This window comes from Chrysemys picta, unplaced genomic scaffold (genome assembly GCF_011386835.1).
Source record: "Chrysemys picta bellii isolate R12L10 unplaced genomic scaffold, ASM1138683v2 scaf135, whole genome shotgun sequence".
Taxonomy (NCBI): Eukaryota; Metazoa; Chordata; order Testudines; family Emydidae; genus Chrysemys; species Chrysemys picta.
This window is the reverse complement of record NW_027052842.1, coordinates 1-131,908: the sequence shown is the minus strand read 5'-3', so window position 1 is coordinate 131,908 and position 131,908 is coordinate 1. Positions and strand designations below refer to the sequence as shown.

The following is a 131,908-nucleotide window of genomic DNA, read 5'->3' as shown; positions in this document are numbered from 1 at the left end:
AAAAAAAAAGTAAGTAATTATAAGCATGAGAATTTCAAATCCCCAAAATAATAATTGAAATAGTAAAATGTGTGTAAGACAGAGTCTTTGTACCAAGGTGCAAGGCTCTCCTTTCTTCTGCTGAATAAAGCAACTCTTCCTTATCCCTGTCTGGCTGTTATTGGCTCTCAGCTAGGTGGACTCGATATTTTGGTGACAGTTACTGGCGACTCCAGTTAATGAATTTCTGTCTTATACATTTAGGTGTTAAGTGTGTGGACGGAACTGAGCCTCTCATTTGTAATTCCTCAGAGTGGAAGCCATCGCGTGCAATGAAGCTCTGAGGTTGAATTGGGATCCTTCTGTCCCGTCCCCTGTAGCGGTCAGTATTAGTAGAAATTCCTGTAATAGAATCCTATTAGGCCATAATTCCCTCTGTTCTCTGTGTAATTCTCTGTTCAAGTATCAGCAGGCAGATGGGTGGGTCTCTAGTAAAACCCTCTAAGGATAGCCCTTTAAATTATATGTTAAGTAAATGGCTTTTACCCAGTGTTCAAAAAAAAATTTTTTTTGAATTTGTTTTTAAGTAACAAAATAGCAAATAAAAAATCTAGTAAAAAAAAAAAAAACAGTGCCCCTGGCTCTGTGTGGTCGAGCTGTCACTTTACTAAAGGTGCATGAAAATTTTGTAAGCACAAAAAAAAACAGTTACACCTTGTGTAAAAATTGATATAGCTAATGTTGTAAAAATTGAATTGTAAAGAGAATGTGCATTTTCCCCAAAACATGTGCAGTGTATATTGTAGCAAAAGTAAAAAAAATGCAAACCTACCAATATAGGTTGTGTTGTCTCTTTCAAATCACTGAGTGTTTAAAAGCAAAAGTTAAAAGTAAAAGGCAATCAAAAGTCTGAAAAAGTTAATTGTGTCCCTTTTTACATAAGAATTTTTAAGCTGTGAATAGCTTTAGATCTGAAAGCAAGCCAAAAAGCATCTGTATTAATGCAATTTTCTAACTAATAAAGTAAAAGCCACTGAAACCTGGGCTGCCTATAAAACAAATACAAAAAAATATGAAGTAATTCCTCTGTTTTGTCTAAAATCAACAAAAGTATGTGTGTATATAAAAAAAATATTTTAAGCAATGACTAACTACCCAAAAAGAGTAGACCTCTGTTCTTTTGTCTTTCAAATCATCAAAAAAAAAAAACAAATGCCAGCTGAACAGCATTCAATGTACCATGCATTTACTAGTACAATAAAAACTATTTTTGTGTTCTTTGTCCTGTCTTGTAGTGTTTGTCTTGTAGCCAAAATTGTTAAGTTTAATATTTTCATAAGACAGTCTAGTTCAAAATTAAATAAAAAGGTTAAATCAAAAAGCAAATACTTGTTTTTATTCAACTTGAAATACAAAAAGTGTTTAAATAAATCAAAAAAATGTGATATACTAAAGTCTAATACAGTTGCTTAAGTAAAAAAAAGAAACTTCATTGGCCAGATTTTTTTTTAATTGAAAAAAATTGTTGTTAAAATTTGCATACCAACAGTCTTTAAAAGCAAAGACATGGAAGGTTAACCCACTCCCCATATTGCCCATGGGATCCTTCTGGCTACTTCAGATTTCTAGCCAGAGGGCTGGGGAGGAAAAAAAGCTATTGGACACCTAAAGTTGTACCAAGTGGACTCCTCAAAAGTGGGTGTGCTTGTCCTGGTTTGTTGCTCCAAAGCTCTGTAATAAAGTTATTTTACTAAAAAAGTGTACATGGCATACATTAAATAATAAGACTAATGTACTGTATGATGGCAATGTGTATGTGTTCACTGTTAAAAAAAAGTGTATGAGTAAAAAGTAAAAGTTTCCTTTGTAAGTTAAAAAAAGCCAAAACAAAAAAAACAAAAAAAAACAAGTTAACTAAAAAAAAATAGCTAGCAAGCTCAGTCCAAAAATAAAATGCTGGCACCATCCAAGGACACTGCCCACAGCTAAGACTTGGCTAATAGCCAAAAAAAGAGGGCCTAAATGTGCCCAAGCAACTATAAAATCTGCAAAACACTGCCAAGCATTAATGAAATGTGTTAAGTTTCTTTTCTCACAGATAAAAAAAGTGCTACCCAAAGACCCTAGCAGCCCTGCCATTCATTAAAACAAAAAGACTGAGTCTACGTAAAGTCCATCAACGAAAGACTGCTTTGGCTCCACACTGGAAAGGCCCTTTCCAAGTCCTGTTAACCACCACCACCACTGTGAAGTGCCAAGGACTACCTGCCTGGACCCATGCTTCTCACTGTAAAAAGACCCCTCCACCCCAAAAGGACTCTCCGACTAATGATAAGCCTATTTCTCCTTCTAGCTCTGCTGTGTCTTCTGAACAGCAAAAAAAAAAAAAAAAAAAAAAAAGACAAAGTAAAATGCTAGTAACCTCTCCCTTGTCCACTGACAGACCTACTGTGCCTCTAGATTTTTCTAAAAAAAGCAAAACCATTACAAAGTAATGTGCTAGTAACCTCTCCCCTGTATGATGCTAAACCACACTGTTTCAAAAAAAAACCACTTGCTTCACTAAAACCACAAAGTCCAAAAATTCCTGACTACAAAAAACATTAAAAACTGACCCTAGTAAAAAACCAAAAAATTATACACTGGCAAGAAGAAACTTGTGAGACCCATGCTTAAGAACGTGATATTAATTGGATTTTAAAGTTTATTCTACAGGCTGCGCCCTGTGTTTTGAATAAGTCCTTCAGCATGTATTGCCCTCCCTAATTAAATTTTAAATAATAAGTACCAAAGGCACCTTGTTGCCATTGCCCCTGCCATCTCCTCCATTACACTATTACCCCTGTAACACATCCAAATACAGACAATGCCATATATTTAATAAAACCAATGACTAAGGCCTTCACACTTTAGTGATTTATTTAAATATTGTTTGAAAAAATATATTTTTAAAGTTCAAGATATCCCATATAAGCGAACAATTAAATAAATCAGTAAAAATAAAAGTATATAATATCACTACCAGTGAACCCCAAGAATTTATAATTGCTCACAGGGGGCTGCCATTAAATTAGCACAACAAAAAGCTTAAGTTATTTCCTCTAAAAAAAAAAAAAGACTTGACCGGATCCCTTTAGAATGAGGCCAATAATGCAGCAGCAGTTTAAAATATTTTTAAGAACCAAAAACATAATAAAAAATTAGGGCAACTAAAAAAAGCCATTGGCCTTGTTTCTGAAGCACAACTAACTCAAGTACAGGCTAAAGTTAATAAGTTACATGTTATTTCCGCCCTTAGTTCAATGACCCAAAAGTTGCTAACAAAAATAGTATTAAATATCACTAAGGCTAGAAAAGCATTGCAGTAGAATCTAGCATGCTCAAAAATTCAAGATTTCTTAAAAGACCAGCTAATGGCCATTCAAAATGATCTAGAGCACCAGGCTTGGCCCACTGCCCTTACAGACACATCAAGAGTACCATCTGATCTGTGGCCATAAAAACATACTTAAAAACTTTCTGAGTAAAAGTGTAGACGTTCTCAGTGCTCCTTCCAAGCATATGGACCGGTTCAAGAAGTGTGGGCTCCCACATACCGAATCCTGCCAAGTCCATAAAAAAAATGCATGTAGAATTAAGTAATTCACCGAGACATCTGAAAAATTAGACCTCCTGGTATGCCCAATCGATTTTTAGTCAGTGCTCCTGGGATTACATCTGACATTTAAATAAGGTTAAAGAGTCAATGGACATTTTAGCCGTTACAACCCCCACAGCTTCAGTGTATCCGTAAACTAAAGTAGGGTTACCATACGTCCGGTTTTTCCCGGACATGTCCGGCTTTTCAGCAATCAAACCCCCCTCCGGGGGGAATTGCCGAAAAGCCACACATGTCCGGGAAAATGGCCGGCACTTCCTCCCCCGCTGCGGCTCTGCTCCACTCCTCCTCTCTCAGATTTACAGAGCCAAGCTGCCCGAGCCAGCGCTACTGGCTTCGGGCAGTCCCCCCTGCCTCCGGACCCCGAGCCCCCAGCCAGGCACTTCTCCTACCCGGCTCCAGCTGAGCTGCTCCCGCGGTGCAAGGTCCGGAGGCAGGGGGGGGCTGCCCGAAGCCGGTAACGCTGGCTCCGGCAGCTCGCTCTGTAAGTCTGAGGGGGAGGAGCCGAGCAGCTCAGCTGGAGCCGGGGAAGGGACGTGCCCAGCCAGCTCTGGGTCCTGAGGCAGGGGAGGGCTGCCCGAAGCCGGTAACGCTGGCTCGGGCAGCTCGCTCTGTAAGTCTGAGGGGGAGGAGCCGAGCAGCTCAGCTGGAGCCGGGGAAGGGACGTGCCCAGCCAGCTCTGGGTTCTGAGGCAGGGGAGGGCTGCCCGAAGCCAGCAGCTCGGCTCTTACATTCTGAGAGGGGAGGAGCAGCTCAGCTGGAGCCCAGGTAGGAGAAGTGGGGTCCGGAGGTGGGGCTGGGGGGTGCTGAGCGGGCCGGGGGGGCCAGGGGGTGCTCGGCCGGGTATCGGGGGCCGGGCCGGGGGGTGCTGAGCGGGCCGGGGGGCCGGCGGGGCTGGGGGCCGCTGAGTGGGCCGGGGGATGCTCGGCCGGGGGTCCAGGGGCCGGCAGGGCCAGGGGGTGCTCGGCCGGGGGGTGGCCTAGGCTGGAAACGCCGGGGGGGGCAGTCTGGGCCGCTCCTCCTCCCCCTGAAGCCTGCTTCAGGCTTCCCGCAAATCAAATGTTCGCGGGAAGCAGGGGAGGGGGCGGAGTTGGGGCGGGGACTTTGAGGAAGGGGCGGAGTTGGGGCGTGGGCGGGGCTGGGGGTGGGGCCGGGGTCCGGTGGAGTGTCCTCCTTTTGGAGGCTCGAAATATGGTAACCCTAAACTAAAGCCAGAAGAAGTTGTTACTCTTCATGACTACGTTTTCTAAAAGAGTAGGGGACAAAGAACTACCCTAACAGGACACTTATTTTTTAAGCTAATAATAGCTGTGTGTATGTTAAAGCCACCACATTGCAAGACATACATTTTAATCTCATTACCACTGCAAGCAATCATCTTATTTACTGGCCTGCAAATAAAATTTTGCAAGTAGTCCTTAAGTTCCAAATACCCTTTAATTAGACTAGTTTAGTACCTAATCGATTTCAAAATTTGCTTTCACTGTTACCAGAAGTTCAAAAAATCTCTAAAGTACAAAGGCAAATTCACATGCTTCAAAATATGTATCAAGTTAAAAAGTATGCCTTTCAGACAACTTATAAAGTATCCACCTTATGTACTAAGTATAATGTATTGTGTTATATAACTAAAATTGTACAACAACCCCATCATATTATCGCTATAAAAATGTTATTGCTTGTGTTGTGCAAAAGTATGTTATTGTTGTTGTAAAAGACGTAATAATAGTAATACCTTTCATGTCCATGCTCATCATGCATTGTCATTACATCCAATCAAAACCCCTAAAGTTAAAGCATCTAATGTAAAATCTGAATTCCAAAATTTAATGCAAATAGAGATTTAAAAATGTTTGTTGTACTAGTAGTACAAAAAGGGGGGTTGTGGAAGCAAAGAAAGAACTGACAAGAAGGGGATGCAATACATGACAGTTCGTTAGCAAGAGTCAGGCTAACTGTAACCCTGATAACCCGAGATTTATAGAAGCGAGGATTGTGTGAGGCGGGTGAGAAAGAACTGTGTAAGAAGTCATTATGACCTAGTATAGATAAGGTGTAGAAGACCTTGTGTAAATAAAGTATAGAAAATATTGTATGTTGGCAAGAGTCAAAACAAGTAAAGAAATAAAATATCAAGATGGCCTATGTATAAACAAAATGCAACTGTTGCTCATTATTGTCTGTAACAAAAAGTATAAATGCTTGCTGTAATTGTTTACCTGTTAAAAGACCTGCTTAGCTCTCTCCCTCTGCGCAATTGTGCGAGTTAATAAAGCATCTAACTTGCTATACCTAAACAAATAGTAAGAACTCTGTTTTTCTCCGACAGTTCTAATCAAGCAGTCAAGTCAGGAACTTCTGGAAATTACTTCTGTTGGGTGTTTAATTCTGCTCTGGTGCACATGTATGTTTTGTGTGTCCCTGTTTTGATCATTAGCAGAGTGTTGAATCCATTTCATACAATATACAGGATATACACTGTGGCAGAGTTAACATTCTGGTTCAGAGTTCAACAAACATTTGATGATTTTTGACTTTGATGACTTCTGAGCACTTGATTTCACGGACTTAATTTTCATTAACACGAGGCTTTGGGGGATTTCCAGTTGGGAATAAGGATGGCTGTGCCTGCTTGTTCATACACTGCCTCCAATTTACTGATGCTTTCCCTTGATCAGTCGGCAAGGGTCAGTGTTTGTATTCCCAGTTCCCCAACAGAGCTAAACATGCCAAATCTGTTGGTCTAGGGAAGTGGATTTGTTTTCGCTTTTTAAGTGTTTCGTGATCTTTTGTCTCTCCCGTTTCTGTAGTCCTATGAAAGAGTGAGCAAGCGGCTGCACCAGCGATTCCAAGCCCGGGTGGACAAATGGACCAAGGAGCATGTGACCCGTGAAATGGCAGGTGAGACAAACAAGTGGCTAATGGGAGAAGGGTTGGAGGGTTTGGTGCCCTGTACCACTACCTGTGATACAGAGACCCTGCACTTTGTGAGCATTAACAAGTACCGTGTCAAATACGGCACAATATTCAAGACACCGTAAAGTCCCTGAGTGAGGGAAGATCACGTGGTGTGTGTATGTGTGTGCGTATCAAGGAAACGAGGAAGATGCCTTTCTCCCCTCACTGTGTATCTCCGTAACGTGGCCAGTTGACTAGTGCACAGCTGGTACATCCTGTCACCAGCGGGATTCGGTTTAGGAAAACGGATCTCTACAACCCTAAGCTGGAACTGTTGCCAACAGGCCTCTGACTTCAGCGTGCACTGTGGAGGGAAGGACCCTTTTCAGAACTGAGTGATCCTAGAGAAATGCAGCTAGCTCATATGCACCAGCACTTCTGAGACTAACTCCTCAATGGCCTGAACTTCAAGGGAAGAGAACTGGATGTTGCATACATCCTGACCGGAGTGGCGCATTTAAAGTTATATGCTCAGATATGTCGTGAAACCAGAGGTGCCTATCACAACTGGATTCTCAGCAGAAACAACACAATTTTAACATGTTCCCCTTCCTTTTTTGTAAATAAATGTACATATTGTCAATTTTTTTCCTTTTTTTATTAAAGGAAATATGCTTGATGTGCTAGTATAACTGTACCAGCTTCTTGTGTACCATAGTACCAGGTGGCTTGAGAGTTAGTACCAACAAACAGACCTATGGAGACATTTATTACACTTTTTACCAAAGGGAGTTATCGTTGTAGTGCTTTTGTGTGGAAATTGTTCTCTCCTTTCTTTTGTAAATAAAAATACATCTTGGTTCTTATTGAGGAAGACACTCGCTCACCCACGGCCCTGTTCCTGTTCTGAAAGGCACCATGCAGTTTGCAGTGCGGAGAGGGGACATTTGACCATTTTATTATTGGCTTCATAATCTGAAGTGTTGCTGAGCTACCTAGCTGGGGTTGATTGTGCTTATGTATTTTCCCTCTCAGTATTGGAGAAAACATCCTAAGTATCAAACCAGTATTTCATTAGAGCTGCTTTGTGTCTATGTCTGTGTGTGTGTGTGAGAGAGAGAGAACGGCGAGGCGGGTAGGCTGTGTGATGCATTTCACTAGTGAAATCCACAAATGGGATATATATTTTTTTAAGCATAGAAGTTTAGTGCTGGCAGATATTTAAGCATTGGAAGATTTTGGTTTTCAGACAAGTTGGCATGGACTTCGTAAGCCAGGACAGACCCAACTGCACTGTCTCTCCTCAAAGGAGGCATCCTTTCCTTGCACAAAACAATGCTGCCAGTTGTGCCCGAACAGCTTCCGTGTCCCAGCTGGAGAGCTGTGAATGCAGCTCTGCTGTTTTTCAAAGTCCACTTCTGAAATCTGTCCCAGGGATTTCAAGCCAGCTGGTTGTCCCCTCAGAACTGAGTTCTCTTCCCTTCCCCGGCAGAGAGATGGAGAAATTGGGGAGAGAGGGTCGGGGGAAGGCAATGGCTCCAGCCTTTGTGCAGCTGGGAGAGCAGCGTGGTGAAAATGCATGGCCTATAAGGGTCACTAGTCATTGGCAGCCAATGTACAGAGAGTAATTCCAGCCATTGTGATGAATGGGAGCCTCCTATGGAGAGAGGAGAAGAGAGTAAAGAGCCCACAGGGGAGTTTTCAGAGTTTGCCAGCAATAAGTTACCTGTCCCGTTTCTCCTCCTTTTGCTGTGTTCAGACAGGAAGGGGGTTTTATTGTGTCCTCTTCCATTTCAAAGGTTTTACACGTGCTCCCCTGTGCCTCATCCCACCCTCAGGTGTTTCTTTTTAATATATGTTAAAGCTGATCTGGAAGTGGAAGTCAGGATGATTTAGACTTTACCAGCTTGGAAGTAACAGCTGCTGCTGCTTTGTGGGTGTTTTGTCCAAGAGTCTGTGCCGGCATGTTATTTGAGCGGAATGGGATTAACATGGCGGGATTCCTGCTGTTCAAGGTACCCAGGAAAAAACCCAATAAAACACAAGGCGATCTCCTCCTGCAGCAGGGTTTTCACCTACAGGTTGTGGAAGCAGAGAAAGAACTGACAGAAAGGAACTGCAATGCATGACAGCTCGTTAGCAAGAGTCAGGCTAACTGTAACCCTAATAACGCGAGATTTGTAGAAGCGAGGATTGTGTGAGGTGGGTGGGAAAGAACTGTGTGTGAAGTCGTTGTGACCTTGTATAGATAAGGTATAGGAAATATTGTATGTTGGCTAGAGTCAAAACAAGTGAGGAAATAAGATATCAAGATGGCCTATGTATAAACAAAATGCAGCTGTCCCTCATTATTTCTGTAATGAAAGGTATAAATGCTTGCTGTAATTAGTTACCTGAGAGAGACCTGCTTAGCTCTCTCCCTCTGCACAATTGTGAGAGTTAATAAAGCATCTGACTTGCTGTACCTAAACAAAAGAATGAGAACTCTGTTTTTCTCCGACAAGCTTTCATCCCTCCCGATGTCTGACTTCTGAGCTCCATGCTCTGATCCCAGCCTGTACAATAGCAAGATTTCTTTTTACTTTAAATTGCTTTTTGTATTCTGTAATGTGATCCTTGGCCACCTATCCATGTGATGATTTCTATACAAATGTAAACTTGACTGTAGTGCAGTATTTCCATTAAAATATCAGGGCTAATCATTGTGTACAGATTTTTCTTCCTTCTTGATCATACACAATGAGATTTTGACACACACTCTCCTGAGGAAAGGGAGGAAGATGCATCTGATGGAATCACTCCTTTAATAAAAACAGAAGTAGTGGTGGTGGGAGAAGATAGTAGTAGACCTGAAAGTTTGATCTCTGTTTAGGACCCTCACAAATGACCAATGTTTGACTTACCCTAGCAGATAAATGTAAGGGTATCGCCTCTGGATTCCAGATACTAATTTGTAAGCAATTCCCAGTTCCTGTTCAGAGGTTATAAACTCTTTTTATTTTGTAGCAGTTGCAACATTCTGTGGTGGTCGAGAGCTAATAATTAGCCACCTCTTCCACTGGAGTTGGGAGGTTGCCCCCCTCCCCCCCAAATCCCTTGAGTCATTCTGGGAAACGGGGTAATACAATTTACCAGCCAGTGGAAATGTCAAAAAAAAAAATCTATCCCTCCGTCTTGTTAGCAGCAGGGCTGTTAAATAACAAATCAATCCTTTTTGGTTCCTTAACAAATTAACAGTTCTCTTTAGCCTGATTCTTTTTTGATTTAGAGCTGTCTTCAGCACTCCCTTTGCCTACATCCAGTGCTTGGAGATTGAGGTCTATCACAAACACAGTCGTGGTGTTTAGGGCCACTAAACTCCCAGCCCCCTTGACGTGAACGTTGCATTTTTTTAGCCTAAATGGTAACATTGCACTTTATATGGCTCAGTATTTTGTGGAAGAGTTTAATAGTTTTTCCTCCCTGCTTTCTGTCTCTTCCCGTTGGGTGAGGAAGCCCCATGAGGTAATTGTGTTGTATAAATACACAGGTAGAACTACCAGAAAAGCTCAACCAGCTGTCATTGGGTATCCAAAGCCATAAGCTAAGGAGCACTGAATACAGACTGTAAGTCTATTAGTAACGAATCGGGGGACCCGAGAGATGCAAATAGTGGCGATGTCTGAAGGTGCTCTAAGTTACTGGATAGCCTGTCTGGTTTTCAACAGTGCTTTGAGCCTCCCTTTGAAGTCACCCCTTTTGGACTCTGAATTTAGGGATGCCATAGAGCACAATGATCCCTTCTGGCCTTAGAAGCTTGTCTGACTGCCTGTATAACCCAGAACTTCCCCCAAAACATTCCTTTGGAACTGCAGCTTAAAAAAAAAAAATCCCCAAAAGATGCGTGTGGAAGTGCAGCCCACTGCCCCACATGCATGTCTGTAAAGCTGGGCTGTTGGAGTACTTTCAAGGGAGCCAGAAGATCTGGTGAGTGCTGTCTTGACTCAGTGACGCTGCCAAGCGTGTTTGTGTGGCCAGACCAGGAGCACTGCAGCGTGTGCAGCTTCCTTCGCCAGCAGTTGGTGACAGGTCAGCAAAGGTTTGTGACTTCAGGGTAGCCATTCTGTGTCTCCAGGCAGTTTCTTGCTTGTCTCTGTAAGGGCTGCCACATCTTACCGAAGGCTGAAAATCTGAGGAAGCATTTGCTTCTCTGGTGCTTAAAGCTGCAGCGCTGTCAAAAGTTCTTCTTTTTGCGGATACAGACTAACACGGCTGCTACTCTGAAAAGTTCTAAAGAATCTGTTGTTCCTTCCCCTCCCAGGCAAAACCAGATTTCTGTATCTAGGTCAAGCAAAACAGCTGCTCGTAAACCACCGTGTTTGCCTTTGCACTCTGTGATGTCCCTGGCATGCTGGATTAGTGACATGGTACTTGAGGCAATTAATCCTGGCATTGTCTGGTAATCAGAGGAGTTTCACCATGGGGTGATTTAAAACTTCTCACTCTCAGCTTCCAGGAATTTGACGTTTCGGCCCGTAAGCAGTCCCGTCTTTGACACACATGGAGACTTTTCCTAGTTGTGTGGTGTGACGTTATTGATATAATCTGGGACCATATAGATCATTGTTGCAACCAAGGTCCTGTAGTGGCATGCACATCTTGTATAAAGGGGGTCAAATGGGTGTCTAAGACAAGGTTATGGTTTACTGGTTATGATTATGCTGTCTATATGTGTGTATCCATTTTGTAGTTGAAGTTATAAATATTGGCTCTATACTGTCTGTATTTCAAACTTATGCTATGCTGCTGGGTGACATCCCAGACAAACTGGTGTTAGCTCTGCCTAGCCTGCTTGATGGCCCATTAAGGACCATCAGTTATATAATGGACCCATTGAGAGAAGGCAAATATGCCTTGAAACTCAGCAAAGTATGCAGGAACTCGCCCATGTGACTCCAGACTCCATTTTGCTGTAATTTTCCACAGTAAGAACAAAGAGGTGTTCTTACACCTGGAAAAGACTATATAAGGCTAATGCCTCATCTCCATCTTGTCTTCAATCCTGCTTCATACCTCTGGAGGAACTTTGCTACAAGCTGAAGCTTTGAACAAAGGACTGAGGACCCATCCCAGCGGGGGATGTATTCCAGAGACTTGATTTGAACCTGCAGTTTATTCCATCGCTGCTGCAAGCCTGAACCAAGAACTTTGCCATTACTGTATGTAATTGATTCCATTTAACCAATTCTAACTCTCATCTCTATCTTTTTCCTTTTATGAATAAACCTTTAGATTTTAGATTCTGAAGGATTGGCAACAGCGTGATTTGTGGGTAAGATCTGATTTGTATATTGACCTGGGTCTGGGGCTTGGTCCTTTGGGATCAGGAGAACCTTTTTCTTTTACTGGGGTATTGGTTTTCATAACCATTTGTCCCCATAACGAGTGGCACTGGTGGTAATACTGGGAAACTGGAGTGTCTAAGGAGATTGCTTGTGAGACTTGCGGTTAGCCAGTGGGGTGAGACCGAAGTCCTCTTAGTCTGGCTGGTTTGGTTTGCCTTAGAGGTGGAAAAACCCCCAGCCTTGGGCTGTAACTGCCCTATTTGAGCAATTTGTCCTGAGTTGGCACTCTCAGTTGGGTTCCGCCAGAACCGCATTGTCACAGGTGGTAGAGAATCTGTTGGAAGTACATGTTCCCAAGGCAGCTGTAGCACCTCTCTCCTAAGCTGCTTTCTGGAAGGTGTCCCAAATGAAACCTAGTCTCTTTGGATTCCCCTAGGAAGTGGCTGTGTAGTAGAAGCAGTCTATTGGTCTTCCAGGAGCATGTTTATAAAACATCACCTCCACGACTGCAACCCCACCCTCGTATCTTCACATCCAACCAGCAGAACTTGCATGGAGGAGGGAGTTGGCTTTGTATTGTCCAAGCATTATTAAAAGTCTGCCTTGTGTGCATTTACCCTGTTTTGGACCCGGATGGTGCAGATACTGTATTCTCATTCTAGATCAGTGGTTCCCAAACTTTAACAACCTGTGAACCTGTCAAGGCTCCTTCCCCACTCTGATCTTTAGGGTACAGATGTGGGGGTCTGCATGAAAACTTCTAAGCTTAACTACCAGCTTAGATCTGGTCCCCTGCCACCACTCCCAATGGGCTAACTCCCTTCCCTGGGTAGCCTTGAGAGACTCTTCCACCAACTCCCTGGTGAACATAGATCCAACCCCTTGGATCTTAAAACAAGGAGAAATTAACCACCACCACCCCCTCCTTTCTCCCACCAACTCCTGGTGGATCCAGATTCAATCCCCTTGGATCTAAAAACAAGGAAAAATCAATCAGGTTATTAAAAAAGGCTTTTAATTAAAGAAAAAGGTCTAAATCATCTCTGTAAACTCAGGATGGAAAATAACTTTACAGGGTAATCAAACTTAAAGAGCCCAGAGGAACCCCCTCTAGCCTTAGGTTCAAAGTTACAGCAAACAGAGGTAAACACCTTAGCAAAAGGTACATTTACTAGTTGGGAAAACAAAGATAAAACTAACACGCCTTGCCTGGCTGTCCTTACAAGTTTGAAATATGAGAGACTTGTTCAGAAAGATTTGGAGAGCATAGATTGATGTCTGGTCCCTCTTAGTCCCAAGAGCGAACTCCCCCCAAAAACAAAGAGCACAAACAAAAGCCTTTCCCCCACCAAGATTTGAAAGTATCTTGTCCCCTTATTGATCCTTTGGGTCAGGTGTCAACCAGGTTACCTGAGCTTCTTAACCCTTTACAGGTAAAAGGATTTTGGAGTCTCTGGCCAGGAGGGATTTTATAGTATTGTACACAGGAGGGCTGTTACCCTTCCCTTTATAGTTATGACAAAACCCCTTTCACTAAAATGTCATGTCTCGCGAACCCCTTCCTCAAAATAAATATTTCCAGGGATTTTCTCCTTTACCTGAGTATAAATTATAAAAACAGTAATCTGGGAAATATAAAATTTGTTTTGATGACAAGCTTATTACACACTTCATTATTAATTATTATTTATCATTACAGTATTTTATTACATTATGAAAACGGCAACACTCTTCCAAGATCTTACTTTCGTAGCTTGTATCACTTTGAATAAATCTGTTATAAGACAAGGCTCCTACGTTTCATGCTGTTTCACACCTGATACTCCTTGATGAAGGTATTTAAGAAGTCAACTTAGAGTTCCTTCTACACAAGCATTCAGGTCTTGAGCAGTCCAGACAAACAACGCACGTTACAACAAAGCTTAAACTTGTTCTTCCTAATAATTTTAAAAACAATATTAGCTGCCTGTTTAATTTTAAAAACAGGAAAAAATATCCACCTCCCTTTGCATTTCCTATAAGGAGTTTTGAAGTTTAAATCTCAGTGTGATAGAGATGCTTGCTTTGATCTGCTTCGCTCTTGGACGTCCAGGGGCTCCGGGCTGCTGGCCCCATGCTGCCCGGGGTCCCTAGGGACAGCTCTGTCCGCCATTAGGGAATTTTTTCCCCGCGGACAACCTGTAACATTTCGCGAACCCCAGTTTGGGAACCACTGTACTAGATTAATTCACCAACACTGCTGCTGTACGTCTGATGTGCAGCGTGTAGTCTGCTGAAGAGCAGATTCGATACGAGCTGTGGCTTCACTCTTCTCTTCCCTGAGCTCTCCTACTGAGGGGTGAACAAGAGAAGTTTGTTCTTGCTTTGAGTCCAATAGCTTGGTGCATTGTTCAAGGATCTCCTATATAAAGATGCTACTTATCATCTGTCTACATCTTTATAAGGCCCCCATCAGTGCAGTATTTGAGTGCCTGTTTCCGCCCAAGTTGCATAACCTCCCTGCCTGTTTACACAACAAGGACATCTATCACTGTCTTTAATGTTGAGAAGGTAAGAGTTTGATTTCAGGTTTTGGATGAGGACAAAATGGAGCCTTGATTACATGCCAGGCGTCTGCTCGTGGAGGTGAGGCTGAACATGATGATGATGTTTTTTGGATTTGCAGCGTTCGCCTCTGCAGCAGGTTGCCCAGCTCTACTGTCCAAGAGAGGAAGCTCATCCTGGGCTCATGTAATTTTGATCCCGCCCCCTCTTGATAGGGCTGCCTGCCAGAGGTGAATTCTCACTGAGCGATACCCTCCGGGCAGCCTGCATGTAGCTCAGAGGTTCTGGGGAAGATTTGTTGAGGGGCCAGAGAAGGCCAAGCCTGACTGCTGCTGCTTGGCAGGCCACTAGCCTTTTCTCCTGAGCCTTGGTTCCCGGAGGGTATACATGGCAGCCCTCTGTGCCCTTGGCCACTAATCTCTTGTTTTTCTGTTAGGCTCCATCCAGAGAGAACGGATTGCAGAGGGCAAACTCGAGAGGTTCTGGACTCCTGGGACCTGAATCTTAATGTTTCTCCACCATAGGCAGGTCGGGGAAATACCCTTGTCTCCCGGGTTCCCTATTTAGTTCCCTAATAAGTCACTGGTGATCAGTGTGTGTCCCTAATAGCCCAATTCAAGAGCTGGAGCTTCCATCCTCTTCCCCTCAGTGGAGGAGGAGAAGATGGAAATGTCCTAGACATACAAAAAGGGTGCCCTAGAGGTGAGTGAGTCTGACCACCCGTTCATTCTGTATGGTGCAAACTGAGCTCGAAAGCCTTGCTTGGTTGGCAGGTTTATGAGTGAGGCCTGTGGAGCCAAATAAAAGGCTCCTGCCCTAGAGATCAGAGCTCGGGTAGATCTTGGTGAGAAAGAGACCCCTCCCTTCTGGAACTCTGCAAGGCAGTAACCTGGGTATCCTCCTGCTTTCTCACAGGTCTGTGCAAGTGCTCTCTTGCCTATATGGGGACATCTACTGGCAGCCTGCCCATTACTCCTGCGGTGGCTCCTTCTGCTGGACTGTTTCAGCATTGCATCCTGACCCAAGTTTGGTCTGAGCATCTTCAGTGAGTATGCGCCCATCTAGGCTACGTCAGCTGCTGTTTTACACCCCATCTTCCATAGGCTTCCCTCATCCACACAGCAGCGTGGTCCAGCCCATATGATCAGCCTGCCTGTGTGAGCAGAGCATCTAAGTAGCTAGACCTGTGGGAAGAACTATGCCGGAATTTCTCTCCGCCTGAATCTTTGTCTGCAAAGAAGGAAATGGATAACAAAACATGAGTTTGCAACATGCACTTATCTTTAAAAAGCAGCCAACTGCATTGGTTGTAAATAGGGAGGGTGTCAGGAAATGTGGGGAGAGGAGTTTACTGGAGTGAAGGAAATTCTGGCTGCAGCAGCCTTATTCCCCTCTTGCTCAGTGGATTGGGGCTGTGAGAAGTGACGCTGGGTCTGCTTGCGGCCTGCAGTTCAGCCTGCGACTCTACGCCACCCCCTGCCCACCCTTCTTGGGCTGACTGCAGCCTCTCCAGGTATTTAAGCACCAGGCCTAGGAGAGTCTGCTCAGCACCTGGCTGGGTTCTGCCTAGTGAGCAGCTGGCAGGGTCAGCCTCTGATAGAACGAGTGCCCGTGATGCGGGGGAGGGGTTGGACTGCACACTCCAGCCCTGGGATGTGTTTCCTCAGCACCTGGCTCTGTTTCCTCAGCTCTGGTGCAGCCCTTTGGGGCATGATCAGCTGTTGAAGGCAGGGAGACTCAGAGGTAGAATTTCATATCCCCATAAGCATAGCTGGGGCTGGGGTGGGGTGGGGGGTTGAGGTAGTGTCAGCTGCTCCGTGCGTGCTTGGGCTCTTGGAGCTGCCACTTGCAGGGGGCAGGCAGCAATCCAGGCTGGGTTCTGCAGAGTTAGCACCAAATGTGGCTCAGAGGAACCCCCGGCCTCGCCCTTGGCTGGAGCTGCTCAGAGGCACCGCGGCTGGTGAGGGATTGGGGGGAAAAGTCTCCTCCAGCAGCCGGGTCTCCCATAGGAGGTGGTTTCCCTCCCTCTTGTGGAGTCCACCCCCTCTCTGCTTGCCACTGCCCCCTGCCTGCCAGGAACAACTCACTTCTGACTCCCAGACCCTGCTGACCAGCCATGGCTCCTGCCTGGGCCAGGATGGGAACACCCCACAGGGCAGGGAGTTTCAAACTATAGCCGGGGAGAAGATACCCCAGAACCAGCCCCAAGGGTTTTCTCCCTGCTCCTACGCTCTGCAGGTCACTCCAACTGGGTTCTGGCTCTCAGCCACCGTGCGATGTGGCTGCTGCCCCCTGCCCCTAGAACTCTGCCCCGATTTCCCCCCGCCCCTCCTCCCAGCACAGCAATACCCCTCAGCTGTGACTCACAGCAGGGTGGGTGGTCCAAGCCTCCTGCTCTTCTCTGACTTCAATTGTCCATCATGTATCCTAGGGGAGGCAGGCGGGCCTGGTTATTTAACAGCATGCAGGGCACCAGCCACCGCTTGGATTTCTGTCTTTCAAGGTGCCCCCCATCCCCAATCCATCTGGGCAGAGGAGGGGAAGGAGCTGGGTGGAGAGTCAGTCCCCAAGATTATTGGGATCATTTTGCCTTTGGCCTCGTGCCCCACAAAGGCCAGGAGAGGTGTTGTGCACACAAGCCCCACTGGGAGTTGGCGTGAAGCACAGTGTGGCAGAGCTGCTGCCCTGGCTCTTTGCCTGCATGGCTGGTGGTAGCTGGGGTGTGCAGGGCTGGGGCTTCCTGTGAATCTCTGCCCTCCCTGTACAGGCTGCAGGGGGACCTGGCTGGGGCCAGTGCCTCGTGCGGGGTAGGGTGCGGGGGAACCAGGGTGAGACCTTTGGGAGGCAGGATCTCTCCCTCGGGCCTGCTCCTGCTGCAGGTGCCGGGCTTCCCCAGGGCCAGGGCAGAGGAGACCCTCTGGCCACAGAGCCCTCCCGCATCTGGCTGCAGGGAGTCTTGGTTCCCCCTTTGTCCCAGGGAGATGGGAAGGAGCGGGTGGGGGGGGGAGTTGGGTTTGGTTGTGTGTGGACAACGGAGGCCAGCCCCTCCCCCCTGTTAGGAGTGTGCATGTGGCGCTGGGCCCCGGACTCATGGGGCAGGGAGGGATAATAGGAAGAAGAGCTCCAGCTCTTTTCTTACCTATCAGCTGCTGGGCAGCTGCTGCTCTCAGGGCGTCCTTCTTGCTCAGTCTCCCTGGGCAGTCCTGGAGCTGGGAAGCCAAGAACCCAGTTAGTCCCAAGCCACACATCCTCCCCAGGCTGAGGGGAGCTGCCTGGTAGGGAGGTGAGGAACCCCTGGCTGTCAGAGCCCTCTCCCCCTTGATTCCTCCCATGGGACAGAGATGACTTGTACAGGAGCCATCCTCAAGGGTGGGGGATGGGGCTGAGTCAGTGAGGGGGCTCCCTGGAGCAGGGAAGCTCCCTGTGTGCTTAGGTCTTCCCACCCCCCTGTCCTGCAGGGCCCACACCCCAGAGCTCACTCACCAGGATCCTGCAGGCTTCGCTCAGGAAGGCGGGGATGGCAGGGGCCGCCCCCTCGGCTAGCTGGCTCCGCACGAGCGTACGCAGGGGCTGGTAGCTGAGGAAGGGTGCGCACTGCAGCAATGCCACCCTGCACGCCTGCCAGAGAGGGCGAGAAGGAAACTGGTTGAGTCCCTGAGCGCAACAGGCTGCCAACTCGCAGGCTCTGTGTGGCTTGGGGAGACTCCACTGTGCCGGAGCAGCAAGGAGCCACCTCTTTGCAGAACCTACTCTGGCCTGACGGTTGTTCCCCAGGCCCCCACAGCCCCCATCTCCAGCTTGGCTGGGTTGAGGGGAACCAGGCCCGAGTGCTGGGGCCGGGGAGGTACACTCCTGGAACAGGGAAGGGGCCATTCCCTGTGGGTCCCCGGTGGGCGGTTAACAGCACTGCCCGGTGACCAACGTACTTGGCCTCCCCTCAATCCCAGGCACTATCGGGGGCTGCTACTCGGCTGGGGCGCGGGTTGTGGTGGGATTGCTGCAGGAGGCTGGTCATTCCCAGACAGGAGCTAGCACACAAGTGAGGGCAGGGCAGCAGCAATGGAGACCCAATCGGCCTCAGCGACCTGCCCTTCCCTGTGGCCCTGCTTGGGTTAGGTCACTTGCTAGGGGCCAGAGATAGACCTGGACCTGGCCACTAAACAGGGCAGGCTGTAAAATGGAGCCACAGCCGCGGAGAGGCTGGCTGGGCAGGGAGACTGGAGGTGCCTGTGGGGAATGGAGGAGGAGAAGGAAACCCCACAGATCTACCCCACAGCTACACTCTGAGGGCTGGCAGAGCTCTGTGTGGGGTGGGGGAGGGCTGGATTAGTGGGGGGTCCTGGGTGCCACAGGGCAGCACTGAGGAGATCTGGGGCTTGGAGGGGGGAGTTTGCACCACCCTTGCCATGTTGTTAGAATGCCCCCAGCCACCCCTGCCCCTATGAGCCCTCAGCTGCACTCACCTGGGCCACCTGGGGGTCCCCGTCCTGTAGGTGGATGAGCAGCGTCCCCATGCTCTTCTCCACCTCAGCCCCAAAGAGGGATGACTTCTTGGAAACAAATTTGCTGAGGTGGCCAAAGAGCTCCATGGAGGCCCGCCTCAGGCCGCTGGTCTCCTGCAGACAGGGGGCGCAGGGTGGTTAGAGAGGACAGGCTCAGGCCCTCACATGCTTTGGGAATCAGCCTGGCAGCTGCGGAGCCCGGAGAGGTTTCAGCTAGTTCAAACGACAGGACAATTCTCTGCAAACTCCCCTCCTTCCTGCTGGGCCCCAGGGCTGCTGAACAATTGTGGGCCCAAGGCCCAAGAATGATTGCATCCTGCCTCCCCTAGCAGAGGAGCTGAGCTGCCCCACAAATCCAGAAATGTGCCTGCATCGGACACTGAGCCCCCTCCACGGGAAGGCAGGTCCTGAGCACCTTCCCCTGTGGGGTGCCCTATAGCGCCATGGGGCCTGCCCTGCTTGGTACTTACATCCTCAAAGAACGTTCTCGCCTGCAGGGCCAGTGGGACGGCGACGTGAGCCTTCAGAGGCGCCTTGGGGTCCCGCAGCATCCAGCAGAGCCCTTCCATGGCTTCCAGAACGGTGCGGGGGTTGCAGCATTCGCACACGGCGCGGACAAAACTCTCCAGGATCTTGTCTCGCTTTTTCCTGACCTGCAGAGAAGGGGTTGGACGCCGCTCGGTGAGCAACGCTCTGTCAGCCTGAGTGTAAGCAGAGTCCGGGCAAGTCAGCCTACAGCCTAGTCTGCTCCATAGGAGCCACAGGCTGGGGAGAAGGGGAACCAGGCGCTTCCTACCCAGCCCTCTCTGCCTAGTCTCCTGCCATTCCAGACCCACCTTGTCCGGGAACTCGGTCACTGCGTTCCTGAGGCCGTGCAGCGCTCTGCCTCGAACGTGGATGTTGCTGTCCTCTGTCCGCTGCAGCATGGCCTTCACAACCTGCTTCCGCATCGCCTTGGGCTCATTCTCCATCAGCAGGGGGCTGCCGAGGAACTAAAGGGACCGAAAGGAGCTGTCAGAGAGGGCTGGGCGAGGCCAGGAGGAGCAAGGGGAAGGGAGTATGATCAGGGGCCAGGAGGTGACATAGATCCGTACCGACTGCTGTTCACGAGGGGCTGGCTTCAGCTGAGCTTAACAGAAGTGACATGTGCAGGGCAGAACGCTCCCTCTGCTTCCAGTGGGGTGCTCCCAAATCCCACCACAGAGCCCCCAGCAGAGGGATTAATTTACAAGCAATACACCACCAGGACCATCTCTCATTGGCTGACCAGCTATTGGCCCCCTGTTCCATGAGCTTCTGGGCCTGGCTAACCCTCCCCCCTGGTCTTCCAGGCTCACCTCTGCGAACAGGGCGGTGCAGGCCATGCGTTCGCCCTCCTGGCTGGCCTGGAGGCTGGGAAGGAGAAGCTTTGGGATGCTCTTCAGGGCCAGGTTTGGGTGGGTCACTATGGCCCTGGGAGAGAACAAGAGTTCGTGTTGATGTGTGCATGACAACCCTGCACATGCCGGAATCCGGCCCGGTCCCGGCCACCCCCTCCCATCTCTGCCCCACTGGGCTCCAGAGCGAGAACGTGACTCCTCCAGCCTCTGTCCTCACCTGCTAAGGAGAGTGAACCCCTCGGGCTGGGCCTCCTCCAGCAGCTGCCAGCCTCGCTCCTGGTCCATTAGCTCCACAGCTGGCTGACTGCCCCTGAGGCGCAGCACCCGCGCCAGGGCCTGCACGGCCATGCTGGGAAGAGAAGGAGGCAGGAGATGGTGATGCAGGGATTCCTGCTCTCTGGGCGGGGTGGGGGCGGGCAGGACTCCCTTGTTGCAGCACTGAAGGGATCAGGTTGAGCCTAGAAGCTGCCCCACTTCTGCCTTTGGTTCTCCCCCCGCAACTGTGGGGGCAGGGGGGAGTGTCTGCAGATGTGACCTTCGCTCTCCTCCAAAGATGTGAAAATTGCCCCGCCCCGCCCCTCCCAGGAAACTGACCCTGGGGAGAAAAGTACATGCAGTGCCCCCCTGAATGCCCTGCTGCCCTGAGCCCTGCCCCCCAGGGCCCACTGCAGAAAAGGGGTGAAGTGGCTCAGTGACAGGCCGGGCCTGTCCCAAAGCCTTCAAAGTAGACAGTAAATAGAGACAGCAGCCAGCTCTGCCCTGCTCCCCAGCTCTGCTCCCCCTCCCCCTGCCCCCGGCTCAGCTCCCTCATCACCCTGCTGAGCTGCCCATTCTGAGGAGCTCTCTGGCTCCCTGAGTATCCGGGGGCAGTTCTGCCCGCTCCTAAGCACGAGAAGCCTGGCTGATCTGAACCCTCGGTCCCCCGAAGGTGTCGGGGATCCCTGGACAATGAAGGTCCAAGAAGGAAGCTTCCCCCTCCTAGGGGCTAGCCCAGACACTGCGTGGGTGCTGGGATCCATCGGCCCCACACATTACCTGCGTGGACTGGTGTCACTGGGCAAGTCCTGCTGGGCTCCCGAGAGGTGCCGTGCCGGGGGGCAGGCGATGGCGAGGAAGCAAGAGGCGAACAGGTCGTCCTCGCGTCCCTCCAGCGTGTCCGCTTGCCCCAAGGCCCCGATCAGCTCCCACAGGCCGCATGTGGTCTGGAAGGGAAAAGATACAGTCAGAAGACCGTGGCCGTGCGCAGAATGCAGCCGGGAAAGAGGGCTGAATGCCAGCGATGGGAACTTACCGCCGGGGGCAGCCGGGCTGGCTGGGGGCAGCTCCTGTCCTGGGTCTGCCCACGGTTAGCCCGGCCTTTCTCTGGGCTGTCGTCCAGCAGGATGTGCAATACCTCCCTGGTCAGCATGGGGTCTGCACCTAGGAATCTCCAGATGGCCTTGGTGGGGCTGTGACGGACAGAGGGACGGCAGGTAAGGAATTCACACAGAGGACGGGCCCAGTTGGTACACACCAGGGATGATGCCCTCCGAGGGGTGACGGGCCAGAAGCAGCAGGTTGAGCCTGCTGGTGGCTGACCTCAAGGCCCTTCAGGCACTGTCCAGTCCTAAGGGGTTCATACCCTCCTGCCTGGGCACTGCCAGGGGGCGCTGTGTCACAGAAAGGGATGGGTGGACGTGGCCAGACTCACTTCTCCCAGCTTGGGGGCCCCCTCCCTCCCTTGCTGCCTTCTCCTGATGGGAACCAGAGGGGCTGGGGTTAGAGCCCCCATGGGGGAAAGCAGTGACTCTGGGCTCAGGGGTGGGGGCTGGTGTGAGGAGGTGCCCACCCTTGGGAGGGGCTAGGGCTAGGTGCTGGGCTGGATCTCCTGAACTGGGGGGGGTGGCCCAGAGTGGGAGCTGCGGCCAAGGAGAGCAGGAGCTCCTTCCCCATGGGGCAGAGTGTGGGGGTTTCAGGAGGAACAAGGCTCCAGTTCTGGCCACGCCATGGCTCTGGGGTGCGGGGTTTGGAGAAGGCTGTAAAATGGGCTCTGTGCTTGTCGGCTCTGGGCAGGATGCAGGGAAGGCGCTGCTGGCACAGGGGAACCTGGCAGGCTGGTGAATCGGAGAAGACCAGCCTCTAGGGGTGGGATGAGACGTCTAAAAGCGTGCGGTGATGGGGAAGATACCAGGCTGGGATTCCATGGGGGAGAGGGCATTTCCCAGCTGCGGGGAGGGGGTGCCCCTGCGGGGACATGCTCAGTGTAGGGGCGTCTGTGGGGGCAATGCAGTTAGGTTGGCCCCTCTCCTGCCTCAGCCTGGAGGGATGCCCTGCCAGGAGCGGGGGGCCATGCTGACAGAGGAGGTGACCCTGCTCACATGGGGTCTCTCCTGGTCTGTGTAGTGATGGGGGGAGTGGGGGCTGGAAGACTGTTCTGGCCTCCAGCCAGCCAAGCCATTGCACAGCCGAACCGGGATGGGGTGGACTGGTTAGCAGTGCACAGAACGAAGTGGGGGAGGGTGACAGCTGTGTTAGGAATAGCTCAGCTGGGGGAGCCCTGAGCCGGGGGTCCCAGAGCACACGGAGCCCTCCAAGGGACAGGGAGGCTATGCCGGGGCAGGGCTGTTCCCTGGGGGCCTGTGTGCAAGGGGAGGGTCTGTGCTGCATGTAACCGTGGTGCTGTGGAGTGATCCGATTAAGGGGGGGCTTGGAGGCCGGAGTGGGGTGTTCTATCCTTTCCCTGGGGCTGGCGCTCACCGTTTGTAAGGCCAGGGCATCTTCAGGAGGATGCTGACCGCGGTCTTGGTGTGTTGTCTGGCCAGTAGGTGGAGAATGTCTCTCGTCCCCTCACTCAGCCGCCCCCCCCGGGGTGGGCTCAGTGTGTAGGAAAGAGCCGCCTGGAGATCCTGCACCTGCAGAGGCAAAGCAGGGGCTGAGACCCTACCCCCGCTGTGGGTGGGTGGCAGGCAAGGGCCAGGAGGAACTGGGCAGGCTCAGAAACAAGGCAGCGGTCACATGGCCCGGCGGAGGCCATGGATAAACTCTCCTAGCGAGTGACTGAGCCGAGGGGGGTTCTGGGTTCGGTACCTTGAAACCCCCACCCGTGATCCAGCACCGTAGAACTAAGGGTCCCAATCCCGCTGCCCAGTGACACCCCACCCCCCGGATATCCCAGCTGTACCTCCCCTTGTGACAACATGCCTGGGCTGCTTCAGCACCAGAGTGGGGTCTAAGCATCTGGGATGCATTTCCATCCTGTACGTCAATCCATGCCCACTGGGCAAAGAGTCAGTGGACACGGGGGACCCCACCGCAGGCTCTGTTCCTCCAGCTGGGGGATGGGTCTGGAGATAGGGCACATTTCCCAGGGAGTGAGCTGGGCAAGCCAGACTCCTGGGATCAAAGCCTGAAAACCATTACAGGGCCGTGCCCAGCGGCCCCCTTGCAGACAGGGCATGGATGGGTCCCATTGATCAATGATGGTGAGAAGGGATGTCTCCCCTCCACATCCTCCCTCGTGCCCCAGGAATTCTAGGCACGGGGCAAGATGGAGCTGCCCGAGATGTCAGCATGGTGCCTCCAATGCCCAGCCATTACTTGGCCCTGCAGCTCTGATTCTTGCTCTCTCAGCACCGCCTCCATGACGCCCGCCAGCTGGTCTGCACACTCCTCCTTCTCCAGCAGGCCCACCAGCAGGGTGAAGCTGAAGGGCATGAGGTCACTCGACTGCAGGTGCTTCGCGATGAGCTGCAGGGAAAGGCACAGGCCGAGTGTGAGCAGCGAGCCCCGGCCCGGGGAGGTGGGTTTGCTCTTCGGGGAACGGGGACAGAGGCACTGGCAGCCTGTGCCCAGGGCTATGTGAGTGGGCACTGGAGCCCATACCCAGGAATTTCCATCTGCCGGCTCCTCATCGAGGGAAGGAGCCAATAACCCCCCTTTCCCATGTGTGTGTCTGTCTCGCCAGCCACAGTCTTTTACTCACCATAGCAACATGGACAGGGTTCTCTCTGCAGCTGGCATCCTTCTGCGTCTTGCTCAGCACGCTCACCACCGCCCCTGTCTTGGTGTACACGACAGCTGCACAAGAAACCAGCAGTGCTCAGGCAGAGCTCTCAGGGCCGGATTCTTCCCCCTCCCCTTCGAGCCAGATCAGAGGTGCCAAAGAGCCAGACTCCAGCCGCAGCTGGGAACGACCAGCTAGGGTGAGCTCTCAGCTGGCTTCTGGGCCAACTGCCCACTCTTCACCCTGATGTAGAAGGTGTGTTGGGGCTGGGGTGGGATCAGGGGAGGTCCCAGATGGTCCCAGGCACCTGGTGAAGGGCAGATGCCAGGTCAGCCCGGGAGGTACCAACCCACTTCTGCTCTGTGTCCCTCTGGTCAGGGCTGCGATGAAGGCGCCATGTTCTCTCTGCAGCCCTGCTCGCTAGGTAACAGCCGGGGCTGTGAAGGCTGAGAAGTGGCGACTGCTTCCGCTCTATCTTACCTTTGCAAGGCGTGAAGAGCCAGTAGAGAGCCTGAGATGCCCAGTATCTGGTGGCCTCCTGAGCATCGAAGGCCTGGCTTGTCAGCAGCCCGGCCATGTAGCCCTGCTCTACCATGGGTTTCAGGTCCTAATGGGCCACCAAACAGAAATTGAGGGCATAGGTCGGGACGAGCCCAGCTCTGTCTGTATTCCCCCCACTTCCCGTGAGTGCTGGGGGGGTGGGGGGGGCAGCAGGGTCTGCGCTGCTCACCTCGGTGATGGCTTTGAAGCGGTAGAACATGAAGAGCCGGGCGCTGGCTCTCACAGCTCGGCTCCTCTCCTGGGCCCGGGGAGAGCAGATCCACGGCTGCAAGTGCTGGGGAGTAGGGAGAAAGTCGTGTGAGCGGCAGCAATGCTGGGGCGACCTCCAGAACCTGCTTCCCGCCCCAGCAGGGAGAGGACATGGAGCATTTAACCTCTTCTCCTCCGCTTCCGGACACTGGAACTCAGCGCTCCTCTCCTGTCTGGGGGGCGTTGGCACAGGTCTGAGGGTCTTGGGCTCAGCGCTTTGAGCATTCTCCCCATTGATCCTGTAGGGTCTCGGGGCTGTTTCCTTCAGGGGAACAGGGGCTCCAGGCCAAATGTAGGAGGCCAAAGTGACACCCCTGGAGCAGGACTAGGATTGTCTTGCTGGATCCCAGGGTTGAGTGTATGCCCCAGGGGGACTGGCTAGTTCATAGCAGCTGGGAGGCCTGCTCAGCCCCCTCGGGATCAACTGGAGCCTTCCCTCTTGTGGTTCGGGTAGAACCTGACCAGCCGGCCCATCCCCAGATGGCCAGTGCGAATGGGCCCCTCCCCCCGCCCTATCATACCAGAAAGAGATGCAGTAGCGTGGTGGGGGTCAGGTGCTGCTCCAGGAATGTCTGCAGCACAAGATCCAGGCCCTCCCAGGGCAGTTCTTGGAGAGACTGGAGCAGAGAGAAGCAGGGAAGTAAATAACAAGGGAGGTGGGGTGCACGAGGCAGGGGGACGAGTGGATCCCCCCGTCTGGAGCCAGGTGCTGTTGGTATTCGGGGTCCCTTTACCCAGGTGATACTGATCCCCCTGCACATAGACATGGGTCTCACCTGGACCACGGGCTGCCCTTCCCCAAAGAATCCTTCCTCCCACCTGGGCTCCCCAACACATGTACTGAGCTGGGCTCTGGAGGGAAGGCCTCCTCCCTCCCGCTCTGGAGGGGCCCCAGCTGCCCCCCAACACCCCGCTGGCTCCCCAAGGGCTGAGCTGTTCATCCCGCTCCAGCCAATCTCTGTTTCTGTGGCAGGGCGAGTCATGGCCTGGCCGTGTGGCTGTCCCGAATCTATGCTTTGCTCCCTCTGCACCAAATGCTATTTAACGCTCTGGGCCAGAGCCTCAGCTGGTGTAAACGGGGGTAGCTTCTAGCTCCCTGTGCCAAGAATCCAGGGTAATTCTATACAGTCTCACAGACACTCACCTCTACAGCTGTTCTCCCTGCCAACCCCACTGCAGAGTCAACTGCGTAGCCACTTGTCACCAGCCCTTTGGAAAATAAACCGAGGGGCTGGATTTGGCTGGACACGCAGCTCTCTGCATCGGGCCAGGGTCCAGCTACTCAGCAGGGGGGTGGCTGAGTTTCCCAGCCAAGGAGGCAGGTGGAAGCTGCAGCTTTGTCCATGCCTCACTAACCTCTGCCCGGAGAGCGGAGCTTTTTGCCACCTCAGTCCCTCTCAGCTTCGCCAGGGCTGGGCGCTGAATCATGGCGCTGGCGATACAAGTCCCGATGGTCTCAGCCTCCTGTTCCTTAGACAGGTGAGGCTCAAATTTCCTGATTGGAAGGAACGGAGCAGACGGGGCCATTAGACCGGAGACAGGTCCTGGCATGAGTCAGGTTGAGTTTGATGGCTCGAGGGACAGCTCCCTCCCTTAGCAGCAGACCTCCAGGGGGCATCTCCAGCAGAGCCACCGCCTAGGGAATGATCCTGTCTGGAGATGCCTTTGCCCCCTGGGCCCGGCAGGGGCTCTGCTGGGGAAGCTGCTCTCCGGGGCTGATCCTGGGCCCTGCTCTGCAGCTGCACCCATTCACAGCACTTCATGCTGACAGGAGGGGCTCCCTCTTCCCAGGCAAGACGCAGAGATGGGGGCTGGATAAAGAGACCCAGAGGCCGAGTAGGGTATGGCTCGTTAGTGAGCCACCAGGGAGAAATATCCTCCGGTTCTTATTGCAGCTCGTCCCTCCCCCACTTCCTCTCCCTCCATCTGCCCCTCCCCGGCTGCTGGGCTCCGCAGCTGAGTCAGGCCCCATGGACGTACCCTATGTATGAGATGGCCAGCAGGGCATGCTGGTGATCGGGGCTCTGCAGCCGGGCCCGGTCCTTGCCTCTGAGCATCTCCTGCAGCACAAAGCAGAGAGTCAAAGGCAAAAGAATTTGGGGGAGCCCGGTTCCTCAGCAAGACGTGGAATCTCCAAACGCAGTTTGACGCCCCCACCGACCCTCAGCCCCAGCGTGCAGTGCACTGGGGCACGGAGCTGGGAAGATGGCCTGGGAGCGGCCATGTGGCCAGAATGCAGGAGACATTCACCAGAGCCCCTATTTCGCCATTCCTGACGGCACATCTGGAAACTTCAGCATCTGCCACGGAGCAGGGAAGGGGGATCTGGGCAGAGGCGATTTTGTGACGGGGAGCATTAGAGTCCTGAACAGCTGAGGTCGAATATTTTCCTGCAAACCAAGGGAGGGCTGCGCCTATTAACTCCTCAGGATCATGTCCCGGAGTGAAAACCCTTGGAGTTAATCCCCAGGGCGCTTTCTGGCTGCCAGGCAGATCCCTGAGAAGTGGGATGGGGAATGGTCCCAGGTGTAAGCAGGATGAATCCGCTAATGGAAAATAGTGTCATTTAATTCCTTGGGCTGGAATCGCACCAGAAGAATCTGGCATCAGCACTGGGTTTGCAGTGCACAATGTAGAACCCTGGGCACCGGGTCGCAAACACAGCACATGGCCTTTAAATGCTAGAGACTGTGGCACGTGCATCTGCCCTAGGGACCCCTCCCAGGACCCAAGCGTGCTCACTCACCAGCAGGGGGGACAGCACGGTGTATGTGTCCTGGCTCACCAAGGGAATCCTGCTCACTTGGGTGACAGCTTCACCCACCAGCGCGAGGCTTCTCAGAAAAGCAGATCTCACCAGTGGGTCCTGGGCTCACAGGCAGGAGGGGGAGAGAACAATGAGGAAACAGCCACAGGCAATAGAGAGCTGAGACACAAGGCTACAGGGCGAGTCTCTACAAGGGAGCTGCTGTCCTAGGCGGGATTGCCCTCATGCCCTAAGGGAAAGGACCTGGCTTGCTGAGTGGAACATCTTTGCATTCCCTAGGGCTGTGGGTCTCCAACTATTTTTACTGATGACCCCTTTCACACAGCAAGCCTCTGGGTGTGACCCCCCTAATAAATTAAACACCCTCTCTAATATATTTAACACCATTATAAGTGCTGGAGGCAAGTGGGGTTTGGGGTGGAGGTTAACAACTCGCGACCCCCCCATGTAATGACCTCGTGACCCCCGGAGGGGTCCAGACCCCCAGTTTGAGAACCCCTGGCCTAGGGGAATATCTCTGGAGATGAATGCAAGGAATGGGCTGATTCCCAGAGGTGCTGAGCACTTGCAGTTCCCAGAGCTGTCAGTGGGCCCTGGGACTGCTCAGCTCCCCTGACAATCAGGTCGTAATTGGCCGATCTGGGACAGGAATCTGCTGCTCTCTGCAGTTGGCTGGGCTCTCCCTACCAAGGCATCCGTTCTCCAAAGAGAACATTCAGTTAAACCAAAGTAGCATCCCCTCTCCTTTTCGCTGGGACGCGCATAGGGGCATCGTAACCAGCGTAGGACTGAACGTTGGCCTCAAACCTCCGATGGCAAGAAAACAACCTAGAGTTATCTCAAAAATCCCCCTTCAGCACCAGAGCCTGTCAACCGGGCTTGGGGCCTGAATCCCCCTGTGCGCCTTTTGTGTCCAGCTACACCATTGACGGCAGTGTGTGGGGAAAAAGGCCCTAAATCTTTATCTTCTGATCCGTGAGTGCAGCACAAGCCTAGAGGTACCAAACAGGGTACAGTCGTCTCTGGGACAATAGCACCAAATGATGCTCAGTTACACTCTAACAAGGCCCAGATAGGAGTCCTTCCATTAGCTTCCATGGGCCTGGAATCAGAGAAGCTAATTGAGATGGGGCAGTCACAGAGAATGGTGCTGTTCCCATGTCTCCTGTCCCTCCTGGGGCAAAGGGCCAGCCCTCTGAGCTGAGTTTATGCAAAGACATAGCTCTGTGCTGCTATGCATAGCCCTGGTAGGTGCTGTGTGGGTGGTCAGGGGAGGGCTCTGACTTACGTGTGGGCTCAGAAAATAATGTTGTCGCATGGGAGCCAGGATATTGTAGCCTATGGTCTCTAGGATCAGATCCGTGGGGCCTGAGTGGACCACGTGCCCATAGGTGAGGAGCAGGAGGCTTCTCAGCTGCTCGATGGAAGCTGGCTCCTGAGAATTGCAAAGGAAAGAGTGAGGAGAAGGGATGGCCTCCAGCTGCTCCTAACTTACAAATGGGGCCAGGGGAGGATTTTTCACCCAGCCAGCTTAGCAACCAAAGGCTACTCTGCTGAGCTGAATTGCCTGGACTCCGAGGCCCTTCCCAGCTCCCCAGGATTGGGTGGTTGAGGTGACCCGGCAGCCGAAGGGGACGCACTAGCAGCTGCTTTAATTCAGCCTAGCTCCAGAGATGTCACTGGGACTACAGTGGATTGCACTGGTCCAGAGAAGGTGGTGGTGAAGGTGGTGGTGGTGGTGGTGCGGGGGAAGGGGGGATGCAGGTTAATGTCAGACATGCCAGCCCTGGTGAGTCTGCCAGGAAGGTCTGTGAAATAGCCCAGTTCAGGGGAAGACCAAGGGTCTGTTCTGCTAGAAATGTGTCAGCGGGAGCTGATGGCTTGGCAGTGTCTTTTGGGCCCTCTCTGAGCCTTGTTTATGGGGCTGCATGGAGCATGTCTGAGCTCCCCAGGAGATACCCTGGAGAGCTTAGACAACAGGACCCACCTTCCCCCCGGATCCATCCCATTGTGCTGTGATTGCAACTCCACAGAGGAGTAAGGAAAGGGCTCCCTGCACGGAGGCTGAGCCACTGCTTGGAAATTCAGCTCTTCGCTGAACAGGCTTCTGGGAAGCAGGGTCCTCCCTGGCAGGTCCCTTTACCTGCAAAGGCTGATGAAGGGATGGATGAAAGAACAGAGATGCTAGGTGGGACCGTACCTCCAGAGAGCCACCGGCAGAAGGCTGGAGCTGCACCCTGCTGACAAACTCTTCCCAGTGCTCCAGGATGGCGAAAATCTCGTCTAGCTGTTGCCTGGCACACAGCCCAAGCGCTCGGGCGAATCCCTGAGAGACAGAAAGATGGAGGTTGGGAATGCTGAGCAACAAGCCAAGGGGCCAAGATGGGCTCTCAAAGTCATTGCCATGGGCATGGGTATAAGGAAGATCTTTTCAATCCACTGGACCTTGTCCAAGGCAGAACATACACATGTAGCATCAGGGGATTGACAAAGAATGAGGGATCACTTGACAGTGGAGGAGCAAAGACCTCACCTCTCTTTCCTCTTCTTCTCGGAAATCGACCATCTCCACCAGAAGCCATAGCTGGGGCTTGATGCTCTCTGCTGGAAAAAACATCATCACGGTGCCCCAGCACTTGTAGAGAAAGCTCTGTGAAAGAGACACCATCATGCTGGATGCATTGGGGCATGCACAGAGCCCACTGGGTATAGTTGTCTGTTTCACTGACCCCAAGCTGCCCCTGGTTAGCGACTGCTGTTCTGAACTAGGCACTGAACCCCAATTCCTTCCAGGTCACTGACCTTGTCACCGGGCCGCTTATCACCGTAGGCCAGCTGGCGCCTGATACTAGTGATGAAACAACCCAGCCAGGTGTGGTCCGAGATGAAAAAGAGAAGGTCTTCCAGGAACTGCCAGGGAAAGAAGAGCCAGTTAGAACCAAGAGGGGCCAAGAAACTGGTCCTTTCAATAGCTCCAGCCAGGAACCCACCACAGCTGGGAGGGGAGGGGAAGAGGGAGCGTGCACTGTCACCCCCCACGTCCCTCCTAATGCTTCTGAATCCTTGTGAGCTGCCCCTGGTGCTTCTCCAATTGCATCTGCTGGACTCAGCCGCTTCCTCTGTCCCACAATGTAGTGCTGCTGAGGGGCCTCTTAATCCTGCCTCAGCGTGCGGGGGGGGGGAGAGGGGGGCTGGACTAGATGACCTCTTGAGTTCCTTTCCAGCCCTCCATTTCTCTGACCCTTACCTGCAGCAGCTGCTGCTCCCACTCCCTCTGGCAGAAGCAGGTCTTGTGATCTGGAAGAGATGGGCAGGTCAGTTTCCTTTGTGTTTAGACCCTTCTACTGAGGAGCAGCCTTCAACTTGGCTCTTGTTTGGCAGGGGGTGGGGAGGAGCTGCCGACTCACGGGCCCCGAGGGGACCCATGGCTCTTTGCAAATTGCTGATGGACAACAATGCTCCTCAGACCCAAACCCCTTGATGTGAAATACCCAGGAGTTCTGCTTGCCAAGATCCTTCCCTAGGGTGTGAGATGTCGAATGAAGGTTAGATACGGTCCTGGAAAGGATCCTTCCTGTCTAGGCATGGGGGGCTGGGCTAGATGAACCAAGGGATATGATCCTGACATGATCCTCTCGGATTCCAAGGTCACAGCATCATATTATACTGGATTCAGAGGGAGGCCCTGGCCTCTCCCTCTCTGAGCCCAGCATCACGGTGTCCCCTCCCTTTGCTCCTGCAAGGGGAGACACTCCTTCCTCACCTTCCACGTAGAGGAGCATTTCCGTCTTGTAGTTATTCCAGAACCGGCCCGACCCGGCCTGGAACATGCTCATCAGTTCGAAGAGGAGGAACATGGCTGCCCTTCTGACCTGCACCGTCATAAACGAAGACGCACCGAGCATCTGGCGGACAAAGAGGCAGAGGTGGCTGTACCCCTCCCTTGCGAGGCAGTGTGAGAAGGGAGCTCCCTACAGGTGCAGGGGGAGAGCTCAGTGATGGAGGGAAGGAGACAGCAGGGAGGTGGAGCTGACAACCAGGACAGGATTGAGATGGATATTTCAGTTGATCAGGGACACTCCATGGACCAGCTATTGGCTCCTTCCATCCTCTCACTCCTGGGCTGGCTCTAGCTCAGATGAAGGGAGACAGGATTATCCAGAGGCCGTCAGGCAGCTGCTGGGTCAGATCCTTGGCCTAGGTTAGAGCAGCACAAGGGGAGCTTGAAGCAGCCCGAAAGAGGCAGCTGGGCCATAAAGGGACTCCCCAGCTGCCCCTTGGTAAGGGAGGATGCTGGAGGCCAGGGGGCAGGAGGGGGCCTGCACAACAGTCCCTAAGGGCTCATTCCAGCTGGCTTCTATTGGAGCCATCCGAGGGCTGCACTAACTGGTGCTGGGGGACCCGGTCCAGCCCCAGGAGCAGGGGAGCCAGGAAGGTGGCTGGCTCAGAGAGCTCGCTGGTTCTGTTAAATGCCGAGAGGTGCTGGGTCGATGTGCAATGAACGCGAGGAATGTGACGAGCCAGCTCCTCTGGGGGCTGCGGGGAGAAGAGCCACCACACACTGCATGCCAGCTCCAGGAGCGGCCCCTTCCCACTGAGCATAAGGAACCTCCTGGCTGCGGGTTACTCACCAGCAGCCGAGCCAGCAGCTCCTGGGGTAGAGTGGACTTGGGGCTTGACCGACACCCTGTGAACAGAAAGGGGAGGCATCCCATCAGGCTCTGGAGGGATCTTTTGCATTCGTCTCTGAGCTCTGCCTGCGCCCTTGACGGCTGGCTGTGTCCTTGCAGTGAGCCGGAACCAGAGCCAAGAGCTGATCCCCACCCCACCTGGGGGCAGACGCCTCTCGCTACAGAAGGACTAAGAGCGCGTGGATAAAATACTGGGACTCACCTCTGTTCGCCTTGCCGCACCTCCTGGCCAAGGGCAGCCTGCCTTCCTCCTGCATCCTCTTTACCACCCCGACCGAGGTCTGCAGGAGGAGAGGCAGGGCTGGCCCATGGGCTGCTGGGCTCAGTTGAAGGAGCAGCCCAGGCCATAAAACCTGCAGAGCAGAGAAAAGCCATCTCAGTAGGGAAATATCCTCTTCCTGCACCAGCTCTCTCTTTCCTACACTAGACAGGACCCCTGGCCTCGCCACCGCCAGCCAGACCTCTCTGCCCAGCCTGAACCATGCAGCGATCCCCACTCCCTCCCCCTTCACACCTATCAGTGTCTGCCTCCAGCACCAAATCATGTGACACATGACTGACCCCCCGCCTTTTGTAGAGTGTAGCATCGTCATTGACAGCACAGTATTTCCTAACTCCAGTCCCACTGGGAAAGGCTGTGTTCTCACGGCAGGAACGCAATACACCAGCTTGATAAATAAAGAGGAGACTAGGAAACCCAATACTATCAAGTGAAACCATGACAGGCGCTCAGGGAGGTTTGAGCTCTGACCTTCACATCCCCACACAGACCTGCGCCACTTGAAGCACAGACGCAATTGCTGTCTGCTGTGTGGACAAGAGGGGGACTTCACACACACTGTGCCAGAGGGTTACACAACTCTTTGCTAGACTGTATAGAAGAGTGGAGATCAGGAATCCCCGGGGGTTTATCCCCACCTGTAGTAACTAAAGCACATATATTGGGCATGCTCAATCTGAAAGACAGTGTAGCTGAGTGCACAATACTTGGGTCTGCCTTATTAGAAATGTGGCTTCTAGTCTCAGCTCTGCCTGAAGTGACCGTGCACAACCTCGCTGTTAATTTGTTCAGTGTGTGGAGGGGGCTGGCTAATACTTGACTGCTTAGGCTTCGTTCTGACGCCTGGGTCAGTAATCAGGTCTGTGCAGTGTGTGGAAACCTAAGCAATAATCAGCAGAGATGAGATTTGGATGTAGTGTCTCCCAGCTCAGTGGACTCTCCTGTAGGCACCAGGGTAGTGTGGGTGAGAGGCAGGAACTCCTGGGCTAGGGTTGGCTTTTGCAAAACAAGAATGTGATGGGCTGTATAGACCCCAGCCTGTAACAGCCAGGGAAAAGTTAACAGAAGGACCAATGAAGAGGGATTGAGCTATGGAAGCTGCAGAACCAGCATGACTGACCACAGGGGATACTCGAGCAGAAGAGCCCCTGTGACACCAAACGCTGGCGTGCAGGGGCACTCAGCCGGTGAGTGTTCCCTGTTCCAAAGACCCAGGTCTGGCTCGGATCCAGGGTCCATTTTAACCAACCCCATGATGTTCTGGAGCGGGGAGGCTCAGATAAATAAGTCTGGTTGGGGCCTGTCTCATCGAAAAGCTCAGACCCAGAGAGGCCTGTGTCCAATGGAGAGGGGCAGGGTTACTTACATTGGCCATTCTGGGGGAGTCAGCCAGGGACTGCAGGGTGCTGGAGCAGAGCTGGCGGACCTCGAGCTCCATAGTGCGCCTCCCATCTGCTTCCTCCTGATGGTGAGAAGTAAGGGAGACACCAGGGAGATTTAGATTCGGTGGAGAGCTTCGTGGCACGGTAACTCTAGTGGGCATGGCAGGGGGTGAAAATGGGGCTTGAAGAGAAAAGGCGCAACCCTTGCTGTGACTGTGCTATAACCAGCCCAGGATCTGTGTGGAGCCAGTTCTAGGCTCCACCCCTCTGCCTGGTGAAAACCAGATCCATCATGGCTTAGTCTCCTAAGGTGGATGATCACAGTGAGGCGAGAGAAGGAGGAAGCCAGGGGTCCTGCCCTCCCTGCGCGAGGGACAGAGCCCGGATGGCAACTGGGAGAGGGATCAGAGAGAATGGGCTGGGAGGAAAAAACACTGTCTTCTATTTGTCATCATCTTCCATCAGTAGACGGAGGGTGCCATCCCCAGTTCCATCTGCTTCCCAAGTCCTATTTGCTGCCCATCGCCTGCCCATCCCCATCTGCAGCTGCCCCCCTTCCCTATCCCTTGACCCCATGTTCTGCCCTGTTCACGGACTCCCGTCACCAAGGTCTCTGCAGATTCTTACCGTGCTGTCGAGGGTCAGGGTGCACTGACGCACCAAGAAGTCAATTAAGGGTCTTGAGGCAGATTTCTCCAAGAGCCCATGGGCCGCCATTGTCCTTATAAAATAAGCAAGGGCTTCTCTGACCTGCCAGACCCAGAGAGAAACAGAAATGATTTGCACACAGTGTGGAGGGACCTTGTCCCCTCCCAGTCCAGGCTGGGATCCTTTCTCAGCGGGGGGTTTGGTGACGTACTGCTAGGCAGCCCAGAGATGACAATGCAGCCGGAGCCCTGCAGGGATTCTCTCCCCCACCTTCTGCCCTACACTATGGAGCACTGATGGGTCATGTGTTTCGATGCACAGGGTCCCGGCAGGCTCTGCACTGGCAGGCAGACATTCACTAGCTTTGGCCGCGTTGGCCATGGTTCCAGACTCACCCGTATGCTTGTGCTCTGCAGGAGTGGCCCCAGGGCTATGAACAGCTTCTCGGTATTGTGCGTCATTTCGGAAACTGTAAGAGACACAGACACACGGCTCGGCAGGGTTGATGTTAAACTGGGGTGTGCAGGGACCTGAGATCTCAGGAACCTTAGAGCAACCTCAATGTCCCTACATGACCCTCCTGGCAGGTTACCCCCATGGGTAACCAGCTGCATCTTCCCACGCTTGCAGTTCCAGCAGTGACTGTCCTCTCTCATTGCCGCAGCATCGGCTGAGGGGCTGCAGGCAGAGGCGTAGCGAGCGCTCTCCGTACCCTCCGACCGGAGGGGGCCCCGCAAGGAAGGGGGCCCCTAAAAGTGACAAAATAAATACCACATTCCAGTTTCTGCATTGTAAGGGGCTCCGCCCGGACATAGTTCGGAGGGGGCCACCGTTCGGAGGGGGCCATGTTCTTTGTTGCTACGGCCCTGGCTGCAGGACTTGGATTATCTACTGCAGACATGTATAAATGACCCCCAATGAGGCCCAGTGCTAAGTGCTGCTAACTGCACAAGAGGCCATAAGACATCAAAAGACAAGGACTCGCTGTGGGGTCACTTACTGTTGGATTGGACTATCCGGTCCAGAATGAAGAGACTGGCACAGGTCTCCTCTTCCTCGTCCTTGTTCAGCCTCCTGAACAGGAACACGAGCAGCTCCACCAGGAACAAGTGAGCTGCAGGAAGAGGAGTGAATCAGACTGGGGTGAGTGAATCATAAAGGGGAAGGGAATATAGTTCTATGCCTGGGCTCTGAAATTCCGCAGGCTCTGGGAAATCTCCTTCTCTGGGAAAGGTGAATGGGTTTCTTACCCAGATGGATCAGAGAGTCCAGGGCCTCTCTCCGCTCCTCCAGGGCCTCTCTGGGGAGATGACACACCTAGGGGAAGAAAGCAACAGCAGCAAAGGCAAACTAGATCAAGTGTCTCTCAGGCCAAGCCCTCGGATGGCAGAGTGAAGGGGTGAGGGTGGAGAGGCAGATTCTAATTCCCATCTAAAGAACAGGCCAGGAAGCTGGATCAGTCTATGAGTGACGCCGAGGCTTCGGGGGCCATGGCTCATGTAGAAGCAGAGTTTGACGGGTCAGGAACCGAAGATGTGGAGCGTTGGAACAAGGTGCGGGATGCTGATGTTCCCGGTCAAAGGGGGTGGGGTGAGTGGGAGGAAAAGAAACCAAAGGAGAGTTCTCTAGGATCCATCCCCCAATGGGAACAGGATGAGGCAGGGACAGCTCTTCCCACAGCCTACCCAGTTTAAGCCAACAGGCCCCGGGATTTTGCCTGAGTGATCCCAGCATCTCTTACCATGGAGTGGAGTGCTGGGAAGAGGGTGCCAATGTCCTTCCTCAGGGCAGCCTCATCCATGTCCCTCACGCAAGCAAGGCCCTGTGCAAGAGAAGAGACGCAGGGCATGGCGATGACGTGTCAGGCAGACAAGCCCCAATGTGTAGAGTCTCCATCAGCAGCTGGGTTACCACTACCCAGACTTGGAAGGAATAAAGTTATGGCCTGGTGGAGAGCAGCTTCCAGCTGGTGCCGGACTCTCCCTTCTCTGGGAGGGGCATTTGACCCCTTGGTTTGCACTAGCCTAGTATCACTTAGGGTTGGTTCAACAGGATAGTTGTACCGGGCGCCAGCTGGGGTGGTGTGTGCTGAGAGGATGGCAGGGATGGCGGGGCGTGGTTTGGAAGAGCGGGGCCTGCCCTGATTACTTATCACTACTGATGTTATGGCAGCGCCCAGAGGCTCCAGTCAGGATCAGGCCCTGTTGCACTGGGTGCAGCACAATGCAGACAGAGACAATGTCTGTCCTGAAGGGCTGACAGTCTAGAGACCCACGCAGACAGGTCAGGGATGGGGAGACAGCATCCAAGGGCTCCTCCCTGCCCCCGTGCTGGGCTGAGGAAAGCACGCGGGAGCTTGGAAGGGAGAGCTTAATGTCCCTTCATGCGGCCTTACTGGGGCCAAGGATCTGGCCCATTGTCTCTGCCTGCTCACCTCCTACAATGGTCACTTCCAGAGTGTACCAGGGATGTACACTCCTGCTTTCTGGCCTTGGGCCAGCCACTTCCCCTCCCGGAGCCTTGCTCTCCACAGGTATAGCTGGGCTAACAGCTAACCCTGCCCCGGGCCCAGGGAGAGGTGAGTGCGCGGGACACTCTAGGGAGAGGTGAAGCTCAGGATTATTTCTCTCCCTGGTTCCCTAATGCAGCCCATTGCTGACCAGCCAGCAAAGAAGAAAGAAACCAGAGCCAGGTGCTGGGAATGGAGTCGCCTCTCTCCTCCCGTCTGCAACACCTGCCCTGGCAAGGGGGGGTCAGAGCATGTTCTCTAGGGCCAGAGAATGGCAGTGAATCTGGGAGCAAGAGATGAGGAAAGGGAGTCAGAGCCTTAGAGGGTCAGTGTGTCGTGGGAAAGGCAGTAGGGGGCGGGAGTCCAGGCTGAGTTGGTGATGGAGGGAACCTTGTACCATCTGTGCCATGGGCACTTCCCCAGTGTGCTGTGGATTTCCCGCTCTCTCCTCACTCACGCTGGTCTTCCTTGGCGTTTCCTCCTCCTCGCTGATTGGGGCGAGCTGTCCCCTGGGTGACAAATAGGCCTTTCGCTTGGTGCCTAAAATGAACAGAAGGAAACTAAGGTTGCTCTTAAGCAAAGTAAGCAGCCATGGGATTAGAGGGAAGGTCCTCTCATGGACTGTAGCTGGTTAAAAGACAGGGTAAGAATACATTTTCGGTTTTCACAAGGAGATAAATAGCGGGGTCCCCAAAGATCTGTACTGGGGCCTTTGCTGTTCAGGGGTAAAATAATGAGGTGGCAAAATAGGTGGATGATACAAAATTACTCACCATTGTTAAGTCCCAGGTAAACTGGAAAGAGTTACAAAGAGATCTCACTAAACTGGATGACTGGGCAACAAAATGGCAGATGAAATTCAGTGTCGATGAGTGCAAAGTAATGCACATTGGAAAACATAATCCCACATACAAAATGACGGGGTCTAAATTAGCTGTTACCACTCAAGAACGAGATCTTGGAGTCATTGTGGATAGCTCTCCGTAAACATCCACTCAATGTGCAGCGGCAGTCAAAAGAGCTAACAGAATGTTGGGAATCATTAGGAAAGGGATAGATAATAAGACCGATAATATCATAAAATGACTAGGGAAGTGTTATTTACCCCTTGACAGAACACATGAACCAGGGGTCAGCCAATGAAATTAATAGGCAGTGGATTTAAAACAAACAAAGGGAAGTATTTCTTCACACAATGCACAATCAACCTGTGGAACTCATTGCCAGGGGATGTTGTGAAGGCCAAAAGTATAATTGGGTTTAAAAAGAACTAGATAAATTCAAGGAGGATAGGTCCATTAATGGCTATTAGCCAAGATGGTCAGGGATGCAATCCCATGCTCTGGGTGTCCCTAAACCTCTGATGGCCAGAAGTTGGAACTGGATGACAGGGGATGATGGATCCCTTGATAATTGCTCTGTTCTGTTCATTCCTCTGAAGCACCTGGCATTGGCCACTGTCAGAAGACAGGGTACCGGGCTAGATGGACCATTGGTCTGACCCAGCATGGCCATTCTTATATTCTTATGAAGAGCCACTGGGGAGCTGAGCTGGTCGAGGGAGCTGCTTGGTGGGTCAGTTCCCCCTTTACTGGCACCCAGGCTGCCCAGTGATGATTCCAGTGCTGCCCTATGGCAGCAGGGCTTTAGCCCAGCGTGGGATGGCACAGAGGCTGGCGTGTAAGGTGGAGCAGAGGGCAGTGGCTTATGGGCATGTGCAGAGCAGAGCACAGAGCCTGGGTGGAGTCTCTTCTTGCCCTCTCAGCACTGGGGTTTGGATGTCACTGTGGCTACTTTCCCCGGCTTTATTCCTGGCACTCAATACTGGGCATGGGCCTACCTGGATCAGGAGGCTCAGCACAGAAAGTGCTGCAGTGGCTGCCCGCTCCTGCAGCCAGGGTTTGTGGTGCCGGGTCTTGTTTTTGGGCCGCCTTCTGCTCCTCTGTGTCTGTGGATACAGGCAGATGCTGGGTTAATTTCCTGCAATCATGGTCACTAATAGAATGCCCTGGGGGCGACAGGGACATACAACTGTGTGGGAACTGTCTGCACCTTATGGAACCCCTGGCGAGGGATTTCCACCAATCACTGCCCAGACAGTGTCATGTTACTTAACATTGAGATCGGGCATTTCCTCTTCCAGTCCCTTTACAAACATTACCCACACCTTCCAGACCCCAGTGAAGATTGTCAGTCTTGTTAGCCCCATTATGAAGCTAGGAAAACTGAGGCACTGAATGATCCTGTGTGCACTGGGATGGAACTTCCTGATGGGACAGAAATAGACATGTGGTGATTTGTCACAGCAAAAGGCTGTTGACTCCTACCTGGGACAGAAGAGTCAGTGGGGCCTGGCTGGCTGGAGTCCAGATTTGTCCTGTCCGTTCGGAAAGGTGTCCATCCTGTAATTCAGAAGGGCAGTGGTGGGGTGAGGTGTCGTGGGACTGATTCTATGTAAGGGCAATAGGAATCAGAGAGGAACTGGGGTAAATCTGTATCGTGGGGGACGCTTCTGGACAGAATTCCTACTCACCAATAGTCTGAATCAGTCTTTGGCAGAGACGGTCCAAAAACCCCATATTGACTCCTAGACAAGAACCAATGTAAACAGATCACAGGAGTTTCTCTTCTACTGCACAGACCTCAGAACATTCACACCTCACTCTTGGGAGGCCAAGCCAGTGCTCTGGTGCCCGGTGCCCTGCATTGCCATGTGGAATGAGACCCAGGCTCAATTCTCTGTGCTGGTCTGCGGCTCCCAAGATGGCTGGAATTGCTCCAGGTAGGGGGGAACCTCCATTTACATGGGGAGGCTCTCTGCTTGACTAGGGGCTTTGAAGGGGATTCCATTGAGTCCCCCTCAGCCAGAAGGACGTAACACATGAGATGGAGAACCCCAAGGAGACAGAGACATTGTGAGGCTCGGATGGAGGTAGATGTACAGAGCTGCAGCACTGAAATGTGGGATCCCCCTTCCTTGGGGATAAAATCTTTGTGGTACCTCTCCTCTTCCTTGGGATTCAGCAAGGCAGCTCTATCACCTACAGCATTTGGTTCCATGAGGTATTTGAGTTTATGAGGTATGTTCTGACCAAGAAGTTACCTATTCTGGCCCACCTCACTGCACAGCCACCAAACCAGCAGTGCTTGAGACAGAATCTGATCATGACTCACAAAGCCATTTGTAATATACATATGAAAAACGTGGGCATCTCAGTGACGAAAAATGCATTGGTGTCTGTTTCCAGGAATGGAATGTGTGTGCTCAGTAGCACCCACAGTTCCAACCACAGCCATGGTCGCTTGACACACAGTCAGCCAGTTACAGATCACAATGATCGTTTGCACAAGCAGTCACTGCAACTGCTTAGCTAATTGCTGCAACCGTGCACACGAGTTAATAAGCAGTTTTTCATAGATTCATAGACTCTAGGACTGGAAGGGACCTCGAGAGGTCATCGAGTCCAGTCCCCTGCCCCCATGGCAGAACCAAATACTGTCTAGATCATCCCTGATAGACATTTATCTAACCTACTTTTAAATATCTCCAGAGATGGAGATTCCACAACCTCCCTAGGCAATTTATTCCAGTGTTTAACCACCCTGACAGTTAGGAACTTTTTCCTAATGTCCAACCTAAACCTCCCTTGCTGGAGTTTAAGCCCATTACTTCTTGTTCTATCCTTAGAGGCTAAGATGAACAAGTTTTCTCCCACCTCCTTATGACACCCTTTTAGATACCCGAAGACTGCTATCATGTCCCCTCTCAGTCTTCTCTTTTCCAAACTAAACAAACCCAATTCTTTCAGCCTTCCTTCATAGGTCATGTTCTCTAGGCCTTTAATCATTCTTGTTGTTCTTCTCTGGACCCTCTCCAATTTCTCCACATCTTTCTTGAAATGCGGTGCCCAGAACTGGACACAATACTCCAATTGGGGCCTAACCAGCACAGAGTAGAGCCGAAGAATGACTTCTCGTGTCTTGCTTACAACACACCTATTAATGCATCCCAGAATCATGTTTGCTTTTTTTGCAACAGCCTCACATTGTTGACTCATATTTAGCTTGTGGTCCACTATAGCCCCTAGATCCCTTTCTGCCATACTCCTTCCTAGACAGTCTCTTCCCATTCTGTATGTATGAAACTGATTGTTCCTTCCTAAGTGAAGTACTTTGCATTTGTCTTTATTAAACTTCATCCTGTTTACCTCAGACCATTTCTCCAACTTGTCCAGATCATTTTGAATTTTGACCCTATCCTCCAAAGCAGTTGCAATCCCTCCCAGTTTGGTATCATCTGCAAACTTAATAAGTGTACTTTCTATGCCAATATCTAAGTCGTTGATGAAGATATTGAACAGAGCCGGTCCCAAAACAGACCTCTGCGGAACCCTACTCGTTATACCTTTCCAGCAGGACTGGGAATCATTAATAACTACCCTCTGAGTACAGTTATCCAGCCAGTTATACACCCACCTTATAGTAGCACCATCTAAGTTATATTTGCCTAGTTTATCGATAAGAATATCATGCAAGACCGTATCAAATGCCTTACTAAAATCTAGGTATACCACATCCACCGCTTCTCCCTTATTCACAAGACTCGTCATCCTATCAAAGAAAGCTATCAGATTGCTTTGAAATGATCTGTTCTTTATAAATCCATGCTGGCTATTCCCTATCACCTTACCACCTGCCAAGTGTTTGCAGATGATTTCCTTAATTACTTGCTCCATTATTTTCCCTGACACAGGGATACCTCAGTGGTTTGAGCATTGGCCTGCTAAACCCCGGGTTGTGAGTTTAATCCTTGAGAGGGCCATTTAGGGAACTAGGGTTTAAAAAAAAACTTGTCTGGGGAGTTGTCCCCCTTTGAGCAGTGGGTTGGGCTAGATGATATCCTGAGGTCCCTTCCAACCCTCATAGTCTATGATTCCACAGAAGTTAAACTAACTGGTCTGTAGTTTCCAGGGTTGTTTTTATTTCCCTTTTTGTAGATGGGCACTATGTTTGCCCTCTTCCAGTCTTCTGGAATCTCTCCTGTCTCCCATGATTTTCCAAAGATAATAGCTAGAGGCTCAGATACCTCCTCTGTTAGCTCCTTGCGTATTTTAGGATGCATTTCATCAGGCCCTGGTGACTTGCAGGCATCTAACTTTTCTAAGAGATTTTTAACTTGTTCTTTTTTTATTTTATCTTTTAAATCTACCCCCTTCCCATTAGCGTTCACTATGTTAGGCATTCCTTCAGACTTCTCGGTGAAGACCGAAACAAAGAAGTCATTAAGCATCTCTGCCATTTCCAAGTTTCCTGTTACTGTTTCTCCCTCCTCACTGAGCAGTGGGCTTCCCCTGTCTTTGGTCTTCCTCTTGCTTCTAATATATTGATAAAAAGTCTTCTTGTTTCCCTTTATTCCCATAGCTAGTTTGAGCTCATTTTGTGCCTTTGCCTTTCTAATCTTACCCCTACATTCCTGTGTTGTTTGCCTATATTCATCCTTTGTACTTTGTCCTAGCTTCCATTTTTTATATGACTCCTTTTTATTTTTTAGATCATGCAAGATCTTGTGGTTAAGCCAAGGTGGTCTTTTGCCACATTTTCTATCTTTCCTACCCAGCGGAATAGCTTGCTTTTGGGCCCTTAATAGTGTCCCTTTGAAAAACTGCCAACTCTCCTCAGTCGTTTTTCTCCTCGGTCGTGATTCCCATGGGACCTTACCTATCAGCTCTCTGAGCTTACCAAAATCCACCTTCCTGAAATCCATTGTCTCTATTTTGCTGTAGTCCCTTCCTTTGAATTGTGAACTCTATGATTTCATGATCACTTTCACCCAAGCTACCTTCCACTTTCAAATTTTCAACAAGTTCCTTCCTATTTATTAAAATCAAATCTAGAACAGCTTCCCCCCTGGTAGCTTTTTCAACCTTCCGAAATAAAAAGTTGACTGCAATGCAGTCCAAGAACTTATTAGATAGTCTGTGCCCCGCTGTGTTAATTTCCCAACATATATCTGGATAGTTGAAGTCCCCCATCACCACCAGATCTTGGGCTTTGGACGATTTTGTTAGTTGTTTAAAAAAAGCCACATCCACCTCTTCCACCTGCAGGGCCGGCTCCAGGCATCAGCCCACCAAGTTGTGCTTGGGGCGGCACCTGGAAGGGGGCGGCGCGGCGCTCCGGCCCCCGAGGAGAGCGGGGCCACGGCCGGGCTCGCCGCCCTCCCCCCGGCGCTCTGGCCGCCCTCCCCCCTGGTGCCCTCCCCCCGGCCGCGGCGCTCAGGCCCCCGGGGAGAGCGGGGCCACGGCCGCCCTCTCGCCGCCCTGCCCCCTGCGCTCTGGCCGCCGGGGGGAGAGCGGAGCCCCCGCCGGGGCTCGCCGCCCTCTCCCCGGAGCTCCGGCCGCCCTCCCGCCCCCCCCCCCCCGCAAGGGGGGACGGGGGGCGGCCGGCGGCTTTTTTGCCTGGGGCGGCAAAAAAGCCAGAGCCGGCCCTGTCCACTGGTTAGGTGGCTGGTAGTAGACCCCTAGAATGACATCACCCTTGTTTTTTACCCCTTTTAGCCTAACCCAGAGACTCTCAACACTTCCGTTTCCTATGTCCGTCTCCACCTCAGTCCAAGTGTGTACATTTTTAATATACAAGGCAACACCTCCTCCCTTTTTCCCCTGTCTATCCTTCCTGAGCAAGCTGTACCCATCCATACCAACATTCCAATCATGTGTATTATCCCACCAAGTTTCGGTGATGCCAACAATGTCATAGTTGTATTTATTTATTAGCACTTCCAGTTCTTCCTGCTTGTTAGCCATACTTCTCGCATTTGTAGATAGGCAGCTAAGATACTGATTTGATCTTGCCTCCCAGTTTTGCCCTGACCCTCCTTTCTCTCTGCCATTACAGCCCACGCTCCCTCCTATTTCCGACCTATCTCCCAGGTCTCCATGTTCTCCATTTACCTGTGGGCTTTGCTCACCTGTCCCCGTCAAACCTAGTTTAAAGTTGTGGACATCCTTCTGAATTTTGAGGCTAATGAGACGTTTACTCTCATAATAACTGTTGTGATTCTCTAATATAGCACCCTGCGTTAATATACCACTGTTCACCCGGAAGGATCCCACGGGAATTATACTGTTTGCACAAGCTAGAACTAAACATTATGTTAGTTTATGTGTCATTATATAATGCCTGCATCTGTAATTTTCACTCTGTGCATCTGAAGAAGTGTTTTTTTACCCACGAAAGCTTATGCCTAAATAAATCTGTTAGTCTTTACAGTGTCACCGGACTCCTTGTTGTTTTTGTGGATACAGACTAACATGGCTGCCCCCGATACTAAACATTATGTTGATTCTTTAAAAGACAGTGCAGATGAACAGCAACTGTGGCCTTGGAAAGGAATTCTGGCTGTGTATCATGCCGCTTTCTGCCTACCTGGACCAGGAGACTCTGTGACAGGTGGGTTGCCATCTCTGGCTGACACTGCAGTCTCTTGCACTGCTGTGTCTGTCAATAGAAGAGAAGGGTTAAATTTCTCCATTAAAGGTCTCTGGTTGAACCGCCAGGGGAATGATGTGAATGATAGTGCTGAGAGGAAGGGAGTTTTCTGTACCCAAAGCAGCAGGTTCCAGTCCTCTTGTGACACTTCAATAAACGTGTTTTCACTGAGTAACAAATACAGTCACACCTGGGTCACCAAAGAACTTTCTCAGTTACAGAGAACACCTGTGTGACCCAGAAAGGAGCGATTCTCTAAACAGAGGCAAAGCCACCCCAGCTCTCCTTCTCACTGTCACAGGTTGGGGCCAAAAATCACAGCCCCCGACTCCTACACAGTGCGCAATGGGGTCTCAGCAGTGCAGGGGGTGGGGACTAGTTTGCAGCAAACAGCTTGGAGGATTTAGAAATCTAGCGCGTGCAGTGCTTGGGGAGGGAGAACCGCAGGGAGATGGAGACTCCAAGAGCCCTCCTCATTCAGGCAGTGCAGACCACAAGGCCTCTGGAGAAGTCGAATGCCAGGCACAAGCAGAACCTCAGTAATGGGAAGGAGGGGGCCGACCCACTGGAGGGAGTTGGCAAAGGGCAGGTATAGCCTATAGGTAGCACCCTACCAAATTTACGGTCCATTCTGATCAATTTCATGGCCATAGGATTTGAAACTCAATTTCAGGTTTTCAGATGTTTACATCTGAAATGTCACAATGTTGTAGTGGGGGTTCTGCCCCAAAAGGGAGTTGCGGAGGAGTCGCAAAACTGTTGTAGCGGGGTTGTGGGATTGCCACCCTCACTTCTGCGCTGCCTTCCGAGCAACCGGGGTATGTACCCGGAGGGGGTCTGATCTTCCCCACAAGGGCGGCTGTGCAGGGGAAGTGCCAGTTCCATCCCTCCCCAGCCCAGAGGGGACTAGCAGCTGGAGTCAGGGGCGTGGTAGTAGCCTGCCCTTCCCCAACCCTCCAATAGCTAGATTTCATGGGGGAGGTCTGATTTCATGGTCCATGACTTTTTCATGGCTGTGAATTTGGCCTACCTATGGGATGGTTTAGGTTAAGAAATAAGTAGAAAATAGGTCTGGGGCCTAAGTTAGCTTAAGTGTAGAAGAGTTTAGAAAACTGAAGTTGTTAGTGTGAGGAAAGTTAGCCATAAGTTGGAGATCCTGTTATGGGAAAGTAAGAGTTAGCAAGGACATGGCCCGGGATTATGCTACTGTTAGGTTTTGGTTATAACTGGCATAAGCAGGGCTTTTAATGAGTGTTTTTGAGAATTGTGACTGTTTTATTAAAATGTTATCTATACTAATAGTATGGGAAGGATATTGGTGCAGATGTTAATGTAAACCACGTGTAATGTAAAGAGTCAATAAGGAGGCGATGGAAATATAATTAGTGTAAGGGGCAGTTGCACGTTCAATAGTATGAGAATGGCTTCTCCTGGGAGTTGTTTTGTTAATTCGGTGAGCGCTCCAATGAATGCCCCAATGGTACCGTTATGTCCCAGGGTTCTAAGGCTGTACTTCACGCTGTTGTCAGTGGACTGATCCCGCATTGATCCACAATACAACAGTTAGTGTTGACAGTGTAGGTGGTAATTGCGCACCTGTTTGCTTAACTAATCGTTTTATTTTGGAATGAAGTTTGGTTTTATCATTCATAGTGTCGCCTAAATACATTTTCTGTAACTGACCTAGTGGCTTGAACCTGGGTTTTGTTGCAGCCTTATCTGTAACAACTTACTATGAATTGGAAACATTTCAACATGAAGGTTCCAGAAGGTTACGCAGGAAACGGGGTGAATCTGAGGAGTCGGTACCCCTGTTTCCTACTTACCTGAAGCAGGCCCAGACAGGGAAGTGCTGCAACACCCAGTTGCTGCTGTATCCTCCTTCCCCTGGTCTGTGGCTGTGGATAAGTGCAAAGGGGTGGGGGTCATTTCCTCCTTTCCTGGTCACTGATAGAAATCCCAGGGGGGTGAGGTAGACAATACATCTGTGTGGGGAACTAATCACACTGCAGGGCACCTCTGGAGAGGGACTTCCACCAGTCACAGCCCAGAGCATTTATACTGCACACCCATCGCCAAGGCATTTGACAAACACCTCACCCCACAGGTAGGGAGCTGAGATAACATGGGCAGGGGCAATAGGGGCCAGGGGGAAATTTGGGGAGAATCTGCCCCAAATTCTTCCCTAACCAGCAGGATTCCATTAGAGATTTGAGCCCAAGAGGCCAGGACTTCCCCAGCTCTGCTTGTCCCCGCTTCTCTAGTTAATAACAGATCTCCCTCAGGAGACAAGGAGAGTGCAGACAAGGCCGGGATGGCAGTGCTGCATTGGGGTCCCACCAGAGAATTCCCTGCCAGTCCAGAAGGGCTAGAAATGTCTGGGGGTTTAAATAAAGCTAAAATGCTGCAAGGAACCTTGGAGAAAACAAACCTCCTCCATCAGGAGACCCTGACTCCCCAAGCACATGGAGATTCCATGCAGATTCCCAGTGGTCCCCTGCAGGTAGCTCTGGACAGGACAGCAATGGGGGGAGAGGAGGGTCCATTTCTGGGGAGAATTCCTACTCACCTCCAGACCGGACCAGCAGTCGGCGGAGGTGGCCGTAAAGATCCATATCGGCTCCTAAGACAAGAACCAACATGAATGAGTCCCTGGGGCTTCCTTCCCATGACACAGACCCCACCATACTAACACATGGTTCTAGGTGGGCCAAGGGGACCCAGGCGGAGTTCTTTTGCTGCCTGCCTGGCTAGAGAGACAAGACCGCTATGAGGTGGTGAGACCTCAATATTGATGTAAAATTTTATGAATAGCATTATTATCACTTCTTTTTATAATGTTAGGTCATTACAAACATGTTTGTGCCTTTACTGAACATTCAAACATAGCTATAAGTATATTGTCACCAGGAGGCTTGAAAATAGAACAGTAGCCCAGCTTTAGTTAGCTAGGTTATAAAATGTTCACGCTAATCAAAGACATTGCAGAAGTCTTCAGCTTTCTGTCATCCAGAAACATGCAAATGTCCGGAAAATAACATCTCCTTGACCACAAAACTGTTTATGTCCCCCAAGAATGTCTGTACAAACTTTAAAAGGCAGCTGTGCTCATTTTAATCTCCTTTACCTTTTAGTGCTAGTTTCTTTTTGTGCTATGTTTAAAATATGTGTTGATTATTGGCATTTGTGCTTTGCACAAAATATTTAAGAGAAGTTTTATTGCTATAACAAATCGCTTGGGTCAAGAGTCAAACCAACCAAAAGAGTGTTTTATCTACACCAGAACACTTCCCTCTTCTATAAGCTGCCAGTTTATTATAGATCTAATCCTTTATCTCAATAAAATAAATGTTATAAAGAGAAATGTTTTAGGAAAGATCTGGCCCTGTAGGAGAAGGTGAGGATGTTATTTATGTTGGATATTCCAAAATGAATGTAGGGATGTGTTAGAACAATAAATCTAGGCTGTAAAGTGGGCTCTACCAGCCCCTCTTTGCAAGAAAACCTTCTGCTTGTGTCCTTAAAACTTTAAAGAAGAATGCGTGTAGTTGAGAAAAAGTTTTGTAGAAAACCTTAGTTGATTTCTAAAATATTGAAATGGCAAACTGTTTTGGAGGGCATATTTGCATATTTGCATATTTGCAAAGTATTTTAACTGAATGCAAAGTATCTAATGTGGTTTTCTAATATCATTACTACGTGTGGTAAAATGCATTATGTACTAACATGAAATCTAATGACCTTGCTCAGCTGATTACCAATATAAGAAGACATTTAAGTCTAGACTATTTATTATATTAATGGGGAAGTAATTAGTTGCTGGCAGAGCTCTAGCCACTCCTTCCCCCAACTCAGAAAGATAAGAAGAATCATCATCAACAATTGTTCTAGAGAATCAACAACTTCTTCAATCGTATTTAAGCTAAAGACTCGTTAAGAATGATTTAATTTTAAAAGACTGCTTCGAGAACTAAAAACCTGTACATAAACCACAGGTTTGGACTTTTTAAAAACAGAATTTCATTTCCTGTTGAACCCTAATGAAACTGAAGAAATACCTCAGAAAATGAACTGAATAAGTTAAGAGTTAAAAGACTAAATTTGAAGATGTTCTGAGAATCTCTCCAACAAAAACAAAGGAAATATAACTGTCAAGAAAGACGTACAACCCTAACACATATACACATTAACAAACTACCTGTCCATAAGATGAAGAGGCTCCATGAATGTACGGAGCCAATGAAAGGGCGAGAGAGGTGTGTTTTTCTAAAATTGCACAGAAATAGGGAAGAGACGAGTATAAAAACTCTAAGTGAGCACCCTGCACACGCTCTGCTACCCTGCTCAAACTCAACTCATCCTCTCCCTCTCTACAAGCAAGCTGACACAGACAGAAGAGAGAAGACTCGGGAAGAAACCAGCCCAAGGAAACCTCCCCAAAACTTCAGCATGTGCTGGTAAGAGAAGTTAACTAAAACCCTGCCAAGGGATTAGAGTGATAAACTCTTGCAACAGTTTTGCTGTGATATGGAAATGCTGTTGTAATTTAAGATGTTAACAGTTTCTCCTGTTAACCACTAAATGCTTAGACCATGCATTTGGGAAAGAGACAAGGGCTAATCATTGGGAAACGGAGAAATAGTGGGATTTAACTGAATTTAAGATTCTAAATATTTTGTTAATTGGCCAGTCTCAAGACAGCTCCTTAAATGGTTTCTTTTAACTAAGTAATTTTACTACTTTCTTCTATTTCAGAGGATTGAGTTAAAATTGCTTACTTTGCCCATCTATATAAACCGTCTAGTTATTAATAGGATCCGCCTGCTCTCAAAATTATGTTTGCCCATCCATAAACAGTCTTAGTATCTATGACTCACAATAATTTTGGGAAATAAGACCTTGGTTTCAATTTACCAAAAGAAAAGTGCCCCATCAAAGGCAAGCCTGCTCACAAAGGTGTAATCTGTTAAAAGCTCTCCAGAGAGAAGCATACAGATGAGACTGGACAGAAATGAGCCTTTTATCATTTGTGTTCTGTCTTTTGTCGTTTTGTTTAGTGTTTTCTTTTCTTTAAATAGCCATGGTTAATAACAGTGATTATTTTGCTTGGCTTTAATCACGGTGTCCTCTAAGGTATGTAAAAGAGCCCCTGTGACTAAAATAGTGGAGTCACACCCTGAATTGTCAGAAAAAGAGAGAGTAAGAACTAGCCTAGCATTTCTTGTTTCTCTAAACTAAATATTTGTACTAAGTTTTGGGATAAAATTACTTGACATCCAACACAATTTAAAATGACCCCTTTCCACCCCACACCAAGTTCACGGCAGTATGCACTGGTTTAAATCAGAGCGAGTCAAATCAATGATTTTCATTGTGATTTAAATCAGCAAGCACAGGAAATCTTGATTTAAATCAGTGATTTTAAACTTGTTTTCCATTTTTGCTTTTTAGATATTTACCTAAAGAAAGGCTGATTCTCAGAGCTTGGTATAATTTCGTACTTCTTTTTCCTAACCCTGAGGATACACTAGGAAAGGTCCCTCACCCCTGTGCTGGGATGGTCGAGCCACAGAAGAATTTTGATGTCTCACATATAATCACAGATGACAGTGAGGATGTGGATTCCTTCACGAGTTCTGTGTAAACAGGTGCTATGCGCTCCCAAAAACGCTCCCAACTGTCTGAAAAGCAGAGCCCAGACAGCCGTGTGCTCCCTCCTCCAGCTCCCAGAGCACACTGAGCCACAGGCTGCCTGCCCCCTTCGTGTCACAGGGCCACTGCTGACATCACAGAGACAAGGTGGGCTGGGGCTGTCTGGCTAGGGCCCTTGGGGTTTGCATCCCCCAGATTGGATTAAGGGAGGATTGCTCTTGGCGTTTGTTGGGAATTTTAATCCAAGGGAGCCCCGGGACCTCCCCACAAACCCAGTCTGTATAATGTGTCATGAGAAAAGGAGATTCGACCACAAGGTGCAAAATCATTTTGTGTCAGTCCACTCCAGTATCTTGCCTCTTGAAGCAGCAAAGGGGAAGGTGAAATCCCCACAATGCACCTGGCCAGCTTTGCTATTCTCTGACATATGGGTAAAAAATTTCTTCCTCACCCCTCAGTGACCATGGAATCCCTGAAGCATGAGATTGGACTGACCGTCCGTCTCAGCGTGAGGCGCTCCAATTGTTAGTCCAGCCACAGCTGCATCGGTGCCCTGGGCCGAGAGAATAAAAGGGCTGAGAAGATTCTTTCCTAAGGATACACACAGACACTAAATCCCATTCCTAAAGTCTGCAATCAAAGGCAGTCAGAGCGCAGGACCCGTGGGTATTTATTGAGTCCCAACAGCATGCTGGGGGCTGTACAACACAGGGGAGGGCACAGGCCTGACCCCAAAGAGCAGCGAATCTCTTGCTTGGTTTATTTGATTTCCCATTCTCCTGAGCAGGATCTTGTTTACGCAGGAACTTGAAGGAAGAGAGGGAAGTTTGGGGCAGGAGAAAGGGAGCCTGAGGAGCAGCATGGCAGGGGGTTGGCAAGGGAGAGCCAGGGAAGGACACAAAGGGAATGGCTGGGAGAGTGGCGGGGGAATGAGCCTGGAGAGCTAGGTGGGGAAGAAGTTTGCAAAGACTCAACAAGGAGCTGCACTCGGGTGCTGAATGGAGCTGAGCAAATCAGTGACTTTTCAGTTTGGGGGCCAGTTGGAGAAATACAAAAAAAATAAATATTGGTTCGGTTTGGCCTGAAACAAAATTGTTTTGGTTTTTCGTTTCAGGTTGTTTGTGGGTGTTTTTCAACTCTCCCCCCACTTTTTTTAAAGTTGCCTCAATTTCAAAATGAAAAGTGACAACATTTTGCTGTGGAATGGTCCAAACAGACTGGTTTGACTTTTAAAACAAAACATTCCCTTTTTGTGTGTGGCTGAAAGGATTTGCTGAATTCGCACCTGGTTTGGATGGCCCTGAGAGATGCATTTTTGGGGAATTTGCTAGCTCTAGTGTAGGACCTGCGAGGGAGCCCGGGGAGGGATCAGAATGGGCTGGTCTGACGGGTGAGATGATTTTACAGCGGGCTCTGAAGGGGAATGAGAGGAGATGTGGGGGGAGGGCAGAGTTAATGGGATGGGTGATCAAGGCCTGGAGCAGGTGGGCTGGAGAGGATGAGGGGAATTGTAGAGACATGGTAAAGGAAGGACTGTTCAGGAAGGACAGGCAGGTCAGAAAAGGGTGGGGAGTTGCATTGTATGTAAGAGAGCAGTATGACTGCTCAGAGTTCCGGTATGAAACTGCAGAAAAACCTGAGTCTCTCTGGATTAAATTTCGAAGTGTGAGCAACTAGGGTGATGTCGTGGTGGGAGTCTGCTATAGACCACCAGACCAGGGGGATGAGGTGGACGAGGCTTTCTTCCGGCAACTAACAGAAGTTACTGGATCGCAGGCCCTGGTTCTCATGGGAGACATCAATCACCCTGATATCTGCTGGGAGAGCAATACAGCGGTGCACAGAGAATCCAGGATGTTTTTGGAAAGTGTAGGGGACAATTTTCTGGTGCAAGTGCTGGAGGAACCAACTGGGGCAGAGCTCTTCTTGACCTGCTGTTCACAAACCGGGAAGAATTAGTAGGGAAGCAAAAGTGGATGGGAACCTGGGAGGCAGTAACCATGTGATGGTTGAGTTCAGAATCCTGACACAAGGAAGAAAGGAGAACAGCAGAATACGGACCCTAGACTTCAGAAAAGCAGACTTTCCCTCCCTCAGGGAATTGATGGGCAGGATCCCCTGGGAGAATAACATGAGGGCGAAAGGAGTCCAGGAGAGCTGGCTGTATTTTAAAGAATCCTTACTGAGGTTGCAGGAACAAATCATCCCGATGTGTAGAAAGAATAGTAAGTAACAGTGAAATCCTTGCTGATCTTAAACACAAAAAAGAAGCTTACAAGAAGTGGAAGATTGGACAAATGACCAGGGAGGAGTATAAAAATATTGCTCAGGCATGCAGGAGTGAAATCAGAAAGGCCAAATCACACTTGGAGTTGCAGCTAGCAAGAGATGTTAAGAGTAACAAGAAGGGTTTCTTCAGGTATGTTAGCAACAAGAAGAAAGTCAAGGAAAGTGTGGGCCCCTTACTGAATGAGGGAGGCAACCTAGTGACAGAGGATGTGGAAAAAGCTAATGTACTCAGTGCTTTTTTTGCCTCTGTCTTCATGAAGAAGGTCAGCTCCCAGACTACTGCACTGGGCAGCACAGCATGGGGAGGAGGTGACCAGCCCTCTGTGGAGAAAGAAGTGGTTCGGGACTATTTAGAAAAGCTGGACGAGCACAAGTCCATGAGGCCAGATGCGCTGCATCCGAGGGTGCTAAAGGACAGGGCCGGCTCTGGGTTTTTTGCCGCCCCAAGCGGTGAAGTGTGGGGGGGAGATAAAGCCGCGATCGGCGGCACTTCGGCGGCAGCTCTGCCACGCCGCTTCATTCTTCGGCGGCAATTCGGCGGCGGGTCCTTCACTTTGTGAGGGACCTGCCCCCGAATTGCCGCCAAAGACCCAGACGTGCCGCCCCTTTCCGTTGGCCGCCCCAAGCACCTGCTTCCTGCACTGGTGCCTGGAGCCAGCCCTGCTAAAGGAGTTGGCGGAGGTGATTGCAGAGCCATTGGCCATTATCTTTGAAAACTCATGGCGATCGGGGGAGGTCCCGGATGGCTGGAAAAAGGCTAATGTAGTGCCCATCTTTAAAAAAGGGAAGAAGGAGGATCTGGGGAACTACAGGCCAGTCAGCCTCACCTCAGTCCCTGGAAAAATCATGGAGCAGGTCCTCAAGGAATCAATTCTGAAGCACTTAGAGGAGAGGAAAGTGATGAGGAACAATCAGCATGGATTCACCAAGGGCAAGTCATGCCTGACTAACCTAATTGCCTTCTATGACGAGATAACTGGCTCTGTGGATGAGGGGAAAGCAGTGGATGTGTTATTCCTTGACTTTAGTAAAGCTTTTGATACTGTCTCCCACAGTATTCTTGCCAGCAATTTAAAGTAGTATGGGCTGGATGAATGGACTATAAAGTGGACAGAATGCAGGCTAGATCGTCGGGCTCAATGGGTAGTGATCAATGGCTCCATGTCTAGTTGGCAGCCAGTATGAAGCGGAGTGCCCCAAGGGTCGGTCCTGGGGCCTGTTTTGTTCAATATCTTCATTAATGATCTGGAGGATAGCGTGGAGTGCATCCTCAGCAAGTTTGCAGATGACACTAAACTGGGAGGAGTGGTAGATACTTTGGAGGGTAGGGATAGGATACAGAGGGACCTAGACAAATTAGAGGATTGGGCCAAAAGAAATCTGATGAGGTTTAACAAGGAGAAGTGCAGAGTCCTGCACTTAGGACGGAAGAATCCCATGCACTGCTACAGACTAGGGACCGAATGGCTAGGCAGCAGTTCTGCAGAAAAGGACCTAGGGGTTACAGTGGACGAGAAGCTGGATATGAGTTAATAGTGTGCCCTTGTTGCCAAGAAGGCTAACAGCATTTTGGGCTGTATAATTAGGGGCATTGCCAGCAGATCGAGGGACGTGATCGTTCCCTTCTATTCAACATTGGTGACGCCTCATTTGGAGTACTGTGTCCAGTTTTGGGCCCCACACTACAAGAAGGATGTGGAAAAATTGGAAAGAGTCCAGCGGAGGGCAACATAAATGATTAGGGGACTGGAGCACATGACTTATGAGGAGAGGCTGAGGGAACAGGGATTGTTTAGTCTGCAGAAGAGAAGAATGAGGGGGGATTTGATAGCTGCTTTCAACTACCTGAAAGGGGGTTCCAAAGAGGGTGGATCTAGACTGTTCTCAGTGGTAGCAGATGACAGAACAAGGAGTAATGGTCGCAAGTTGCAGTGGGGGAGGTTTAGGTTGGATATTAGGAAAAACATTTTCACTAGGAGGATGGTGAAGCACTGGAATGGGTTATCTAGGGAGGTGGTGGAATCTCCATCCTTAGAGGTTTTTAAGGTCAGGCTTGACAAAGCCCTGGCTGGGATATATTTAGTTGGGGATTGGTCCTGCTTTAAGCAGGGGGTTGGACTAGATGACCTCCTGAGGTCCCTTCCAACCCTGATAGTCTATGATTTTATGACTGCAAGATTGGGCAGCAGCCTGGATGTGGGGTGGGGCAAGGGGGAGGGGTAGAGTTGTAGCTGACCCCAAGGTTGAGACCGTGGGGTTGATGGAGAGGAGGGTGGCTGTGGGGAGGGTGTGGGGCAGCTGGGCAATGCAGCTCTCCCAAGGGCTAGTATGAATTGGGGGCAGAGAGGCAGCCATAGCCTGGAAGGTTTTTGTATTCGGTTTAATGGAATATATTGGCCTAGAGATTGAAAGGTGTTAACATGACTCCTGCCACTGTACAGCACTAAACAGTGAAACAAGGCTTGGGATTTTGGAACACACAGACATTGGTCTGCTCAGTCCCACAGCAAACACCCCCTTACATCCCAGGTGGTGTTTGGGATTTGGCTGGAGCCAGTGGAGGTGGCCGTGTCATCTGAGTCCCTCTCTCTCAGGCCTGGTCTGGACAGGACATTTCTCAGCATCAGGATCAGGATCATGAAGGCCCAACAGCGTTACGGTGGATCCTGAGGTCCCGAGGAGATGGTGGATGTGGCAGCCATGCAGTGAAGTTCACTTCTTCCTGTCCACCCATCTCCCAGCTAGTCAGAGCGCTTCATTCTCCCCAAAGGTCTTTTTTCTAATGGACCCCAAAGGGAGCGATGGGTGGAATAGTCCTTCCCCTTATTATTTTGTCTACCAATTAGACCTCATTTCCGACACACCAGTTTTGGTCCCTTGATTTCCAGCCCCACAGTTCTCTTGTTGACCAGGCATGATCTTAACACTGTCCTTGAGTTACTAGTTGGCCTTTCCGTTTGGGTTCATTCAGTCTCTCTCCCTTTCCTCAACATTCCCTGTTATGAGTTATTGGAACATTTGATCAACTTTTTATCCACTTACCCAAAGTTAAGCTTACAATCGGGGTAGGCGTACGAGGCCCAAATTATTACAACAGGCTCCACTAACCCAGCTGGATCATAACGTGGTGGCTTGTCTTGCTCTCTCCTCCCCTTGAGCCATTTCTTTATCCCTTCTTCTCCCTATGATTCTTATTCCCCCTTCATCTTCTCCCTCTCTCTCTCTCATTCTTTTCTGTTCTCTTCCTCTGCACCTCCTCCAACCCCTTTCCCTGGGGCCTGTGGGTTCTTCCCCCCCCCCTCCTTTCTTTCCTTCTGTCCCTTTTTGGCTCTTCCTCCCCCAACCCACTTGCTCCCCATTCCCCATGGGTGTCTTTCCCTAGTGCCTGTCTCTGCTCCCTGCCGCCTCTCCCTGCTTTTTCCTACCCATATAGGTACACACCCATGTACTTTCTCTCTCTCTATCCACACACTCACACAGAGTGACTGAGGAAGAGTCTAATTTAGAATGAATCAAAGCTCTTGAATCTCTTAAGGAAAAGCTGCCAAATTATAGGATGGTCCCTGGCTCCGGCTTTCTGATCATCTCAATGTTCCTTTGTAACAAGGGTATCTTGTCCCCCCAACCCCAGGCAGTATTGTCAGGGGCATCTGCTCTTCCAATGTACCACTGAGGAGCAGTTTAGTGGCCATGAGAGATGCAAAGGCAGTCTAGAATTGTTCAGTGGACGCATATTTTCACTGGGCATTCCAGGGACTCAGTCAAAGGGGTGGGAAGCAATATGGCTGCTGCTAGGTCTCTGATCCGTGTGTGAGGAAAGTTCCTCTCTCTCTACGGTCTCTCCAACAGGCATTACCAAGCGTTTGTCATTCAAAGTGCTTTAGCAAGGTGGGTGAGGAGTATTATCTCCATTTTACAGACGAGGAAACTGAGACACGGAGAGGGGGAGGTCAGTGTTCTCAAAAACAGCTACTGATTTTTGGGTGCCTTCATTTCTTGTGCCCAACTGGGGACACCTGGGGGCTGATTTTCAGTGGGGCTGTGGAGCCAGTGTTCCTATTGCCTTCAATTGAATTTGGGGATAGAGCTGGTCTGGAGGTAAAAGGCCTCTGCATGGAGAGCCCTGGCCTTCTGCGGTGCTCTGGGGATGTGCAGGGCTTGAGGGTGGGCCTTGTGGCTTTGTTCCCTCTTTGCCCCCTACCAGGATGTTGTGGAGGTATCTCAGCTAGGGTCTCCTCATGGAGATTTCCTCCCGCAGAGCCTTCTACCATGGCTTTGACCATGGGGGTGGGATGACTTAGCCGCAGAATCCCAAAGAACTGCATCCTGAAAACAATTTGGGTGAGATCAAAACCCTCATTGGACAAAGGATCACGGTGCAGTATGAGTGAATGGAGAGAACAAGCAACGACGGTGTGGAACTTTCTGTACTCTGCTACTTTCTGGAAGCCAAATTCTGCAACATGGGGAATTCACAGGGCCCAAATTCTTCTCTTACAGAGATGTATCTTTAAATGACTGCCCTTGTCTGATTTCTAGCCCCATAATAGCCCAAGCTTATTACACTCTTAGGGAACAATGTGAATGCCTATTGAGCACATTTGCAGAAGTGGAGATAGAGAGTGTATATTTTAATCCATGATTGAGTTCAAGCTTCTCTGGCTGCTCACACTTCTGGGAATGATTTCAGCAACTGTTCTGATCATCAAACAAGTTGTCACAACGAAGGCCCCGATGTTACAAGCTGATCATTGTGGGTGGCTCACTGCACCTAGGATGAAGCTCGCCGAAGACTCTGCGGGCGTCCACCTACACGGAGCTGCTAGCAGGGTTTGAGCCTGAGAGTGTGTGAAATGGGGTCCCCTTTCTACCTAGGATTCATTTACAATGCAGCTGATGTAACAGTGACAACATAGTGATGTGAGTAAAAATATTTGAAGGTGTAAAATTGCCATGCAATGGGGTCAAACTCAGTCGAAGTCCCAGTGCTATCACTAATTAAAATGGATTAATCATCTCTCTTCGTGCAGTGATGACTATAAAGTAGCACATTAAAGGGAGATGTTTGTAAATGCTGAGATGAAAAAGCCGTATTCTTTCAAAGGTCCCAGTTTTACAATAAGATGAGTGTGGGTGGACCCCTGCGGCTGTACGGAGCTCAAACAAGTTTGGGGGCCAAAGCCGCTGATCCTCTAACTGATCCACATGGAAGGACTTTTGTGCATGTGCAGAGCCCCAGTGAAGTCAATTAAACTATTCACATGAGCAAACTCATGCAGAAGTGACACAATCCCACAAACGGGTCCACTTCGGTGGATCCCTGCATGCATGTGGCAGACCCTCCTTCGCTTCCATGGAGTTCCTTGTAGGTGTAAAGACTTGAGTGCACAGGGCAGCTTGTGAAATCCTGGCCAGTGATGCAAGAAGTGAGTGTGACAAACACTAGGAGGAAAGGGCCTGTGAAATGAGAGTGACAGGAACAAGTTCAGCCTGGTCCATGGGCTAGCTGTGTGTGGTTGGTTTGTTGGTGTTTTTTATAACATACATTACCCTGCATGGTTCTGTTTGGGACTGGTGAGTGTGTGTTTCTCATCTGTGTGTGTGTGTGTGTTTTATAACATAAATTACCCTATATGGTTCTGTTTGGGAGTGTGTGTGTTTCACCTCTGTGTGTGTGTGTGTGTGTTTTATAACATACATTACCCTGCATGGTTCTGTTTTGGAATGTGTGTGTTTCACATCTGTGTGTGTGTGTGTATTTTCTCATATCTCTGCCTGTTTGTAGTCTGTCTTAGGTACTCCTGTGGCGCCATTACTGTAGGAGCTGAGCACCTCCCAGTCTTTAAGGTATTTATCCTCACACCACTATTGGGAGGCAGGGCAGGGCTGTAACCCCCACTGCAGGGGTGGGGAACTGAGGCACAGAGAAGGTAGGACTTCATGGGATTTAGGTGCCTAAACCCATGAGGATCTGGGCTCAAGTGACTGGCCCACCCTGACACTGGGAGCCTGCAGCACAGCAGGACCTGGTTCCCACGGCAATCCCGGGGCTGACCCCATGGCTGTTCACAGCCGGCAGGGCCAGCCCACAATATTTTGGTACCTGAGGCGGGGAGCTCAAATGACGCCCCCATGCCCCCTCGCTTGGGCCAAAATTTTGAAAGGTCTCAATTCTGCCTTCTTCCTATACTACTCCTCTCTTGGTACTGCTCTGCTACCTACCCCAATAAAGGAGAACTAACAACTTAAAATGCCTTGTTCAAAAATTGTAAGTAACCCTTAACTTTCAAACACCTGAACAGCAAATGTAACTTTTCTTGTCTGCATAGACATAAACACGGGCATTTTTATCTGTTTGAATGATCAAAGTGGTGCTTTCTGTGCCTTTTTGGTTGCAAAGATTTGAACTGCTTCCTGCTGAAGGTCCACAGTCTGGGCCAGCTCATGCTCTATTGAGATGGTTTCAAGGCCGACCAGCCTCTCCTGTGTCATTGTGGAGCGTAGATGTGTTTTTATTAACTTCAGCTTGGAGAAGCTGCGTTTTCCATTGGCAACTGTTACAGGAAGTGTTAGAAGTATGCGCAGAGCAACAAAAGCATTTGGAAAGAGGGTGTTCATCTTATTTGTGCACATATATTCCAGAACAGCCTTTGGAGTTGATCCTGCTGAAATGTATCTTGAAAGGGCTTTCAGTTCATCACCTAAATCACTCGCATCAATATCGCGCATGTCATCATGTGTCAACACAGTCTCTAGTACCCTGCATTGCTGGTGTAGATCTTCTTCAGGTATAGTGAGGAGTTTTGGAATATCATACAACATCCCAAATATAATGCTGTGTTCCTTGAGCTGAATGAAACGTTCTTCAACTGACTGTATTGCACAATCTAGCACCTGGTTAAAGAATTCAACTTTGAATTGTTGTTTTGGGTCTCTTATGGGATTATCCCGTGCCTCATAATCAAAATGTCTTCTTCTTCGCTGACTCTTGTTTTTTTGAATGTGTGGGAAAATAGCTTCAGTGTGAAGTTCCTCTGCCAACTTCTGTGCTCTCTTCAGAACGTTTTGAAACCCCTCATCTGACCGGGAAGACTGTAGGTATGACTTTGCTTTGTCCAGTTGTTCCATTGCTCCAGCTATATCAAGGTCAACACCTCAGAGTCTCTTGTTTACAACATTTATTTCAAACAGTATGTCATGCCACAAGACTAAGCCACACAGAAATTTGAAGTTATGTATGTTTCTGGTGATTCCATTTCCCTCTGCCACTGTTCTCCCACGAACAGTTCCTGTCATAGCATTATCCTCCATAATGGCAACTATGACTTCATCTATCTTCCCAGTTTGGTGTTTGATAGGCTTTATCACCTCCACTCGACTTTCCCATCGTGTGATACTCAGTGGTTTCAGTGTCAGAGAGGATGTTCCCAGATGTTGCTTCAAAATTTGCCATTGATGAGTTGATGCAGAGAAAAATACATAGATGCTTTGAATTACATTAAAAAATTCAGCAGCCTCACTAGAATCTGATGCTGCATCACTGACCACCAAGTTCAATGACTGAGAACTGCATGGGACAAAAAAAGCTTGAGGGTTTAACTCTCAGATCCGTGTCTGCACTCCTCTGTTCTTTCCTCTCATGTTGGCATCATTATCGTAGCCCTGACCTCTCACATCAGCTATCGCAATTCCCGTATCTTCCAGCTTTTTAAGAAGCACATTTGTCATACCAGCTCCTGTAGTATCATCAATGTCAATAAAGTCTAGAAAATGCTAACAGTCACCATTGCAGGGACATTTTCACTAGTTTCTGTTGTTGTTACAAAACGCACCATTAAAGTCATTTTTTCCATATGGCTGCTGTCAGGTGTGCAGTCCAGAATAACAGAGTAATATATCTTGCTGACTTCAAATCTGCCACAATCTTCTGTTTGACTTTTGTTGCCAGTAACTGTATGATCTCATTTTGAATTGTTTTTCCAAGGTAGTGGTGTGTGTACATTTCTTGGGTGGCGACTCTTCTTAGCTGCTCCTGGAGTACAGCATCAAACTCAGCCATCAGCTCCACAATTTTAAGGAAGTTTCCATTGTTTGGCACATACAGCTGATCTGAAGTGCCATGCAGTGCTAGGTTTTGGGTAGCAAGCATTCTCACAATGGCAATGAGCCTTTTCAGAACATTTTGCCAGTAAAGAGACTCTGATGCAATCTTCTCTTGATGCTGATCATCTACGGTGGCCTTTAACCTTAGTCTCATCTCAAGCTCTTTCCACCTATGGGATGCTCTCTGGTGATTTGCTGCCTTCTCATGGCATGCCAGATTTCTAGCCAGATTTTTCCAGTCCTTTGTTCCTGTAGAACCCAATGTGGCTGGAACATTAGACTGGAAGAGTTTGCAACAAAAACAGTATGCAGCATTCTGGGTTTTTTAGCACATAAGCTATGGCCTCTCCACTTTGTCACCATTGGGGATTTCACGCCAGTAATGTGTTGGATGGAAACTTCTATTTTCATTGTCTTTGGGGAACATGAAGTTTTTCACTTGCTGTGGCCCATGCAGTACAAGGAAGTCCCTCAGGCTACTGCTCAAGTGGGTCCACAGTCCTGGATCATCTAGACCTAAGGAACTAAACTCAGCAGCAGCTGCTTCTTGCACCTCCACCACACTCTTCTCTGATCTACACTTTTCTTCAGGAATGTGCATGGTTACATCCATTTGAGATGGAGATATGGATTCTGAAGTAGATGCCAGGTCACCTGCACTCTAACTGGAAGATCAGGTATCTCCTCTGCACTCACATCCTCACTGGGGCCAGAAGGCTCACCGTGAACATTTGTGTCTATGTATCTCAGGAGAGCTCCTTCCTGCTTAGCTAGAAAAGCTTCCTTTGCTTTCTTTCTTTTTTTGAATGCTGCCCCAGAGGGGCATTTTCTTCTTTCACTCATGACTCCTGTTCTGTGCCAGCTATAGTGGCTCTTAACACTCAATTGAAGGAGACAAATAAGCAGGCTGGTAGCAGGGCCTGAGTGAGGGAAGATATCAGCATCTTAAGGGCCTAACTGGCTCCTGCTACTAGGGTTAACATACGTCCGGATTTTCCCAGACATGTCCGGCTTTTTGGGCCTCAAATCCCCGTCCGGGAGGAAATCCCAAAAAGCCGGACATGTCTGGGGAAAATAGGGAGGGAGGGGCCAGCGGTGCTCGGCCCGGGGCCAGGGGCCGGGGCCGGCGGTGCTCGGCCCGGGGCCGGGGCCAGTGGTGCGGGGCCCGGCGGTGCGGGGCCAGGAGCTGGGGGCCGGCGGTGCTCGGCCGGGGATCAGGGGCCGGGCCGGGGCTGGTGGTGCTCGGCCAGAGGCCGGGGCCGGCGGTGCGGGGGCAGGAGCCGGGGGCCGGCGGTGCAAGGCCAGGAGCCGGGGGCCGGCAGTGCTCGGCCAGGGGCCGGCGCCCCAGAGCCCGAGCCGGGCGGGAGACGCTGGGTCCAGAACCTCTTGGCCTGGACCGGCCGGCCACTTGGCCGGGGGGGCCAGACTGGGCCGCGCCTCCTTGCACCCCCCCTACCCAGCCCCAGCCCCAGCTTACCTGCTGCCTGCTTCAGGCTTCCCGCGAATCAAATGTTCGCGGGAAGCAGCGGAGTTGGGGCGGGGCCGGGAAGGGGTGGGGCGGGGGCGGAGTTGGGGCGGGGCTGGGACCCCGTGGAGTGTCCTCTTTTTGGACACTTAAAATATTGTAACCCTACCTACTACTTCAGTTGACTGCCTGTTCTCCTAAGTGGTTCAGGGAAGCAGCAGGAAACAGGAAGCTCCCTGAGAAGCTGGTGTTAACACTGGTCTACAATTTTTGAGAAGTCGTCTGCTTCAGAGATAAAATGTGCTATTTATTATGTATTTTGATGTGCTGAATTCAAATATGACAATTAAAACAACTGATTGGCTACTGTTTCTAAGATATTTAAGTTTTTACATTTTATGTCTATGTATATTGTGAAGATAGTAGAGTTTTAATCATAAATTGTAAACCTAGGTCTTTTCATATGTTTATGGTTGCTTTACATGATAATATTTCACTTGTCCTGTTTATGTAACACTTTAAAAATCAGCAAAAGGGTTATATAAATAAAATTTATTATGAAACAAAAGGCAAAAAACTATTATGTACATAGTTTAGTCCTATTCAGTGTCTACTTGGTGCTTCTTGGCTTGTCTCTTGTATTCATTAAATGGAGCCTCTCTTGTCACTGTCCAGCAATAGTCTGCAAGCATTGATGGGCTCCATTTGCCCTGATAGTGTTTCTCCATTGTTGCAATGTCCTGGTGAAATCACTCGCCGTGCTTGTTGCTCACTGCTCTGCAGTTCGGTGGAAAAAAATCTAGATGAGAGTGCAAAAAATGTATCTTTAGTGACATGTTGCAACCAAGGCTTTTGTATGCCTTGAGGAGGTTTTCCACCAACAACCTGTAGTTGTCTGCCTTGTTGTTTCCGAGAAAATTTATTGCCACTAACTGGAAGGCTTTCCATGCCATCTTTTCCTTGCCACGTAGTGCATGGTCATATGCATCATCTCGAAGAAGTTCACGAATCTGAGGACCAACAAAGACACCTTCCTTTATCTTAGCTTCACTTCACGTTGGAAATTTTCCACGAAGGTACTTGAAAGCTGCTTGTGTTTTGTCAATGGCCTTGACAAAGTTCTTCATCAGACCCAGCTTGATGTGTAAGGGTGGTAACAAAATCTTCCTTGATTCAACATGTGGTGGATGCTGAACACTTTTCCTCCCAGGCTCCAATGACTGTCAGAGTGGCCAATCTTTCTTGATGTAGTGGGAATCTCTTGCACGACTATCCCATTCGCAGAGAAAACAGCAGTACTTTGTGTATCCAGTCTGCAGACCAAGCAAGAGAGCAACAATCTTCAAATTGCCACAAAGCTGCCACTGATGTTGGTCATAGTTTATGCACCTCAAAAGTTGTTTCATGTTGTCATAGGTTTCCTTCATATGGACTGCATGACCAACTGGAATTGATGGCAAAACATGACTTCTAGGAATAACATGATGCAATTCATATCATGTATGATGCAATACCAGCTTCAGATTGCATCATTCATTGTTTTGCCTAAAAAGCAAGTACTGTCCAAACCCAGTCATAGATTTATTCATAGATCCAGTTAAAGATGTATTTTAGTCATTTCTGGTTTAAATTGAGATCCCTTCCCTTTATAACTCACTTATCCTCCGCCATTCCCAAGTCAATGGTCGTATATACTGACCCAATAGCATATCTTGAAAACTAGAGCCAATCAACTATTTTAAGCATCATTTTCGTTCTCAGTGACCCAGAATTAGTAAAGTTTGACTACATTTATTTCAGAAGCATTTTGGCTGTAGAGCAGTGTAATCAATCCAGGCTCCTGGGGGTGCTAGAGAGGTAGATAAGAGGCTCCTCCTCCTCTCTCTCCCTGCAGCTCCTGTTGCTTTCTGTTATCACCTCTCACCTTTTCTCCTGCCTGCCTGTTATGTCTCATGTGCCCTCTTTCCTCCACCACAGCACTCCACCATCTCTGTGCACCAGCAGCAGATACAATTTTCTACACTCTGGGTCCTAGTGGCGCCCTCCACCCCATCTGGCACCTGAGATGGCCGCCTCAGCTCGCCTCATAGTAAGGCCTTTTGCGAACAGGGGCTGCTAACAGGGAGTTTCGCAAGGGAGTTCTCCAGGTGAAGGAAGAGCAATACAGCACCCTTTTGGGGTAAGTGACTGTCTGTAGTGTGTGTTTGTTTGTGTTTGAGGTTACTTGCTGTGTGCTGAGCTTGTGTTTGTCAGTCTGTTTGTTTGTTTTGGTTGTTTGAAGGACCGTGTGCTGTGGCTGGCAGTTGGAAGCTGTGAGCTTCAAAGGAAGGCTTGAAAGCTAGAAGCCTCTGGTAAGTGGCTGAGCCTTAATCAGTGGGCGGGGGATTCATACAGGCCAGGGCTTTATAAAGCAGCGCACAAGCGACCAGGGAGCTTTTGCGACCAGGGGCTGCTAACAGGGAGTTTCTCAAGGGAGTTAGGAAGGGGGCGAGGGTCCCTTGTCGGTTCTATCTGTTTTCTCTTTATTCCCCTTAATACCTATAAACCAACTACATTCAAAACTTCTTGCTTAAACAACCCTTTCAGCGGACAGGGGGCTGCAGACGGGAGTTTGACAGAGAGAGGCTTACGATGGTTAGGAAGACCCGCAACACCTGTGCCAGCACTGCTTCTGTCTCCTCCACCTGTGCCTGTAGCCAGACAGAGCGCCTGAGCATGGATGCTTCTACCCAGATCCTGGTGTGGTTTTGCAGAGACTGCAACTTGCAATTTCCACTTACTGATATCCAGGCTGGGGGGACCATCCAATGTGAGAGGTGCCTGCTGGTGGAATCTCTCAGGCAGCAGGTGGGAGAGCTACAGGAGGAGGTGGCTAGGTTGAGGAGCAACCGAATCCACGAGCAATTCCTCGACAGTGTCCATGTGGAGACAGCTGAGGTAGCTGTCCCAGTACACAGGACTGCTGATACACCACTGGTGGAGGAGGAGATGGCTCAGGGTGGACACTGGCAGCTGGTTACTTCTGGCAGCAGGCAGTGCTCCACCCCTGCTCCGAACCCTCCTGCCGTGGTAATAGGTAACCGTTATGCTCTTCTTGATACAGGAAAGAAGGAATCACTCCCTACAGTAAAGGAGGAGAAGCCTCATATCCCTAAGGCTGGGAGGTCTGCTGCCACCACTGTGAATAGGAAACGTAGGGTAGTGGTGGTCGGAGACTCTCTGCTGAGGGGGACGGAGGCGCCCATCTGTTGCCCTGACATTACACCTCGGGAGGTATGCTGCCTGCCGGGAGCCCGTATCCGAGACGTTACGGAGGCATTGTCGAGGATTATCCGGCCCTTTGACTACTACCCCATGCTACTCATCCATGTGGGCACAAATGATACTGCGCGGTGTAACACTGAGCGGATCAAGAGTGACTACAGGGCTCTGGGAGTATGGGTGAAGGAGTTTGGAGCGCAGGTGGTATTCTCTTCAATTCTTCCTGTCAAAGGTAGGGGCCCGGGCAGAGACAGATGCATCATGGAGGTGAATGCCTGGCTGCGAAGATGGTGTCACCAGGAGGGCTTTGGCTTCCTAGACCACGGGATGCTATTCGAGGAAGGACTGCTAGGCAGAGATGGCGTTCACCTTTCGAGGAGAGGAAAGACCCTACTTGGACACAGACTGGCTAACCTAGTGAGGAGGGCTTTAAACTAGGTTCGACGGGGACAGGTGAGCAAAGCCCACAGGTAAGTGGGGAACATGGAGACCGGGGAGATGGGTCAGAAACGAGAGGGAGTGTGGGCTATATTGTCAGAGAGAAAGGAGGGTCAGGACAAAACTGATCAAACCAGTATCTTAGATGCCTATATACAAATGCGAGAAGTATGGGGAATAAGCAGGAAGAACTGGAAGTGCTAATAAATAAATACAACTATGACATTGTTGGCATCACTGAAACTTGGTGGGATGATACACATGTTTGGAATGTTGGTGTGGATGGGTACAGCTTGCTCAGGAAGGATAGACAGGGGAAAAAGGGAGGAGGTGTTGCCTTATATATTAAAAATGTACACACTTGGACTGAGGTAGAGATGGGCATAGGAGACAGAAGTGTTGAGAGTCTCTGGGTTAGGTTAAAAGGGGTAAAAAACAAGGGTGATGTCATGCTAGGAGTCTACTACAGGCCACCTTACCAGGTGGAAGAGGTGGATGAGGCTTTTTTTAAACAACTAACAAAATCATCCAAAGCCCAAGATTTGGTGGTGATGGGGGACTTCAACTATCCGGATATATGTTGGGAAAATAACACAGCGGGGCACAGACTATCCAACAAATTCTTGGACTGCATTGGAGACAACTTTTTATTTCAGAAGGTTGAAAAAGCTACTGGGGGGAAGCTGTTCTAGACTTGATTTTAACAAATAGGGAGGAACTCGTTGAGAATTTGAAAGTAGAAGGCAGCCTGGGTGAAAGTGATCATGAAATCATAGAGTTTGCAATTCTAAGGAAGGGTAGAAGGGAGAACAGCAAAATAGAGACAATGGATTTCAGGAAGGCTAAAAAGTTCCTAACTGTCAGGGTGGTTAAACACTGGAATAAACTGCCTAGGGAGGTTGTGGAATCTCCATCTCTGGAGATATTTAAGAGTAGGTTAGATAAATGTCTATCAGGGATGGTCTAGACAGTGTTTGGTCCTGCCATGCGGGCAGGGGACTGGACTCGATGACCTCTCGAGGTCCCTTCCAGTCCTAGAATCTATGAATCTATGAATCTATAAGGCCAGCCCTGACAGCTGGGCCTGGGGGAACCTTCCCCAGAGCAGTGTGAGGGACCCCACAGGGGTGTGCGTCCTGCTCTCTCCCCGCAGCGTCTGCAGGGGGAACCCGGGCCAGGAATCTGGGACAGGGGAGCGGAGGCGGAGCCGGATTGCCCGTTGCTGGGCGCTCACTCCCCACCGTACCCCGCCGGCCCCGCACATGCGCAGTAGCCCACAGGTACAGGCTCCCCGTTGCCGGGCTCCGGAGTTGTGGCTCGGCCCGTGTCCGAGCTGCTCCGCGGGGCCATGGCCGGGTCCCTGGTGCTGAAGCGGCGGCGCACCGCGCTGGAGCGGGCCGAGAAGTTGCTCTCCGAGCACTGCTTCCCCGACTGCAACCTCCGGGGCAGGTGGGAGCTGGATTGGTCCGCCGCGAGTTCCGCCCCCTCCGGGCGGGAAACAGCGGCCCGCGGGCATCCCCCGGGCCGGGCCTGCGCTCCCGCTCGGGGCAGGGTCCGGCCGCCCCCAGCCCCTGCGGCGGGGCTTGCCCCCCTCCCCCACTCAGCGCCGTCACTTCTAGCGCCCCCCCCCCGTGCCTGGAGCGGCCCGGCCCGGCGTGCCAGGAGCGAGGTGGGCGCGGGGCTGGATCGGGACGCTGGCGGGGGGGCGCGCGAGCGAGCAGCGGAGCGAGCCCCGCTGGCCGGCGGGGACCCGAGCCGCCACCGGCCCCTGGTTCCTGCTGGCCCGGCTGTGGGTCTGCCTGAGAGTCGCAGTGACTCCAGCCGTGCCCCGGGGAGGGGGGCGATCGGGAGGGGTGTCACTGCTCTGAAAGCTTGGAGCAGGCTTGGGTTGTCTGGGTGTCACTGCTCTGAAAGCTTGGAGCAGGCTTGGGTTGTCTGGGTGTGCGAAGGGATACTTGTAAGATCCTTTATTGTGCGTTTAAAATTAAAGGCTTTAAAAATCAAAGGCTGCTGCTCTTTCTTTCCCCTTTGCTGTTTCAATCTGCAGTTAGGCTGGTCAGTTTCAGGTTTGCTGCTTCTTTCTCTCCCATTCTGACAATTCTTTTGGGTTTCTCACAGTGTAGGAGGAGGTTCTCCTTTTCACCCTGTGGAGCACTCATAACAGAGATCCTCTCACAGACCCATCTGTCTTACCAGCACCGCAATCTTCATGTTATTTAGCTCTCACATAGTTAAACAAAAATACTATTTTCATAGACCCTACCATGACTGCATCTGTTCCTGGCATCTGTCACGTAAATCCTTGCTCCTGCAACTGGCTCTGCTCAGGAGGACCCCAGCGTGGAGACTGAGCCTCATTGAAGTTAATGGGGCTTCTGCGTAGCAACGGCAGACAATCGTTTTGCGCCTTTTTTCAGCCCAGACGCCATAGCACTGGGATCGTGGAGCCCGCTCAGATCACCGCGGCAATTATGAGCACTTTAAACACCACGCGCATTATCCTGGAGTATATGCAGGACCAGAACCTGCCAAGGCAAAATCAGATGAGGAGGCGATGGCAGCGCGGCGACGAGAGTGATGAGGAAACAGACATGGACATAGACCTCTCACAAAGTACGGGCCCCAGCAATGTGCAAATCATGGTGTTAATGGGTCAGGTTCATGCCATGGAACGCTGATTCTGGGCCAGGGAAACAAGCACAGACTGGTGGGACCGCATAGTGTTGCAGGTGTGGGACGATTCCCAGTGGCTGTGAAACTTTCGCATGCGTAAGGGCACTTTCATGGAACTTTGTGACTTGCTTTCCCCTGCCCTGAAGCACCAGAATACCAAGTTGAGAGCAGCCCTCACAGTTGAGAAGCGAGTGGCGATAGCCCTGTGGAAGCTTGCAACGCCAGACAGCTACCGGTCAGTCGGGAATCAATTTGGAGTGGGTAAATCTACTGTGGGGGCTGCTGTGATCCAAGTAGCCAACGCAATCAAAGAGCTGCCGGATCAAGGGTAGTGACTCTGGGAAATGTGCAGGTCATAGTGGATGGCTTTGCTGCAATGGGATTCCCTAACTGTGGTGGGGCGATAGACTGAACCCGTATCCCTATCTTGGCACCAGAGCACCAAGCCAGCGAGTACATAAACCGCAAGGGGTACTTTTCAATGCTGCTGCAAGCACTGGTGGATCACAAGGGACGTTTCACTAACATCAACATGGGATGGCCGGGAAAGGTACATGATGCTCGCGTCTTCAGGAACTCTGGTCTGTTTCAAAAGCTGCAGGAAGGGACTTTCTTCCCAGACCAGAAAATAACCGTTGTTATTTGATGTTGAAATGCCTATAGCTATCCTTGGGGACCCAGCCTACCCCTTAATGCCATGGCTCATGAAGCCATACACAGGCAGCCTGGACAGTAGTCAGGACCTGTTCAACTATAGGCTGAGCAAGTGCAGAATGGTAGTAGAATGTGCATTTGGACCTTTAAAAGCGCGCTGGCGCAGTTTACTGACTCACATAGACCTCAGCGAAACCAATATTCCCATTGTTATTACTACTTGATGTGCGCTCCACAATATCTGTGAGAGTAAGGGGGAGACATTTATGGCTGGGTGGGAGGTTGAGGCAAATTGCCTGGCTGCTGATTACATGCAGCCAGACACTAGGGCGGTTAGAAGAGCACAGCAGGGCGTGGTGTGCATCAGAGAAGCTCTGAAAACCAGTTTCATGACTGGCCAGGCTACGGTGTGAAAGTTCTGTTTGTTTCTCCTTGATGAACTCCCCTCTTCCCTCCCCCCCCCCCCCGGTTCACTCTACTTCCCTGTAAGCTAACCACTCTCCCCTTCGATCACTGCTTGCAGAGGCAATAAAGTCATTGTTACTTCATATTCATGCATTCTTTATGAATTCATCACACAAATAGGGAGATAACTGCCAAGGTAGCCCGGGAGGGGTAGAGGAGGAGGGAAGCGTCGGGTGGGGTGGGGGAGGAGATAAGGACAAGGACACACTGCACTTTAAAACTTATTGAAGGCCAGCCTTCTGTTGCTTGGACAATCCTCTGGGGTGGAGTGGCTGGGTGGCTGGAGGCCCCCCCACTGCATTCTTGGGCGTCTGGGTGAGGAGGCAATGGAACTTGGGGAGAAGGGCTGTTGGTTACACAGGGGCTGTAGCGGCGGTCTGTAATCCTGCTGCCTTTCCTGCAGCTCAACCATGTGCTGGAGCATATCAGTTTGATGCTCTGGCTGCCGGAATATCGACTCTTGCCTTCTGTCAGCAAGCTGATGCCACCTATCCTCTTCAGCCTGCCACTTGCTCTCTTCAGCCCGCCACCTCTCCTCGCGTTCATATTGTGCTTTCCTGCACTCTGACATTGTCTGCCTCCACGCATTCGGCTGTGCTCTGTCTGCGTGGGAGGACATCTGGAGCTCCGAGAACATGTCATCCCGAGTGCGCCTTTTTCGCCTTCTAATCTTCACTAGCCTCTGTGAAGGAGAAACATTTGCAGCTGGTGGAGGAGAAGGGAGAGGTGGTAGTTAAAAAGACACATTTTAGAGAACAATGGATACACTCTTTAACGTTAAATCTTGCTGTTCACATTACACAGCACATGTGCTTTCGTTACAAGGTCGCATTTTTCCTCTTATATTGAGGGCCTGCCGGTTTGGTGTGTGAGATTACTCACGCAGTGCCAGGCAACAGAATTCGGCTTGCAGGCAGCCATGGTAAGCCACAGTCTTTTGGCTTTTTTAACCTTCATAACATGTGGGAATGGTTTCAAACAGCAGCACCCTCATTTCCCATACCAAGCGGCTGTTGGGTTGGCCATTTAAAATGGGTTTGCAGTGTAAAAGGAGGGGCTGCGGTTTCCGGGTTAACATGCAGCACAAACCCAACTAACCCCCCTTCCCTCCCCCCCACACCCACAGCGGGGAACATTTCTGTTCAGCAGAGCAGGAACGGGCACCTCTGAACGTCCCCTTAATAAAATCACCCTATTTCAACCAGGTGACCGTGAATGATATCCCTCGCCTGAGGATAACAGAGAGATAAGGAATGGATGTTGTCTGCATGCCAGCAAACACCAGGACCGTACGCTGCCATGCTTTGTTATGCAATGATTCCAGACTACGTGCTACTGGCCTGGCGTGGTAAAGCGTCTTACCATGGAGGACGGAATAAGGCAGCCCTCCCCAGAAACCTTTGGGAGTACATCAAGGAGAGCTTTCTGGAGATGTCCCTGGAGGATTTCCGCTCCATCCCCATACACATTAACAGACTTTTTCAGTAGCTGTACTGGCCGCGAATGCCAGGGCAAATGAATCATTAAACATGCTTGCTTTTAAACCATGTGTAATATTTACAAAGGTACACTCACCAGAGGTGCCTTGTGTGCCCTCAGGGTCTGGGAGCATGCCTTGGATGGGTTCGGGGGTTACTGGTTCCAGCTCCAGGGTGAAAAACATATCCTGGCTGTTGGGGAAACCGGTTTCTCCACTTCCTTGCTGTGAGCTATCTTCAATGTCTTCATCATCATCTTCCTCATCCCCAAAACCCGCTTCCGTGTTCCGTGATTCTCCATTGACAGAGTCAAAGCACAGGGTTGGGGTACTGGTGGCTGCACCCCCTAACATGGCATGTAGCTCAGCGTAGAAGTGGCATGTCTGCAGCTCTGCCCCAGACCTTCCGTTTGCCTCTCTGGCTTTGTGGTAGGCTTGCCTTAGCTCCTTAATTTTCACGCGGCACTGCTGTGCGTCCCTGTTATGGCCTCTGTCCTTCATGCCCTTTGAGACTTTTTCAAATGTTTTGGCATTTCGTTTACTGCTACGGAGTTCAGCTAGCACTGATTCGTCTCCCTATATGGCGAGCAGATCCTGTACCTCCCGTTCGGTCCATGCTGGAGCTCTTTTGCGATCCTGGGACTCCATCATTGTTACCTGTACTGTGAGCTCTGCGTGTTCATCTGGGCTCTCCACCACGCTGGGCAAACAGGAAATTCAAAATTTCGCGGGCCTTTTCCTGTCTGCCTGGCCAGTGCATCTGAGTTGAGAGTGCTGTCCAGAGCGGTCACAATGGAGCACTCTGGGATAGCTCCCGGAGGCCAATACTGTCGAATTGCATCCCCACTACCCCAAATCCGACCCGAAAAGGCCGGTTTCAGCGCTAATTCCCTCGTTGGAGGTGGATTAAAGAAATCGATTTAAAGAGCCCTTTAAGTTGAAAAAAGGGTTTCATCGTGTGGACGGGTCCAGGCTTAAATCGAGGTAACACTGCTAATTTCGACCTAACATCGTAGTGTAGACCAGGCCTAAGACTATGTCACTCTGCTGCTTCAGGAGTGGAATTTCTGTCTGGACTATAAATTTCCTCTTGATGCTTTAAATCATAATGTGACTATTACTGCTCAGCTAGTGTCTGTAAAATCTGTACAAGTAGATAACTGTACCATGGTATCGCTATATGTAGTTCATGTGAGTACACTTAGGGACAGATCCTCAGCTGGTGTAGATTGTCATAGCTTCATCCAGTGCTAATATGGGGAATACTGCTGAAACCTTTGCTTGCAAAGGTATTTGTAATGCTTTGAATGGGGGCTCCTATCATTTAAATAGAAAAGAACAAAAGGGAAACATTGTTATGAAGAGGATGGTGATCAATTGTTCTCCACATCCACTAAAGATAGGACAAGAAGTAACAGGCTTAATTTGAAGCAAGGGAGATTTAGGATGGACACCAGGAAAAATTTTCTAATTATAAGGATAGTTAAGCTCTGGAACAGGTAACCTAGAGAGGTTGTGGAATCCCCATCACTGGAGGTTTTTTAAGAACACCTTGGACAAAGACCTGTCAGGGATGGTCTTCTAGGTTTACTTGGTCCTATCTCAGCACAGGAGGCTGGGCTAGAGGTCCTTTCCAGCCGTACATTTCTATGATTGTGTGATTTGTGGGAACAAAGAAAATCTCCATGGGTTGGCACTTGTGGTAGTGAAAATATACAAGGCAGATACAGGTGTTCTGCTGCTGATGGTGACCACATGCCACGCTGGGCACCCAGGTTTATTGTCAGGCTAACAAGAAACAGGATTGTTAGTTTTTTAAAACATTGGGTTTTTTTTTAAACTGAATGTTTCTGCAATGGTGAACCACTGGGGAAAAAACAAGCGTGACAAAGCTTTAGCCTTCATCGGGAGATTGGGAGACAGATAAGGGTGGGGAGGGATAGCTCAGTGGTTTGAGCATTGGCCTGCTAAACCCAGGGGTGTGAGTTCAATCCTTGAGGGGACCACTTGGGGATCTGGGGCAAAACCAGTATTTGGTCCTGCTAGTGAAGGCAGGGGGCTGGACTCAATGACCAAAAGGTCCCTTCCAGTTCTAGGAGATGGGATATCTCCATTAATTAATTTAAAAAAATCCTCGTACCTTGGGGTGATTGGCTTTATTGCCTGTCATCTTTACTGCAGGCTGTTCGGGGACACCTCCCCCCTGGTGTCTCTCTCCTGCTTCCAGACCCCTCAGCGAATCCCACATGATGAAGCTGTCAGACAAGAATTCAGACCTACGAAAGTTGGGGACTCCTTTGGACCCACGTAAGTACCAGCCTTAGAGGAACAAAGTGATGTGAATTGATTTTTAACTGCCATTTATTTAAATGAGGAAGTAATGTGAAGTCGCTATTGTTTTTCCCCTTGAGGGACACAATGAGCTCTGTGTGTGAGATTCCATCTTTACTCCCCAGGTGCTGCAGATTAATCAGTAGGACTGTGTGCAACATCTGTGTGTATACAACTTATTTTTTTCTACACCTAAAGATATCTTTAGCACTTTAACTTCAGGTTACTTGTATGCATATTAGCTAATCCTCACAAACCCCGGATGAAGTAGGACAGAAGATATATAATCCTCCCTATTTTACATTTGGGGAGAAACTGAGGGACGGAGAAGTTAAGTAACTTGACTGAGGCCGCATGACAAGTCAGTGTCAGAGGCAGGACTAGACTGCGAGCCAGGCACTCTGAAATCTCTTTGTTCAGCCATCTACCTCACTCTTTTGGATTCTTTCAGCTCCATGTTTAGAACTTTGATTTTGATTTATGTGTTGGACCTATCGGCAAATCTCCAGGCAGAACAGAAGGCCTGTGATAATGCTGGGGCAGTTAAAGGAGGTATCATAAATACCTGTTTCTTGAGTGCTTGTAATTTGGTTATAAAAATAAACTCCAGACTAAAACTTGACCCAAAATCTCTGGAAGCTAATTACCTGTCTCTGTCCATCCTGAGCCCCTCTCCTTCAACTTGACTCCCATGACAGCAGTCCCTGTGGAATACTTTATGTCAGGCTATGGAGGTGCGGGGAGTGGATCTTTGAGACTTGGGCCTTCATGAAATAGGGTTTATTTCATCCCTTTTCTCCCCTTCTGAGGCCTTTTCTTTGCCTGGTGGGTAGCTGCTCTATCCCTGCAGTCACAATTCTCTCTATTCTCGTTCCATGCTGGTAATGTGAGACCCCCTTTGTGCACCTCTTCTGCTTCCAGCATGGCAGCTCCTTTGTCCTCATGGAATTGCCACCTACAACACTGCCAAGCCCTGCTGCACTGGGGAATGCTGTGGAAAAGAGAGCTGATCTCAGTGTCCTGATTTCTCTGAGAGAGCAGGTCAAACTACTGCTAGATAGCTGCCTGATCCACCCAACAGCTGTCTGAGATGCCCTGGCTCTTTGGGACCTGGGTGGAATGTGTGGGTGTCTCAATCCAGTTCCTAGGCAACAGGTGTCTGTACTGTAAAAGCGCCTCTAAACTTTCCCCCCTTGATGATCTTCTGACTGAATGAGCCATGGAGAACAAACTGCCTGTCGATGTTCCTGGCGGGTCTGGCTTGATGTGTATGGGTGGAGGCTGAGCGTACTTGTACTGCTGCTGACCATGCCCTATCGTACCTGATCTATACAGAGCAGATCTCTGTTTATGGGGCTGTCAATTGAGCATCTTTCACTCTTAGGAAAAAATAAAAGCAAGCCCTGGAGGGATTGTCTCCTGTGTGTGTTTGTGCATTGGTGTCTGTACATACTACGTGATTTCCCCACAGACCTCCTTAGAGATTCTGCTGAGGCTGTAGTGTCTTGTGCATGTTAACCTTTCATAGGGAAATGCTTAATCATTAATGGCTCAACATCAGTTCAGAAGTGTATGTGCCTGTCATTTTTAGGTGGTGGACCTGCTGGTTTAAAGTGGAGCTTAGCATCCCCAGAGAATGGGCGGGGAAGGAAGTGCATCTCCTGTGGGAAAGCGATGGGGAAGGGATGGTGTGGAGGGATGCGCAGCCGGTTCAGGTAAGAGGAAGTGCCTGTGCCAATGCTAGATTTTTATGAAGTACGTCGTAGGCAATGCTGCAATCAATGCTGTTTCCATGACATGTCCTGTCTCAGCCCCTTATAACGGGGCTGTAGGAATTCCCTGCCATTTGTTACATGGTTTGAATCAGACTGGATTTTAATTTCCTCTAATTATATAGCACTTCCCTGTTTTGTGAGGTTTTTAATCCAATATTCCTGACCGTTGGTCTGTGGCATGGAATACCCATGGGATTGGTATTAATGCTGGGGTTGCAGCAGCTCTCCAGGAGAAGCCAACCCTTTCCACAATGTTTTTCATGTGTGTTTGATGGGGCATGGAGACATGTCCTAGGGAGTTTGAGCAAAATCTTCATTCAGCAGGGTGCTGCAAATGGTCTTTGTACTAGTTCCATAGGCAAACAGTGAGCACAATCTCAGTACGCACAACTCCATGGTAATCTGCCATGTGTCAGAAGGGGCCCCTCTGCTGATATGTATCAACAAGTCATGGGTTAGTGATGCAGAATGGCAGCTGTTCCCATTGAACCTGTGTTAACATCTCTGATGTGAGTGTTGTCATGGAGCTATTTTAATGTCCCTCCTCCCTGTCATGACACACAGGGTTTGACTAAAGAAGGGGAGAAGACCAGGTATATCCTGACAGATGGCCTCAAGGAGACGGAGCCTCACAGGTGAGCATTGATGCTTGCTGAAATTCAGGGAAACCCCCACCCTGCACTGGTTGGAGGGCCTATGAGGTACTCTTGGCACAGCCACACCACACAGGGAAAGTGCCCAGGCCTCTCTGCTCAGAGCTGTGAGGACCAGTGATGCAGCATTGTCACCTATTGGCTGCTCAGCTCGTGAGGTAACATCAGGCAGGATACAATGACAAGGTTTATTGATTGCTGTGCTTCAGGGTGTGAGTTACTCACTAGCTAGGATCAGGAAGAAATTTCTCCCATGTGGGATAGTGTTGCACAGTTAGGTAGGTGTAATATGTCTGTCTCTGAAGCACTGGCCACCATTAGAGACAGGATACCAGACTAGACAGGCCACTGGCCTGGCCCGGTCCGACCGTTCCTGTGCTTTTGGCAGATCTTGTTTCCTAGTCTCTACGCAGAGAACACAGTGAGTTGCTCATTGATCTCTGGTGACTTCTGTTTCCATTTTTCTCATTTCTACAGTCTGACTGTCTACGTGGAAGTTGCCTGCAATGGTCTCTTTGGGGCTGGAAAAGGCAGCCTGATTGCACCTCCTGACCCTGACAAGAAGTTCACCCTGAACAAGGCAGAGCTTGTGGTCTTTATGTAAGGGGACTGTTGCCCCCTTACTAACATTCAGTGGGGGTGTTTTGGTTGGCTAGCTCCCAGCACTAAAAGGGGAAGGGTTGATGGGAAATCAGGAGCCTGAGACTGACTGTCCCCAGGAACAATGGGGAGAGGCCAATGCTCCAGATCAGCCTGATTGACAGGGCGGGCAGGCTAATCAGAGAGTCAGGAGGCCGGGGGGGTCCCATCCTCCGTGTGAACTGGAATGGCCTGGGTCAGACAGAGTGGGGCCGAGCTAAGGAGAGAGCAGGGGCCCGAGCTGAGCTGCTGGGAGCAGAGCTGCAGCCCCAAAGCCAGAGCACAGCCCAGAGAGAGCAGCCCTGCCCTGGGAACAGAGCTGTAGCAACCAGAGCCAGAGGGGCCAGACAAGCAGCCAGGAAGCAGGTCAGAGCTGGGAGCAGAGTCACAGAAGCAGCCTGCAGAGCAGAGCTGTGCTGGGGGCAGAGCTGCAGCAACCAGAGCCAGAGAGGCCAGAGAAGCAGCCCTGGGGGCTGAAGGCAGAGCAGCAGCAGCAGCCGTGCTGAGGCAGAGTGGAGCTGGAGCCGGGGCTGGAGCAGTCCGGAGCTGGGGCTGGGGCAGTCCGGAGCCGTGTGCAGTCCGAGTGTGGTGAGCAGCTGGGGAGAGTGAGGGGGACCCTGGGCAGTGGGCCCAGCACAGGGAGACGCCTCAGCCAAGAGGCCTTGCAGGCCAGACTTGCAGGGGGATCATAACCCCGACCGGGCGGGGGCGACGCTGGGAAGAAGGGTCCTGCCACCTAGAGCCTGAGAGCGTGTGGCCACCACCAGAGCAAGTGTCCAACCCACAGCGTCCCTGCAGCACAGACAGGGCCTGAGAAGCAGGCCTGGGACCTACAAGGAACAGACTGAACTGCCCTGACGTACCAGAGACACTGTTTGTAATGTTCCCTGCCACAGAGCGGGGTGATGTGTTTTCCTTTAACCTTTCCCATTTTTCCTTATTCTTTTTTAAAATTAATTGTTAATTAAACAACTTGTATTTGCTTTAAATTGTGTGAAATGATCAGTGGGTCAGGGAGGTGCCCAGTACAGAGAGAGTACCCCGGAGTGGGGACACCCTAGCCCCTGTCCTGGGTGACCACAGCAGGGTTGGGGGTCGAGCCCCCCAGGAATCCTGGGCCCAGCCTTGTCGGGGTTTACGAGGACACTGCCAGACAGGAGAGTGGAAGGGGAGTCCTCAAGGGCAGGGAGGCCTCTGGGTAAAGGAAGTGGGAGCGAGGACTCGGATCCTTTCGCTAGCCCACTTCACCGGGGTAGTGCAGAAGCCAGGAAAGTTCCCCACAAAGCGGGACCATTCCCCCGCTTACATTTAACAGGGATGTCCATGAGCTGCTGGTAGATTTTGAGATACTAGTGGACATGGCCAAGGTAAATACTTTAGTCCGCTGTCTCTTTTATTCTCCAGCTCCTCTACTTCCCTCCTCTTCCTTTTTTCATGACTTTCCCTTGATTTGGCCTCTTTCCCCCAGCTCTACCAAAAAGACCTGAAGGAGTAAGCATTTGCCATTGTAGCTTGTGTACAACTGGAAGTGTCTCCTTTGTCTCATCATGCCAGCTAACAACTGCAGCCTCTGAGTTCCAAAAAAGCGAAATTCGTACACTAGGGGAAGGAAACACCACCTCTGCGTCTATATTGCCTCAGGCTACACGTGTCATTGGTAGAGAGGTGGGAAGTTGGTAGGACACAGCTAATGGGCTGTCCACATGTGCAGCAGTTCAGTGTGCTATCCGTCACCTCGTATAGACTCTCAACCTGTCCAATATGAGAGTTGCTGAGCTAAGTGTCTCTCTCTTCTCACTCTTGCCCTCCCTCAGTTCCTTGGGGAGGAAAACCAGCAGAGCTTCCAGGCACTGTACGTGGCCAATCAGATGGTTAACCTGCTTGATGTCACGGAACTCCTGTACCTTCCCTGCAGTGCGTCACCTCGCCTCTTCCATCTTCAGCCAGAAGAATGGCGAGAGCCAGCACACCATCCATGCTATGGGCCACTGCCACATCGATTCTGGTAAGAATGGGTCCAGGGGATGCGTGCTTACTGAAAGGCCTGTGGGTGGTTAGGGCTGGCCAGTGATGTTGGGTACTGCCAGAGGGGAGCAGTTCTCAGCTGAGCAGGCACTGAGTGTTCTGTAGAAGTGATGCTCTGAGCCTCTAGGGGAAGGGACAGGGAAATCTCAGTTATCAGCTACAAAATGTATGTAGCCGTTTCAGCCTGGCTGGAGATGGTGACTTACCACAGGGCTGGAAGGCATCCTTTACAAAGGGGCATGTCAAAGCCTTCCATGCCCATTCCTTACTTCCTTTGCCTGGCCCCTAGATTTCAAATTCCCAGTGGGGTTTTCCCTGGTCATGCTATTGTGGGAAAAGGAAGTGAGGTATCCAGGACAGGCAGCAGCCCCATGAGCTGAGGACTCTTCAGGACTTACTGCAATGCTTCAATCCATTGACATTTTAATAGTGTGATTTTCCCATGTCTTCACACCCCGCAGTGGTTGATTCTTGTAAAGGCAGCACAGCTTGGATCCCGGATGAGTAGGGCCATATCAAATTCACAGTCCATTTTTGTGGACTTAGCTATGACTTCACGGTCATAGCATTTTAAAAATCTTGAATGTCACGATTTCAGATATTTAAATCTTAAATTTCACGGAGCTGTAACAAAGCATGAATATGTATGGAAAAACGGCAAAATACAAACATGTAAAGCCCTTAAGTCAGTGTTTCTCAAACTGGGGGTCCCAACCCAAAATAGGGTTGCAAAGCTATTGTAGGGGTGGTCGCGGTATTGCCACCCTTACTTCTGGCTGCCTTCAGAGCTGGATAGCTGGAGCAGCGCAGCCTTCAGAGCTAGATTCCTGGCCAGCAGCCGCTGCTCTCTAGCTACCCAGCTCTGAAGGCAGTGCCATCAGCAGCAGTAGTGTAGAAGTAAGGGTGGCAAAACCATACTATGCCATCCTTATTTCTGTGTTGCCGCTGGCAGTGGCACTGCATTCAGACCTTGGTGTCTGGCAAGCAGCTGCCGCTCTCCGGCCACCCAGCTCTGAAGGCAGCATAGAAGTAAGGGTAGCAATACTGCAACCCCTATATAACAGATTTGAGACCCTCTTTTGGGTTGGGACCCCCCATTTGAGAAATGCTATGTACTTGTATATACTTTTGCCCTATAGTATAAAAGAATATAGTACAGGGTAAAAGTACACAAAAGATCGGAGTTTATGGGGGAGACCAGATTTCATGGTCTGTGACACGTTTTTCATAGCTGTGATAAGGCTCAGCTGTGTCTTTCCAGCCAGGAGAAGGCAGCACAGAATGGACATTGGCAGGTGGCAGGCTGTGTGTGTATATAAAATAATGGCCATTTAAAATGGAAAGGCCATGTGGCCACAGTGAGCTCAGCCTGCTTCTGTCCCTGCAGCCTGGCTGTGGCCATACGAGGAGTCTATCCGCAAGTGTGCTCGCAGCTGGGTGACAGTCATACGCCTGATGGAGAAGAACCCGGAGTTCACGTTTGTCTGCTCGCAGGTGAGTTGTCATCTTCCGCTCCTAGGTGGGCAGCAAAACTCTTGAAGCAAAGACAAAAGGAAGGTTAGTGCATATTCGAAGGAGCATGGTAAGTGGCTGGGAGGAGGGCTGCTATGCAAGGGACTTCTCTATCCCTGGTCTCCAAGTTGCTTCTACCATGCTCCCAACCCCAGATGCCAGGTGCAGATTTCAGCCCAAGCCTCCTACCTGGCAGCAGAGAGCTGTCCTGCCAGGTCTGGGACCAGTCCTATTTGCACTGAGCTCCAATGCCTGCTAAAAATTCAGGTTTGCAGCTGCTGTGAGCCAGAAGCCTTAGACAAATTGGATAATCTCTAGAATAGTCTCCGGGTGCTTTATGGCTCGGTCTTCTTTGCAGGCCCAGCAGTTTGAGTGGGTGAGGAACTGGTATCCTGGGTTGTACGCTCAGATTCAGGACTATGCCAAAGAGGGACGATTCATACCTGTTGGTGGCACCTGGGTAGAAATGGTAAGATCACAGCAGCCCTTCTGCATCGCCCTCTGAGTCTTCTCTCTAACAGATCAGTTACTGAGTCTCAGATGCCTTCTCTTAACATATTCTTTTGCTCAGACCCTCAAGGGAAATCATGGGAGGGGTTTTGGAACCCAGACCCTAGCCTGGGGATCCCTCCCCTCTGGAAACGTAACCCTAACCCTACCATTTGGAACACTAATGGTACCTGAAGACTACTACCCTTTAGAACCCTTATCCTAGCTCAGGGACCCCTACCTTTGGGACATTAATCCTAGGTGTTGGGGCCTAGCACAGTGACCTCTACCCTTTGGAAACCTAAATATATCCTGGACAGCCCTATACTCTGAAACCCTAACCTTTGCCAGGGGAGTCCTATGCATTGGAAACCTAAATATAGTGTGGGGAGCCCTCTCTGTTGGAACCCTAATGCTACCTTGGGGATCCCTACCCTGTGGAACCCCGACCCTAGCTTGGGGAGTCATTCCATCTTGAATCCTAATGCTTGCTTGGGCAGCCCTGTTACCCTGGGTTTTCAGAACCCACAGCACTGCAGTGGCAACTTAACTGTTTCTCTCCAGGTAGTGTCAGGAATAAATCAATGGGGACATAGCTCTTCCATCTGATAAATGATTGGCACGAACAAGAGTGCTTTTACCTAAAACTACTTTTTTATTAGGTCTGAAGCGCACACACATATAAATGCTTCAGCAGTAGGACTAGAGCATTCCAAACATTTATATTTACCCAAAGTCTGACATGGTTTTGAGTGATCACCAGCCAGCCTTCTGGGGGCCTTTCTGTCCAGCTGATGGGGAGTTTAGGTGTCGGCTCCTTGCCTGAAGAAAAGCTTCCTCTGACTGCTCCAAAGCATGCTTTCTAACTATTAGATTTTCTCCAGGCAAAGCGCATAACTCATAATAGCCTCTAATAGGCTAACAATTTCCCTAGCAACAGCCAATAACAATTCAATAACAATTCATTATTCTCCATGTAAGCAAAGCAGCTTCAGCAAAAAAAACTGACACAAACAGACAACCAGAATCAGAGTCAGTTTTCCATGTTTCCCTCACCCACACACCTTCTCATGAATCTGTCCTTTCACTTTATCTGTCCCAGCCAGTGAAACTGCAGCTTGCAGGTTTTTTTGTTCTGTCTGCTTAAGCAAGGCCAGATTATTCCTATCTGGTGTCCTCGCTTACAGCTTATGGGGGCCTAAGTGAACAACATGGCTGCGAGTTATATCACATCCAGTTCTCTCAGAGCAGCCCTACCCTGGGAACCCTAACCCTGCTTGGGGAGTCCTCTCCCTGGGAACCCTAACCCTTGCTTGGGGAGTCTTGTCCATTGAAACTCTAACCCTAGCCTAGGGAACCTTATCCTCAGGAACCCTAACCCAAGGAACCCTACCTGCTAGAACCCTAACTCGGTGAGCCTTACCTGTTGGAACCCTAACCGGGGAAGCCAACCCTCTATAACTCAAAATTGAGGAGCCCTACCCATTGGAACCTTAACCTAAGCTTGCAGAGTCCTACCTTCTGGAACCCTAACTCTAGCTTGTGGCACCTGACCCTCTGGAACCCTACCCCTAGCTTGGGCTGGCCCTACTTGATGGAATCCTAATCTGAGTTTGGGGAGCCCTACCTCTGGAACCCTAACCCTGGCAGCCCTACCCTCTGAAACACTAACCCTAGTTTGGGGAGCTCTAACCTCTGGAAACCTAACACTAGTCGGGGCATCCTATTCATTGGAAATCTAACCCTAGCTTGGGGAGCCTTGCCCTCTGGAACCCAACCCTAGCTGAAGGAGTCGTATCCATGTGAACCCTAGCCTTGGGAGCCTGACCCTCTGGAACCATAACACTAGCTTTGGGAGTCCTACCAACTGTAATTCTAATCCTATTCCAGGGAGTCCTACGCTGTGTACCCCTAACTCTAGATTAGGCAGCCTTATACCCTGGAACCATAACCCAGTAGCACCCTCAGCTGTATTGTCAACAAGCTCTTCCCTTTCCCCAGACTCTGTTGCCCTCCCCCTCCCCTCTGGAGGGTGTATCATGTCCATACATGACTGCAGTGTCTCAGCTGGGAGCTGTATGGATTGGGCCTGCCATGGGGTGCATGCTACTGGGGTGGCCACTCTCCTTTCTCTGCTGGCAAGTGGGGCAGGAGATCTGCACAGAATTCCTCAGAGTTGCCATTGTCTTCCAGGATGGGAATCTTCCCAGTGGTGAATCAATGGTGCGTCAGTTCCTGCAGGGACAGCGGTTTTTCCAGCAGTAGTTTGGGAAGCTTTGCTCGGAGGTACGTGTTCCTCCTTGGTGGATCCCCTCTACATGTTCCTTCTCTGGGGGTGGCGGAGGTGATCCATGTGGTCCCTTTTAGAGCTGATATTCCCAGTGTCTCTGCTTCATTCTTGGTGGGACACGCTCACTTAGGAGTGATCTATCTAAGGTATGTATGTGGCCTATCACCATCATATTTGAGTTCTTTCGATCTCTTTTGTATCTAACCTCATGCACCCCTGTGGGGAAGGGCAGTGCTGCTATTCTCACTGTACAGATGAGGAAACTGAGGCACAGACAGGCCCAGTGACTCGTCCAAGGTCACACAGGAAGTCTGTGGCAGAGCAGGGACTTTATTCCAGGTCTCCCAAGTCCTAAACTAGTGCCTGAACCGCTGGACCATCCACAAGAAATTCCAGCCGGAGGCTGCTAGGGCCTCGGATATATTAGTGCAGCGTACCTCTTCCTATTCCCTAGTACATAGGCCTTGGCCAGTTCATATAGCACCCACTACCTAGCAATATTTCCTCCAGGCTGAGGGGCCCTGTGGAGAGCACTAGGGCCGCAGTGATACGTGGCTGACTATATGGGGTATCCAGAATTTGGGCCTGTTCCCGTCTCTGCCCTAGAGATGTGTGGGGAGATAGGTGCACCCGGCTACATTGTCTGAGCGACACCTGAGCAGGTGACGGGGTTGTGTTTCTCTCTCTCTCTCTCGCACGTTCTCTTCTCTGCTCCCAGTTCTGGTTGCCAGACACCTTTGGATACTTGGCCCAGCTGCCCCAGTTGATGCATGGCTGTGGGATACGATGGTTCCTCACTCAGAAACTCAGCTGGAGCCTGGTGAACACCTTCCCGGTGAGCTGGCCTTTCCTGCTGTGGGGGGCGTGCATGTGTGTATGGGAGTCTGTCCAGTGGGCTTGCATGTGACCAATCTTCGTACTAGCTGAACTGTTCCTTTGGCTCTCTGGGCATAGGCCCTCATTCAGAGAGCTCACCAGAGCTTTACGTGAGGCTGACTGGATCAGGTAGTTCATAGCCCACAACAAGAGAAGATTTGGCGACTGATCATATCATGGTAAGGTGCTGAAGTATGAAGCCAACAGCTTTGAAAAGTTAATGGTGAGCAACCAGAAGTTTATTTTCAGTAGCTCCCTGGACTAATGCGCCCCACTCTGGCTGTCCCTGCGGTGTCCCCCTGTGAGGCTGTAATAGACTCCCCCTTGGTGACATTTTGCTCTCTTCCAGCATAGCACCTTTTTCTGGGAAGGCATCGATGGCTCCCAAGTTCTGACCCATTTCCCGCCTGGCAATTCCTATGCCCTAAAAGGTCGAGTGGAGGAGGTGAGCGATATGACATTGTAGGCAGATGGGTTTGCCTCTGTCTTTCTGTCCCAGTGTACGCAGCTTGCAAGGGAATGTCACCGCCATCTGGGCTGTAAACAATGGCTGTTGGAGGGGAGTGCCACATAATGAGGAGGTGGGGAAAGGTGATAGGACAAGCAGGTGGGGTGTTTGGAGTAAAGCCCAGATTTGTCTGTCCATGCAATGTGTCAGAGCCTTGAGTTTTTTATAATGAGCTGCATTTTAAAGCTAAATCCACGGGGGAGTGGAGAGTTGATGAGTCACTGCAGGAGGGCTCTCAACTTCTCCAGATTCTCCTGTCTCCCTGGGCCCCGGTGGATGTGTCCCGGGAGGCAGAGCTGAAAAGAGAATGAACATGGTGAGAAGAGGACAACAAGCTAGTGCCTGATCTTTACGCCTGCAGGGCTCTCCTTGGCTTGACTATGAGGGGGCCTGACACTACTTGTCATGTGTATATGTAATCTTCTCTAGATGCTGAAAACCATGAACAACAATAGAGACAAAGGCCGTGTGAACCACAGCGCCGCTCTCTTTGGGTTTGGAGATGGAGGAGGTGGCCCGACCCAGAAGATGCTGGACAGGCTGAAGAGAATGAGTGATACAGATGGGCTACCCAGGTCTGGGGAGGCTCTACCCTCTCTCCTCGTGTGTCCTTCAGAGCTCGGTGCTGACTGCCGACTCTTGAGAGCTTTTTGCTAACCCCTTTGGTCCTACCATTCTGGAGAGTGGGGCTGGAGGGAGCTGATGATTCACAACTGGGGCTGTTGCTTTCCCACTTGCAATCCATCGACTTGTGCTAGGGAAGGAACCACAGGGCTCCTCGTTCCCTCTGCAGTGGGCAGCAGCTGCTGAGCCTGTATTGTCACTATCTGCCTTTCTCCCCCATAGGGTTCAGATGTCCACACCTGACCGGTTTTTCTCTATGCTGGAGAAGGAGAAGACCCAGCTGTTCACCTGGATAGGAGAACTGTTCCTGGAGCTACACAACGGCACTTATACCACCCAGACCCAGGTTACCATGCCCGGGATGGGAGGGGAGATAAGGCAGTGGGTGGAAACTATCTAGATCAGGTTAACTCTGACCAGTAGGGGAGACTTCCACTCTGAATCCATCTCCTTGGTGTGCCGTCATTGGTGCAATTTAATGCCATAGTAGGACCTGACAAAGACCTTGTGATTCTCTAAAGCTGCGAGCCCATGTCATTTTCACAGTTAGTCCAATAGAAGTTATCAGGACAGAGCCCTACGTGCTACAATGATTGGTGCTCTGACTGCACCAGGAAAATTTACAGAAAACTCCCATCAGCTTGTGCCCTAGTGTAGACAAGACTCTTGCAGATGGTCCGTTTTGAATGCCATTTCTGCTAGCCTTGTTCCAGCATAGACACACCCTGTTTCTAGTCGGTCTGCTTTCTAGGTCTCATGCACTGGTACAGCATTGGTGGGTTGGGGTTTTTAGCACTGCTTTTGGTTAATTCAGGTTTTCTTCTTTACAGGCCTTACGTCTCAGCTTTAAACTATTTGACAGGGTCTCTTTGAACTGCGTTTGAAAACAAGAGGGATGCTCTTGTTTGAGCCAGAGATGAGCAAAAGCTGCTCATTGGATCTCGGGTTGATTGCTGAGCCACTGGGGGTTTTCCCCATAGTAGGAAGGGGCATTCAGCCCTCAGCTGAGTGTCTCTCTCTGCCTGACCTCTGTAAACATGGTACAGAGAGGCTGCCACCCAAACCCCTTGTTTCCAAAACTGACACGGCAGCATTGCGTGCTGCTATCGATTAACAGAGCATTGTGGGAAGTACCATCTTTCAGAACAGCTAGCTAATTTCTGAGCGACTGTAATCTCTGCTGTTACAGTGGGAGGGGCTCTGGAGAAGGTACCCTCAGGGAAAAGAGAATCTCATTGCTATTTGTGAATACATAATAGAATCATAGGGTTGGAAGGGACTTCAGGAGGTCATCTAGTCTAACCCCCTGCTCAAAGCAGGACTGATCCCCAGACAGATTTTTACCCCAGTTCCCTAACTGGCCCCCTCAAGGATTGAACTTGCAAGCCTGGGTTTAGCAGGCCAATGCTCAAACCACTGAGCTATCCCTACCCCTAGTAATAGATACTGTCTACATCCTAATGTCTGATATAATGTTTTGCTACAGATGGCAAAAATCTCCTCTGATATAGCTCTTCCTATAAACCTGTTTTCTCCTACTTTGGGATCAGATAAAGAAAGGGAATCGGGAGTGCGAGCGGATACTCCATGATGCTGAAGTACTGAGTAGTTTTGCTCTGACCCAGAAAAATACTTTCCAGTATCCTTCCATCAAACTGCAGCATCTCTGGAGGTAAAGTAGTTCGTCCGAGTGCCACCATTGATTGGATAAAGCTGCAGTGATAATCGGAGCCCTCCGCTGATACAGAAATTTGGATCTGCATCTGTGATAATTAACTTGTATCTGACCTGCGATCCGCACTCCCCCTTTTATATGCATCTGCACCCTACCTCACTGGTAGAGCTTTGCGCACATACAAAAATTTGGATCAGCATCCAATCCGCGATCTGCAAAGATGGTAAACAATACAACCGCCTCCGCGGATGCAGCTATCTGCAGATATAAGTGGATAACCGCAGATTTGCCGGGCTCTAGCGTTAAGCACATTCAGGTATATAAAAAACAAGTGGACACAGTGTTTTCATTAGATGAGATAGTAACAAACAATATATTAAGTAGCAAACCAAAAAATAGCCTCATTCATTTATAGCTTAGACCAAACCCCAGACAGTCTCTCAACAGACTGATTTAGAAGAATTCATTTTATGGACAAGTATGTCATAGTTGCCTGTATATCACAGGCTATTAGAAATACCCCTCTGGTCCTCAGGAGGCTGAACTATTGTGTGCCACAGGCAGAGACCAGGAGACACTGAGATGCCACCAATGCCCAAGGTTGCTGCAAAGGCAGGGAATTGAAGGAACAAGTATATTTGTTTCTGTGAATTCCCAAACCTGTGCCCAGGGAATCCTCCCAGAAAAAGGCTAGGAATGCCTGGCTTGGGTGACTGCTAAGAGAGTTCAGGGTCTGTGAGCTGGCTGCACTCTCTCTTGTCTCCAAGAGCAGCAGAGCAGGGTCCATCAGAACTCACATTTTTGATGGATGGAGTGAAAGTGGTGACCTGAAGCCAGAAGGCCACAGTTACCATGTGCATGTGAGAACTGCCTGGCTATTGCAGTCCCCATCAGCCGGCAGCAAGATACAAAGGGCTTTGTCCTCTAGAATGAGGATGGCATAGTTCATTCATAGTGATACTAATCCATAGCTCTCTTCTGGTTCTTGCCTCGGTCCCCCGTGCTCAGGCTGCTGCTCCTGAATCAGTTCCACGACGTGTTGCCAGGCAGTTGTATCCAGCTAGTTGTGGAGGATGCCATGAGATACTAGGCAGGTGAGGAGTGATTTGTGCTAAGAGGCTTTTCCTGTCAAGTGGGTTGGGTTCATTGTAACACCCTCTGTCAGGTGGGCTTTGAAAGGTGGTGTTCCTGCTTTCTGATCTGACTCCTTGCCTGGTTTGGTGAATGTTTGGTTGTGGTTTGGTTTTGTTACAAGCCCTACAGGCATCGGGGACTCCACATTAATAGGTTGTGCTCTTGGTGTTGGTAATAACTAATGGGACCCAATCTGTTTTCCTGCCCTGCGCATCCTGCTTCCACTGAGGCTGGTAGGAGGAAGGATGCCCATAGTGCCCTGGGCCGTGGCCCCACTGCACTCAGCCAGTCTGCATTATGCCATTTGTCAATACCCAGAGAAAACAAGCCCCAACTGTATCTGGTTACACAGTCAGAGTCTGGCAAGCAGAGGACCCCCCCCCCCTCCCTGCAGGTGGAGACTCCGTGGCCCCAGGAGTCCTGTGACACTGGAAGAGACTGTGCATGTGAAGGGTTGGTTTGAGCAGTGGGGATGGGGAGGATTGTTGGGAGGTTGCTAGGAATGGCTGCAGAGATGCATCAATTCCAAGGCTATTCGGAACCATTGTGATCATCTCACTGACTTGTAGACTTTAAGACCAGAAGGGACCATCATGATCATCTAGTCTGACCTGCACATTTCAGGCCACAGAACCTCACCTACCCCCTCCTGTAGTAGGCCTCTAACCTCTGGCTGAGTTACTGAAGTCCTCAAATCATGATTTAAAGACTTCAGGTTACAGAGAATCCACCATTTACACTAGTTCAGCAAGTGATCTATGCCCCATGCTGCAGAAAAGGCAACTACCCCCCTCCCCCCCCCCCCCTGGGTTTCTGCCAGTCTTACCTGTAGGGAAAATTCCTTCCTGACCCCAAATGTGGAGATCAGTTAGACCCTGAGCAAGTGGGTGAGACCCATCAGCCAGACACTTGGGAAAGAATTCGCTGACCTCCCGTATGACACAGGCCAGAGAACTTCCCCAGAATAATTCCTAGAACAGATATTTTAGAAAAAAAATCCAGCTTTGATTTAAAAATTGCCAATGATGGAGAATCCACCACGACCCTTGTAGGTTGTTCCAAGGGGTAATTACCCTCACTGTTAAAAAATTGTATGTTTTATGGCCAGTCTGAATTTGCATGGAAGACAGAGGAATGTTAGGATGGTGCAAGGAGGGAATCCAGAGTTTAACTGGAAAAAATGCAGCCCAGAGTTAAACACACCAGTTGAATGGAAGGGAGTTGGGGGAATTAGGGTTAAGAGTAAAGAGAACTTGCTTAGTAAGATTAGGCATGATGGGGCAAATGGACAAGCAATTCTGAGGCCAGTGTGTACTACATCCTTTCTCTCACTCCGTTGTCTTTTTTGTATGTCTCTAAAGGGCCTAGCCAACTTTGGGGTGCTCTATAATTAATAATAGTCTGCTCTGAACTGAAATGCCTTTTCTTTGCCCAGAAATCCGTAGCATGGGTGGTCTCCTCATTAAAGATGCTGTTTGGTCCTTGTTTGGAGAACTTTTGCCGACTGGTCCCGAGACAGCAGAAAGCCTCCTTGTTCTGAACACTTTTCCCTGGGAACGGACTGAAGTCATCTCCAGGACTGGAGCAAAGACCTTCGGTGCCATTGTCCTGCCTATCTAAAGACTTGCAGATCATCCCCCAGAAAGCACAGATGCACCCTAAATCTTCTGGTGCGGGGGACAGGAGCAGAGCAGGGGAGGTGGACCAGGAAAAATAGACCAACAAAGTGATGGCTGTCTAATTCCAGTCACATGGAGGATACAGAGCCATTGCCTCTCGCACAGCTGAGACAGACATTGGCTTATCCATGATCTCTAGAAATAGGCTCCATCTCCCTCAGCATCACATGGAAAATTATTTTCACATGGGAAGCTCCTGGACATCAGAGCAGGGGGGAGGTATTTCTTAGCGAAGAGGGGGCCCAATGGCACACAGTGAGAGAGAAGACATCTCCTAAAGGGAAAAGCGTTTGAGTGAACCGCTCTGCCTCTCTTCCTTTCAGCCCTGGTGAAGGTGCCTAGCATGGGCTGCTCTGCCATGGAGGATTCATTAACACCCCCTCATCCCGTGACGGTGACAAAACAGGTGAGCCGCCCTGTTGGATTCTTCGCTTGCACATCAGAAAGCTCCATGGGCCAAGCTCCTAAACTGGATTTGCAACACCGTTTTCAGTAACTTGTAGCATTGCACACACACACACTCACTCTTTGGCTGGTGTGGAGCCTGTGCTCTCTTCTGATTCTTTCTTCTTTCTCACCAGGCAGATGGCTCTGTGACCATGGAGAATGGGGTTATCGCGGCTCACCTGGACTCCATGGGGCGCGTGATGTCGCTTCGCTTAGTGCACTCGGGGAGGTATGACGATTATTCATCGTGTTTATTGCAGCCATGCCTGAGGGCCAATCCAGACTGGGGCTCGTTGTGCCAGGCACTGGGCAAATACAGGAGCAAATTGACCCTGCTCCAAAGAGCTGACGGTCTACATTGGTTTTACTTAACGTTCGTAGAATATGGATCTGCTCTCACTGAAATCATCTCCAATGATTCCATCTTGCCTGGACAGACTGGGGTGTGAAACCCAGTGGGGACTAATTTGAGGCCTCCTCTCCTCCTCAGTTTCATCATAACTAAGCCCGCCTGTGGGGCTTGAACATCAGTCGGCCAAATGAAAGGCTGGTTCATTTCTCCTACCTAGTCTCCTCCCAGAGAAGCTAAAGTGGCAGGTGTCTGTTTCCAGGCTGTTGGAATGTTGTTTCAGGTCACAGAATTCTTATGTCATCCACTGCAGCTTCTTGTTCCCTTGCTGATCCTCTGCCTCCCTGCTTTGTTTCAGAGAGTCAGTCCAGGATGGTCACTGCGCTAACCAGTTTGTGATATTTGATGATGTTCCCTTGTACTGGGATGCTTGGGACGTGATGGATTATCACCTGGAAACCAGGTAAGTGAGCAGTGCATTGTGGGTACTGGTACTTTTTTAGGACTCTGCAAAGCTCTCTGCCTCTTGGGATTGTAGCAAAGAACCAACTTCCCAGAGAGAGGACAAAACTTCTGCAATGGAAAACTATGTGCTTGTTCTTTCCAGCTCTTCGTGTCCAGGGGAGTAGCGTAGAATAGTGTAAGATTACACAGCGCCTGGGAGGGGTTCTAAGAATTCCTCTGGTGAGAAAAATGCAGCCTCAGGTGGGGGGGAGTATCCCTGCTCCCCTCTTGTCTTCCGAGTGTAGGAGCCTTACGTTAACCTTTTGAACACAGAGCTGTCACCCCCTGAATCTTAACCCTTATGCTTGACATCTGTTTTAGGAAGCCAATCACAACCCTTCTGAAGCCTCTGGAGATTGTCCTGGCTGGGGGCCTGCGAGGAAGTGTGAAATTCTCTCTGCAGATCAGTGAGCGGAGTGTCATCACCCAAGAAGTCATCCTGGATGCCATGTGTCCTTATCTTCGATTCCTGACCCAGGTTTGGAAAGGCTTGTGCAGGCCACGCCCGCCTTATATAGCCTGCTGTGGGGGGAGGAGAGAATCCCAGAAGGATGTGTGTGTTGTAGGAATGGAGCATAGAGGTGGCAAAGGTGGATGACTGGGGCGAGGTCCAAGGAAAGGTTGCATCCTAGGCAAGCCAAGACCAGAACTGGAGGAGAGTCAAGAAGCAGCCAAGATAGTGAACATTCGTAACCAAAGACAGGCGCGTCTCCTCACTGGAGGCAACACTCATCACCTCTGCTGCCTCTCCTGGATGCCCCTATTCCCATCTAGCCTTTACTGCATATACTGCCAAACTTACCGAGAGTCTGAGCTGCATACGACAATCTTCAGAAGTTTGAGAGCAGGGCATGCCTCCTGGGGCTTGGGGCTTCAGCTCCACCCCTGCTGAAGCCCTGCACCCTGGCAGGCATGCCCCAAGGGACTGGAACCCCAAGACCCCCCACCCTGCTGGGCAGAAACAGGAGGCAACATTGGGGGGGCACGTGGGGTTACATGCCCCTCCAAATATTTGCCAGGGTTTGCTAGCCCCACTCAGTCACATGGTGCTGCCAGGCCGCTTCCCTGCACAGCAGCTGCGGCCATGGGGAGAGACAGCGGCACACAGCTGGGAGCTGCAGAGACAGACAGTGTTTTGCTGCTGCCTCTCCCCATGGAGCTAAAGCAGCGGCCCCTTGCTGCAGCTCCCAACCATTTGCCGCTGTCTCTCCACAAGGAGCTAACACCTGGGAGCTGCAGGCAGGGGCCACTGAGGGTAAGGGGTATGTGTGCCTGGGAGGGCATCACTCAAGCTGTTGGAGGGGCGAATGTTTTAATTTTGTCCCCCACACTCAGCAAGTGCCAGTCGTCTCTGGGAGAAGCCCTGAGCCTCGCCCCACTTCTCCTCCCCAGTCTGGTAGGGGGAAAATGAGGAGGTCTCGAGGGGCTCAGTGAGCTGCATTTTAACTGTAAAAGAGCCGCATGTGGCATATAACGAAGCACTTCGGAAGAGCTTTGGGATTGTTTAAAGCCACTGGGATGGATTGATGTGATCATGTTTTCCCACGTTCAGAGACAATAGAATACAGTCCCAGGGCCAGTTTTAGCCCTTGCTCGATACTTTACCAGGGAACCAGGTCCCTGTTGGGTGGGGTTAACTAGACAATGGGAAGTTCCTGAGGAAGCTAGAACAGGGGAGCCACTGTGGTGAAGATGATGCCATCTTTCCCGTCTCCCCCACAATGACCTGAGCCTCCTTTTGGCCGCCCCGTTTGCTCTAGGTTGACTGGAATGAGGCTCACCGATTCCTGAAGGTGGAGTTCCCATTGCAGGTTCGGAGCATGAATGCAACGTATGAGATTCAGTTTGGGCACCTGCAGAGGCCGACGCACTGGAACACGTCTTGGGACTGGGCTCGGTTCGAGGTAGGAGGGCAGCAGGCTGGGCCCTGCCACTGCCCCAGCTCTCTAGGTAGAAATAGCCCTGATAGATAGACACCGTCCCTTCTTTCCCCACCCCGCGTGCCCTCTGAGAACAGCTCGCCTCGGACCACAGCTGCTCGCTGAACTGCTGCAGGGATAGGCTGTCTCCTGCGGGGAGGTGAACCCAGCAGGAGCAGAGTCCCCATATCCCAAGAGAGTAGAGCTTTAAGCAGGGACCTCAGTGAGAACAAAATCTTGGGTTGCTGAGTCAGTGTCGCTATTCAAATCCTTCCCAGCCAGGGCACAGATATGGCTTTGTACACTGACATAGCACAGTACCGGCCTCCCACTGCCCAATCACAAGCTCCCTCCGGGGGATCCAGATGGACGCTCAACTGTCTCGGAATGGCCTGTGGTTTGCTGTTGTGCGGAGCCAGCCTGGGGCAGACGAAGTTGCATTTCAGTGTTAGTGGGTCATGCAGTTCCCCAGAGCTAGGGAATTTGCATCCTAGCCTCACTGCAGCTGCCGGTCAGTTTGATGAAGGAACCCGATCTGCCTTTCCTTCATGGGGACTAGCTTTCCAGTTATGCTCCTGATTGGTGATCTAGGCTGTTCACAGGGATTGGCCCTCTGCAGAGCCCAAGGGGCCATCGTCTGCCTCCCCCAGCCACCCTTTGTGTTCTTGGTCAGTAAGACAGATTGCGTGGCACCCACCTTGCTCCACAAATAACCATCCCGGGTGACAGCCCCCTAATGCCAGGCCAGTTGTTTCCCCAAGGTGTGGAGTCACAAGTGGATGGACCTGTCTGAGCACGGCTTCGGGGTGGCATTGCTGAACGACTGCAAATACGGCGCGTCGGTGCACAAGAACGTGATGAGCCTCTCGCTGTGAGTGGGTGGGGGGCGGGGCTGGGCAATGGATGCCTTGGGTTTACAATTCTGCTCGCTGGGGATGCTGCAGTCCCATGTGCACTATCGTTTAACTTTGCAAACGCTGTGCTCTGCACCCTGTATATAGCAGCGGGATTGGACTGGAAATGGAAACTCTAGTGCATATTGTGCTTTAGAATGTGTCCCATTTATAACGGGATCCGCTCTCTGCCCCGTCCCGTCAAGTACGGACATGATAAGGTTTTAACCCTTTCCTGCAGTGGTCAGGAATTCATGCCACTAAGGATTGGCTGTCACTGATCTAGTTACTGAGCTTGCAGCACCTTGCTCTCTATGATGGGATCAGTTTCTTGAATACTTTGATCCAAGTGTTGGGTCAGTGTTTGGTGACAAGTCAAGACAGACCCTAGGCCTCTGGCGTGTGAGTGCAGCGGGCGTTCGCAGTCTTGTGGCAGGAGCTCCTCCCCCAATGGGGCACGGCCATGGAGCCTGACTGTGGTGCAGTTTGCAGGGGTCCCTGCTGCGTGATGGAACAGCAGGGTGGTTTGACACCGGTAGTGCATGTGCACTAGTGTTTAAAGGAAGTGGGGCTGGTTCTAGGCACTGCCAGTGGAAGAGGCTCCACCCCCTTAATTCATCCCTCTCCTCCAGGCTGAGAGCGCCAAAGTCACCAGATGCCACTGCAGATATTGGACCCCATGAGTTCACCTATGCCGTGATGCCTCACAGGGGTGAGTTTCGGGGGCTGAGCAGCACAGCACTGATATGCCCCCAAGGAGCCTGCCAATTCCTGAGGGGAGCATGTGGGCAAAGAAAATAGCTCTCTCCCGTGTGGGACCGCGGCACAGTGCCTGCTCCCGTCTCACAGGGGATGGCGCTGCTGCTGTTTCTAACTGTGCTGAGCGCTTAACTCCTGACAGCTGCTGTTGTATTCTCTGTGCAGGTTCCTTCCAGGAGGCGGGTGTGATCCATTATGCTTACAACTTGAACTTCCCTCTGCACACCGTGCCAGCTGTGTCAGCGCAGTGTCCAGCCTGGAGTGCCTTCTCTGTGCATTCACCAGCTGTTGTGCTAGAAACCGTCAAACAGGCACGTGCCCCAAAGAGAGACAAGGGGGGCAGCGGTGTGTTGAAAGGCACCAGCTGCGGTATCTGCAGACACACAGCACTGGCAGCTCTTGTATTAGCATTGTGCATTGTTACAGCACTTTGGATTGACAGAAGCCAAGTGCCTTGCAGGAGAGTTAGCTACAGCTCTCAGTCCTAGTCCAGTGATTGGACCTTTCCATTCATCCTTCATCTGCCCACACCTCCCAGATCTTTGACATTCAGCTGAGCTGAGCAGGAATTTCCTACACTGACAGGGCAAGCAGTGTGGGCTAGTGGTTATAGCAGGAGTCTGGGAGTCAGGCAGCCTGGCTCACTGTTTGGACTTGGGAGAATCACACTAGCCAAAATCTTGCACCCATAGCAGTGGCAGCTTCTCTTCCATTTTTAGGCCCCCAGCTTACAGTGCCTTGGGCCTGATGCTCAGAGTTGCTGAGTGCCCACACATCCAGCATACTTTGCTGGGTGGGGACGGGGCTGAGCTCCTCAGGAGATCAGGCCCAATGTGAACATTCACAGTGCAGGCACCTAAACTCAGTGGCCACTTCTGGAAATTCAGGCCTTGGTATCTCCGTTGCCCAGATGGGCTGAACAATTCCTGCCTGCGTCAGCACTCTGAGGGCTCTGGAAGAGAATTGCAAAGCATTACTCCTCATTACAGCCTCCTGCAGGGACTTACAGAACTCAGGGTCCGTCTGTTCTAAACGGGGCGACCCAGCCAGGTTCAGAGTTTGACCTCTTCCTGCTGGCTATCCTCTAGTCGAAATGGTGAACCAAAGCTGCTCTTGCACATTGATGATTGGGAGGAGGCACCGTGCCGTCTAGGCAGCATATGCTAGTGGCTAGAGCACTGGACTGGGACTCAGCTAACCTGGCTTCTAGACCCAGCTCTGGCACAGGCCTACTCAGTGTGTGTCCCTTCCCCTCTTGGTGCCTCAGTTTCCATGTCTCTAATATGGGGTAATGATACTGCCCCCCCCTCCCCCTTTGTAAAGCATTTGGAGATCAGGTATCATCAGTCATCTGGCTGATCCTGAGAATAATGTTTCTCTCTGTCCATGAAGGCTGAGGACAGGCTGGACGGGCTGGTGGTCAGGCTGTATGAGTCACATGGCAGCACTGTGGTCACGTGGCTCCAGACCTCCCTTCCTGTGAAGGAAGCAATCAGGTAAGTAGATGGGGGAAGGGAGAAGCCGCTGTGAGACCTTGTATTCTGGGGCTTCAGCTTCATTCTCTCTTTCTCTTCCTTCCCCAGCTGTGACCTCCTGGAACGGCCAGACCCGAGCAGCGATCTGCCGCTGGAGGAGCATGGCCTGAAGCTTTCCTTTATGCCATTCCAAGTGCGCTCTGTCCTCTTGATCTTGAGGCAGTAAGAGGGCTACTGCTACTGGCAGCCCAGCCCCTGTCCCGGAACCAGACAGAAATCACCGTGCTCTGGGCGATTCACTAGCTTCTCAAATCATGGACACGTCGATTCCAGCACTGTGGCTACCCAGTGGGATAGTAAGGAGTTGCCCCTTCTCAGTGTGCGCCAAGGGTCGGTGTCAGGACAGAGATCAGAAGCATCTGGGCTCAAGTCAGCGCTGATTCTGAGTGTAAATGCCTGACGGTGGGCCATGGCCTTAGTAATGCTGGGGGGTGGGGAATCACAGAGCTGGTGGTGTACTGGCTTAACCCACAAGTGGACATCCTGAATAGAATCCTGTCCCTTTCAGGGGAGTGGTGCTGGGCTTTGAGCCTTGATAATGGCAGAATCGGTTCCTTTTACTGCGTGTCCTACAACTCTAACAGTCCTGTGCTTCCCTGTTTGCAGGCACTTTACTGTTTCTGCAGACACGCAGCGTCTTTTTGCCTGGTCTTTCTGTAAAAACTGAGCATTAAACACTGAATCACGTGCTGAGTAAAGTTCTGACTGTTTGACTCTTGCCTGTGGCATCAGAAATGGGGCCGCTGCCCTTCACTGAGACCAGCGCCAGGCAGATAATAAAATCCCTAGTGTAGGAGCCACAAAGCTCCCTAGGCTCCTAAGTCCTGTTTTTAGGCTCAGCTGTGACCCTCAAATCTCCTGTTCAGCTGCTATCTAACCCTGCAGGCACCTCAGGTTCTGCAGTAGGTGCTGGGTTTCTGCCTCTCTACATGCATGCCGTTGCCTCACTTCAGGTGTCTAGGCACCTGTCTCCCACCTACACCCCAGAGTGAGTGAGCCACAGCCTGGTGTTCCCCTGAGTCATGGGTAGGACCAGTGAGCATGCTCAGAGACTGCCTAGCTCCACAGGACAGCCAGGGTGGGGGGAGGCCTTCTCTTGTCAACTGTAGCCCTGTGGTTAGAGTGCTGGGAGGAGACCACTGGTTCAAGTCTCCCCTCTGCCAGATAAGGAGAAGGGATTTGAGCAGGGATCTGCTACCTCTCAGGTCAGGGCCCTGAGAATGAGATATTCTCATGTAGTCTCTCTCAATCTCTCCTATTGACATTGTTTCACTTTAATTAAATAATTGAATAATTAACAAGGGCAGAGAAAGTTAGAATGATTCTGCTTGGGGCACTCACCTGAGAGGTGGCAGAGGCCTGTTCAAATTCCTACTCATCTGGCAGAGGAGGGACTTGAACCCCCTTTGTCCCTGCTCTTTTGTGGAGTTAGGCAGCTTCTGAGTACACTCACTGGATTGGGCCCTGCTTGTGACTTAGGCAGCCAAACCCCTGTCTGCTCCTGGTTTGTGGATTGCTACCAACAATAGGTGCTTTCTACCAGCCCAAAATTGGGGGCTGAACTCAGAGAGGGGCCTGGTGGAACTTAGCACATCCCTCTTGCTGGCCTCTTCCATTGACTCCCCACCTACCTTGCTGGCTTTGTGAATTGTTGTCAAAGGCGCCTGTCTCACCCCATTCACTGTGAAGGCCCCTACCGCAGGGTTGTTCCTGTGATTTTCTAGGTGTCTAAATGTTAAACATTGTGATGCCTCAGACCCTTTTGTGGATTCAGGCCCTAGTGCTTTCAGTATCATCATCCCCACTTGACAGCTGGGAAACTGAGGCACAGAGCGGTGATGTGGCTTGCCCAAGTAGTCTACTAGCTTGGCCCTTGGGTGAGCGCTAAGGGGTAACCCATCAGCTAGAAAAAAGTTATTTCTACCACATTAGGCACCTATCTAGTGTTCATCACCAGGGTGATGGAACTACATACTCAAAATAACACTGGTTTGGAATGATTGGGAAATATTTAGCCCCCAATGATATATTTTATACATATGCCTGTGTTGTTTTGCCTTTGGTTAAAACAAAAGTCTGTAGTCACACAACATTATGAGTTTGTTTGTACCATGTATTACATCAAAATATGCGTCATTATTTGTAGAATGTACTCATCTCAGAAAAGGTTTTCTGTCTGCTATTTTTCTGAAGTTATGCAGATAAGACCCCCCTATTCCTTAATTATAAAACATATTTTGAGGTTATCTGCTGTGCTGGAGACATACGTGGGGAAGGACCATGGAATGGAATCTGTAAGGCTAGGGCAGAGACTAGCCTTCAAATGTAGAATATTGCAAACTATAACCATGGCTGTTATAGTTAAGACAACATGCCACAAAATTGGCAGGGCAAATAACAAAAACAAAGAAAGAGTTAAAAGAAAGCAGGAGAAGCCACAGAGCTCTGGAATGCTCCCGTTCTCCTAACAGGGTGGCAAGCAGTCCAGAGACAGCAAGCATGGGAACAGAATAAAACTTTGTGGAAACAGCTGTAAAAAAACTACCAAAAAAAAAAAAGAGAGATGTGCTGTCCTGTTATAAATATTTGTGGTCATCAGCAAGCATGAGCTACCCGTGCCTGAAGAATGGGAACAGAAATAGAAAAAGGTGGCCCTAGCAAAATTAAGAGATGCATTAACAGATGGCGTTGCCCAAAAACAGTTAACTGGAGCATGTAAGAGCACTCCCGCACTCCATTTGGCATGTGGACAAAAGCAACAAACACTGGGGGAAACAAATAGAGGTTTTGCAAGAACAGGTAACAATCCTCACTTCCCTTTCAAAGCCAGGATAAAAACTAGGGGTGCGGGTTCCCAAGTGCTTTAACCCCTGGAGCTACACTCCTTGCTCATGGCTAAAAACGCAACCTTCTTGCTCAAATATTTTTACATATAGTTAAGTTTTCCTTTATCTCCTTTCTCAGTTTGCTAAACTTGCTGCTGCTGCCTGTACTTAAGATAACTTTATAGAGTTAATGTTCAGGTCTCACTACCTTCCTAGGTTGCTCTTCATCCCCTCCCCCCCCTTAAAAGTTATAGTTTTTACAGAAACCTCCGAAAGCTTAAAAATAGAACAAAACAACAATCAAACAAATTAAAAAACAAGGTAAACATTTTACTTTAAAAAACTCCAGTAAATAAATAAATTTAACTCTTCAGGAATGCAATAGATGGAATTACTCCTAATTTGCTTGAAGATAAGGTTGCCAAGCAACAGAAATGCACACTCTGCTTCTAATCCTAACCACTAACTAATATTTGAAACATGGGCTTTCCTTATTATCACAGAGTTTTAAAATAAAATATAAAATAATGGAAAATGCCTTGTTACTAAATTAATACAATATTTTTTGCAAATATTAATATGAATTCATTTTATTAAAAATGAAGGTAATAACTTGCTTATTTAAATGGTTAACCATGTTTATTTTTTAAAATATTTTTTATTTTTGTCTTATTTCATATAGGTATAAATAAGAAGTCTGGCGCCATTTGTTTTTAATTGTAAGTTTGTCATGTATGCTGTGTAACATCACTTTTTTTTTTAATTATTTTTATTTTGTTGCAACAAAAGTCAATTTTATACCTTTTTTAAAAAATATAAGTGGTACCACACTATTTTACTATTATGTTTTGGGTATAAGCATCATAGTATTATTACCACCATTTTTTTAAAGTTCAAAAAGGTCTCAGTTACAAATCTATGCATTATTTGTTGAGGCAGAAATAGATGTACAATTAAAAACCAAAAGAATTCTTTTATTAATCAGGTTTTTTTTTATTATTTTTATTTTTTATTCAAAGAAAAAATGTAAGGGGAAATCTCAACATTAAGGTAAAGGTAATATTAAAATGTCAATTTCTTGTTGGGATTTTTATGAACTTGTTTGCAATTTTAAATATCCCTATAAAAATGTCATGGCAAAAATGTTTTAAAATAACAATTTTATGCATAAAGCTAACCAAACAGTTTCAGCAGGTTTCCACCTTTGGCTCCCAAACACAAAGTGTCATAAAAATTTAATACCCTCAAAGTGTTTGCATGAACTTGCATTTAAAATTTATTTTGGTTTAATTTTTATACGTTCTTTTATGTTCTGTTACAAGGAAGTAATTGTTGTTAAAGTTTGTGTTTCTAAATACTTGAAAGTGGAATTGGTATCACAAGCAAATTAACTCTAAAATGCTTGGTAAAAATTATGTTACTAACTCTTTTGCTAAAACAGAGTGCTCAGCAAGGGAAAGCAATACACATTCTAATAGAAGATTGTGAGCATCTGTTCTAGCAATTAAGTATTACATTTAGTATCAAATATTAGTAATGCACCTTAAATAAAAATGAATATCTATACAATTGCAAAAGTATAGCTTGTGTTATAAAAGACCTGGTCCCCATTACACTGTAAACAAAGTTAATATGTGTATTAAATTTGCGTTATTAAAAACCAGAAGAAATGTAAAACAAAGAAAACTTTATTATGTTAACTAACTAGCTATTTAAAGTTGCATCCCACAGACCAAAGACACTAGAAGATATCAGTTTATAGTGAAGGAACCCCCAAGCATAAAAAAACCTAAAAAGTGCACACATGCACTATCCGAGTCCAAGCTCCACATTATCATCCTGCTTACTTCGAGTGTTTGCTTTGAACATACAAACAGCCATAATGGGTCAGACCCAGGGTCCATCTAGCCCAGTATCCTGTCTTCCGATAGTGTACGATGCCAGGTGTTTCACAGGGAATGAACAGAACAGGGTAATTATTAAGCAATCCAGTCCCAGCATCTGGCAATCAGAGGTTTAAGGACACCCAGAGCATGGGGTTGCATCCCTGACTATCTTGGTTAATAGCCAGTGAAGGACCTATCCTTCATGGATTGATCTAATTCTTTTTTGAACCCAGTTATACTTTTGGCCTTCATAACATCCCCTGGCAACGAGTTCCACAGGTTAACTGTGTGTGTGAAGAAGCACTTCCTTCTGTTTGTTTAATTTAATAGAGTGACCCCTGATTCTTGTGTTATGTGAAGGAGTAAATAAGACTTCCTTCATACAATTCATGATTTCATAGACTTCTATCACCCACCCCCGTCACCTCTTTTCTAAGCAGAACAGGACCAGTTTTTTAAAAATCTCTCATCCTATGGAAGCTGTTCCATCCCCCCTAATAATTTTTCTTGCCCTTCTCTATACTTTTCCCAATTCTACTCTGTACTTTTTGAGATTAGTTTAGAACTGCATGCAGTATTCAAGATGTGGAGGTACATTTAAAAAGTGGCATGATGCTATTTTCTGTCTTATCTTGCCCTTTCCTAGTGGTTCCTCATATTTTTTTTTATAACACCACTGCACCTTGAGCAGCTGGTTTTCAAAGAACTAGCCACAATAACTCCAAGATCTCTCTCTTGAGTGGTACTAGATAATTTAGATCCCATCATTTTGGATGAACAGTTGGGATTGTGCTTTCCAATGTGCATTACTTTGCACTTAACATTGAATTTCATCTGCCATTTTGTTACCCAGTCACCCAATTTAGTGAGATTTAGTTGTAACTCTTCACAGTCAGCTTTGGACTTAACTAGCTTGAGTAATTGTCTATTGTCTGGAAACTTTGCCATCTCACTGTTTACCCCCTTTTCCAGATCATTTAGGAATATGTTGAACATCATTGGTCCCAGTACAGATACTTGGGGGACCCCACTAGTTACCTCTCTCCACTTAGAAAACAAAGGGTAGGAATAAATGGTCAGTTTTCAATCTTTTAACCAGTTACTTTTGCTAGTTGCTCTTCAAATTCTTTCTGGACCTACCTTTTCCACCTGACTTGCCAGAGTTTATGCTCCTTTCTATTTTCCTGAGAAGGATTTGACTTCCATTTTTTAAAGGATGACTTTTTGCCTCTTTTATGCTATGGTTTAGCCACAGTGGCATTTCTTTGGTCCTCTTTTTTTTTTTTTAATTTGGGGTATACAGTACAATTCATTGGAGCCTCTATTACGGTGTTTGTAAATAGTTTCCATGCATCTTGCAGGCATGTCACTCTTGTGGCTCCTTTTAATTTCCATTTAACTAGCCTTCTCCTTTGTGTGTGTGTTCTTCCCTTTTTGAAGCTAAATGCTACTGTGGTGGGTTTCTCTGGTATTTTCCCCCTATTGGGCCATTAAATTTAATTACATTATGGTCACTATTACCGAGTAGTTCAGTTAGATTCACTTCTTGGACCAGATCCTGTGCACCACTTAGGACGAAATCAAGAATTGCGGGTTCCACGGCTAGCTGCTCTAAGAAGCAGTCATTTAACGGTGTCTAGAAATTTTCTTTCTGCATCTCTTCCTGAAGTGACATGGACCCAGTCAACAGGGCATAGTTTAAAATCTCCCAATTATTACTGGGTTTTCTGGTTGTATAGCCTTTCTTATCTCCCTCAGTATTTCACAGTCATTGTCACTATCCTGGTCAGGTGGGGAGTAGCATATCCCTACTGCTATATTCTTATTATTCAAGCATGGAATTTCTATCCCTAGAGATTCTGTGGTACAGTTTGATTCCTTTAAGATGTTTACTATATTTGACTCTATGCTTTCTTTCAAATATAGTGTCACGCCCCCACCAGCACAACGTACTGTCATTCCTATATATTTTGTACCCTAGTATTACTGTGTCTCATTGATCATCATTCTACTGAGTTTCTGTGATGTCTCTTATATCAATAGCCTCCTTTAATGAGGCACTCACGTTTACCCATCTTTGTATTTAGAATTCTAGCATTTGTACACAAGCACTTATAAAATGTCACATTTAATTGTCTGCCTTCATGTGATGTAACTGAATGGGACTCTCTTTTGTTTGACTCTCCAGTTCCTACCTGCACTTTATCAGCTTCTATCCTCTCCTCTTTATTAGGATATAGAGTATCCCCTTTAAATTAATCCTCCCCTACGGGATGTCTCTGTCCAAACTCTATGCTCTTCTGCAGCTTTTAGTCCTTAGTTTAAAAACTATGATCTATTTTAATTTTACATACCAGCAATCTGGTTCCATTTTGGTTTAGCTGGAGCCTATCGTTCCTGTATAGGCTCCTCCTTTCCCCAAAGGTTCCCTAGTTCCCAATAAACCTAAATCCCAACACCAGCATCTCATCCCTGCATTGAGGCCCTGCAGTTCTTCCTGTCTAACTGGCCCTGTGTGTGGAACTTGAAGCATTTCAGGGAATGTGACTATAGAGGTCCTGGACTTCAAACTGTTACCTAGCAGCCTAAATTTGGCCTGCAGGACCTCTCTCCTACCTTTCCCTATGTCATTGGTACTAACACATACCCCAACCAATGGCTCCTTCCCCAGCTCTGCACATATGTCAATCTAGATGTCTTGACAGGTCCACATCCTTTGCAACCAGTAGGCAATTCACCATGTAGTTCTCCCGGTCATCACAAAACCTATCGATATTTCTAATAATCAAATCCCCATTATCTAGATAATACTTAGTCCTGCCATGAGTGCAGAGGACTGGACTAGATGACCTCTCAAGGTCCCTTCTAGTCCTATAATTACCTGTCTCTTCCCAATAACTGAGGTTACCTCCCATGGAGGAGTATCCTTAATGTGAGAGGATACCATGTCATCACCTGGAAGGAGGCTCCTAACTCTGGGATTGTTTCCCTCCACTCCAACTTGGTGTTCTCCTTCCCTGAGACTTTCAAGCATGTTCTTGCATGTGGCTCACGAACCTGCTTCCTTGTGATCTGTCTCAAGTTCTGGTATTGCAGAATAGGTGCCAGGCACTACGTTCACTGCTTGTGCGATGTCATGAAACCCACCAGCAAGGTATACTTCACAATCAGCTGATCATCTCTGTTCACGCTCCCCAATCCCATGACTGAGGAGAAAGTGTGCATTGTTACGTGTATTTCTTTGATATGATCTTCAAATCTTGCTTTGGTAATGGCGTTACCACAGTCTAGTTCCAAATTTCTTGCATTTGGACATTCCCCTTGTGGACTCTCTCACCAGTTTTCATTGATTCTTCATTTGCACCAACAGCAGGGTATTGACATTTTAGGCCAAGGATAAATGTTCAGTAGCTGATCAGACAGCTCCCCAAAAGTTTTTCACTTGGTAGGGTCTGTGCACACCATTGGCAGAATCCTCGTGATGTCAGTAATAGCTAACGTTGGCTCACAGGAGGCTGCTAGCTCAACCATTGATAGATTTTTCTCCAGCCAAGACAATGTGCTGCTCTTTGGGTTCTTTCTTAGGGCTTGTCTACATTACCGCAGGGGGTCAATCTAAGATCACGTAGCTGAAGTTGTGTGAATAGCGTAGCTGAAATCAACTTACTTAGATCTACTTATCATGGTGCCTTCACTGTGGCAAGTTGACAGCTGACGCTCTCCCGTCGACTCCACTTATGCTTCTTGCTCTGGTGGAGAACTGGAGTCGATGGGAGAGCGCTCAGTGGTCGATTTATCGTGTCTATACTTGACGCAATAAATCTACCCCTGCTGGATCGATTACTACCCGCTGGATTGGTGGGTAGCATAGACAAGCCCTTAGAGTTCCATCCAAGTTGAAGAGGGAAAGTGGAACAGGTGCCAGTTCACACTTCATATCACCCTGGCTACCAACATCTCTGAGCTAGACAATAACTGTCAGCTTGTGGAATATCTGATGATCAATAGCTTTCCCTTGTGCTATCTGCTGCTTCTTTTGTTTGATTGTCTTGTTGAGATTACCAGATGGTTTGAGATTAGACCTTTCTATGGGATCAAAGAGATCCACCTCACCCCTTTGCAGCCTACTGGTTACAAACTGCTTCCTTTCTTGTAGGCCATTCTCACTTCTCACGCACAAACTTTCTGCAATTTCAGGTGGGGCCCCAATACACATTGCAATGTTCACACGTGTTCAGGGCTAAAAGGATTTGTCATTGTCACAACTTTTCTAATATCTGGGATAGCAGTTTCATCTGCAGCCATGTACTGTGTGGTAGCTTCTTGGTGGAACTCTGTTGCTGAAGGCTGCATTCCACACATTTGTTTTGTCATAGCTGTTACAACTGTCTCAAAATGTGCAATCAGGTAATACTTGGTCAGAGCCTTATCTTTTGTGCAAAGATGATGATGCTTCCCACAGTCCTTGTTGAGAGATTGCTCGATGGCCATGTCACACCATATGCCACTGAAGGGTTTGGCAGTCTGAGATACTGCTCCTTGGCTATCAGCTAGGACATGATATATAGCTGGCTTCTGCTCCTCCAGAAGTCTGGCTTCTGCTACAGTTACACATCCCCACCTAGCATAATTCACGTGATCACACTACAGATGTCTCAAGTTCAATAGACTTGTTATCGTCTCTCTTTGCTGCTATGTAATCCATTGGTAGTTGGGAGAATTCGGTTACATTTCTGTTCTGGGAGAACTATGTATCTGAACAGATTGTTCCTTGGGTAACATAAGAGTCCATGAGCTGATTGGGGTCTGTTTATGAAGTCTGCCACAGCATTCTGTGCTTCCACTCTGTCTTCTCTGGGTGCCTTCTCCACAGTGTCAAAGCATGTTCAAGTTTTCTCCAACATGCATCTCTTCTCATCTTCTGGGAGCTCATGGAAGCGCCAAGTGCCATCCATTTCAAATGATTCATTGCCTCATTTATAAGTTTGTGGATTTTAATGCTGTCCGTTTTAGTGTATGGCTGACTGAAGCACCATAGTTGCTGGCTTTAACAAAGAGGTCTTCAAATCCAGTTTCCTGCATCATACTGTTTACACCACCCATGAACTTCATTGCACGATGCATGCCTCCCACATCAAGGTGGTCATGGTCAAATTTCTTTTGATTCCTCTATTTAATAATCTGTGCTTTGCAGTAGATTGCTTCATCATACACAACATACATCCAGTCTTGGTCCAGAGAGCAGAACATAGCCTGAAAATAATTCATCATGGTATACATTGTATTATCATCATTTGCCAGTGCAGGAACCATTGGACAGTAGCCAATAGTCATAAAATATCAGGCAGAAAATCTTCTCATATAAATCCAGTCAACAATGTAACAGATGGTCAAACAAGCTCATGCTGTCATGTGACTACAGACTTTTGCTTTAACCAAAGGCAAAAAAGTAAGGGAAAATGCATAAGTTATCACCTGGGGCTAAATATTTCCCAACCAATACTAGTTTGAGTGTATAGTTACATTATCAATTGTATTTAGAAGCTTTCTGCCAATTCTGGTCAAAATTACATTATGTTGCTTCAAGTTATTGCTCTTTGTGATTTTTCCAAATTGGCTATCTAATAACATTTAAGCATTACATGATATAGCAAAACTGACCCTCTTTCCGCAGCTCCATACACCCTGGTGATGAGCACCAGGTATGCACCTAACGTGATAACAATGACACTTTTCTGGCTGACAGGTCACTAATAAGACCCCTTTTTAAATCTGGCTAGTAGACTAAAGATCACCCAGCAGGCCAGTGGGTGAGCTAGATGCAGAATCCTTGTCCAGCGGGCCATCCACTGGACCATGTGTCTCCCTGCTCCCCACTTACTGCAAGAGACACATGCATGTGAGGTCACTGATAAATAAATGTGAAAGAAAGGAATCAAGGTGCAGGGGGCATTTCCTGCTCAACTGGGAGTTTTGTAGCAGTAGGTGACACCCTGGGCCATGAATCCCCTTACCATGCCCTGCACCAGGAGGAGTCACTTCTAAAAACAGTGTTTTGGGGATAGGATGTTACCTCTCATCATGGCCCAGTTTAGCTGTGCTATCACTCGTCAGACCAAGAGAAGTATTTCCTATGAAAAGCCAGCTGCATTTCTGTAGCAACTTGCTTTGGTCACTTGTTTCCTAGGTGAAAGACTTCGCCATTGCCTGTTAGCATAGGAGCCTCGGATGTTGCTAAAGATTACGAAGTGAAAAGGTTGGGGGTTGTGACATTCTTCAGGGTCAAGGGTGAAAGTAATAATAAATTCTTACCGGTAGGGGGCCAGCTCCAGAAGGGGCAGGGCCTCGGGTGGAAGGGGCAGAGCTGGGGGGGGTCCGCCTCCCACAGCCAGCCCATCCACGCTGCCTGGCCCCCACCGCCCAGGACTTCAGCGATGGTTTAAAAGGGCCCGGGGCTCTGGCCACTGCTGCAGTAGTTTAAATTGCCGACCTGGGCGGGGAGGGGCAAAAGGGGCAACGACGTTAAAGCACGCTGCCCTTTTTGCCTCCCCCGTCAGTGGCCCTGCCAGTATGGACCCTACCAGCAGGGCCGACGGGGAAGGCAAAAGGGGCAGGAATGTTAAAGCACTGCCTCTAGAACTTTAATGTGGGCTGCATACGGGTCGGACTGGCTTCCTACCGGTACGCCGTACTGGCTCACTTTCACCGGTCCAGGGTACAATCTGGACTGTGGACAGCTGCATCTCCTCAGTTCTCCAACATGGGCTGCCTTTTACACTACTTCACTGTGAGAGCAACCACTCCTGGCTTGCTCTCACAGCCTCTAGCATGTAAACTATTCCCAGCTGAGTTAGATGAGTGCTCTTCGCTAGCCACTCCTGAATTATACTGCAGAGGGACACAAGAAAATTCCCAGTCCCAGACATGTCCCCAGAAATGTGCGACTTGCACTGCCCAGCTCTCTCCTTCTTGACAATAAAAGCTCAGAGAAAACCCGTCATTTCATTAATAGAAAATGGTTATGCACAAATCTTGCTGTCCAAATGGAGTTTCCCCAAACACTTCAATCCAAATACATGCTGGGTTAGATAAAACAGGAAAACAAGTTTATTAACTACAGAAAGATCGATTTTAAGTGATTACAAGGAATGAGGCATAAAAGTCAGAATTGTTTACAAAGAAATAAAAGGTAAAACGCAAACTAATACCTAACCTAACAAGCTAAGTGAACTTAGAGCAAGAAGGTTTCTCTCACGATAGGCTTACAACAGTCTGACTGGATTCCTCCCAAGCCATGACCCCTCCCCATGTTCAGTGATGCTTTCTTTGTCTTTCAAACACTGTCGATGCCGTGAGTAGAGATGAGGAGAGGAAAGTGATTTGGGGCCTCTATTCCTCATTTTTATATCATTTCCTCCTCTTTGAAGATCATCTCCAGCTGGAGTTCATGTGACAGCCAGTCTGTTTAGCCCAGCTGTTCCATTGCCAAGCTGTAAATTTCTCGCTCACACCTTTCTTACTGCCAAAGAATGGTTGCTTAACTAGGTGATAGTCCATTTGATTGTGCTGAGGTGCTGGCTAGCCTTGGTCTCTGGGCAAATAGTTTGAAGCGGTTTTTCTAAACTTGGAGCATGTCTCAGTAAAGTCACACAGTAGAATCTTATAACTGAACACACAATGTTGCCGCACATATTTTACCAGGACAATAATGTTCAGCCGATTATGACCTTTCAAATGATACCTCACAAGGCATACTTTTACAAAACCATAATCACTCTTGTACAAAGTGGTGAGCATAAGGGTACAGACTGTCACAGGGGGCATTCTCAAGAGCCCTTCAGTTTCACTGCAACAGTTTCCTAATTGAGATGGGGAGCCAGGGTTCTCACCCACGGTCAAAGGCCCCCAACTCCCTCCAGACATGGAAAAAAATAGTTCTAGTCAAATGATCCAGGCTAGCACCTGAACTGGCACCAGAAGAATCTGCCATTAACTCCCAGTTATTACAAGGGCTTCTTTATTCCATTTATGGACAGGTATTTCTACAGCTTCCTTCCCCATTTGAATCCTCAGGTGAATGCTCACAACAGGAATCCAGTACAGCTTAGCTATGGCCACTAGGAACTCCCTTTAACTAGCTGGAAAAGAGGCACATCCAAACCACTAGCACCCAGAAAGGGCAGGTCCCAGTAGAATGCCCTGACCTGGCTGTAAGCCATACTGCTACTGTATTGCTGCTTTGCCCTAATACATGGCCTCCAGAACAGCAGAGAGTCTTCTGCAGTGATAGCAAAGCAGCCACACAAGGGATTGTTTATGGAAAAGTTTTATTGTTAGTACTAAAATCAGATTGCTAAAAGCACTGGCAGTTGAGTCAGAGAACCACACTATGGGGAGGGTGGGCAGGTTGGCACAGCTGCTGAGCCAGTAAACTCAGGGCACTGGTTTCTGGGCAGCCCAGCTCAGGAATGACTGAATGATGGACTCACTCCACACAACAGCTAAGTGTCTGCAGAGGTGAATTTCTGACAGAGCCACCGGGGCTGTCCTACCTTCTGATCCCCACCAGCGCTCAGGCATACGAGCGGGACAGCAAGGAAAAGCTTGCACGCACGCTGCCGAGAGACTGCACATGTTTCTGGTAGCAAAGTTGATCCCTTATTCAGACATGCCACTGCCACCCTCCTCCTGAGTTACACGAGATAAAATGCTGCTGATCTGCAAAGCTCAGCCCTCCTGCAGAGCAAGGGTTAGAGACTCTGGAATCAGCCAGGGCAATAAAAACATTTGCAAACTCCGCTCTGTCCTCACTAACTTGGGCCAAACACAGCCTCTGAAGCCAGAGCCATCTCGTGGCAGCGGGCAGGGAGGCTGCAAAGGACAACTGAGAGCAGGGAGAGGGAATGAAGAGCTAGGGTCTTCCGAGGACTTTTAACCTGACCCTCAGGAAACTGTTTCAACCTCAGACTTCCCCTACTCGGTGCGTTTCCCACCTCCCTGCCCAGAGCCGCCAGCTCTCAGCTGCAATCACCAGCGGGTGCCCCGGCAACTTCCAAGGGGTTCGATACAAAGTCACCCAATTGCGGTGTTCTGGAGCCGCATTTAAAAAGGAATAAAACCCCGTAACCGAGCAGGGAGGCTGACGCCATGGCATCACCTTCTCCATTTCATGGGACATGGCTCTTGCGTCAGCTGCTTAGAGCCCCTGCAGCAAGCCCCTCTGAGGAAGGATCTAAGAAACAATGCAGTGGGCACGCCCGCTTGAGAGAAGTCACCCCAGCAGCTGCTCCCAGTGCATCTCCCTCAGCACATGCAGCAGTAGCAAGCGAGTTCCCATTTGAGTTACCCCAGGCTGGAGCGAGGACAGATGCTGTGCCAGACCAGTCATTCAGCCTTCACCCGCCTGGATCTTGGGGCAGCAGTAGCTGCTCCCAAAAAGACAGGGGAGAAAGTCAGAGCAGTGAGAGGGCAAAGTTTGACAGTCAACTTCCCTGTTCCCTGCAGCAAGGGAAATTCACTTTCTCCCACGGGAAGATTGAAGGGGGCAGGAAGCTACCTCTGCTGCCTGAGAATCCTGGGGGTGCTGGGGGGAGTGCCAATTTCCTCCTAATAGAACTCAGATCTCAGTCCTGGCCAGATCCTCTCCTTCCTCCCCTCTACTGCAGCTGGGGTCCTCAGAGCCATCCTCATCACCTCACAATTAACCCTTCTCTCTCTCTCAGTACGCACCCTGCCTTGAGCAGACTATCCTGGTGTCCATTAAGGAATTACTTGCTGTGGACCCACCATGCCTACGGTCAGTGATTTGGTCACACAACATGTGCACAGAGAATTAGCTTCAGAGTTTCTAACTCCAGTGCCTGGCCAACAATCCTACAGAGCGTGGGTGGTGGATGGGGCTTCCCTTTCCCTGCAGAACACTAGCTCTTTTATTCCACTTTTGAAAAAATGCCAGACTGACCTTGACCAGCATAAGCCATCTGGGCCTATCCCCCTCCCATGCTTATGTTGGAGCCAGTGCAGCATTCTAACCTGTGCTTCTCCGAGCAGATGCCTGCCTCTTCCTATCTGCAGCAGGAGCTTCGCTCATGGGAGACCCTTGACTTGCGGATGCTTTCCTTCTGGACCTGGCGTTTGGCTTTCTTGCTTCATTTGCCTTGGCGTTCTCGGCTCCTTGGACAAGCTCTTTCCCCTTCTTCCTGCCAGATCGCTTTGCTACCTTCTCTTGGCCGCTGCTGCCCTTTGAACGTCTCTTCGGCACCGGCTTTGTGGCCTAGGCAGATGATTGAAACGTGCGCTCTCAGTCACGGGGAAGCGACTTTAGCTTCCTCTGTCTGTTTGGGGATCTCACTAGAAAGTTCAGGGGAACCGGGAGCAAACGCTGTTGTGGGAAGTGCTGTAGCTGTTCTGGGATCAACCTTCAGATGCACAGTTTGAACCATCTGTTCGATGGAGTTTACTCCACACACATCAGCTGGGAGCAAACTGGGGCAAGTTTTAAAACTTAACCTGCCTAAAGTCAGGCATCAAATGTGAAAATTTGGCCTTGTTCTCCCTAAAGTTTTCCACGTCAGGAATGCACATCACCAGCTGTTCACGCAGCCACTACTAACCCTTACAATAAATGCTGAGAGAACATTTGGTGCTGTGCAAGGCAAAGACAGAGCTCACATCATTGGCTTTGGAGCAGGGACTACTCTGTCTGTACCACACCTAGTGCGGTGGGGTTCTTGGCTGGCCCTTAGAAAGAATCATATTTATTCTGATAGTGCCTATGTTACACAGACAAACAGACACAGGTATTTGACAGTCTGACTGTCAGAGATGCGTAGGGATGTTTGCGGATTTGCACAGTTTAACAAAGGGGACTAGATTAGCTGTTTCATTATTAACCCAAACAAGGGCAGTAGTACCAGTAACATATGCCACAGCCTCGGGTCAATAATAGATGTATTTTGATTAAACGTTTTGCAGGAACTTAAGCAGTTAAAAAAAGCTGCATTTGTACCCACCCTTAAGATGCTTCCTTTCGCCAAGTCACACAACTTCCGTTGTTCCAAAGACACCCCTTGGTCAGCATGACCCTGTTAGCGATTCGTCTCTTATTCAAGTAACAGACATTTGCAGTACATTGCTCACCTTCAAACGTGAGATTAAATAATGTCTGGACAATAGAAGTGTGTTTCTTTAACCCCATCCCTGAGGCCAGTGGATAAGAGTTAGAACTGCTGAACCAGCAGAGACTACTAAAAAATAAAGTAACCTGTTATTCTTATACTGTGTTCGTGTCATCCTGAGATGAGCTTAATGAGAGCGTGGGGTTGAGATCCCAGCTATCAGAATATCTCTGGGATGCTGAGCCTCTCTACAGAGATGTGTGTACAAACGTGTGTACAAACATGCACACACGTGCCTAGTGTCAGGATACACACCAGTAAAGTGTCCATGACTTAGGGGGCTAGTTGAGAGGTGGTATTATCTAGGGTAGTGTTTAGAGGACAAGAGTGCGAGGTTGGGGTCTATTAGTTCTAGTCCCGATTCACCAAATCCTAATGGCAACACATTGGTGTCTCTCTGTTCTAGTTCTCTCATCTGGGAATAATGAGGGGGCTGAGATGGTGTTTAACTTCTTCCATACAAAGATCCAATGAAATGCACAATGGGGCAGCAGGAGAATGACTCTGGGAGTAGAGGGGCCCCCATAAAAACTAAGATACAGGAGATGTCTAGACAAAGGCTCTGTACCTTTGGACTTGGAGGCTCAGGGTCAGCATTCACCCACGAGCGCCTCTTGCGGGACTTTTCTCCTGCAGGAGAGAATGTTAAGATGACAGTTTAACTCTGGAGGTGAGAAAGGGGCCTGTGTGCAGCTGAGTCAAAGGTCTAATCCCCAGCCCTCTTTCCCTCTGGGAAGCCACCCAAGGAAGAAAGCTCCCCCAGCTGGTCTGAAAGCTTGGAGATGGTTCTGAGAGAGGTTGGACACAGCTGGCCTGGTTTTGGGGACATCTTGTCTGGACTATACATGACCTGAGTGTACTGAGGGTGCTCAGAGTGGGCTGGTTTGCATAGCTCTCCCTCCACAGAACAGGTATAGCACAGAGAGGACAGTGGTAGCTTCCCCATGTTCACGTGCAAGGACATTTGTAGGGTACACAGGCCACTTGATACTGGGCTGCCAACAATAATGGGACCCTTGGAGACTCACTATCTCCTTTCACCCGGGCTGCTGAACGGTCACCCGGGATAATGATGCGTAACCACTACTGGATTCAGGGCAGTGAGCTAGAGTTTGAGAAGAGCATCGCTTGTTTCCTTAACCTTAATAATTCCACAGCAAGCGACGGATCTCCCTGCCTCTCCCAACCCAACCAGAAGCAAGAGAACCCTGCAAAGCATGGAAGAGTAAAGCTGATGTTCACCTTTCGGGGCCATAGGTCCAGGCTCCCCCTGCAAAGGAAGAAAAAGCTTTTAGACAGTGCCGTAGCCCAATGCAAAGGGCAGTTCAAACCCCCATCAGGCATCAAAGGTCTCAGCAATGCTGCCAGACCCTGCAGCAGGGGCACCCGTAAATTAGCCAGAGCAACAGGCAGTGACAGAATGGCGTCTTGGAGCAGCAGTAGCTCACTCAAAGTAGTGTAAAAGCCCAAATGTTGGCACCCTAGACTTGGTGTTTGTCTCATCCATTTCTTTCCACCCCCTCCTCCAAGTTGCCCAGGTGAGCGGGACAGGATTTCTTGAGCTCATCCGGTCTCCTTGCTGGTGAGCGGGAGAGATCTCTGAGTCTCTACATTTAAGGATAAGGCCTTTTCTTGTAGCCATATGGTAAGGCCTAAGGCCTTTGTCTACAGCCATATTGAGAGCAGCAGCCATTAGCTAAGAAGCAGGAAGTCACATCCTCACTTTCCATCTAAATTACATTAAAACAATGTAGCATCTGGCTGTTCAGGAGAGCCTGTCCTAATAGCACCCACTAGCACCAGATAAAGAAACTGATCTTAAGATGGCTAAAGAAAACTTAGTTTGACAGCATTCTGTCTGGCAAGAAATCATTTATCAATAGTTGTGGTTGTGAAATTCTCACTTCTTTATTGTTTTGTCTTTATTGTCCCCACTTCCCTATTATTTGTCTGTATTATCTTTGTCTGGTTCTTTGATTGTTTCTGTCTTACATAATTAATTTTGCTAGGTGTAAATTAATTAAGGTAGGGGGTATGATTGGTTAGAGAATTTTGTTACAATATGTTAGGGATTGGTTACTAAAATTTTAGTAAAATGATTGGTTACGGTATAGCTTAGCAGGACTCAAGTTTCACTACATAAACTGGGATCCAAAAGAAAGTTCTTGGGAACCAACTCCAGGACACAGCCCCAGGATCAGAGCTGCCGGACCTCAACACACCGCCAATCACACCGTGCAGAAACTGGAGTCCCCCAGATGATCTGATCCTGATTGACCAGCAGGGAAAGTTCATCTGTCTTATTGGGAGTGGTGAGCATTGTATGTGTAGCATGTGCATTCTGTTTTGGTGACTTAATAAATAGAGCAGGGGTCAGCAACCTTTCAGAAGTGGTGTGCCGAGTCTTCATTTATTCACTCTGATTTAAGGTTTCGCGTGCCAGTAATACATTTTAACAGTTTTAGAAGGTCTCTTTCTATAAGTCTATAATATATAACTAAACTAGTGTTGTATGTAAAGTAAATATGTTTTTTAAAATGCTTAAGAAGCTTCATTTAAAATTAAATTAAAATGCAGAACCCCCCAGAGCGGTGGCCAGGACCCAGGCAGTGTGAGTGCCGCCAAAAATCAGCTTGTGTGCCGCCTTCGGCACCCGTGCCATAGGTTCCCTACCCCTGAAATAGAGGTTAAGGATATTACTGTGTAAGGCTCTTTCACTGGTAAAAGACCCTGTAAACCCTCAAAAGATTAGGCCCGGAGTCCAGAGGGAATGGGTGTTTGCTCTGAGCCTGGAGGAGTAGAGCCTGGAGCCCACAGAGGGGTAAAGTTAGAGTGCCTAAATTAAGAGCGTTACACCTGAGCCATAGGAACTAGGTAGAGGTGGGTGCTCTCTAGAGTGTGCAAGTGACAGAGAATTTTGTGCGGGTAACAAAGGGACAGACTTTGTTCTAGGCTTAGCTAATGTTTCCTGGTGATGCAGAGCGGGACGGGCTGGATTCTCTCTCCTGTGGGCCTGGGGCTATTAGATTTTGTGGGGCTCCTGGGGGTTTGGAGTGGGGAATGGGCTCAGGGCTGGAGCAGGGGATTAGGGTGCAGGGTGTAGGCTCTGGCCGGCGGCACAACAGGGCAAAGGCAGGATCCCTGGCTCCACGCTGCCAGGATGCCTGCCCTGGCTCCACGCTGCTCTGCTCCCAGAGGTGGCTGACATGTCCAGCCCCTAGGCAGAGGGGCCAGGCTGCTCTGCGCGGTGCACACTACCCGTGCCTGCAGGTGCTGCCCCCGCAGCTCCCATTGGCCACAGTACCCAACCAATGAGAGCTGCAGAGCTGGTGCACAGAGATTCCCTGAACACCCCCACCTAGGGGCCGCAGGGGCACATTGGCTAGCTGGCGCTCGCAGCTCCAGGGTGGGGCACCGAGGCTAGGGGACAGGGGTCCGGCCTGCAGCGCCGAGACTTTCCATGGGCCGGATTAAAAGAAGCAGTGGGCCACACCTGGCCTGCAGAGCCCCCCTTAGCCCGAGGCCATGGGCTGCAGCCCCAAAAGCCCCTGCATTAGTCCAGCCCTGGGGTAGGCGTCCTGCCGGTCTCCTCTTGCAGCAGGGTCAAGCCCCACGGTAGGGACAGCAATCATGAGTCAAGCCCTGCCAAATGCAAGACCACCGCAGTTCATACCTGAAACCAGATGGTCCTGCCATTGCCATCATGCAGCGACCTCATGCCAGGGACACAATAACACTGCAGCCACTCCTCAAAGGCCGCAGCATCATCAGAGGGCTCCGGGCTGTAACCCTTCCCCCCTGATGTGACACAAAAATGAGCATCAGGGAAAACTCTCAGCTACAGGGTTCCCCCTGCAACTCCAGAAGTGAGGGGCTGATCAGCTGTGGGCTTTGCTCTCTGCTACAGTGACCCCTGCTGGGGGCAGCAGCAATGCTCAGCTACAGCTTTCTGAACCCTTCCAGGGGCTCCCTCTCACGTACCCCATGTGGGATGGCCTGGAGATGGATTTGCACCTCTCCAGCCTGCACACACGCAGTTTGAAAGCATTCAGCTCTCTGAAGCTTGGTGTTTTTAAGGGAGTGCCTCTATTTCCACACCAGCTGGAGACATCGACTGCTCTGATAAGCCAAGAGGTCGATTTCTCTTGTATCTGGGCTCACTCGTCTTTCCTTTGCATCTCCCCCAATGTCTGCAGCTGTCTGGCTCGCTCACCACAGTCAGAGTGCAATGCACTTAGCTCTGGCGGGGCGGAGGGGGTCTGTCTGCTGAAATCCTCAGGGGAAGTCTGGGCAAAACCTACAGCAGGCTGAAGCAGAGGCAGACCCAAAAAGGATGCAAGAGAGGGAAAATAATGGATGGGCCATGGGGCCTCTCCTCGCTTAGTCCCAGAGACGGAGTCAGAGACACATCCCAGCTGGGACAGGGAGTGAAGTCTGTCCTGTGCAATCAACTGTTGTGTCGGGAACACTGAGCAGGGGGACAGTACATGCACCTGCTCTCTGCTCTTCAGCGAACAGGGCCACCATGGGTCTCTCCTATTATTGACTTTACAGTCAGGAGGGACCATCAGGATCATCTAGTCTGACCTCCTGCACATTGCAGGTCACAGAACCTCACCCACCCACTCCTGTACCGGCTGAGTTACTGACGTCCTCAAATCAGGATTTAAAGACTTCAAGTTACAGAGAATCCACCACTGACACTAGTTTAAAACCTGGAAGCGAACCGTGCCCCACACTGCAGAGGAAGGCAAAAAATCCCCAGGATCTTGGACAATCTAACCTGGGAGAAAATTCCTTCCTGACCTCAAATATGGTGATCAATTAGAGCCTAAGCAAGTGGGCAAGACCCAGCAGGCAGACCCCTGGGAAAGAATTCTCTGTAGTAATGCAGAGCCCTCCCCATCGAGTGCCCAGTCTCTGGCTGCTGGGGATTTTTGCTACTGGCCTATGACAATAGTTACCCATTGAAATCCAAACAATTTCAGCGTTTGAAAAAAACTGGCGCGCCCCACGCAGCACAAAGGGCACATCTGGTGTCATCCTGCCGCTCACGCAAAGGCCCAGCCTCCTCCCACTGGCATTAAATGCCCAGCCCGAGCGTTTTCATACAGCGCCCCTGCTTCCTGCTACCCCCACCCCAAGCCACCCCAGCAGGGCTCTGTCCCACTCCTCCCCCGTCACTGAGTGTCTGCCCAGCTGGAGGCAGCAGGGATCCAATCCCAACTTCAACATCTCATTGCACCTCCTCCTGCTGGTGCGGCTGAGTCACCCCCACCCACAGGCTCCATGGCCCGTTGCAGGGCAGGAACCCGGGGCTGTGCTCCCTGAGCTGCCTCCTTACCCATGTGAATGACCTCCATGGGCACCGCATGGCAGAGCTCCAGCAGGTCTGGATTTTCCCGCTTTAACTTCACTTTCTTGCTCAAGGTCAGGTCCGGACTCTGCTGGGTTTGAGAGGAGGAGATTCAAACAGGCAGCCCAATCACAGCCCAAGCCAACCTTCTCCTATGCAACCCTTCCCCAGCCATCCAGCCCTTCCTCCTCCCAGCAAGGGTAGGCCCAACCCTGCAATCAGCAGGTGCAGACATACCCGAGCCAGCTTGCCAATAGCCACCAGCATACACACCCCGCGTCCCAGGCAGGCTTGTATTCGGGTGGCTGGCCCGGGCACCACAGCCTCTCTGCTAGTTTTAGCGAGCCAGCGGAATCAAAGGGAGCTTGGCTATGTCGACATGGGCTGCACTTACACCTCTGACTGCGGTGTAGACCCTACTCCAAGCCCTTTGTAGCTGCTGGTCCCATTCCAAAAACAACCAGCCTAGAATCATAGATTATAGGACTGGAAGGGACCTCGAGAGGTCATCGAGTCCAGTCCCCTGCCCGCATGGCAGGACCAAATACTGTCTAGACCATCCCTGATAGACATTTATCTAACCTACTCTTAAATATCTCCAGAGACGGAGATTCCACAACCTCCCTAGGCAATTTGTTCCAGTGTTTAACCACCCTGACAGTTAGGAACTTTTTCCTAATGTCCAACCTAGACCTCCCTTGCTGCAGTTTAAACCCATTGTTTCTGGTTCTATCCTTAGAGGCTAAGGTGAACAAGTTCTCTCCCTCCTCCTCATGACACCCTTTTAGATACCTGAAAACTGCTATCATGTCCCCTCTCAGTCTTCTCTTCTCCAAACTAAACAAACCCAGTTCTTTCAGCCTTCCTTCATAGGTCATGTTCTCAAGACATTTAATCATTCTTGTTGCTCTTCTTTGGAAGCCTAGTCCCCTCCCAGCTGTCCAGCCCTTCCTATAAGGCAACTCCTCCACGGCTGCCAAGCCATCCTGCTCCTCCCCCAGCACATTTCCCTTACCAGAGGCCTAAACCTGCCCTGACATGTGCTCCGACCAACCCAGCTTCCTCTCCCTCCAGGTGCTAAATGCTCCCTGTTTCCAGATGCCAGGCCAAATTCAGCCCTGGCATAAGCAGGGCTAACTCCATAGACTTTGATGCAGTTGCCCCTGCTGAGTGGGAATCTGACCTGCCTCTGTAAAGTACCCGCTTGTATACATCAGTCACTTTACCACTCCACACAGGGCTGAATTTAGCCTGGCAGCATCTGAAGGCTAAAGATCTTACGGCTGGGACGCATCACTGACTGCGCCGCAGGTGTTTGTAACTTAACTGCTGCTACAGAGACAGGCCGGGGGAGGGGAGGGGAGGGAGAAAGGCCGGTCAGACAAAAATGGTATTTGGGTTTTTCTTTAAATAGCTACTTCCCCTCCAGAAGCCACACAGCACTAGACCAGAATAGTCAGATTTGGAGCCTAAACTACTGTGGTCCTCTTAGTTATGGGTTATTTTCACAGCGAACTAGGATCTTTGGCCCAGATCCCCAAAAGGTATTTAAACTCCTAACTTCCCTTGAAATCAGTGGAAGTTCAGTGCCTAAATACCTTTGAGTATATTTGAGATTGGTAGGGGGAGGGAATGGCCAAGTGACCAAAATATGCAAGTGGCTACTGTACAAGGCAGAGTGCAGTCCCCCTCAGCAAAGGAGAATGTATACACAACACAGGAGCCATAGACGTATATGCCATGATAGGCAGTCATGATCCATCTGGCTCAAGATTTGCAAACAAGTTTTACATGCAGCACTTTTGCAGAGCAACTCCTAGGAGTTAAAGGCACTGGAGGATAAGCAGACATTTACGTAGCATTTGTCCTCCCAAAGGACCCCACCATGCTTTATAAACTTACCATACACGTGCTGTAGAACACACGAGGAAGCGAGTGATTCCTTCATGGAGGAGCCAAATGCAATCACTGAACTGTTAAAGAGCCCACAGCAAGTCTGAGCACGGGGAGGGAAGAATCCCGTCTCCTGCTCAAGCTGCGTGGCTAATTGAGGAGTCAGAATGCAGTCAGCAGAGCTGGGATTTGGCGAGTTCTGGTGCTAACATCCCTGCTTGGACAAGGTGCCAGAGGAGCTTTAACAACCACATGGGAACCGGCCCTGTCTCACAGCTCTCCAGAAAACCACCCCTCCAAACCCCATGCTGGGGGATTGCCTGCTCCAGACCTGACTCAGAGCCAGCTACTAAATGGGCAGCACTGTTGTCTGCACAGGTCCCCTATCCAAGCCATGGACATAATGATATGGCTGAGCGGGGCGATCTGACAGACTCCAGGCCATGGCAGCGTGGCCGCACGTCATGGGGAGGTAAAGGCTGAAGAATTAAACTGAGAATCCCCCGTAAGAAGGGATTTTGTGAGACACAGAACAGGCCCTGAAGTCAGAGTGTCTGGCCTCCTGATTCATGGTGAGGATCCACCTCCAAGACAGCAGCCACTTCTAACAAGAAGAAAGAGCAACAGGACCCGAACCAGAAGCGGTGGAAGTTCTAAGGTTAAAGCTACAACTCGTAACTGGGGCTGCAGATCCTCAGGCGCTACAGGGCGAGCACTGAACCCCGAGTTCTATGTGATGAGCTGGAACATTTCTGTGCATGTGCGTGAGCCTTCTCCACCCTCCTCACCTGCTTCCGATGCTGAAGAGCCTCTAGCACCGTCCGAGCCTTCTCAAAGGGAGGGATCTTTAACCTAGGAGAGTCCATCTGTTATGTGAGGACCCCAACACAAATGCCAGCCAATGCATATGGAGTCCCGGCCTAAGGGAGGGGAGGGAGATTGCTGATGCAGTGGGTGGAAGCATTGGCTTTTCACCTCTGAAGAGCTGGATGTAATCTACACAGTAAAACATTGGTGCATTCAGACTATGGCACGTGAGCAGGGTGTAATTCAGCTCCCCTGGCAAGGTCCCAGACTGAAAGTGTCATCGCAGGCCAAATCGGAGATGCCCAGCATATACAGGGCACTCAGGAAAAAAAATAAAGGTCAGGGCTGTGTCGGTAGCGAGTGTAGTGCAGGAACTGCAAAGTGCTCAAAGCTGAGGTGCACTGGCAGTGCTGTCTGTAGGTGCTTAGCGCTGGAACGGATATGGGCCGGCTGCATTTCAGCAAGGGAAATGGGTGGCCTCTCAACAGTTTGGACCCTTACATGGTGCTGGTCTCGTAACTACAGGGATGGGAATCAAAAGGTCTGGCTGTCTACTATGTAAAAGGGACCCTATGCATACATGACATGCTTCCTAATGTAATTATCCTCCCAACCCCTAAGGCAGTGCTAATATCTCCATTGTACGGATAGGGAAGCTGAGACACAGAGAGGCTATGGGCTTGTCTCCATAGGGAGTTCAGACCAGTTAACTGAAGCTGTGAAATTAAGGCACATCAGTGAACGTGCATCATAAACCCCCATTTGGAGAGGCTCATTCAGAAGTAAAGTGGCCTTAGTTTGCTGTAGCTGAATCCTCCTCAGGGGCGTTAATGCACTCGAAGTCCCGCACATTAACTTCACAGCTTTAGTTATTTCATCTGAACTTTCCTCAGCGTCCCTGCGTAAACAAGGCCTGGCTTGAACCTGGGGTGGAATAGGATATTGGACCCACATCTCCATCGGGCCAGGCCTCCTCCTCTCTTCGCCCTGCTCACCTGTAGAGAATCTCGGCTCGGAGGTAGTTGCCAATCCCATTGAAAAACTTCTGATTTAACAGGGCTTCGCAGATGGGCTTGTTGAAAGCCTTGTCAGACAGGTTCCTCAGCACGTTCTCCCTGGAAGACAGCAGGGCCGGTCAGCTAGGGAGGAGGGGCGGGGGAAACGACCACCTCACTCAGCCAGTGATGTGCTTCCAACACGGTAACCAACATGGGAGGTGGGGTTGTTCTCCAGTGGGGTTTTCTGCTGCAGAAGGGTCTGCCTCCAGACACAAGCAGGGAGAAGTGAAACTAAAAATGATGGAGGTTATGGTCTAGCGGGCACAAGTGAAACCTTGGGGGAATGGTTCTTATAGCAAGACTGTAAATATAGATGCAGACAGTCTGTGCAGGAGAGAGGAGGGGGCAGCATTAGACATCAAGAGGCATTACAATAAAACAGGTAACGATAAAGGTAGCGGCGAAACCCTTTGGGTAAAGGTACAGGGATGACCCGCTGTTTCCTTAGAAGGAGCAGCGCACGGACTTGCAGTTCCAGTGCTGTACGCTACTTGAATTCAGCCCCGTAGGGAACGGGTTCCCGGAATGCAGCAGTTATCAAGGTATTTGATTGCAGGGAAGCAAATTAAGAAATTGAGTGTGATAAGAGGAAGCATTAAAGACCCACCACAGCATAAAGAAGGCTGGAGGAACAGCAAGAGACATCACCATTAAGGCATTGAAGGCAGTCTAAGAGTCCTCCAAAACTGACAAATACAAAGAACAAGAAGGAGCCTTTGAAGAGTGGCTTTATGAAGGCCTGCTCTAAGATCTTGACATAGAAGAGCAAAGAGATAAGGGAACACCAACATGTAGAGTCAGGTGAGGCTTGCAGTGGAGAGACAAGGGTTCAAGGAATGCTGCCAAAGGGAAATAAATATAAGTGGCCATGCAGAAATGCACTGAAGAGGGAGTAGCTCATTCATCAAAGAGGAGGGGGATGAAATGAACAAAGACTCAATGCCTGAGACTCTGGAATCCTTTTATGCAATCTGCCTTTGACAAGGTGCTCAGGGAACCAACTAACAAACTCACCAAGCCTCTGATGACTGAATGGGATACAATTAGGGAAAGGAAAATTTGAGAATATGAGGGGGGAAAAGATTGGAAGGGAAGCGGTGGAAATCCCGATGTTCAGCAAATTCAAAACTAACCCTGAAAATCCACTAATGAACATACCACATGGTACCTGGACAGGCAGGCATGCGTGTGTGCATCAGACAACCCAATGACCCCTTTCAATCTCCAACCTCTGTCAGTCAGTGATACGCCCTTCAGCTATGAATTCTACCTGTGAAATACAAAGTAGGCACTTTGGCCCACAACCTCTAAGGTATTTAGGCTCTTCCAACAGAAGTTAGGACCCTCATTATCTTTGGGGACCTGGCCCTTTGTCCACCAAGCTACAAGCCCCTCCTTGCCTGCCATGGTAGTTTGCAGGTGTTAAAGTAGCTACAGCAGGGTTCTTGCTCTCTTGCACTGTTTCATGACTGTAACAGACACATATTAAGAGTGAAACATTAACTTGTACAAAATAATACAAGAGCTCAACCAAAGCCCTCTTGGTCTGTCACATAGTCAGTTAACAGGTCCTAGCCCAGGGGATCTCCAGCTTTTTCCAGCCTCTCACTTTGCATAACAGACATCTCCTCATGGACCTACCTCATTCCCAACCATTCAGCCTCCCCCCGCTTGGTTCTCAACATGCTGAACTGAGTGGATAACAAGGTGGTCTGCATAGCCACTGGAGAGCCATTGCTGTGAGGGTTAAATCTCTCAGCTGTGCTCTTCGCTTTTGCAATACTTAAGAATTATTTTTGTGCTGTTCGCTTGTTATATAAGAAAAAGCCACACAGGAGGATGTTTAAACCAAGCCTGTTCCCTTGTTCATAGCTAGATCTCTGGGAATGCAAAGCACCAGACAGTCTTCAACCCGAGACAGAGTTTCCATAAACGTGAGCTACAAGTGTCCCTGTAATGGTGAAAGGCCCCATATTCTATCACCAGGCTCCCCACAGAATTCACTGTTAGAATATTGTGTCTATCATTCATTCCCCCCACCCCCTTCGACACACACTCCTGGTCAGTTTCTCAAGCAGAGATGAAAGGTCATGGTGGATCTCACCTGAATGTCTCATACTCCAGCATCACACATGGCCCTCGATCCAGCTGCCACGTCCCGTGCACTTCCCACCTCCCGAAGCGCCTGATATCCACGAAGCAGAGGGCTCGATGCGGGCTCTCCTTGGTGTAAAACCGGAGATGGGCGTGTTTGGGCAGCTCGGCCCCGGAAGCGAGCTTGAAGCTGCCTGACATCCCAAAGCGGAAGACAAGATCCATGGGCTGCTGGAGACCATTCTGGCTCAGCCCCTCCCTGTCCCTCCCTCTGCCAGGGAGCAAGTTCTTCTCCTCTTTGAGTGGCGTCAGGGTCAGCTTGATCTCCTTGCCCCGTGAGGTGGCAGAGATCAGGTACGCGTCGCTCTCAAACAGCACCTCTGGGTTCTTGCTCACTTCAGACTTCTCCACCTTCCCGGAGAAGATGAGCCCTGCACATACCGTGTTGATGTAGCAGCTGGCCAGGTGCAGCTCTGGGCCCTCTGGCATCTTAGACACCTGCCCAAATGAAGGGAAGACCCAGGCATAAGGCAGAGCAACTACTGTAGCACGTGCATCTTACCAATCAGGGCGGGCAGCTCTCTCGGTCCCTGGCTTTGCCAGGCCCTCCTGGCCTGTGAACATGGACCCAACGGCAGGTGTGCAGGGGACAATTGCAAGGCTGAGCCAGTGGACAAGGATACCATTGAGGATGGTTATTAGCAGGGCCGGCTCCAGGGTTTTGGCCGCCCCAAGCAGCAAAACAAAACAAAAAAAAGCCGCGATCGTGATCTGTGGCGGCAATTCAGCGGGAGGTCCTTCGCTCCGAGCAGGAGTGAGGGACCGTCCGCTGAATTGCCGCCAAACAGCTGGACATGCCGCCCCTCTCCGAAGTGGCCGCCCCAAGCACCTGCTTGGTAAGCTGGTGCCTGGAGCCGGCCCTGGGAATTAGGGACCACCTGGCCATGGGCTGAGCCACCAACCCCTTCCATGAGGAGCCAGTGCACAGCCAGGAGATGGGCACCTCCAAGCTGGCCAGGACCAGGAACGGAGATGGGCCCTGGGTCCCAGTGAGCCAGGAAGCTCCCCTCAGGAGCCCCTGCACAGGGCCAGCTTCCCCCTCCAACCAGTGTTTCCCCCACCCCACCCCCAGCACAGCTCTCCTTCCAGCCAGTATTCCCCGCCCCCCCACACACACACACCAACCTGCCGCCCCCCCGAGTACAGGGCCGGCTCCCCCCCCGCCAGTTTCCCCTTATAACGCTCCCGCCCGGGTTTGCAGCGCGGCTGGAGCAGTTACACAACCAGACACCGCAGCAGGCCGGCTCGGCAGTCCCCGCCCACAACCCCAGCACAGGGCCAGATTCCCTTCAACCTGTCCCCCCCGCTCCGGGTCCCCCAAAGCCTGTCCCAGCACAGAACCGGCCGGCAGACCCCGCCGCGTACCTGAGCTCCCGCTCGCACTGTTCGCCCGCAGCCGGAGGGTTAAACAGCCCCCCGGCTGGGAGGGGCGGGGCAGCGCGGGGCACGATGGGAGTTGTAGTTCCACAGGGGAGCATCAGCCTACAGGGTGGGGAGTGGGAGGTCTCTAGCCCCGCGTGGATGCCTGGGAGGGGCTCAGGGACACGGGCAGGGAATGGAATTCTCCCCCTCCTCCTCCCTGTGCCTTGTATTCTATGGCTGGCTGGGGAAAAGCACCACATAGGCCCTCACCCCCCAACCATCTACTACACGGACACTCCTACACCCCACCGTCCTGCACTCACCCAGAGCACCTACCACACAGACACCCCTACATCACATCATCCTGCACGCAGAGCAGCTACCACATAGACACCCCTACACCCTGTGCCCACCCAGAGCAGCTACCACACAGACACCCCTGCACCCCACTGTCCTGTGCCCACCCAGAGCAGATACCACATTGTTGGGGTTACTAGGCCTGCCTGAGCTAGAGTTCTTCCATGTTTAACTCTAATCGACCTCAACAGCCAAGGACAGGAATTGGAATGTGTAAACAGACCGTTAGCAATTACGACTTTGCTCAAAGAAGGTACCAAAGGATAATGATGAGGTTTGCATGTTTCTAGCTGGGGAAGGGGTAATAAACTAAGGGTAAACAGGACCAAATAACTGTTTAGAGGAGTGTTACTAACAAGCTAGATTTATAGCCCTAGAATGATTTAGTTGCTTAAATGTATAAACATGCCTTCAGTAGAGAGGGGAGGGGGAGTAGGGGGAGGTGGTAGAGAAGGGGAGAGAGGGGGGGCTTAGTTGTAAAACGTATAAAGAAGAGAGAAACTGTTTTTGCTGGTGTGCTTGATTTGAGACTTGCCTGTCTCCTTGCACCATTTTGAAATCTCAAATAAACTTTGATTGTTTCTCCACCCCGGTATGTTTATTGGCGTGAAGCACTCCGGGCAACGAACCCCACTGTTGTTGTCCTCGGGCCCCTGTGCCGGCAACAGTCTTGGCGTCCCTGGGTGGGCTCGAGGCTGAAATTTAGCCTTGCCCGGATCCCTCCTGGCGGCCGACGGATTACGACGATGACCGACACCCAGAGCGCTCACCGGTGACTTCATCGAGGGCCTCGGCGGAGACGTGGTTTGGTCGACCCCGGAGGGTACAACGGTGCAACGCGCTCGATTAGTGGAGAAGCAGCTGCGGATGACGGTGCAGAACCGGACCCTTGGATAAGGTAGGAACAGTCCAGTGGGGACTTTACCTGTTTTGACCTGGGGACACCCAGTGTCTCCCTAGAGTATGGGGCAGGGATAGAGTACTGCAGGCAGGGCGAGGTGTACGCCCTTAGAATGCATTCTGGTGAACTGGAAAGTGTTTGGATCGGATCCGTTGATTACAAGTAAACTGAAAAGATTCTGTACAGTAGACTGGCCTCAATATCAGCTAGAGGACCAGGAAAGGTGGCCACCGGAGGGATCACTTAATTATAATACGATCCTTCAATTGCTTTTGTTTTGTCAGCGTACGGGTAAATGGAATGAACATATGTATGTACAGTTCTTTATGTTGTTAAGAGATAGATCAGATCTTTTGCAAAAGTGTAATTTGACTCCGACAGGTTCGGTAGTAACTATTGTTAGTCCTCAGAACCCTCCCCCGGTTGTAATGGCAGAGTCGGTGTCCCCTTCGGCTCCAACACCCCCACCATATAAAGATAGGGTGCCTCAGGTCCCAGAGATTGCCCCCTCGGTGGGATTCTATCCATTGATTACTGAGACTCGGATAGCCCGTCCTGGAGCAGAAAATCGCCCAGCCATTACAATGCAGGTTTATACCCATGTGCCTTTTAACCCAGTGGACCTAGCAGCTTTTAAGGCACAGGCAGGGGAGTTCTTTACGAATCCAAGCAAGTTTATCTCAGTCTTTGAAGGGTGTCTGGCTAGCCATAAGCCTGACTGGGCTGACTGTAATGTCCTTATGCGGACCCTGCTGTCTGAGGTGGAGCGTAATCAGTTGTGTCTAAGGCACGAGAGGAGGCACAGCTTAGATATGAGGCAAACGCAGCAAACGTTCCTGTTGCTGCAGTTCAGGTCCCTACAGCAGACCCCCGGTGGAATCCCAACGTGCCGGCAGATCTCACCTGTCTCACTGTATACAAGGAGCTCCTATTACATGGTCTCCGACACTCAGCTGTCCGACATAACAATTGGGCTAAGCCGTATGAGCTAGTACAGGAGCCAAAAGAGAGTCCAGTTGCTTTTCTGCAGCGTATTCGGGATACCATCAGGCATACTACTAATGCAAACCCCGATGATCAGGCTACTGAGGCAATTATAAAGGGTATCTTTACCAACCGTGCTGCCCCTGATATTAAAAGGAAACTGCAGAAAAAGGAGGATTTGATGGGCATGACAATGGCACAGATTTTGGAGACTGCGAACAGGGCTTACAGCCTTAGGGAGGGAGAAAAGGAAAAGAGGCAAGTGAAAATGATGGTTGCAGCAGTACAGGCTGGTGGCAGGGGAAGATTTCAGGAAGGTGGAAGGGGCCGGGGAATGAGAGGACGTGGGCGTGGGCGCCCTGGCTCACAGGAAAGGCGTCTGGGTCGCAACCAATGTGCCATATGCCCAAAGGAGGGACATTGGAAAAATGAGTGCCCCGAAAGGGAAGGTACCCCTATGATGGCAGCGGAGGATCAAGAATAGGTGTGTCAGGGGAGACGGACTATCCTGCCCCCGGAACCCCGAGTAAACATGCGGGTGGGAGATTCAGATCAAGAATAGGGGTGTCAGGGGAGACGGACTATCCTGCCCCCGGAACCCCGAGTAAACATGCGGGTGGGAGATTCAGACATAGACTTTTTAATAGACTCTGGAGCTGCACGAACTGCTGTAAACCAACCCCTTCAGCTGCCTGTGGCAGATTCCCTCACTGTGGTGGGAGCCACAGGGAAAGGAACTAAGTGCCCAGTATATGCTCCAGCGGAATGTGCTTTGGGAAACAGAACTCTATCTCACAAATTGGTTTACCTCCCCGATTGTGCAACGCCACTATTAGGACGGGATCTGTTTTGTCGCTTAGGTGCCACCCTGCATTTCACTCAAGATGAAATAAGCCTCACCTTACGTCCAGAGAATGCCTGGATAATGACACTTGCAATTGAGCCCTCAGCCATGCAAGCCCCAGAGTGGACTCAATGGGAGAAGCGGGTTTTTCCTCTGGTATGGGCATCAGGGATCCCTGGAAAGGCAGCCCATCATACTCCTATTACTGTTCAGCTCCTGCCAGGAAAAGGTCCAGTGCGAATTAAGCAGTATCCGGTCAAAAGGGAAGCCGGAGAGGGATTGCAGGAAACTATAGATCAGTTCCTAAAGTGCGGGGTACTTTGAGAATGCCAGTCAGCTTGGAAAACTCCTATCTTGCCTGTACAAAAGCCCAATGGAACATACTGGCTGGTCCAGGACCTGAGAGCAGTTAATGAGCGGGTTAAGACTCTACACCCCCTTGTTCCAAATCCGTATACACTGTTTGCCTCTATAGGGGGGCAGTACACCCATTTTTCAGTCCTGGATTTAAAGGACGCTTTCTTCACGATTCCGGTTGACCTCCAGTCTCAGGAGATTTTCTCCTTCGAGTGGGAGGACAAAAGGAGGGTTAGAAAGCAGCTTTGCTGGACAGTGCTGGCTCAGGGATTTAAAAATTCCCCCACCCTTTTCAGCCAGGCCCTGGCTATAGACTTGGAGGAGTGGGACAACGAGGACAAAGTCCTCCTCCTGCAATATGTGGATGACTTGTTAATTGCTGCAGTGGGTCTAACCTCTTGCCTTAAAGCCACTGTGAGCCTCCTGAACTTTGTTGGACTCCGAGGATATCGAGTAGCACAGAGTAAGGCTCAGATTGCTCCCCCAGTGGATGGAATCTGACAACGGAACACACTTCACATCCCAAGTCGTTCCGGATGCCCTACAGATCCCCTGGAAGCTTCACACGCCATGGCGACCACAGGCCAGTGGGGTAGTGGAGCGTACAAATCAGACACTTAAACGGCACCTCTCAAAGATTTGCCAAGAGGCTTCCCTTAAGTGGCCTGATGCTTTGCCCCTTGTTCTGCTCCGCATTCGTGCTCTCGATAAGGGCAGGTTAGGGCTCAGTCCCTTCGAGATTGTTTGGAAGGGCATGGCCTCTGAATGGTACACCGATTCTGGCAGGGGAGTGGGAAATGGGGTGTGTCTTCTTATCTCAGTACATGTGCTCTCTGTCTGCTGTTCTCTGTTCTCTCCACAGGTATACCAAAGATTTGCAACCTCTCCCGCTGGATGCCCCGATCCACTCCTTGCAGCCAGGCGATCCCGTACTCGTCCGGACCTGGAAGGACGAGCCTCTCCAAGAGAAGTGGAAGGGACCCCACACCGTCCTGCTGGTCTCCCATACAGCAGCAAAGGTTGAGGGACACAAAAACTGGATTCATCACTCTCATGTGAAAGCAGTGCCTGCTCCTGAACGGTGGACCGTCCAGCCTGCAGAGAAGACTGCCAGCGACGATTTGGGACTTAAGCTGTTATTCAGACGACAATAGTGTCTGCTGGGAATGCCCTGTGATCTCTTTGGACAGTCACAGCGCACTCCCCGCGAGACCTCTGAGCGTTGGTTGTGTTTGTTTTCACAGGACCGGCCTAACCTGGTGGCCTGGTCCCTTTTGTTTTTAATCTGTTTACTATTGATAATTGTTATTTTGTGGGTATTTGGGGAATTGTGATTGTTAGGCCCTAGGGTCACCTGCCCAATATGAGTTCAGATCCAGGGTCTGCCACAGTGGTGCTCTTTGCCATAGGGACACTCCTCTTGTTAACTCCCATTTCCCCCCAGGCACATGCGGGATGGAAAGGAATCCCTACTAACTTAGAGACAAACACATATGAGTCCCTGAAGGTTTGTTTGCCCAAGAGTTTAACCTCTCCAACTGCTGGGTATGCTCCCAAATCCCGCACCATGCTGCAGGGTTACCCTGGAGGGTGGTTCCCCAGAATTGGTCAGATATCTGTTGGGGATGGTTCAGTAGGGGGAAAAATGCCTCGGGTACCCCCTTGTCGCAGAACTGTACCATTGAGTCCCAGTATGCATTAAGGGACGACCCCTGGAAGCCGCAGGCCAACTCAACATATATCCCTTCCCCTATTAGGTTACGGCCAGTGGCCCCTGGGTTGGTGTGCTATCAACAGTTTAAGTCCAGTAATCACACCTGGTTTGCTGGGAATAGCACCTGTCAGTATTATTTATCCCCTGACAGTGATGCTTCCATCCCAGTCTATGTTAACGGCAAATCCGACTCTACCACCCGGTTCGGATCGTTTAATGACAGACAAGTAAATAGGTGGAGTAGCGGTTATAATGGCTTGGTAGGGAATGGCCACTCCTTTTATATTTGCGGTAGCTCTGCCTATAAGTGGCTACCGCATCGGTGGTATGGAAGCTGCTATCTAGGATATCTTGTCCCTTCCCTTCGTGTCCTCCATAAACTGCCCCCTGGCCGCGCCAGGCAGCGTAGATCTTTGTATGCCACCCCAGAGCCCATTACAGAAGGAGACAGATTGGGTATGATCTTTCTCCCATCCTATGGGGTAGGACGACTGGCTCAATTTTATCGTAGGCTCTCTGTGTTTCTCACCAAGTATGCCAATGAGACCTTGGCCATAGAGAAAAGCCTTAACTCAGAGCTTTACCAGCTCCGGTTGCTGTCCCTGCAAAATAGACAGGCCTTAGATTATGTTTTAGCCTCCCAGGGCAGGGTGTGTGTCCTTATTGGGAGTGAATGTTGTACTTATGTCCCAGAAAACTCGCAGGACATTAACAGGCACGTCCTGTCAGCTGAACAGGCTTTTGAGCAGTGGAAGGCTCAGGAAAGGGAACCCACAGTTTTTGATTCCCTTTGGAGTTGGTTGCCCAACCTGGGAGGACTGGGAAATAGCCTTGTGCATCTCCTCCTCACAGGTGTGGTACTGTGCCTGGTCACCCTCCTCCTGATTGCTTGTTTTAAATTGCTCCTCCGTAAGCTGTGTGCCCCCCGTTCCCCAGAAATCCCAGCATATTCTCTCATTGAGAACCCCAGCTCCATGGCACTCAATCGTATCTTGTCTACAGAATATGAGAAAACTCAGCCAAAAGCTTGTTGAGTATTCTCAAAGGAGGGAACTGTTGGGGTTACTAGGCCTGCCTGAGCCAGAGTTCTTCCATGTTTAACTCTGATCAACCTCAACAACCAAGGACAGGAATTGGAATGTGTAAACAGTCAGTTAGCAATTACAACCTTGCTCATACCAGGTACCAAACGATAATGATGAGGTTTGCATGTTTCTAGCTGGGGAAGGGGTAATAAACTAAGTGTAAACAGAACCAAATAACAGTTTAGGGAGAAGTTACTAACAAGCTAGATTTATAGCCCTAGAATGATTTAATTGCTTAAATGTATAAACATGCTTTCGGTAGAGAGGGGAGGGGGAGTAGAGGGGTGGTGGTAGGGAGGGGGAGAGAGGGGGGGCTTAGTTGTAAAATGTATAAAGAAGAGAGAAACTGTTTTTGCTGGGGTGCTTGATTTGAGACTTGCCTGTCTCCTTGCACCACTTTGAGATCTCAAATAAACTTTGATTGTTTCTCCACCCCGGTATGTTTATTGACGCGAAGCACTCCGGGCAACGAACCCCACTGTTGCTGTCCTCGGGCCCCTGTGCCGGCAACAGGCTTGGCACCAGGGTGGGCCAGCAGCCCCCCTATCAGCTCCCCTAAGTTCCCTGTGTGGCAGCCGCCCAGCAGGCTATCAATTGCCGGCAGTTCAGGTGTCCCTCTCCCCACTGCCATGTGCTGCTCCAGCCCTCTGCCTTGGAGCTGCTCCTGGGAGCATCCTGCTTGCTGTGCAGAGGGGAAGAGGAATGCTAATATCAGGGTGTCCCCCTCCCCCCGCTCCCGTACCTCATCTCTACAGAGCAGGAGGAGATGACAGGGCTCAGGACAGAGGGAGCTTGCTGGCAGCAGCTGCTGTCTCAACTTGCTGGTCTACTTAAAAAGGCAGTGTACTTAAAGTGGGGTCAGTGTACTTAAAGGGGCAATGCGCCCCTCTCTCTCTCACACACACACACACGGTGTGTGTCTCTCCCTCTTTCTCTCTCTCTCTCACACACACACACGCGTTTGTGTCTCTCTCTCTCACACACACACACGGTGTGTCTCTCTCTCTCACTCTCACACACACATGCACCCCCCGTCCCCTGCACTTTGGAAAGTGGAGGGAGTGGTGCGCTCCAGAGGGATAGTGTGGGTTCATCACCCCTTTCAGTTTCCAATATTTGCAGCCACTGCCATGCAGGAGCAGTGCCAGGGTTTTTGCCGCCCTAGGCAGCAGCACTCCTCCTCAGAGCATTCGGCGGCGGGGGTCCTTTCG

General features: G+C 49.9%; 3 protein-coding genes, 1 long non-coding RNA gene and 1 pseudogene across 10 annotated transcripts; 1 reads left to right on the top strand and 4 right to left on the bottom strand.

The window, feature by feature from the left end:
* Nucleotides 1-12,863: 12,863 nt before the first annotated feature.
* Nucleotides 12,864-26,642, bottom strand: LOC135978133 (maestro heat-like repeat-containing protein family member 1). 2 transcript variants are annotated; one of them, XM_065579180.1, is made up of 18 exons: nucleotides 26,433-26,642; nucleotides 25,598-25,693; nucleotides 24,997-25,101; nucleotides 24,747-24,873; nucleotides 24,246-24,340; nucleotides 23,861-24,010; nucleotides 23,021-23,175; nucleotides 21,576-21,732; nucleotides 21,320-21,486; nucleotides 20,502-20,633; nucleotides 20,243-20,357; nucleotides 19,742-19,897; nucleotides 19,376-19,558; nucleotides 18,867-19,019; nucleotides 17,887-18,021; nucleotides 17,543-17,612; nucleotides 16,771-16,830; nucleotides 12,864-15,633 (listed from the first exon to the last, which is right to left on the bottom strand). In XM_065579180.1, the coding sequence occupies exons 1-17, from the start codon at nucleotides 26,625-26,627 to the stop codon at nucleotides 16,811-16,813; spliced, it is 2,211 nt and encodes a 736-aa protein (XP_065435252.1). In that variant the 5' UTR covers nucleotides 26,628-26,642; the 3' UTR covers nucleotides 12,864-15,633; nucleotides 16,771-16,810. The 2 variants fall into 2 exon arrangements, with proteins under 2 accessions (XP_065435252.1, XP_065435251.1); XM_065579179.1 differs by lacking the exon at nucleotides 26,433-26,642 and having other exon boundaries at nucleotides 25,598-26,188.
* A 395-nt stretch (nucleotides 26,643-27,037) lies between these two features.
* Nucleotides 27,038-34,935, bottom strand: LOC135978134 (maestro heat-like repeat-containing protein family member 1). The gene is made up of 12 exons (XM_065579181.1): nucleotides 34,824-34,935; nucleotides 34,181-34,276; nucleotides 32,737-32,887; nucleotides 32,301-32,530; nucleotides 31,607-31,748; nucleotides 31,091-31,140; nucleotides 30,646-30,753; nucleotides 30,377-30,493; nucleotides 30,044-30,169; nucleotides 29,132-29,278; nucleotides 27,823-27,942; nucleotides 27,038-27,136 (listed from the first exon to the last, which is right to left on the bottom strand). Exons 1-12 carry the CDS (start codon nucleotides 34,911-34,913, stop codon nucleotides 27,038-27,040), a joined length of 1,476 nt encoding a protein of 491 aa, XP_065435253.1. The 5' UTR covers nucleotides 34,914-34,935.
* Nucleotides 34,936-35,971: 1,036 nt separating this feature from the next.
* LOC135978132 (uncharacterized) lies at nucleotides 35,972-37,965 on the bottom strand. The gene is made up of 3 exons (XR_010595568.1): nucleotides 37,811-37,965; nucleotides 36,586-36,666; nucleotides 35,972-36,161 (listed from the first exon to the last, which is right to left on the bottom strand). It is a non-coding gene; the product is annotated as an uncharacterized LOC135978132 (long non-coding RNA).
* Nucleotides 37,966-67,303: 29,338 nt separating this feature from the next.
* On the top strand, nucleotides 67,304-96,635 carry LOC101935457 (alpha-mannosidase 2C1-like; annotated as a pseudogene).
* On the bottom strand, nucleotides 81,381-124,636 carry LOC101940013 (endonuclease 8-like 1). 6 transcript variants are annotated; one of them, XM_065579175.1, is made up of 11 exons: nucleotides 124,459-124,635; nucleotides 123,044-123,531; nucleotides 120,877-120,996; nucleotides 119,863-119,926; nucleotides 117,170-117,272; nucleotides 115,499-115,623; nucleotides 113,068-113,095; nucleotides 112,394-112,455; nucleotides 110,682-110,921; nucleotides 109,995-110,080; nucleotides 81,381-84,715 (listed from the first exon to the last, which is right to left on the bottom strand). In XM_065579175.1, exons 2-10 carry the CDS (start codon nucleotides 123,520-123,522, stop codon nucleotides 110,033-110,035), a joined length of 1,269 nt encoding a protein of 422 aa, XP_065435247.1. In that variant the 5' UTR covers nucleotides 123,523-123,531; nucleotides 124,459-124,635; the 3' UTR covers nucleotides 81,381-84,715; nucleotides 109,995-110,032. The 6 variants fall into 6 exon arrangements, with proteins under 6 accessions (XP_065435247.1, XP_065435244.1, XP_065435245.1 ...); XM_065579172.1 differs by lacking the exon at nucleotides 109,995-110,080 and having other exon boundaries at nucleotides 110,681-110,921; nucleotides 124,459-124,636; XM_065579173.1 differs by lacking the exon at nucleotides 109,995-110,080 and having other exon boundaries at nucleotides 110,681-110,921; nucleotides 117,170-117,269; nucleotides 124,459-124,634.
* Nucleotides 124,637-131,908: the final 7,272 nt, after the last annotated feature.

What these genes read in the sequence shown, in the direction of transcription:
- LOC135978133 (XM_065579179.1), bottom strand. Translation starts at nt 26,059, where the DNA reads ATGACTCGCCCTGCCACAGAAACAGAGATTGGCTGGAGCGGGATGAAC. An exon ending in ACCCTGTCCATGTTGCTATG is followed by an intron (nt 24,011 to 24,245) that starts GTGAGTAAAAGA and finishes CTTTCCCTGCAG; the next exon opens with CTCATCGCGAAGCACCTGCA. An exon ending in AATCAGAGCTGCAGGGCCAA is followed by an intron (nt 23,176 to 23,860) that starts GTAATGGCTGGG and finishes TTGCCTCTGCAG; the next exon opens with GTGCAGGATCTCCAGGCGGC.
- LOC135978134 (XM_065579181.1), bottom strand. Translation starts at nt 34,913, where the DNA reads ATGGCGGCCCATGGGCTCTTGGAGAAATCTGCCTCAAGACCCTTAATT. An exon ending in CCCTGACCCTCGACAGCACG is followed by an intron (nt 34,277 to 34,823) that starts GTAAGAATCTGC and finishes TCTCACCATCAG; the next exon opens with GAGGAAGCAGATGGGAGGCG. An exon ending in AATGCTCCTCTACGTGGAAG is followed by an intron (nt 31,141 to 31,606) that starts GTGAGGAAGGAG and finishes CATCTCTTCCAG; the next exon opens with ATCACAAGACCTGCTTCTGC.
- LOC101940013 (XM_065579172.1), bottom strand. Translation starts at nt 123,522, where the DNA reads ATGCCAGAGGGCCCAGAGCTGCACCTGGCCAGCTGCTACATCAACACG. An exon ending in GCAGGACCATCTGGTTTCAG is followed by an intron (nt 113,096 to 115,498) that starts GTATGAACTGCG and finishes CTTCCTTTGCAG; the next exon opens with GGGGAGCCTGGACCTATGGC. An exon ending in TGGACCTATGGCCCCGAAAG is followed by an intron (nt 112,456 to 113,067) that starts GTGAACATCAGC and finishes TCTCTCCTGCAG; the next exon opens with GAGAAAAGTCCCGCAAGAGG.